The following is a 144,179-nucleotide window of genomic DNA, read 5'->3' as shown; positions in this document are numbered from 1 at the left end:
CCTCATCTTTGAGCTGCAGCACTCTTTATTCCCTTAGGACCGTTTGAGAATAGAGTATATTATAACACTAATGTCTGGTAGTGCACTCTCCTGGGCTATGGCGGTTTGGGAGCAACGATCCGACATTTGCCTTCGTTTGGAGGATTTCATTGTGGAGGTGAGGAAGGTATTCGATTCTTCGGTGTCCGGGAGAGAGGCGGCCCGAAAGCTACTTTGATTACGTCAAGAACCCTGTAGACTTTCCCACTTTGGCCGCCGAGAGTGCCTGGAAACCAGAGTCTCTGTTCGATACCTTTCTTCATGGACTGAAGAGATTAAAGATGAGCTCGCAGCTCAGGAGTTACCCCTGGACCTCGACTCCGTCATAGCCATAGCAAGGCAGGGAGAGGAAGTCTGTTTTTGGTTTCAATCGTTTGTCCCCGGCTGCTTGCTCGTACACGAAGAACCCCGGAAGTCCCTGACACTTGCAATTCTGAGAGGATCCGATGGCACCCAAGTACTCTCGGGAATCAACGGGAATGAGTGACTCGTTTTCTGCTGTCCTATGCAACGTTGGCAGAGCTAGGTTGTCGCCTCAGGAACGACTACAGATGCTAAACTCCAACAGTTTCCTGTATTGTGATGCTACAGGGCATTACAAATCCGACTGTCCAGTAAAAAAACAGACTCATCAGCTAGGTAAGAGTACTATGGTGGGCCATACTGGGAGTTTTCTAACTCCCATTACTCTCTTCCATGTTATCCTGCTGTGGGGTGACCAGTCTAAATCTCTCCGAGTGCTCACTGACTCTGGAGCTGATGAGAGTTTTATGGACGCTACTCTGGTATCGGAGCTGGATACAATTCCTCGCCGTTCCCATGGACGGCAGAGCACTGCACGGATGCACAATAGGCAGGGTCACTCATAGTACGTTGCCCATTAACCTGTGTGTCAGGCCATCACCAGAGGCACAAAACCATTATTGACTGGACCACTGGTTCTATCCTGGGTTGGAGCCTGTTCTGCAACTCACATTGCCTTAAAACGTCTTAGGGATAGGAGTCCTGCTAGCGGGACAACTTCCGGGGAAACTGGAGGGTGCGCAATTAAAATAAATAATCAGAAAAATTATGGATTTTAAACATTTATGTACATACAAGTGTCTTATATTCGCTGAAAGCGTACATTCCTGTTAATCTAACTTCACGGTCTGATTTACAGTAGCCATTGCAGCGAAAACATGCCATGCGATTGTTTGAGGACGGCGCCCCACATCAAAATATTTTTCCACTGGCACAGGTTTCATGCATTCACAAATAATTAAATATTAAATATTCACTTACTTTTTGAAAATCTTCCTCTGATTTGTCATCCAAAGGGTCCCAGCTATAACATGTAGTGTCGTTTGTTCTTTATAGCCCAAATAGTCTGTTTAGTTGGTGCCATCAATTTGAGTAATCCACTCATTCAACATGCAGAGAAAGGAATCCGAAAATCTATCCCTAAGCTTTGTTTCAACAAGTCAAAATATGTTTCTATTTACTTCTCAGTAAATGTAATCAAAATGTAATCAAACTAGAATTTTTCTTACGGAAAGAAGCATGTTCAATAGGAAACTATAGGAAATTTTAGTAGGTGCGTAATGTCTTCATGGCGCACGCAAACACGAATTTCCAAGACTGTGTCCTGCTAAAGCTGATATTTATTATTCGTTTATTTATTTATTCAAGACTGAAACCTTGAACATAGACTGCTGACACCCTGCGGAAGCCTTAGGAATTGCATCCTGGGAGCTAATTTTCAATATGACCTTACTCTTGCAAGAGGATTGTCTCTCTCAAAAAAATTCTGGTTGGTTTTTCTTTCGGTTCTCTCCTACTGAAAGATTAGTGGAATTTGTGTGGGTAGCTGGACAGGTAGGATGATTGACAGTGAAGGTGAACAGGGAGACTTGATTACACACAGGTGGATTGTAATTTATCATCATTAGTCATTTAGGTCAACATTGGATCATTCAGAGATCCTCATTGAACTTCTGGAGAGAGTTTGCTGCACTGAAAGTAAAGGGGCTGAATAATTTTGCACACCCAATTTTTCAGTTTTTGATATGTTAAAAAAGTTTGAAATATCCCAAAAATGTCATTCCACTTCATGATTGTGACCCACTTGTTGTTGATTCTTCACAAAAAAATACAGTTTTATATCTTTATGTTTGAAGCCTGAAATGTGGCAAAAGGTCGCAAAGTTCAAGGGGGCCGAATACTTTCGCAAGGCACTGTACCTTCTATCACTCCTCTCCTCGGCTGTCTCCAGGGGTTAACCATCTTTTCCAACTTGGACCTTCGCAATGCCTACCACCTAGTTTGGATACGTGAAGGAGACGACAGACTTCAACACAGCTAGTGTACACTATGAGTACCTGGTCATGCCGTTTGGACTCACAAACGCTCCCACAGTGTTCCAGGTCCTGGTCAACAATGTGCTCTGCAAGATTTTTTAACATTTATTTTACCTTTATTTAACCAGGCAAGTCAGTTAAGAACAAATTCTTATTTTCAATGACAACAGTGGGTTAACTGCCAGTTCAGGGGCAGAACGCCAGATTTCTACCTTGTCAGCTCGGGGGTTTGAACTTGCAACCTTCCGGTTACTAGTCCAACGCTCTAACCACTAGGCTAACCTGCCGCCCCAAGATGTTGAATAGATTTGTCTTTGTCTACCTCGACGACATCCTTGTTTTCTCCCGTTCTGCTCAAGAACACGTCCTCCAAGTCCGACAAGTCCTTCAGTGCCTCCTAGAGAACCAGTTGTTTGTGAAAGCTGAGAATTGCTAATTCCACCGCTCCACTATCTCTTTACTAGGATACGTCCTCGCTGAAGGGAGTGTTCAAATGCATCTTGAAAAGATGAGAGCGGAGGTGGATTGGCCCCAACCCACATCCAGAGCGCGGCTGCAACGTTTCTTGAGGTTTGATCATTTTTACTGCCGCTTCATTCGGGTCTACAGCACCCTGGCGGCTCCCCTCTCTGCACTCACTTCTCCCAAGGTGCCATTCACATGGTCTCCAGGGCATTTTTGGACCTCAAGCATCAGTTTACTACAGCCCCCATCCTCACAAATCCGGATCCGGCACGTCAGTTCGTGGTTGAGCTCAACGCTTCTGACTTTGGATTGGAGATGGCCTGTCCCAGCGGTCTGCCCAGGATCAAAAGCTGCGTCCCTGTCCTTCCTGTCCCATCGTCTCAACCGCCCTGAGTGAAACTACGACGTAGGAAATCGTGTTTTTTTGTCCTTGATTCGGCCCGATCACAAGTCCTGGAACGGGCTCATTCCTCCAAGCTCACCTGCCATCCCGGCTTCCGTTGAACCCCAGCCTTCCTCCGATAACGCTTCTAGTGGCCCACTGTGGTTCCTGACGTCTCAGCCTTCGTCGCCGCATGCACGGTGTGTGTTCAGGATAAGACTCCGCGGCAAGCTCCGGCTGGCCTCATTCAGCCACTCCCTGTTCCTCATACCCCCTGGTCCCATATATCCCTGGATTTTGTCACTTGGCTTCCTCTGTCTGATGGCAACACCACTATCCTGACAGTAGTGGATAGGTTCTCCAAAGCCAGCCATTTCATCCCTCTCCCAAAGTTACATTCAGTCAAGGAAACGGCCCAGCTCTTGGTGCAGCACGTCTTCTGAATCCATAGATTGATTCCCTGTCGACATTGTCTCTGATCGTGGTCCTCAATTCTCATCCCAATTCTGGAAGGTGTTCTGCACCCTCAATGGGTTGTCGACCAGCCTGTCCTCCAGGATTCATCCCCTATCCAACAGTCAGTTGGAGCATGCCAATCAATACCTGGAGACTACGCTTAGGTGCCTTGTCTCGACCAACCCCACCACCTGCAGCCGGCAACCTGTGTGGGTAGAGTTCATGCAGAACACTCTTCCCTACTTGGCCAATGAGCTTTTGCCCTTTGAGTGCTCCATGGGTTATCAGCCCCGCTGTTCCCAGAGCAAGAAGAAGAGGTCAGAATACCCTCGGCCCAGATGTTTGTCCGCAGCTGTCGGCGTACCTTGAAGTGAGCTTGGTCTGCTCTTCTCAAGGTATCGTCAACAAGTGGACTGCCACCAGACTCCTGCTCCCCACTATGGTCTCGGGCAGAGGGTATGGCTGTCTACGCCCCGATTTACTGGTCCTTTCCTCATCTCTAAAGTCATTAGTCCCACATCTTCTGTTGTCTCCTCCATATACATCCCACTTGTCATGTGTCCAGGATTAAGCCCTTGTCTCACAGTCCTTTGTCTCCTGTTTTCAGGCCGACCCCTACTCCCCGTCTCATCGACGGTCATCCAACGTACATGGTCATATGCCATACTGAAGGATCGACCTTGGGGAAGGGGTTTCCAGTACCTGGTTGACTGGGAGGGTTATGGGCCGGAGGAAAGGTGCTGGGTCCCCGCTAAAGATATCCTGGACCCGGTCCTCATCGCCGAGTTCCAACGCCGACACCCTGGTCAGCCAGGTATGCACCCAGGGAGGACGCCTGGTGGTGCCCCTGGAGGGGGCATACTGTCTCACCCTGATCTGTTTCACCTGTCTTTGTGCACGTCTCCACCCCCCTCCAGGTATCGCCCGTCTTCCCCATTATCCCCAGTGTATTTATACCTGTGTTCTATGTTTGTCTGTTGCCAGTTGGCCATGTCTTATCAAGCCTACCAACATGTTTTTCCGGGCTCCTGGTTTTCCTAGTCTCTGTTTTCTAGCCCTCCAGTTCCGGCCTGTTCAGCCTGCCCTGACCTCGAGCCTTTCAGACTCTGACCTGGTTAACCTCTCTGGGATATGTGGGTTGGTAGCGTCCCACCTCACCAACAGCCAGTGAAAGTGCAGGGCGCCAAATTCAAAACAACAAAAATATCATAGTTAAAATTCCGCAAGCATACAAGTATTTTACACCATTTTAAAGATAAAATTCTCGTTAATCCATCCACAGTGTCTGATTTAAAAAAGACTTTACAGCAAAAGCACCACAAACGATTATTTTAGGTCACCACCAACACAGCCATTTCTCCAGCCAAAAAGAAGAGTCACAAAAAGCACAAAGAGAGAAAAAATTAATCACTACCCTTTGATGATCTTCATCAGATGACACTCATAGGACTTCATGTTACACAATACATGTATGTTATGTTCGCTAAAGTGCATATTTATATTAAAAAAATATCATTTTATATTGGCGTGTTACGTTCAGTAGTTCTAAAACATGAGGTGATTGTGCAGAGAGCCACACCAATTTGCAGAAATACTCATAAAGAAATACTCATAAATGTTGATGAAAATATAAGTGTTATACATGAAATTAGAGATATACTTCTCCTTAACACAACTGCTATGTCATATTTGTTTTTAAACGTTACGGAAGAAGCACACCATGCAATAATCTGAGTACAGCGTTCAGACAACAAAGCAGCCAAAAAGATATCTGCCATATTGTGTAGTCAACATTAGTCAGAAATAGCATTATAAATATTCACTTACCTTTGATGATCTTCATCAGAATGCACTCCCAGGAATCCCAGTTCCACAATAAATATTTGATTTGTTCGATAAAGTTCATCATTTATGTCCAAATAGCTTCTTTTGTTAGGGCATTTGGTAAACAAATTCAAACTCGCGTTCAGGTCAAGCCGAACGTTGGACAAAAAGTTCAAAAAGTTATATTACAGGTCATAGAAACTTGTCAAACTAAGTATAGAATCAATCTTTAGGATGTTTTAACATAAATCTTCAATAATGTTCCAACCGGAGAATTCCATTGTCTATAGAAAAGCATTGGAACGAGAGCTAACTCTCTCGTGACCGCGCTATACGAGCCTGTGGCACTCTGCCAGACACCTGACTCAATCCCCTCTCATTCGCCCCCACCTCACAGTAGAGGCCTCAAACAAAGTTCTAAAGACTGTTGACATCTAGTGGGAGTCTTAGGAAGTGCAGTAGGACCCCATTTACACTGTATATTGCAGTGGCAAAGAGTTGAAAAACTCCAAACCTCAGATTTCCCACTTCCTGGTTGGATTTTTCTCAGGTTTTCGCCTGCGATATGAGTTCTGTTATACTCACAGACATCATTCAAAACGTTTTAGAAACGTTAGAGTGTTTTCTATCCAATACTACTAATGATATGCATATATTAGCATCTGGGACAGAGTAGCAGGCAGTTTACTCTGGGCATCTTATTCATCCACGCTACTCAATACTGCCCCCCTGTCACCAAGAAGTTAATGAACTTCTGCCTGTCCTCAACCTGCCTATTGCCTGCCCCTTGTATTCTAATAAATATCAGTGCCTCTAATCATCTTCCTCCTGTGTCTGCATCTGGGTCTAGCCCGTTATATTTGGTCATTGTCCTGTTGAAAGACATATGATAGATCCACTAAGCGCAAACCAGATGGGATGGCGTCTCGCTGCAGAATGCTGTGGTAGCCATGCTGGTTAAGTGTGCCTTGACTTCTAAATAAATCACAGACAGTGTCACTAGCAAAGCACCATCACACCTCCACCTCAATTTTTCACGGTGGGAACCACACGTGGAGATCATCCATTCCCCCACTCTGCGTCACACAAAGACACGGCGGTTGGAACCAAAGATCTCAAATTTGGACTCGTCAGACCAAAGGACAGATTTCCACCTGTCTAATGTTTATTGCTTGTGTTTCTCGGCCCAAGCAAGTCTCTACTTATTATTGCGGTCCTTTAGTAGTAGTTTCTTTGCAGCAATCCGACCATGGCTTGATTCACGCAGTCTCCTCTTGAAGAAATGTGAAATGTTCCGGATTGACTGACCTTCATGTCTTAAAGTAATGATGGACTGTTGCTGCTCTTTGCTTATTTGAGCTGTTCTTGCCATAATATGGACTTGGTCTTTTACCAAATATGGCTACCTTCTGTATACTACCCTACCTTGTCACAACACAATTAATTGGATCAAACGCATTAAGAAGGAAAGAAGTTCCACAAATGAACTTTTAACCTGTTATTTGAAATGCATTCCAGGTGACTACAACATGAAGCTGGTTGAGAGAATGCCAAGAGTGTGCAAAGCTGTCATCAAGACAAAAGGTGGCTACTTTGAGGGATCTCAAATATAAAATATATTTGGAATGTTTAACACTTCTTTGCTTACTACATGATTCCATATGTGTTATTTCATAGTTTTGATGTCTTCTACATTGTAGAAAATAGTAAAAATAAAGAAAAACTTTTGACTGGTACTTTATCTGCTATTAGCCCATAGAAACGCATTCAATAACGTATGTATACATGGAAAAACAGATAGTAAAAAAATAAATCACCATAGGGTTTGTTAGAGCCTCATCCTTCCAAAGAATGGTCATATTATTTTGTAGTACAAACCGTTCGGACAGCTACAGACATTTTCATAAGAAAACCGTTTTTCGGGAAGTCTCCTGGTTTGACAAACACCACTGTAGGTCTGCCACCTTCCACCTCAGATGCGGAAGGCAGACACCGGTGATTGTGATGGATTGAGACGAAGCCCATGCAAAAAACAACATTTTTTTTATTATGCTACTTAGATTTTTGCAGGGCATCGACTCTATGGGTAAAGGAAACATGCTTGTCAAATCATACAAGAGGTTAAATTAAGAACAATAAGCACAGAACAAGAGACACGGCCATATAAGTACCAAACACGTCCTCTTTCTCAGTTTTGTCTTTCTAAGGTTTTTGTCTTCAACGATTTTAAAAGGGGAACCATCTTGTTTTATGTAAGTATATAGAATTCATATTTCTTACTAAATTCCTCTCAGTTACAGTGTTGGTCTCTACTTTTACAGGTGACACTAACAATCCCTAACGTTGATTTCTACAATCCGGTGCCTTTTGGACATCATAACAGAGCACACAAAAAGTATATATATATTCAAACGTTTTTGTATTATATCTGAAAAAGGACATTTGCCTTTCAGAAAAACATAGTGGTCAAGCTCAGGCAAATGTTTGGGGAGCAATTTCGAACCTGCATTTCCTAACAGGGTGGATATTTGGAGTTTAAGTTAGCTATAGCTCTGTGAGTGAGCTAGATTGAGCCAGCATAAACACTTGAATATGATATATTAATATAATATATTAACTCCTTTATCAAACATACTTTGAAATGTTGTTCATTTTCACTCATTTAGCCTAACAGGGTGGGAATTTATGAGTGGGACATACAGACTAACAATATAAAACATGGAAAAATGTAAAAAACTGATTTAGCTTTGCACCATTGTTTTCCCACCAAAGAAATTATGACACTTCCTAAATATGGTGTCATTGTCAGAAGGGGTTCTCCTAAAGGAGAATTTAAACAAACTAACACGGTGGCAAGTGATATATGGGACACACAGAAAACCTTGACCTTAAGTTACATGACACGTGACCTCATATTTAAAGCCTTTAAAGCCAAAAAAGGCAATGCAGAATCTGTTGAAAACCTCTCTCCATTTCGGTAAGCAAAGGATGGGCGCCCTTGCGTCAGTACCCAGCAGAAGACACTTCGTCTCTCCGTCTCTCTGTGTGTGAGAGAGAGAGAGAGAGAGAGAGAGAGAGAGAGAGAGAGAGAGAGAGAGAGAGAGCATTCATCGATTGGAGTTGTAAAGGAGCATCTGCATCGCATCTCTTCCGCTGTTCATGGTACATCTATGGTTCATCTATGCGCGACCAGGAATACGTTTGTACAACAAACTTTTTCTATTTAGCAGACACATCAACTGTGATAAATCGGGTGGCTGGAGAGTTAGCCTTCACGGTAAGAGCTAAACTTTTATAACTTACAACCTGCCGATACCAGGTGCGTTGAATCGAATTATTGAAGTCTATCCACTGCATTGGTGAGTAAATTCAAACCGATATTTACATGCATTTCCACCAGTTTTTTGGTTGCAGCAGTTGTGTTCTAGTGAAAGATTGATTGCACTGGGACTCGAAGTTGGCTTATGGTTAATGCATGACATGATTGCCAATTCTGTGATCAGCATGCAGTGGACACAGCATTCCTGCTGCATCTGTTCGCTGAGATATAGACCAAGGCTTTTGTGGTGTATGACGCGCATCATTTTCTAGTGCCAGACATTTTCACCACTTGACTAAAGATATCTCGCTTCCCCCTTTCCTGTCCCATTTCCCTCAACACACTTGCAGGTGAGTGCTATGGAGGTCAGACCGATTGCTAATGATAGGCTATGGGATGTTGTTGGTCTGTATCTTACATAAATTCAATGTTGGTTCAATGTAGCCTGGTTATGAGTGATGCAAGTCTGTATATATCCCACTGTGAATACCACATAATTTCAATGTGGATCATTTGGTAATATTTGGGTGGTATGTTGATCAATCAATATTCACCCACACTCAAAAATACAGCCAAAAGTTGAGTTTCTTGTGTGTCATCACTATGCTTTAAACTTTCAAAACTCCCAGCAATTTAATGGATATTTACCAATGTTTCGGAATCACTGTGCCTTCCTCAGGGAAATGTCATGAATACTTGAACCAGGTTATATAGACAAACAGTGCAATTAGTGCAACCAATGACAATAGTGAGGGGTGTGTCATAATGATTAAGTTAATTCAAATGAATTAGTGAAACTGTTAAAAAATAGTAAATGGCATATTAATTATATTACGTTATTGTCATCATATAGAAACATAATGGAATATTGTACATCATATTAGCATCAACATACATTGTTTCCTTCAATTTCACATAATAATTTTGTATTTAATTTAATATTTGTTACATGTAATCTTTTGGTTCAACCTTAATGTATAATGGGCATCATCACAAGAATATATACATTTATAAGACTTGTTCATAAAGGATACATTTGTTCATAAGAAGGGCCTAAGATCAAAGTCAATATTCAGACCACTAGGGGTCAATGCTTTTAGATAGGATATCCAGTAAGCCTCCCTTTGTACTGTAGTAGTAGGATCTCGATGTTACCTCCTCTCCTTGGTAGAGCAACATGCTAAATGCCTGTCCATTTCAGGGAGGATATTGCATGGTTAGCTTCAACAAAGTGAGCTGCTACTGGATAGTCAATGTGCTTACACCTGATTGAGCTGCGGTGTTCAGCTATGCATGGTTTTAATTGTCTTTTCGTTTGTCCTACATAGGCTTTTCCACAAGAACAGGTGATGAGATAGATTACTAAATTGGTCTTGCATGGGATGATACCCCTAACATGGATCTACATGCATAACCAAAAGTAAAAGACACAAAACAAACCTAAAGAACAGGAAGTATAGAAATAGCCCACAGAACGCATTTGCAATCCATTGGAATTTAATTCCAATGGAATTCCATTTTTCATTGACAGCAAATCTAGGAAGTGGTAGATCTGTTCTGTGATTTATTGAGCTATTTCTATGCTTCTTGTTCTCAAGGTTTGTTTTGGGATCTGTGACTTTTGGTTTTGTACAACAGTTTCAAAAAGCTGAAAATATATGGTACAATGATTCTCTACACTATAATTGCTTGTTTTGTCACTTAAACTGAAATTAAACAAATTATTAGAATTTTAGCAGCCAATGACTGGGCGATGAAATGACTGGGCGATGTCTAGTGCATCTTTAATTAACAGCACAGCAAAGTTCAAATGGGAATACCATGTCAGATATGTATTTATTTATGCAGCAGATGCAGCAGTATTATAACTGTGCATAACTAATAGCATAACCAAATTACCTGGATTGCAGTTGAAATTACATTAAAAGTAGGTGGTGCAAGTGATTCATGCCACTTGAGACTGCGCAGGGGCGCATTCAGCAGGGTTGAACATTTTGGACCTTTCAGATAGAAATAGGCTTTGCAACTTTCAAGAACATTAGTGACTCACCATCTGGATTCGCTCTTATGAAGCTAAATTTGAAATGGTGTTTCTTACATAAATGTAGAAACTCAGAGCTACAAAATGGTATATCATGCACTGCATTTGACAAACAATGGGAAAGTAATTCTGCTTTGAAAGTTGATCAACTTGTAAACTCACTTTTGAGAAAATTGCCTTTGAATGTTTTGGTATCTAGTGAAGAGTTTTTCTTTGTCTACACCCATTCAGCATCGTTCACAACCTCTTAAGCTTTAGCCCCACCCATCTTATTTCGCTCTCGGAGTGCACATTTGACGCTCTGGCGATTATTTGTTTACCTATGGGTAACATGAAAACAGCCTAACCAGCTCAGCTGGCAACAATTTCATTACGCTTTTTTTGCAGACGTTTACTAGTTTCCTGAATTGGGTCACATTTGGGAATTGAACATGGCCCAGATTATTTCAGAAATTGACCCTTCGCCAAACTCCTCTCCAGGATTTTGGCCAATCAATCGCATCACTCCAATGTATAGCAACAGTTGTCGAATCCGACTCCTCAGACAGCTATATTGAAGAAGTTTTGAGATGCTGTCATGAAATGTAAATGATGAGGGATGGATGATGAGGAGGAGACTGGTTGATGACTGTGGCATGATTTGGGAGCATTGAGAGGCCAGAAATACATAGACTAGTAAATTGGACTAAGGAACAGAAGATAAGTATTGGAGAAAGGTCATCAGTGCGTGTTCTGCAAGCAGTTGAGCAGATGAAGGCATGGCATGTGCATGGTGAATGGATAGACGTGGTTATGGACAGAAAGGAAGAAGGACAGTTAAGGAAGAAGGAGGAAGAGTTGAGTGCAGTGCAGATGTGCATTGAGGAAAATGGTGCCAATTACAAACCCTATTCTGCTGTCTCTGATGGCTCAGAAATTGAACCTGATGAGAGTGAGGGTGAATTATCTGTTGTGGCAGGTGTGGTGAAGACTGAGTCTGCGCCTCACCGTGATGGTCATGCAAAGGATAATTCTGACCCAGTCGGAGTGACATTTTTAGAGAAAGTGGATCCCTGCCTTTGAATGATCCATATGTAGTGTCATGACGCTCTCTCCTTGGTGAGGATCAAAGGTGCCAGATCAGCTTGGCCTATGTTTGAAGATAGTCAAACCCCTCTTTCCCACAGAAGAGGGAAAGTGGGGGCTGTGCCGGTCTTGACATCTTAACACTGGGTCGTAAAATTTAAGCAGGTGGAAACTTTCCCTCTCTGCCTTTCAGTATCCACCAAGGAATGCTTTGTCTATAGAGAGTGGTGCCCGTCTAAAAACTCTAACGTCAAAAGATTGGACATTAAAATAATATTTCTAACATAGAGAATGTGGGAAATAGTCGGTGGGAAAGAACTATACCGTCAAAGTGTTTATTATTTTGTGATATCATTAAGGATGGTATAACTGTATCTCTGAGTGTGTACACATTCTAGTTGTCAGGTTTGCATCTAAATGTTGTATAAAGTATATGATTAAGTATGACAATACTTTTGTGTCGATAGCAATGTTATTTTAGCCTTCTAAATGAAATAATGGCTTTTCATATAAACCTGGGCCCAATCAGTAACATGAGCACAGACATTGTGTCGGTGTGATGGAACACCCCTTTGCCTGGAGTTCTTAACTTCTTACGGCTGAAATCCCGCTAACGGGATCGATATGACAACAGCAAGTGAAAGTACAGGGCGCCAAATTCAAATAACAGAAATCTCATTATTAAAATTCCTCAAACATTTTTATTTTATTCATTTATACGTTATTTTACCAGGTAAATTGACTGAGAACACGTTCTCATTTACAGCAACAACCTGGGGAATAGTTAGTGGAGAGGAGGGGGATGAATGAGCCAATTGTAAACTCGGGATTCTTAGGTGACCGTGATGGTTGGAGGGCCAAGATTGGGAATTTAATCAGGACACCGGGGTTAACACCCCTACTCTTACGAAAAGTGCTATGGGATCTTTAATGACCTCAGAGAGTCAGGACACCCCTTTAACATCCCATCCGAAAGACAGCACCCTACACAGGGCAGCATCCCCAATCACTGCCCTGGGGCATTGAAACATTTTTAGACCAGAGGAAAGAGTGCCTCCTACTGGCCCTCCAACACCACTTCCAGCAGCATCTGGTCTCCCAACCAGGGACTGACCAGGACCAACCCTGCTTAGCTTCAGTAGCAAACCTGCAGTGGTATGCAGGGTGGTATGCTGCTGGAATACAAGTATTTTACACCGTTTTAAAGATAAACTTGTTGTTAATCCCAACACAGTGTCCGATTTCAAAAAGTCTTTACAACGAAAGCGCACCAAACGATTATGTTAGGTCAGCACCTAGTCACAGAAAAACACAGCCATTTTTCCAGCCAAAGAGAGGAGTCACAAAAAGCAGAAAGATAGAAAAATGATTCTCTAACATTTGATGACCTTCATCAGATGACACTCATAGGACTTCATGTTACACAATACATGTATGTTTTGTTCGATAAAGTTCATATTTATATAAAAAAATCTCAGTTTACATTGGCACGTTATGTTCAGTAATGTTTTGCTCCCAAAACATCTGGTGATTTTGCAGAGAGCCACATCAATTTTCAGAAATATTCATCATAAATGTTGATGAAAATACAACTGTTATGCATGGAACTTTAGATAAACTTCTCCTTAATGCAACCGCTTTGTCAGATTTCAAAAAAGCTTTACCCAAAAAGCACACCATGCAATAACCGAGTACAGCGCTCAGAGACCAAAACAAGCTATATACGCCATGTTGTGGAGTCAACAGAAGTCAGAAATAACATTATAAATATTCATTTACCTTTGATGATCTTCATCAGAATGCACTCCCAGGAATCCCAGTTCCGCAATAAATGTTTCATTTGTTCGATAAAGTCCATCATTTATGTCCAATACCTCTTTTTTGTTTGCGAGTTTAGTACACTAATCCAAACTCACGCGTGGGCAAGTCCAGGAGAAAGTTCAGACGAAAGGTCATTTTACAGTTCGTAGAAACATGTCAAACGAAGAATAGAATCAATCTTTAGGATGTTTTTATCATAAATCTTCAATAATGTTCGAACCAGAGAATTCTTTTGTCTGTCGCAATGGAATGCAGCTAACTCTCACGTGAGCACGCGTGATCAGGACATGGCACTCTGCCAGACCCCTAACTCAATCAGCTCTCATTCCCCCCTCCTTTACAGTAGAAGCCTCAAACAAGGCTCTAAAGACTCTTGACATCTAATGGAAGCCGTAGGAAGTGCAATATGACCCATAGACACGATATATTCGATAGGCAATGGTTGAAAAACGACAAATCTCAGATTTCCCATTTCCTGATGTATTTTTCTCAGGTTTTCGCCTGCCATATGAGTTATGTTATACTCACAGACATAATTCAAACAGTTTTACAAACTTCAGAGTGTTTTCTATCAAAATTGACTAATAATTTACTAATATTAGCTTTTGGGCCTGAGTAGCAGCCAGTTTACTCTGGGCACCTTATTCATCCAAGCAACTCAATACTGCTTCCAGCCATAAGAAGTTTTAAACAGATCAACATTCACAAAGCCACTGGGCCAGACGGATTACCAGGACGTTTACACAAAGAATGTGCGGACCAACTGTCAAGTGTCATCCCTGACATTTCAACCTCTCCCTGACCGAGTCTGTAATACTTACATGTTTGGGAACCTGCCTAAATGTGAAGGTAACCTGCCTAAATGATTACCAACCCGTGGCACTCACGTCAGTAGCCATGAAGTGCATTGAAAGGCTGGTCATGGCTCACATCAACACCATCATCCCAGAAACCCTAGACACACTCCAATTTGCATACTGCCCCAACAGATCCACAGATGATGCAGTCTTCTGTTCGCTGCTCTGGCCCCCCAATGGTGGAACAAACTCCCTCACGACGCCAGGACAGCGGAGTCAATCACCACCTTCCGGAGACACCTGAAACCCCACCTCTTTAAGGAATACCTAGGATAGGATAAGTAATCCTTCTCACCCCCCCCCCCTAAAAGATTTAGATGCACTATTGTAAAGTGGCTGTTCCACTGGATGTCATAAGGTGAATGCACCAATTTGTAAGTCGCTCTGGATAAGAGCGTCTGCTAAATGACTTAAATGTAAATGTTAAATGTCTTCGTTGAACTCCACACTGCCCTTTCCCACCTGGACAAAATGAACACCTATGTGAGAATGCTATTCATTGACTACAGCTCAGCATTCAACACAATAGGGTCCTCAAAGCTCATCAATAAAATGAAGACCCTGAGACTAAACACCTCCCTCGGAAACGGTATCCTGGACTTCCTGATGGACCTCCCCCAGGTGGTAAGGGTATGTAACAACATATCTGGAACGCTGATCCTCAACACAGGGGCCCCTCAGGGGTGCGTGCTCAGCCACCTCCTGGTCCCCCTGTTCACTCATGACTGCACGGCCAGTCACGACTCCAACACCATCATTAAATTTGCGATGACACAACAGTGGCCTGATCACCGACAACAACGAGACAGCCTATAGGGAGGAGGTCAGAGACCTGGCCATGTGGTGCCAGAACAACAAACTCTCCCTCAATGTGATCAAGACAAATGAGACCACAGGAAAAAAGAGGACCGAGCACTACATTTTCATCAACGGGGCTACATTCTCACTATTCTCATCGACGGGGCTGCAGTGGAGCAGGTTGAGAGCTTCAAGTGCCTTGGTGTCCACATCACCAACAAACTAACATGATCTAAGCACACCATGACGGTCATGAAGCAGGCACGACAAAGCCTATTCCCCCTGAGGAGACTGAATAGATTTGGCATTGGTCCTCAGATCTTCAAAAGATTCTACAGCTGTACCATCGAGAGCGTCAGCCCAGTACATCACTGGGGCCAAGCCTCCAAGCCTCCTGCAATCCAGGACCTCTATACCAGGCGGTGTCAGAGGAAGGCCCTAAAAATGGTCAATGACTCCAGCCACCCAAGTCATAGACTGTTCTCTCTACCCCCAAGCCATAAGACTCCTGAACATCTCATCAAATAGCTACCCAGACCATGCGCTGACTACAGCTTCTCCTCAAACTCCCCTCTCCACCACTGCCATTTTCTGTCTTTCAAAGATAATTAGTAAAAATCAAAATTACTTCACAGATCTTCATTGTAAAAGGTTTAATCACTGCTTGTTCAATTAACCATAAACAATTAATGAACATGCACCCATGGAACGGTCGTTAAGACACTAACAGCTTACAGACGGTAGGCAATTAAAGTCACAGTTATGAAAACGTAGGACACTAAAGAGGCCTTTCTACTGACTCTGAAAAACACCAAAAGAAAGATGCCCAGGGTCCCTGCTCATCTGCGTGAACGTGCCTTAGGCGTGCTGCAAGGAGGCATGAGGACTGCAAATGTGGCCAGGGTAATAAATTGCTATGTCCGTACTGTGAGACGACTAAGACAGCGCTAAAGGGAGACAGGATGAACAACTGATTGTCCTCGCAGTGGCAGACCACGTGGAATAACACCTGCACAGGATCGGTACAACTGAACATCACACCTGCGGAACAGGTACAGGATGGCAACAACAACTGCCCGAGTTACACCAGGAATGTACAATCCCTCCATCAGTGCTCAGACTGTCCGCAAAAGGCTGAGAGAGGCTGGACTGAGGACTTGTAGGCCTGTTGTAAATGCAGGTCCTCACCAGACATCACCGGCAACAACGTCACCTATGGGCACAAACCCACTGTCGCTGGACCAGACAGGACTGGCAAAAAGTGCTCTTCACTGACGAGTTGCAGTTTTGTTTCACCAGGGGTGATGGTCGGATTCGCGTTTATCATTGATGAAATCAGCGTTACACCGAGACCTGTACTCTGGAGCGGGATTGATTTGGTGCAGGAGGGTCCATCATGATATGGGACGGTGTGTCACAGCATCATCTGACTGAGCTTGTTGTCATTGCAGGCAATCTCAACGCTGTGCATTACAGGGAAGATATCCTCCTCCCTCATGGGGTACCCTTCCTGCAGGCTCATCCTGACATGACCCTCCAGCATGACAATGCCACCAGCCATACTGCTCACTCTGTGAGTGATTTCCTGCAAGACAGGAATGTCAGTGTTCTGCCATGGTCAGCAAAGAGCCCGGATCTCAATCCCATTGAGCACGTCTGGGACCTGTTGGAACGGAGGGTGAGGGCGAGGGCCATTCCCCCGAGAAATGTCTGGGAACTTGCAGGTGCCTTGGTGGAAGAGTGGGGTAACATCTCACATCAAAAAATCTGGTGCAGTCCATGAGGAGGAGATGAACTGCAGTACTTAATGCAGCTGGTGGCCGCACCAGATACTGACTGTTACTGTTTTGATATTGACCCCCCCTTTGTTCAGAGACACATTATTTCATTTCTGTTAGGCACAGGTCTGTGGAACTTGTTCAGTTTATGTCTCAGTTGTTGAAACTTGTGTTCATACAACAAATTTACACATGTTAAGTTTGCTGAAAATAAACGCAATTATGTCCATTGGCCAAGGCACCTGCCAATAGTATACGTGGACGAGAGAAAAGGAAAGGTCAGGGAGGAAATAGATGTACGTGCCATAAAGACTTTAGGATTCTGTTTCTTAAGAGCTTGCTTTCAGTTTTAGCAGTTCTCTTGGGTATTTTGGTGGGTTTTCTTCTGACTGACTTGATTTGGGAAGTCAAGCGATATCTGGTCATTCACGTGTATTCCATTCTACACTGGTGAATTAACTTTTTTGACTTTTGAGTGTTTTCAAGCTGTCATTCAATTCTATTATAGTATTTTGTGGCTAAGCCTGCTCAGCTCTCAACTAGATAACAAATCAAATGAAACTTTATTTGTCATATGCGCCCAATACAACCTTACTGTGAAATGCTTACTTACAAGCCCTTAACCAACAATGCAGTTCAAGAAAGAGTAAGAAAATATTTACCAAATAAACTAAAGTAAAAAATAATAAGAAGTAACACAATAAAACACAATAAAATCCACGCTTGGATTGCGTCCTACCTGACAGGTCGCTCCTACCAGGTGGCGTGGCGAGAATCTGTCTCCTCACCACGCGCTCTCACCACTGGTGTCCCCCAGGGCTCTGTTCTAGGCCCTCTCCTATTCTCGCTATACACCAAGTCACTTGGCTCTGTCATAACTTCACATGGTCTCTCCTATCATTGCTATGCAGACGACACACAATTAATCTTCTCCTTTCCCCCTTCTGATGACCAGGTGGAGAATCGCATCTCTGCATGTCTGGCAGACATATCAGTGTGGATGACGGATCACCACCTCAAGCTGAACCTCGGCAAGACGGAGCTCCTCTTCCTCCCGGGGAAGGACTGCCCGTTCCATGATCTCGCCATCACGGTTGACAACTCCATTGTGTCCTCCTCCCAGAGCGCTAAGAACCTTGGCGTGATCCTGGACAACACCCTGTCGTTCTCAACTAACATCAAGGCGGTGTTCCGTTCCTGTAGGTTCATGCTCTACAACATCCGCAGAGTACGACCCTGCCTCACACAGGAAGCGGCGCAGGTCCTAATCCAGGCACTTGTCATCTCCCGTCTTGATTACTGCAACTCGCTGTTGGCTGGGCTCCCTGCCTGTGCCATTAAACCCCTACAACTCATCCAGAATGCCGCAGCCCGTCTGGTGTTCAACCTTCCCAAGTTCTCTCACGTCACCCCGCTCCTCCGCTCTCTCCACTGGCTTCCAGTTGAAGCTCGCATCCGCTACAAGACCATGGTGCTTGCCTACGGAGCTGTGAGGGGAACGGCACCTCAGTACCTCCAGGCTCTGATCAGGCCCTACACCCAAACAAGGGCACTGCGTTCATCCACCTCTGGCCTGCTCGCCTCCCTACCACTGAGGAAGTACAGTTCCCGCTCAGCCCAGTTAAAACTGTTCGCTGCTCTGGCTCCCCAATGGTGGAACACACTCCCTCACGACGCCAGGACAGCGGAGTCAATCACCACCTTCCGGAGACACCTGAAACCCCACCTCTTTAAGGAATACCTAGGATAGGATAAAGTAATCATTCTCACCCCCCCCCCCTCCTTAAAAGATTTAGATGCACTATTGTAAAGTGGCTGTTCCACTGGATGTCATAAGGTGAATGCACCAATTTGTAAGTCGCTCTGGATAAGAGCGTCTGCTAAATGACTTAAATGTAAATGTAAATGTAATAAAATAACAGTAATGAGTCTATATACAGGGGGTACCCATACGGAGTCAATGTGTGGGGGGTACAGGATAGTAGAGTTAATTTGTAAATGTAGGTAGGGGTAAAGTGACTTATGCATAGATAATAAAAAGTGAGTAGCAGCAGTGTGAAAACAAATGGGGGGGTGTCAATGTAAATAGTCCGTGTAGCTATTTGATTAATTGTTCAGCAGTCTTGTGGCTTGGGGGTAGAAGCAGTTAAGGAGCCTTCTGGTCCTAGACTTGGCACTCGGGTACCGCTTGCTGTGCGGTAGCAGAGATGAATTGAGTCTATGAATTGAGTGATTGGAGCAGTCTTTGACAATTTTTGGGGTTTTCCTCTGACACCGCCTAGTGTATAGGGCCTGGATGGGAGGATGGTGCAGCTGTAGAACTTTTTGAGGTTCTGGGGACCCATGCCAAATCTTTTCAGTCTCATGAGGGGGAAAGGTGCTGTCGTGCCCTCTTCACAACTGTCTTGGTGTGTTTGGACCATGATAGTTTGTTGGTGATGTGGACATCAAGGAACTTGAAACTCTCGACCCACGGCGCGCCTTTTCCTGTAGTTCAGGATCAGCTTGCTGATCAACCGCTGTTGTGTCATCAGCAAACTTAATGATGGTGCTGTGTTTGACCACACAGTCGTGGGTGAACAGGGAGTACAGGGGGCTGAAGAAATTTGGCTTGTCACCTAAAACCCCCACATACTTTTACAGATGCACAATTGAGAGCATCCTGTCGGGCTGTATCACTGCCTGGTACGGCAACTGAATCGCCCACAACTGCAAGGCTCTCCAGGGGGTGTGCGGTCTGCACAACGCATCACTGGGGGCAAACTTCCCGCCCTCCAGGACAGCAACAGCACCTGATGTCACAGGAAGGCCAAAAACGTCATCAAAGACAACAAACACCCGAGCCACTGCCTGTTTACACGTCTACCATCCAGAAGGTGAGGTTGGTGTGAAAACATGTGCATCAAAGCTGGGGCAGAGAGACTGAAAAACAGACTCTATCTCAAGGATATCAGACTGTTAAACAGCCATCACTAACACAGAGAGTCTGCTGCCTACATATGGACTTCAAATCATTGGCCACTTTAATGTACATAGTCTTATTTAATTATTTTACTTAGATTTGTGTGTATTAGGTAGTTGTTGTGGAATTCTTAGATATTGCTGCACTGTCGGAACTAGAAGCACAATCATTTCACTACACTCACAATAACATCTTCTAACCATGTGTATGTGACCAATACAATTTGATTTGATTTTGACTAAGCACGCACCCCAGAGGGGCCCTAGTGTTGAGGATCAAGCGTGGCAGACGTGTTGTGGCCTACCCTTACCACCTGGGGCCAGGAAGTCCAGGATCCAGTTGCAGAGGGAAATGTTTAGTCCAAGGGTCCTTAGCTTAGTGATGAGCTTTGTGGGCAATGTGGTGTTGAACACTGAGCTGTAGTCAATGAACAGCATTCTCCCATAGATGTCCCTTTTATCCAGGTGGGAGAGGGCAGAGTGGAGTGCAGATCTGTTGCCGTGGTATGCGAATTGGTGTGGGTCAAGGGTATCCGGGATGATGCTATTGATGTGAGCCATGACCAGCCTTTCATAGCACTTCATGGCTGCTGACTTGAGTGCTACAGGGCGGTAATCATTTAGGCAGGTTACCTTCTCTTCCTTGGGCACAGGGACTATGGTGGTCTGCTTGAAACATGTAGGTATTACAGACTCGGTCAGTGAGAGGTTGAAAATGTTTGTGATGACAATTGCCAAGTGCGTGCATGCATTAAGTACACATCCTGATAATCCATCTGGCCCAGTTACTTTGTGAATGTTGACCTTGCTCACATCGGCTACCAAGAGCATTATCACACAGTCGTACAGAACAGCTGGTGCTCTCATGCATGCTTCAATGTTGCTTTCCTGGAAGCGAGCATAAAAGGCATTTAGCCTGTCTGGTAGGCTCGCGTCACTTGGCAGCTCATGCCTGGGTTTCCCTTTGTAGTCCGTAATAATTTTCAAGCTCTGCCACATTCAACAAGCGTAAGAGTAGTAGTAGGAGTTGTAGTAGGACTGAATCTTAGTCCTGTATTAACACTTTGCTTGTTTGATGGTTCGTCTGAGGGAGTAGTGGGTTTTCTGATAAGCATTCAGATGAGTGTCCCGCTCCTTGAAAGCGGCAGCTCTAGTCTTTAGCTTGATGCGGATGTTGCCTGTAATTCATGGCTTCTGGTTGGGATATGTACGTATGGCCACTGTGGGGACGTCGTCGTCGATGCACTTATTGATGAAGCCTGATGACTGAGGTGGTATACTCCTCAATGCCATTGGATGAATCCCGGAACATATTCCAGTCTGTGCTAGCAAAACAGTCCTGTAGCGTAGCATCTGCGTCATCTGACCACTTCTGTATTGAGCGAGTCACTGGTACTCCTGCTTAAGTTTTTGCTTGTAAACAGGAACCAGGAGGACAGAATTATGGTCAGATTTTCTAAATGGAAGGCGAGGGAGAGCTATGTATGTGTCTCTGTGTGTTTACTGAAGGTGGTCTAGAGTTTTTTCCCCTCTGGTTGCACATGTGACATGCTGGTCAAAATGACGTAAAACGGATTTAGGTTTGCCTGCATTAAAGTCCCTAGGCCATTAGAAGCGCCACTTTCGGATGAGCATTTTCTTGCTTCTGGCCTTATACAGCTGGTTGAATGTGGTCTTAGTACCAGCATCGGTTTGTGGCGGTAATTAGACGGCTGCGAATAATATGGTTGAGAACTCTCTTGGTAGATAGTGTGGTCTACAGCTTATCATAAGGTACTCTGGCTCAGGCGAGCAATACCTCAAGAAATAGACACAAATAGACACACACCCCACCACTCGTCTTACCAGACGTAGCTTCTCTGTCCTGCTGATGCATGGAAAATCCTGCTAGCTCTATATTATCCATGTCGTTGTTTAGCCACGTGTCGGTGAATCTTAAGATATTACAGTTTTTATTGTCCTGTTGATAGGATAGTCTTGATGATATATCATCCATCCAATGATTGCTCGTTGGCCAATAGAAGGTATGGTAATGGAGGTTTACTCACTCGCCTACGAATTCTCATAACGCAGACCGACCTCTGCTCCCTTTTTCTCTTTTCTTCACGCAAATGATGGGGATTTTGGCCCTTTCCCGAGAAAGCAGCATATCCTTCGCGTCGGACTAAAGTGATGAAGTCACAGTCACAGTATGCTTCTTAGTTAATAATTCTCCAAAGGTGGTGTCACTGAGATAAGGAGTGATGAAGGCCTCGACAACAGTTGGTCATAAGTCTATTTCACTACTTCCACTAGTTCCTAATTGACTTGGTTGTTGGTAGTCATTCCCATGCAGCAGCATGATGGTGGCTCAGTGGCTCAGGCAGAGATCCCATTGCATGTTCTTATGCGGCGCTCCGCATTCCTCACACACACAAACAGACTGCTGGGTGTAGAGGTCAGAACTGGAGCCAGTCTGTCACATTGCTCACAGTTGGGGGCTTGCCACACAGATCATGTGCCTTGTTACCGTCAGGTGGAGAGCCATAGCGCTATTACTTTGTGCTCTTATACAAAGATAAAAACCTTGGAAAAGGTAAAGCCCCAGTAATGAGAATTCAATATGAAAGAAGGCTGAACGACACTTAATTGTTATTCCGACCACCCATTATTGTTTCCCTGAACGTAGAAATTGCTTTGCTTGTGTACATTGAAAAAACAGGTCATTTTGCCTCATTCATATTTTTATTAACATTTGACCTCACTCAATTTGTTTTTATCGTATTGGGAATGCAGGTTATTATGTAGAACTATATGGGCCCCTGCAGGACGTTATGTTGATTGTATTTACCATATTTTCATTTTTGGTCAATTTCTTTAACAGTGGTTGGAAAATGTCGTTATCATTGCTGTCTAATGTGATTGCGGGCACCGAGCTAATTTTGCTGACAACATTTTCTTTTTTTCTCTCTCTCTGTCTCTCTCTCTCATCCCTTTGTTCTGATAGGTGCCAATTACTCTACCTCTGTGGTGAAGAAGCAAGCTTGCCTGTCACTATTGACCCCCCTCTATCCACCTTCAATGTCAAATCTCTGTCACCAAAGTGGAGAGAATTACCAAGGCTTTTGTATACAATCACGACCAAGGAACAGCAGCACTAGTCCTATACAGGGAGCTTGACTTTTTCCTTTTTCTACAATCAAAGCTCTCTTCTTCAAGGTTATATCCTCTTTGTCTTTTTTATTTTTTGGAAAACATTGGGTCAAGAGGACAGTGGGAAGCAGGCCCTAAGGATTTTTGCATTTTCTCCTCCACTGTGTGATTTTATTCTCTCCTGTGCTTGGTGCTTGTTGGAGGGGGCATAAATGAGGTGGTGTGGTTCAGGAAGCTTGGGGAGAGCAGGAACTCTCCTTGCTCTGCTGCTTCCCCTCTGGGAGCTGGGCTGCTGGGGGTTGATCTCCACCTCTGGGGGGCAGAACCAGGCGCAGCACACTACTGTAGGCCCCTGGGAGATGCTTCGCAGGCACAAACGCAGCTGGGTATGGAACCAGTTTTTTGTCCTGGAGGAGTACACAGGCGAAGAACCTCTTTATGTTGGCAAGGTAAGTGTTTGTATGTTGTCAAGGTAAGTGTTTGGACTTAATGTGTGTTTATATACACGTGTGGATGAAAAACAAGCAAAAGCTGGTGTTTAACTTCACCATATTTTCAGATAACATATTACAAGATTTAAACACTCTGATCACATGTACAATATGTAAAGGAAATTCACACTAACTGCTTATTTGTTTCATTAAACACATCCATAAATATGTTTCTGTATTTTTTGTCTTTTGTTAGTCATTTCATTTCTTTATTTGTACAGTCCTGACATTTAAAAGTTGGAATGAGAGCCAAAAGGTCAATCTGGGTTACTGATTTGAACCTTTGGTTGGAGAATTTCGCCTTCCTTACACCTGGTATTAGGGCTGGGTGATATGGCAGAAAATCAATATCACAGTATTTTTACAAAATGTTACTGTATGACGGTATTTGACGGTATTTTATGTTCTGAATAATACAAATTCTAAATTTGCTTTATGAGTTGTGCGTGACCTTAGGGTGGCAACAAATTATTCTAAGTGATTTCAATGGGTCTTTGTCCATTCTTATTGTTTTATACTGTTAAATTCAACTTCAACCAAAAATAATTTATTGCACTGTCATCAGTTTCTGCATTTCCTGCACTATATATATGAGGTCCCACAGTTGGGAGTGCATGTCAGAGCAAAAACCAAGCCATGAGGTCAAAGGAATTGTCTGTAGAGCTCCGATACAGGATTGTGTCGAGGCAAAGGTCTGGGGAAAGGTATCAAAACATGTCTGCAGCATTGGAAGTCCCTAAGAACACAGTGGCCTCCATCATTCTTAAAAATGGATGAAGTTTGGAACCATCAAGACTCTTCCTAAAGCTGGCTGCCCGGTCAAAAGGAGCTATCGGGGAGAAGGGACTTGGTCACGGAGGTGATCAAGAACCCGAGGGTCACTCTGACAGAGCTCTAGAGTTCCTCTGTGGAGATGGGAGAACCTTCTAGAAGGACAACCATCTCTGCAGCACTCCACCAATCAGGCTTTCATGGTAGAGTGGCCAAACAGAAGCCACTCATCAGTAAAAGGCACATGACAGCACACTTGGAGACCACGAGAAACAAGATTCTCTGGTTTGATAAAAAAAGATTGAACTCTTTGGCCTGAATGCCAAGCCTCACATCTGGAATAAACCTGGCACCATCCCTTCGGTGAAGCATGGTGGTGGCAGCGACTGGGAGACGTATGTGGCAGGGTCTACAGAAAATCACGGATTACAAAATGAAAACCAGCCCCGTCACAGATATCGACATCTTGCTCCCTTACAAATTAAAAGACTTCTTTGCGAGCTTTGAGGACAATACAGCGCCACTCACACGGCCCGCTACCAAAGATTTTGGGCTCTCCTTCCCCGTGGCCAACGTGAGTAAAACATTGAAACGTGTTAACCCTCGCGAGGCATCCCTAGCCGGGTCATCAGAGCATGCGTAGACTAGCTGGCTGGTCTATTAACAGACATATTCAATCAATCCCTATCCCAGTCTGCTGTCCCCACATGCTTCAAGTTGGCCACCATTGTTCCTGTTCCCAAGAAAGCTAAGGTAACTGAAATAAATGACTATCATCATGAAGTGCTTTGAGAGACTAGTCACCATATCACCCCCACCCTACTTGACACCCTAGACTCACACCAATTTGCTTACCGCTGCAATAGTTCCACAGACGATGAAATCGCCATCACACTGCACATTGCTCTATCTCATCTGGACAAGAGGAATTCCTACGTAAGAATGCTGTTCATTGACTAAAGCTCAGCATACAACACCATAGTACCCTCTAAACTCATCATTAAGCTTGAGACCCTGGGTCTCGACCCCGCCATGTGCAACTGGGTCCTGGACTTTCTGACAGCTCAGCCCCCAGGTGTTGAAGGTAGGAAACAACTGCTCTGATCCTAGAAACTGGGGCCTCACAAGGGTGCGTTCTCACAAACTGAAATGGTCCACCCACACAGAGAGCATGGTGAAGAAGGCACAAAAGCACAGTAGGCTGAGGAAATGTGGCTTGTCACCTAAAACCCTCACAAACTTTTACAGATGCAAAATCGAGAGCATCTTGTTGGGCTGTATCACCGCCTGTTACGGCAACTACACCACTTTCAAGGCTGTCCAGAGGGTAGTGCGGTCTGCACAACTCATCAATGGGGGTAAACTTCCTGCCTTCCAGGAAACCTACAGCACCCGATGTCACAGGAAGTCCAAAAAGATCATAAAAGACAACGACCACCTGAGCCACTGCCTGTTCACCCCGCTATCATGCAGAAGTCGAGGTCAGTACAGGTGCATCAATGCTGGGACCAAGACACTGAAAAACAACTTCTATCTCAAGTTCATTTTTTATTAATTTTTTTATTATACCTTTACTTTACAGTGACGGCCTAAGAACAGTGTTTTAACTGCCTTTTTAACAAATTTTTACATTGTCAGCTCGGGGATCCGTCCTAGCAACCTTTGGGTTACTGGCCCAACGCTATAACCACTAGGCTACCTACCATCAGACTGTTAAACAGCCTAGAGACAACAACATAGAGAGGCTGCTTCCAACATACAGTCAAATCTCTGGCCACTTTAATAAATGGATTTAATAAAGGAATCACGTGTCACTTTAAAGAAAGCCACTTTAATAATGTTTACATTATTATCTTATCTTATCATTATTATTATTATCATCTCATCTACATTACTATCTCATATGTACAGTATATACTGTATTCTATACTATCTACTGCATCTTGCATGGCCGTCACTCATCCATATATTTATATGTATGTATTCTTATTCATCCCTTTACATTTGTGTGTATAAGGTAGTAGTTGTGAGTTTGTTAGATATTACTGCACTGTCGGAACTAGAAGCACAAGCATTTTGCTACACTCACATTAACAGCTGCTAACCATGTGTATGTGACCAATAAAATTTGATTTGACTAGTCAGGATCGAGAGAAAGATGAACAGAGAAAAGTCATTGTTAAAAATCTGCTCCAGAGCACTCAGGACCTCAGACTAGGGTGAAGGTTTACCTTCCAACAGGAGAACAACCCTAAGCACACAGCCAAGACAATGCAGGAGTGGCTTCAGGACAAGTCTCTGAATGTCCTTGAGTGGCCCAGCCAGAGTCCGGACTTGAAACCTTTCGAACATCTCTGGAGTGACCTGCAAATAACCTGGTAGAGCTTGAGAGGGTCTGCCAGAGAAGATTGGGAGAAACTCCCTAAATACAGGTGTGTCATGTAGTGTTATACCCAAGAAGACACAATGCTAGGTCTGTGCCTTTTCAGCCCTCTAGTTGGCCTCTTGTTGGCCTTCCAAACGAAGTTAATGCAGACTCCCTATTGCGTGGTTATCCATAAAGCTCTACAACACCAAGGCTCTCAAGTTGCTTCAGGAAGATGGCTGACAAAAATACTAAGATAGAAGCAAATGTAAGGAATTATAACTTCATAAAGAATCATGCAAAAAAATATACAGTGGAGAGGAATATATTATGTAATGTAGAGAAACTATTATGCATATTTTTTGGTCATAAAGTTTAATTTACAAAAATCTATATTTTAAAAGATACCTGACTAGATAACATTAGTCAATTCCCTATACACGTAGCTTCCTATATTGGCGTATATACAGCTCTGGAAAAAATTAAGAGACCACTGGAAAATTATCAGTTCCTCTGGTTTTAGGTGCGTGTTCGGGTAAAATGAACATTTCTGTTTTATTCTATAAACTGCTGATAACATTTCTCCCAAATTCAAAATAAAAACATTGTCATTTGGAGCATTTATTTGCAGAAAACTGGTCAAAATAACAAAAAAAGCAGTGATGCAGTGATGAAAAGAAAATAAGTTCATACTCATTTTTAAACAAACAATACTAATATTTTAACTTAGGAAGAGTTCAGAAATCAATATTTGGAGGAATAACCCTGATTTTCAATCATGCTCTCCACCAGTCTTTCACATTGATGCTGCGTGACTTTATGCCACTACTGGCACAAAAATTCAAGCAGCTCGACTTTATTTGATGGCTTGTGACCATCCATCTTCCTCTTGATCACATTCCAAAGGTTTTCAATGGGGTTCAGGTCTGGAGATTCAGCTGGCAATGACAGGGTCTTGATCTGGTGGTCCTCCATCCACACCTTGAGTGACCTGGCTGTGTGGCATGGAACATTATCCTGCTGGAAAAACCAATCCTCAGAGTTGGGGAACATTGTCAGAGCAGAAGGAAGCATGTTTTCTTCCAGTACAACCTTGTACATGGCTTGATTCATGCGTCCTTCACAAATCTGCCCGATTCTAGCCTTGCTGAAGCACTCCCAGCTCATCACCGATCCTCCACCAAATTTCACAGTGGGTGCGAGACATGGAGAGGTCTACAAGCCAAAGTGTGTCGCACCCACTGTGAAGTTTGGTGGAGGATCGGTGATGATCTGGGGGTGCTTCAGTAAGGCTGGAATCGGGCAGATTTGTATACTATGGATGTGTACCTATGTAGCCGATCTGTGTAAGGACCCTAAAACGTTTTGTATAAATATTTGTTCCGAACAGTGGTTTTAATTGTTCTAGCTAAAATGCGTACATAGGTAATGACTGAGTTAAGGAAATGTGACTATTACATGTGAAACTGCTATTAAATGAACGTTCTGATTCAGTAACCTACAGTCAGGGGATGGCTACATTACGGGCACATTGTTGTTCTGCGGTTTTCATTTGTTGCTCATATGGTAAGTACGCATTTGTAGCATGAGAAATATAACAAAAAGCTTTTACTACTGCCAGTACAGGCATTGTATAAATACAATGCCTGTAGTTAACAAATTGTGTGGTTTAACAAACCAGTTGTCAGTTTCTAATGTGCTTGAGTGATGTAGATCTCTCCCTTATCACTAGTTGCTCTGTTTTCGAGTGCCACTCCCCCACCGAGGTATTGGGATTGAGTCACTGTCTCCATATTGATGTACGCGTGCACTCATGTATCAGTCTGTATGTGAATTGACAAAATTAATGACTGCAATTATGCCAAAATAATGTAGTGTGATTTCATCATCATATTGAACTCTTCTGTGCCCGCAATTCTTGAGTAAGAACATCTATACACTTATAGGCTGTTAGTTATTACACAGTAAGTCACTCTTAATAATGATCTATACTGAGTAAATAGTGCCACTGTGCCAGCCATGGATAGCCATAATTTGACATCTGTTTGCAAACAATCTGACAGACCCCCTAGTGGGATCCGGACATTTTTCTAAGCAGAAACAGTATGATATATCATATAATGAGAGGGAAATGGGAAGTCATCACTTTGGCCTGGCTGATTCTGCCACCACTGCATCTGCAGCCCTGCTTGGCTTTAATGCCTGGGATAAGTGCACTGTCCTGGAGTAACCTGCAGTCACAGCAAGCCGGTGAAAACATACATTAAAGACACTCAAAACTACACAGTGTCAACTACAAATTGGTGACACGCATATTTAAGCAAGTGGGAATGGCGTCATCGGAGTAGCGCTTACACTTAACAGACGCTCGGCGGGTAAACATTACGTCAGTGTGTGGTGATTATCGTTTTGTACACAGGTTGATTGAGTGACAAAATATTTGCAAGTACCAGTGTGGAGTTTGGGCTGAATTATTTATCTAAGTAGGCATGCGATTCAGTATCAATTTTATGCCTAATTAGTTGTCAACTTTCATGTCTAAGCGTTAGATTTTGTGTCTTGGGTGCACTTCCCTGAATGTATACAGAACTCATATTTTTTTAAGCCATTTTACAAACTTTGAAAATATACCCTGTGTTATACTGACGTTGTTGATGAGAGCCTACCACGGCAGTGTCCTCTGTTCCCTAAGGTCTGTTTCAGTGGCTGTTTCAGTGGCTACAGTGCTTTTCCCATCAACCCTCAGGGCAGGTGCTTGCTCACATCAAATGGATTGTCATAGTGCACAACCTTGTGCTGCACAACCTTGTGCTGCAACTCACTTATTTATCTCACTTATCTTTTTGCTTCAGAAAGCCTGAATAACCATTCAAATAATGGATAAACTTCCTTCCCTTTCTTCCCTTAATGGCTGCTTTCAGGGCAGTATTATGCATGCTTTTTCCTGCCAAAGACACAACTACGGGCACAACTATAGAAGCAGGAGATTGTAAAACATCTGTGGATGAGCAGCTGGAAAGTTGAGCTTAAAGTAGGCTTGGACTGAGTTCACAACTAAGCAAAGTACACAATTTTGTATTAACTCTATCAACAGGTAGTCTGTAACTTCAAAACAAATGGATCTGCAGCTTGGGTTTTACTGATCACCACCAGTTGCAAGATGCTTTCCACCCTTTAGTTCTTAGATGAAGCATTCCTAATCTAGTGGCAAACATACTCTGCAATAAGCCGATAACGACAGTCATTACATTTTGAAGAATTCATACACACACACACACACACACACACACACACACACACACACACACACACACACACACACACACACACACACACACACACACACACACACACACACACACACACCTGTCTAAGAAATCAGCTCCCTCATTGGCATTCTGTTAGAGGTTCCCTTTCAAATGTATTAGCGTCCTACAGCCCGGCGTAACTATTTTGTTGTGATTATTTTGGCCTTTATCCCCCAGAAAATACATGAAATGTATCTGCTATCATTTCTTATGATCAACAAATACTTTTGAAAATCAGATCAGCAGTTAACTTTTTATGGCTGCAGGGGCAGTATTGAGTAGCTTGGATGAAAGGTGCCCATATCAAACAGCCTGCTCCTCAGTCATAGTTGCTCATATTTGCATATTATTATTAGTATTGGATAGAAAACACTCTGACGTTTCTAAAACTGTTTGAATGATGTATGTGAGTATAATAGAACTCATATTGGCAGGCAAAATCCAGAGTTGTAATCTGAGCTTGTATGTATTCACCAGAGTCCCCAATGAAATCCCCTTAAGATATTTAATGATGTTGCACTGCCTAGGGGTTCCCATCAACCATCAATAGAAATTATAATGAGGCTTTTATGTTGTTGTGGGAGTGAATGACAGCAGCATATATCAGTTTCCCATCAAGCTGCCATTTTGTGATCGCACTTTTTCCTCATGGTATTCACTTGCGTTCCATGGCTCACGTCGACAAGAAGGAATACTCTGTTTGGAACTTTATTGAAGCTATATGTTAAAAACATCCTAATGATTGATTCTGTACTTAGTTTGAAATGTTTCTTCAACCGGTATTATCACTTTTTGAAGTTTCTGTCCGATGACCAGAATTAGCGTTTGGATATGTATACCAAACGCGCTAACAAAAGAAGGTATTTGGACATAAATAACAGACATTTTCGAACAAAACAAACATTTATTGTGGACCTGGGATTCTTGGAGTGCTTTCTGATGTAGATCATCAAGGGTAAGGGAATATTTATCATGTAATTTCTTGTTTATGTTGACGCCATCTTTGCGGCTGTGGTGTTTTTACTTTTGAACGCCGTCTCAGATTATTGCATGCATTTCTTTTTCCATAATTAATAAAAAAAATCTGACACAGCGGTTGCATTAAGGAGAGGTATATCTATAATTCCATGTGTATGACTATATTATCATCTACATTTATGATGAGCATTTCTGTTGAATGATGTGGCTATGCAAAATCACTTGATGTTTTTGGAACTAGTGAATCTAACGCGCCAATGTAAACTCAGATCTTTTTAATAGAAATATGAACTTTATCAAACAAAACATGCATGTATTGTGTAACATGAAATCCTATGAGTGTCATCTGATGAAGATAATTCAAGGTTAGTGATTAATTTTATCTTTATTTCTGTTTTTTGTGAATGCTATATTTGGCTGAAAAATGGCTGTGCTTATTGTGGTTTGGTGGAGATAACATCTGTTTCTTTTAACATGTCTTTCGGGCAAGACACCCTGCATGGCTATCCAACTTGATGGATTCACTATTCTCAGAGCGGACAGGTAATTGGATCCAGATAAATCCAGGTGGGGAGGGTATGTCTCTTCATCAACAACAGATGGTGTGCAGTAGGTCTTGACCTATTGTTCACTCATTTTCGAATACCTGATGGTCAAATGCCAACCCTTCTACCTCCCGAGAATGTTTTCATCTGTTATCGTGACTGCTGTATATGTTCCACCTCAGGACAACACATAACAAGCTGACACTTAGCTATGTGGCTATAAAAAAGCAGGAAACCATGCACCCGGAAACTGCTTTCCTTGCTGCCAGCGATTTTAATTCCGCGTCACTAAGATAGACGTTGTTCCCACAGTAAAGGTTCGCTGCTTCCCCAATCAAAAGCCCTGGATTAGTAACAAGGAACACGTTAAACTAAAGAACAGAGCTATTGCACACATGTCTATCACAGCCAACCTCAAGGCCACGGCTGAGGACACAAACAAGTAAAATAAGTCCCGCAACAACCTCCGGAGAGCCATCAAACATGCAAAAGGAAAATATAGGAACAAGGTGGAATCCTATTACACTGGCTCCGATGCTCAATGCACGTGTTCTCAGAGCATGTGCAGACCAGCTGGCGGTCATTTTCAACCTCTTCTTGCCCCAGTCTGTAATCCCCATGTCTCAAGCTGACTACCATCATTCCTGTTCCCAAGAACTCTAAGGCTACCTGCCACAATGTCAATAAAGTGCTTTGAAAGGCTGGTCATGGCACATATCACCTCCATCATCCCAGACACCTTAGACCAGGGATCTCCAACATTTTCTAGCCTGATGCTACTCTTAAAATATGAAAGATGTCAGAGTTACACACTCTAGCTTTCTTCTTCTCTCCCCTGCAACTCTTCCCTAGGCCCTTAGTGTACAAGAGAAAGTAGTAGACTATGTTTTCTGTAGTATACATGGTAAAATAATTTCATTTTCTCCATTTTATTTCTCCCGGTTTTAGATTTTTGGGGGTTTTTCACCCTCAAAATTACAATTGTTCATAGACAAACAACGGAATAGGATGTTCTAAGTCTAAGTCCCATTAATAGCGCATCTGTCCCTAATTTCTCATCTAGTGTGACATATAATGTGCCGGTTGAGCTTTGGCTCTTTACTGCTGCTGCTAATTTTATGTAAAAGTGTGCAAATAACAAATAAAAGATTAAAATGATGTACTTTACATACATCAGCCATGTAAGCCTAATTTGCATTTAACATTTAATTAAGAAGATATTGGGGAAAGTATGTATTTTTTACCCACAAGACAGATATCACATCAACTGACTACTTGTGATAGGCATTCCTAGTCTTTTCTGTGAGCCGGAATATTTGGCTCCGTTCACCTAAAAGAGATGTTTATTTGGCTCCCAAATGGCTCTTTGTTCAGTGATGCTTAGAAATTGACCTAAAACTATGAAAATGATGTCAATCTCTATTTTAAATCCTAAAATGTTGCCTACCATTGTCAGATTATGAAATGTGAGTTCAAATAATTTTTTTATCTTAAAAAGCAGTGTGGACCAGAATGATGCTCTCTCCTCATTTCTCCTCATCTTCAGATAATGTTTTTTAAAATAATTTATCTGCAGATAATCGCTGTGTGGAGCTCAAAAGTAAAAGTGTGCAAATCATGGAGCAGAAAGAACAGCTCTTTCACCTATGTGATTCGCTTCCCGATGATTACCAAAGGTAGCCCTTCAGAAAGAGCCGCCCATTCGCGAATGACCTATCACTACTGGCTACACACTGAGTGATAGACAAATGCCCACACCACACAGACAGAAAGGAGCAATATTGCTGGATTGGCAGATATTGTGTTAAGTTTGCCTTTTTAAGCCAATAGTGGCTAACCAGGGTTAAATAGTAGCTGTGAGCTTGCGGTGTCTGATACTTGAGATATTTGTTTATGACAGTTTGCACATGTAAATATCACGTACTTTCAGAATAATTTGTCGAGGTACTCATAGGTCTACCTGTTGGAGACCCCTTCCCTAGATCCACTCCAATTTGCATATCACACCAACAGTTATAGAGATGATGCAATCTCAATTACACTCCACACTGCCCTCTCCCACCTGGACAAGAGGAATACCTATGAGAATGCTGTTCAACGACCACAGCTCAGCGTTCAACACCATAGTGTCATCCAAGCTCAGGAACCTGGGACTGAACACCTCCCTCTGCAACTGGATCCTGGACATTCTGACAGGCTGACCCCAGGTGGTGATAGTCGGCAACAACACCTCGGCCACGCTGACGCTCAACACGGGGACCCCAGGGATGTGGGCTAAGCCGCCTCCTGTACTCGGTGCATCAAGGCTCAGATAAACAGACTCTGAAACAGCTTCTATCCACTGGCCACAAGACTGTTTAAAGGCTAACAAATACTGCTCTCCCTCTCCCACAGACTATCCACACTAACTCTATGCCCATCCACAGATCTCTAACCATTCAGACATAAACCAAGCTGCCACTAAAATTATTATTGATTAGATTCATTTTTATTACCTCATTATTGTAACAGCGTTCTTCTATCTCCTCCTCTGACGAAGAGGTAGAATAAGGATCTGACCAAAATGCAGCGTGGTGGTTACTCATGTTCTTTAATGAAGAATAGACGATACATGAAATAACTATATATATATATACAAAACAACAAACGGAACGTGAAAACCTATACAGCCTGTCTGGTGACAACTAACACAGAGACAGGAACAATCACCCACGAAAACACTCACAGAATATGGCTGCCTGAATATGGTTCCCAATCAGAGACAACGAGAATCACCTGACTCTGATTGAGAACCGCCTCAGGCAGCCATAGACTACGTCGACACCCCACAAAACCCCAAGACAAAAAAACACACCACAATAACCCATGTCACACCCTGGCCTGACCGAATATATAAAGAAAACACAAAATACTAAGACCAAGGCGTGACAGAACCTCAAAACCATAGGGAGGGTCCGGGTGGGCGTCTGTCCATGGTGGCGACTCCGGCTCGGGACGTGGACCCCACTCCATAAATGTCATAGTTCCTCCCCCTCGCGTCCTGGGATAATCCACCCTCGCCGCCGACCATGGCCTAATAGTCCTCACCCAGAACCCCACTGGACTGAGGGGCAGCTCATGAATGAGGGACAGCTCGGGACTGAGGGGCAGCTCGGGACTGAGGCAGCTCGGGACTGAGGGGAAGCTCGGGACTGAGGGGAAGCTCGGGACTGAGGGACTGAGGGGAAGCTCGGGACTGAGGGGCAGCTCGGGACTGAGGGGAAGCCCGGGACTGAGGGGAAGCTCGGGACTGAGGGGAAGCCCGGGACTGAGGGGAAGCCCAGTACTGAGAGGAAGCCCAGTACTGAGAGGAAGCTCAGGCAGGTAGTTGGCTCCGGCAGATCCTGGCTGGCTGGCGGATCTGGAAGAGTCTGGTTGACTGGCAGATCTGGAAGAGTCTGGTTGACTGGCAGATCTGGAAGAGTCTGGTTGACTGGCAGATCTGGAAGAGTCTGGTTGACTGGCAGATCTGGAAGAATCTGGTTGACTGGCAGATCTGGAAGATCATGGCTGACTGGCGGATCTAGCTGCTCTGGCTGCTCCATGCAGACTGGCAGCTCTGGCTGCTCCATGTAGACTGGCAGCTCTATGCAGACTGGCAGCTCCATGCAGACTGGAAGCTCTGGCTGCTCTATGCAGACTGACAGCTCTGGCTGCTCCATGCAGACTGGCAGCTCTGGCTGCTCCATGCAGACTGGCAGCTCTGGCTGCTCCATGCAGACTGGCAGCTCTGGCTGCTCCATGCAGACTGGCAGCTCTGGCTGCTCCATGCAGACTGGCAGCTCTGGCTGCTCCATGCAGACTGACAGCTCTGGCTGCTCCATGCAGACTGACAGCTCTGGCTGCTCCATGCAGACTGGCAGCTCTGGGTGTTCAATGCAGTCTGACAGCTCAGGCTGCTCCATGCAGACTGGCAGCTCAGGCTGCGTTGAACAGGCAGGAGACTCCGGCAGCGCTGGAGAGAAGGAAGGCTCTGGCTGCGCTAAACAGGCGGGAGACTCCGGCAGCGCTGGATAGGAGAAAGGCCCCGCCATGCTGTAGAGGAGGAAGGCTCTGGAAGCGCTGAACAGGCGGGAGACTCCGGCAGCACTGGAGAGGCGAGGCGCACTGTAGGCCTGATGTGTGGTGCTGGCACAGGTGGAACTGAATAGAGAACACGCACAGGAAGCCTGGTGCGGGGAGCTGCCACCGGAGGACTGGTGTGTGAAGGTGGCACTGGATAGACCGGACCGTGCAGGCGCACTGGAGCTCTTGAGCACCGAGCCTGCCCAACCTTACCTGGCTCGATGCCCACTCTAGCCCGGCCAATACGAAGAGCTGGTATGTACCGCACCGAGCAATGCACCCGCACTGGAGACACTGTGCGCTCCATAGCATAACACGGTGCCTGCCCGGTCTCTCTAGCCCCCCGGTAAGCACAGGGAGTTTGCGCAGGTCTCCTACCTGGCATAGCCATACTCCCTGTAAGCCACCCCCCAATACATTTTTGGGGCTGACTCTCAGGCTTCCATCCGCGTCGCCGTGCTGCCTCCTCATAGCGCCTCTCCGCGTTCCCCGCCTCCAGTTCTTGGAGGCGGCGATATTCTCCAGGCTGAGCCCAAGGTCCTTCACCATCCAGTTCGTCCTCCCATGTCCAGTCCCTCTCTCGTTGCACCTTGGTGCGGCTACACTCCCCTGGTTTAGCCCAGGGTCCTCTCCCGTCGAGGATTTCCTCCCAAGTCCAGCAATTCTTGTCGCGCTGCTCCTGCTGCCGCTGTTGCCTGTTACCACGTTGCTTGGTCCATTTGTGGTGGGTGATTCTGTAACGGCGTTCTTCTATCTCCTCCTCTGACGAAGAGGTAGAATAAGGATTGGACCAAATTCAGCGTGGTGGTTACTCATGTTCTTTAATGAAGAATAGACGATACATGAAATAACTATATATATACAAAACAACAAACGGAACGTGAAAACCTATACAGCCTGTTTTTTATTTTTTTTAAATAAAAAATTATTTATTATCTTCAATACCATTCATTCTTTACAACTCATAATTTTCATACATACTCAAATAATGGTATTTTAATTAAACTAATTTAACTAAACATAAACCCCAAACAAAACCTCAGGGGAGCATCTTCCCTCCCCTCGTCACCCTACAAAATACCTTTCCCTATCTCCCCATCCCTAATCTATCCCCTTACAAATCTAAATGACACCCAGCCCGAAATCCCCCTTCCACCTCTCCCGAGCAGCATACTGCCCCCACTTACTCTCCTCCCTCTTCATCCTCCCCCTCCACCCTCCTCACTATCCCTTCCACCCCCCAATCTCTCCCCGTCTTCACCATGTTCTGCCTGGCTTCCCACAGCCCCCGTTTAAAGAGACTCATGAGAAGCCAGAGCAGAAACCTGTCCCTATCCGTCCCTCTCGCTCTCCCTACACCTCTCTCTAACCTGGCCCACGTCAATACAAAATCCCCCCTTACCAAACCTAACAACACCCGTGCCCTAGCCCATACTACTCCGGCAAAGACACAGTCCCAAAAGACATGGCACACAGTCTCCTCCCTGCCACAAGAGGATCTTGGACAGGTGGGGGATTGCACCAAACTATACCGGTACATGATGGAACGTACCGGCAAGCACTTATGGAGGCTCAACCAATTCAGGTCCTTGGCCACATGACCAAAGTGCCACGGCAGCTGTTCCGCCCGAGGACCCGTGTTAGACCACACCATTACGCTTCTCACCTGATACGAGAAAAACACCCGCAGGAGGTAACCGGACGGGTGTATCACTGGATGAGCAAGCTCCGTTAACAAGAAAGAAACAAAAATTGAGTCCAGCTTGAGGGGGAAATGTGGTACCCCCCTACCTCCCTCCCCGATGGGACAGATCATGCGTGCCCTGGCGACCCACTCGCACCTGCCACTCCACATGAACTGAAACACAAGCCTCACTAGAGGCCTCCTCAGACAAGCCAGCAATGGGTAGATGTACACCAAATACAAAAGAGACTGCAACACATCCACCTTTAGGACCAGGACTTTGCCCATAAAAGACAAATACCTAGCCTTCCACATTGCTAGCTTCCTCTGTACCACTGCGATACGCATGTTCCAGTTTAGCGTCGCTGAGCCGGAGGTCTCAAAATGGACCCCGAGAATCCTCAGGGCCCCCTCACAGAGAGATAACCCCCCAGGCACATCCGTTCTACCGCCCCATCTTCCGAAAAACTTGACGGAAGACTTTGCATGGTTCAGAACTGCTCCCGACGCTCAGGTGAAATCCCCAAAGATGGCAAGGGACCTTGTCAGGCACGAGTCCTTGCACAGCAGCAAGGAAGTGTCGTCAGTGTACTGCGTCATCTTAACACGCAGCCCACCACTTCCAGGGATCAGCAAGCCTTCCACCCCTGTGTCTGCCCTAATGGCAGCCCCCAGAGGCTCCATGTACAGAACGAAGAGGAGAGCCGAGAGTGGGCACCCTTGCCTGACCCCAGACGAGAGGTCAAAAACGTCACCCAAGTGACTATTTATACTAACTCGGCACCCCGCTCCGACATATAATGTACGAATCCATCCTATAAACTTCTCCCCAAATCCTAATCGACCTAACACTCTGAATAAAAAGGATCTATTCACGCGATCAAAGGCTTTCGCCTGATCTAGCGCTGCTACCATTAAAGGCAGTCCTCTATCTTCAACCCAAGCGATGGAGTCCCTGATTAACTGTAGGTTCCATCTAATAGAGCGGCCCTCTACCCCGCACGTCTGATCCTCATGGACGACGTAGGGAAGGGCTGTGCGCAACCGGCCTGCTAAAACCTTTGCAAGTAGCTTGTAATCTACACACAGCATGGTCAACGGCCGCCAGTTGCCAAGGTCTGTTACTTCCCCTTCTTATATAAAAGTGACAGCACACCAACAGCCATTGATCCCCCGGGACCCCGTCTCAAGGATGGCCTTCAAGACTTCGAGGACCACTGGTCCAAGTATACCCCAAAACTTGAGATAAAACTCAGCCGGCAGCCCATCCATCCCAGGCACCTTCCCTTTTCCCATCCTCCTAAGAGCGCTCTCAACCTCTTCTAGTGAGATCTGGGCCTCCATCACTTCTCTAATGTCCTCCGGCAACCGCCTGGACAAGTGTTCTAAAACACATTTCCCTGCTCTACATCTATTTCCCTTTCCTTAAATAAACCTTGGAAATGATCAGTTGTCACCCTGACCATATCCTCTGGTTCTCTAACTATACTACCATTTTCTTCCCTAACACCATGCATTACCTTCCTACTCTGTCTGGCCCTAACCAACTTAAAGAACATAGCAGAACAGGTCTCATTATGTTCTAGAAAGCCACTATGCGCACGCTCCAGGAAAGCTCGAGCCTTCCGCTCCTGCAACTCCCTGAGCTGCGCCTTTAGGGTTGTGGATCTCTCCCAGTCAAACGACCCGCCGAGGTTGCCTGCCTCGTATTCGAGTTCAATTAACCTTTGGATACGATCCACCTCCCTCCTCTCCTCCCTTTTTTTCCTCTTGCAATACCCTATTATAAAAGCCCTTATCCTCACCTTGACTAATTCCCACCACTCTAACACCCCCTCGCACATGGACCGGAGGCCTTCAAGCCTCCAAAAGAAACCATAAAACCCGTCAACAAAAGCCTGCTCCTCCAGCACATCCCAATCTAACTTCCAGTACCCCCTACCAAAGAGGCAGACTGGCGACCCCACCTGCAGGAGCACCCCGTCGTGATCCGAAAAGGAAACAGCCAACAGCCGCCCAGACAACTTTACCCAAAGACCTGGGTACAAAAATATAGTCGAGCCTCCGCTCAACCCCCCTGGAGTTGCGCCATGTAGGACCGTCCATTTTCGGAGTAGTGTGCAGACCACCATCTACCAGACCATGGCAAGCCATTAGCCCGGCAATGGCGCCTGCACTGCTATCCCCCCCTATTCCTAAATCTGTATTAAAATCCCCCCCTATCACTAATTTCCTATTTGTGACACACAGGGGCGTCAGACAGTCCACCATCTGTGGCCCATACACCACCACTAATCTAAATTTACAATCCCTTATCGTGACATCCACCCCTATAACCCTCCCCTGCATTACCACAAAAGAATCCTCCACTTTTACCTCCCTGTGCCCACACAAAATCCCTACCCCCGATGAGTGCACCCCCCCAATACCCCAAACCGACTCCCCCTTGTCCCACTCCCTCTTAAACCTACTAACATCCCCTCCATCCCTCAGGTGAACCTCCTGTAAAAAACAAAAATCAAACCCCACACCCTCCAAATAACTAAAAACCGCCCTCCTCTTAACAAAATCCCTTAAACCCCTTACATTTAAACTAACAAAAGTAAAATTAGACCCCATGAAAAAATAAAAACATGTAATACACTCAAATTCTAAACCCAGGCAGAAAAAAAACAAAAAACAGGAGACTCACCCGATGCTCCCCTGCTCCATATCTACCGGTGAGAACACCATCCGTACTCCCGACATCCCCCCCTCTTCCTCCATCTCACCAACCCAGGATGCAGGAATAGTGTTTGGCTCCGGGGTGCCCTGCACCCTGGGTGTACCCCCACAATCCTCCCCCTCCCCAGTGCTGCAGCTGGATTGGAAAAAAATCGGGGAGGCTGAGTTCCCAAACAAAAAACTCCCCATCTCCTCCTGTACCCAGTCTTGTTAGGTGTGTCCCCACCCAACAGAAGTCGAGGGCCTGGGGAAACCAGCAGCAACCCAGAGGTTTCTCCCATCCCCATCACTCTCTTGGCCATCCCCTCCCTCTCACTGTCGGCCAATCGCACCCTCCTCTTCATTCTCTTCTTTCGTGATGGCGGCAGTGGAGAGATTACCACCCTCCCCCCGCCAGCTCCTCCACCATACCCCTCATCTCTTCCACCAGGGCACTTTCCCCCCAGTCCACTTGCTCTTCCACCGTCTCCTTCTCCAACACTCCTCCCTCGCTTTCTTCTCTCTCATGCTCCTCCACTCGGTTGCCTTCTTCCGCCACTTTTCCTGTTTCTCCTACTCCCGTGCCTTCCGTTTCCTTCTCTCTTCCATCTGCCGCTTCTTGCTCCTCCTCCTTCCTTGTGGCCTTCCCCTCTGGACCTGTACTCTGGTCATGAGGCGTGCTTCCTTCCCCTCCTCTTCTTCCCCCATCACCCGCTCCTGCTCCCCCCCCAGCCGCAGACGCATATGACCTCTGACGGGCCGGGCACCCCCGCCACAGGTGTGCTGACGAGCCACACCCGTGGCACGTCTTAGGCTTGTCACAATCCCTCGCCTCGTGTTCCTCATATCCACAAAATCTGCATTTTATTGTGCTGCACGAGGTGAATATGTGTCCGTAGGCCATACAGCGCCTGCAAAATGGGGGCTGACGTGCATAAAACAATGTCCCCCTGTCAGCCCCTAGGGAGAACATAGCAGGAGGATGGAGGTAGCCACCATGTCCCTTTGGGTCCTCTCTGAGGAGGGCCTGGAAGCCTCTCCTCCCATTCCAAAACCCAAGGGAGTCTTTGAGGTGCCTTGCGGAGGAGACGTTATCCATGTATCTCCCCAAAAAGGCCCTCACCTCTTCGTCCTTAAATGTTGACAGTTACAACCCTAAAGTTGTTCTTCGCCAGGCTCGTTATTTCATAGTGGCTCATCGGCCTCTCACCTCCCACTGCTCTTGCCCTTCTCAGGATATCATCGTGTTTCTCCTCTGTATATAGTGCCACGTCGTATGCTCCCTCCAACGAGTTGCCATGGAAACAAAACATTTCCTTCACCGTCAGCTTTAGAATCCCCATCAATATTATCCTTCCAAAAGTTTCCCGTCCTAAAGGCTCCAACTCCTTTTCCTTCCAAGCAAAACAAATCGTGTTGGCCAGCCCAATCCCAGGGACCGACCGTGTTGATGTATTTAGCACCATCTCCGCAAGGAGAATGGCGCTCGTTCTCTTTTCTTCCAAAACAAGGAAAAAATAAAAACCAAAGTGACTGAGCCTATTCTGGTGCAAACTAACACAGAGACAGGAACAATCACCCACGAAAACACTCACAGAATATGGCTGCCTAAATATGGTTCCCAATCAGAGACAACGAGAATCATCTGACTCTGATTGAGAACCGCCTCAGGCAGCCATAGACTACGTCGACGCCCCACAAAACCCCAAGACAAAAAAACACACCACAATAACCCATGTCACACCCTGGCCTGACCAAATATATAAAGAAAACACAAAATACTAAGACCAAGGCGTGACAATTATAGTGCTGTCCATTGATTGCCATTAGTATGTATCTATTTATCCAGCTACTGGTCTCTATTCCCCCTGTTTACATGTATATATTACCAATAGTATATTGCCATAAGTATTTATAGAGCGTTGGACCAGGAACCGAAATGTCGCTGACTCAAATCCCCGACCCTGCAAAGTGTCACAAATCTACCGTTTTTATTTTCTAGAATAGAAAACACTCTAAAGCTTCTAAAACCGTTCAAATTATGTCTGTATGTAAAGCAGAACTCTCAGGGCAGCCATTCTCCCAAACTCTCTCTTGTCATCCGAAAAGTTAGCCCAACTTTGACGTCATCGCTCCCACCCTTCCCAAGCAGTTACAGACCTGGGAACAGTTTCTATGTCTTCAGCGCGATGTCTGCTTTCAATGGGGCTTGCCATTGTGAGAATCGCGCGCCCACGAGACTTTTGGCGGGCTGAAACCTTCGGGTCACGCGAAAAAACAAGTACTTTCATGCGCGCGTCGGCTCCAGACCTCTCTTTCTTCCAGGATTGACCAAACGATGTCGGTGTTTCTGTTCGTGCTAAGGATTGTTTTCCACGTTTATAACATGCTAAAGCTTGATTCTGCACTTAGTTTGACCAGTTTAGTCGACATATAATATGTAATTTTGAAGTTTTGGTGCGCATCCACTAGAATTTTGGCTGCATTTCGACCGGAATTTGTCGCGTTTGATAACCTAAAGACACAGACTTCAAAAACAAACGATGTTTTTGGTAAGTATAACTCCTTCCAGGTCTTCTGGTGGAAGAACATCAAAGGTAAGGGAATATTTATGTGGTAAATTTGGGTTTCTGTGGACTCCAAGATAGAGGAGACGTAATGCTAATTTCTGAGCGCCGTCTCATATTATAGCCTAGTGAACGAATTCTGTAACGTTAAAAATAAATGTAACACAGCGGTTGTATTAAGAAGAAGTGTATCTTTCTATCTATGTGTAGAACATGTATATTTAGTTAAAGTTTATGATGTGTATTGCTTGTTATCTCACGTTGTCTGACGGAGCTATCATCATTTCTCCGGACATTTGAGTAGCATTTTTTGAACATGGCGTCATTGTAAACAGAGATTTATGGATATAAATTGCATATTATTGAAAAAAACAAATGTACTGTGTAACATGTTATATTACTGTCATCTGATGAAGATTTTCAAAAGGTTAGTGAATTATTTTTCTTTTAATCCAGCGTTTGTTGATTGCATATTTTGTTCAACTTGGCTATTCAAATTAGCTGTGTCTTCGGTGGTGGTTTGACATAAATATGTGCTATGTTTTCGCCATAAAACATTTTAGAAATCTGACTTGCTGGGTAGATGAACAAGGTGTTTATCTTTCATTTGAGCCATTGGACTTGTTAATGTGTGGAGGTTAAATATTTCTAAGAATATTTTTGCATTCCATGCGCCACCGTTCCAGCTGAACGTGGGAGGGGTGGTTCCCAAAAGGGAACCATAAGCCTTAAAAGGCTAGGGGTTCACATACTTTATCCAACCTACACTGTGAATGTTTAAACAATATATTCAATATAGACAAAAATACAATAATGTGTGTATTGTTAGTTTAAGCAGACTGTGTTTATCTGTTTTTGTGACTGAGATGAAGATCAGATCAAATTTTATGACCAATTTATGCAGAAATCCAGATCATTCCAAAGGGTTCACATACTTTTTCTTGCCAGTGTATGTCCCCTGGGCCCTGAGAGAGTGAGGTACAGAGCAGAGGATCATTGATGGCATATCACTCTCACCTATAACCTTGCCATGAGAAGCATCCTTTGGGGCTTGATTTTCCCACTTTATGGTACACAGTTGGTGGGGTTGCTAAGAAACACAGGTAGCAAGAAGAGTTAAATAATTCCTGACTAGTTCAATTCTAGTATGGTTGATGCCCCATATTAAAACGGAATCTTGCTCATATGAAGGGAGCACAAGAGGGATACATAGTGTGTCTTGGGAAGGGGTTGTTTGTTTATCGGTATGGTTAGAGGTAGGGGATTGAGTTGTTAAAAATTGTTGTTGAAGTTCTGTGTTGACTTTTAAGGATCCAAGTCAGACCTATTTGATATGGTGTCCTCATTCTTTGTTGAAACTATTGTATAAATACAAAGACCAGGGGAATGTATACATTTCAAAATCACACACACAACCTGCCTTGTGGTCTCGCCTGTTGTCATACAAAAAATGTACAATGTTGGCTCACAAAATACTTTGGATCATTCGGCATTGTACTCTATAGCTGTTGGGCCTCAAGAAAGTTACGATAGCCCTATTTCTATTCATTTGAATACATTATTAAAATATAACATACTGCACTATAGCTTGAAATTAATAGGAGTCAATTGCTTTTTTCTCTAAATCAAATGAGACAATGAATGTGAGGCGGTCATTTTTATGGAATGACTAATCAGATTACAGTATCGACATTCATTATCAGATTGTCTTTTTTAAATAAAAGCAGTTTAATCTGGGTGTATCAAGTGCTGATCCTTGTCCTCTATGTTTTGTTAGGTCAGGGTGTGATTTGGGTGGGCATTCTATGTTCTCTATTTCTTTGTGCTTGGCCGAGTGTGGTTCCCAATCAGAGGCAGCTGTCTTTCATTGTCTCTGATTGGGGATCATACTTGGGCAGCCCTTTTTTTCACACTCCTTCAGTGTGGGATCTTGTCTTTGCTTGAGTGCATGTAGTTTGCACGACAAAGCTTTTTGTTCGTTCGTTTGTTGATTTGTTTGTCTTGGTGGAACATTTTAAATAAAAGAATGTACGCCTACGACGCTGCACCTTTGGTCTCCTTCCGACGACAAACGTTACAGCTGAACCGGTTATCCATGTCTAATGCACCAGTAGATGGATACATTTCCAAAATAGTTTCTAAGTCATCAGTGAGGCTTTCAGGTAATATTTTCTGTCAGTAGCTAGGTTAACCTCTTGAAACTAGGGGTCACTATTTTCATTTTTGGAAAAATAACGTTCCCAAAGTAAACGGGCTATTTCTCAGGACCAGGTGCTAGAATATGCATATAATTGACAGCTTAGATAGAAAACACTCTAAAGTTTCCAAAACTGTAAAACTATTGTCTGTGAGTATAACAGAACTGATAATGCAGGCGAAATCCTGAGAAATCCAATCAGGATGTGATTCTTATTTTGAAACCCCTGTCTTTCTATGCATCCCCATATTGCCCATTGAAAGGGATATCAACCAGAGTCCCTTTTCTATGGCTTCCCTGATGTGTCTACAGCCACTATAGTTTCAGGCTTTTAGTTTGAAAAATGTGTACTCCCTGTTCACCCACGACTGCGTGGCAATGCACACCTCCAACTCAATCATCATGTTTGCAGATGACACAACAGTGGCGGGAGTGTGGTGTCAGGAAACTAACCTCAATCTCAATGTCAGCAAAACAAAAGAGATGATCATGGACTTCAGGAAACAGAAAATGGAGCACCCCCCTATCCATATTGACTGGACAGCACTGCAGAAGGTGGAAAGTTTTAAGTTCCTCTGTGTGCATATCACCGACAAACTGCAATGGTCCACCCACACAGAGAGTGTGGTGAAGAAGGCAAAACATTGCCTCTTCAACCTCAGGCGGCTGAATTTTTTTTGTCTTGTCACCTAAAACCCTCACTAACTTTTACTGGTGCACAATTGAGAGCATCCTGTCGGGCTGCATCACCACCTAGTATGGCAACTGCACCGTCCACAACCACAGGGCTCTCCAGAGAGTGGTGCGGTCTGCACAACAAATCACCGGGGGCAAACTACCTGCCCTCCAGGACACTTACAACACCCAGTGTCACAGGAAGGCAAAAAAGATAATTAAGGACAATAACCACCCGAGCCACTGCCTGTTCATCCCGCTTCCATCCAAAAGGCGAGGTCAGTACAGGTGCATCAAAGCTTGGACCAAGAGATTGAAACACATCTTCTATCTCAAAGCCATCAGCTTGTTAAACAGCCATCAGGCGGCTGCGTACAATACAGACTTGATATCATTGGCCACTTTAATAAATGGAAGACTTGTCACTAATAAAGGCACTTTAAAAATGTTTAAATATCCAGCATTACTCATCTCATATGTATATACTGTATCCTACACTACCTATTGCATAATAGCCTCTGTCACTGCTCATCCATATATTTTTATATTCATATATTCTTATCCCAATCTTTTACGAGGTTTTGTTGTGGAATTGTTGATTACCTGTTAGATATTGATCTAGAAGCACACTCGCAATAACATCTGCTAACCATGTGTATGTGACCATTAAAATTAGATTAAACCATTTTTTCTTTCTTATGGAGGAACAGCTTGCCTGAGGCAGATTAAGACATTTTAACTTGGAAACAGACACCCCTTTTTTAACCCCTAACCAATCCCTTGAATAACAGTTATACTTACCTTATACTTATCCAGAGTGGCATTTTAAAGACATGCTTGACTTTTCAACATGTATACTTAGCTGCACTGAACTTTTAAAAACATTCAAGGCTTTAAAAAGAAATTCTGAACAAAAATAAAATGCCACATGCAACAATTTCAAAGATTTAACCTCTTGCTCCTACCTGGCACGCAGGCGTCCCATCTAGACATCTGGAAATGCAAATGCGCTACACTAAATGCTAATAGTACTAGTTAAAACTCAAACGTTCATTAAAATACACATGCAGGGTATTGAATTAAAGCTACACTCGTTGTGAATCCAGGCAGATTTTTAAAATGCTTTTCGGCGAAAGCATGGGAAGCTATTATCTGATAGCATGTAACACCCCAAAAGACCCGCAGGGGACGTAAACAAAATAATTAGCATAGTCGTCGCTACACAAACCGCACAAATAAAATATAAAACATTCATTACCTTTGACCATCTTCTTTGTTGGCACTCCTAGATGTCCCATAATCACTATTGGGTCTTTTTTTCCCCGATTAAATCGGTCCATATATAGCCTAGATATCGATCTATGAAGACTGTGTGATAAACAAAAAAAATAGCGTCTTATAACGTAACGTCAATTTTTAAAATAAAAAAAGTCAACGATAAACTTTCACAAAACACTTCGAAATACTTTTGTAATGCAACTTTAGGTATTATTAAACGTTAATAAGCGATCAAATTGATCACGAGGCGAAGTATATTCTTTAGCTGTCAGTCTGGAAATAATGTCCGGGTAATTCTCAACCAAAATATCCGGTCGGAGACCGGAAGAAATGCGTTGCCTTGCGTCTGTTTGACCAAGAAACAAAGCCTAGGCAAATGACAAGACTAGACGTGTGGAAGCTGTAGGTATATTGCAACCTCAGCCCCATTAAATGTGGTTCACCTTTATCAATGGGTTCAAGTCGCGCATGGATATATATTTCCATTTTCAGTGATCAGATTTTCCTGCGCTTTTCGATGAAAGGCACGTTCTGTTATAGTCACAGCCGTGATTTAACCAGTTGTAGAAACGTCTGAGTGTTTTCTATCCACACATACTAATCATATGCATATACTATATTCCTGGCATGAGTAGCAGGGCGCTGAAATGTTGCGCGATTTTTAACAGAATGTTCGAAAAAGTAGGGGGTAGGATTAACAGGTTAATTGAGTTACAGTTCATATAAGGAAATTAGTCAATTGAAATAAATTCATTAAGCCCTAATCTGGAGATTTCACTTGACTGGGAATACAGATGCATCTGATACAGATACAGTACCTTAACCCTTGTGTGGTGTTCATGTTTTTGTTATTCACCCAATTTTCGCGGGTCTGATGGACCCACAACGTTATTGGGTTTTTAAAACAATAGAGCCATAACAATTTACGTAATAATACTTAGATGTTGACTTATATCAATTACAGGCGATATAGACAGCATACATGGTTAATATTTGCCATTTACCTCAGCTAGATCCCATTTATCAATAAAAGTGCAAGCTTTCTGTCTATTATAATTAAGACATGGGTGGAATAAATCAGGTTTATCTTAATAACCTGTTATGACTGCAATCCCGATACCGGGATTGATATGACAACTACCAGTGAAAATAGAGGGCGCCAAATTCAAACCACAGAAATCTCATAATTACAATTCCTAAAACAAACATGTCTTATATAATTTTAAAGCTATTCTTGTTGTCCGATTTCAAATAAGCTTTTCAGCGAAAGCACTACAAACGATTATGTTAGGTCTCCACCAAACCACAATAAGCACAGCCATTTTCCAGCCAAATATAGCATTCACAAAAAACAGAAATAAAGATCAAATGAATCACTAACCTTGAATTATCTTCATCAGATGACACTCATAGGACTTCATGTAAGACAATACATGCATGTTTTGTTTGATAAAGTTCTTATTTATATTAAAAAATCAGAGTTTACATTGGCGCGTTAGATTCACTAGTTCCAAAAACATCAAGTGATTTTGCATAGCCACATCATTCAACAGAAATACTTATCATAAATGTAGATGATAATACAAGTTATACACAAAGAATTATATATATACACCTCTCCTTAATGCAGCCGCTGTGTCAGATTTCAAAAACAACCTTACAGACAAAGAAATGCATACAATAATCTGGGACTGCACTCAAAAGTAAAAACACCACAGCCGCAAAGATGGCGTCAACATAAACAAGAAATGACATGATAAATATTTCCTTACCTTTGATGATCTATATCAGAAAGCACTCCAGGAATCCCAGGTCCACAATAAATGTTTGTTTTGTTCGAAAATGCCTGTTATTTATGTCCAAATACCTTCTTTTGTAGCGCGTTTGGTATATACATATCCAAGCGCTAATTCTGGTCAGCTTTATTTCGGACAAAAACTTCAAAAAGTGATATTACCGGTCGAAGAAACATTTCAAACTAAGTACAGAATCAATCATTAGGATGTTTTTAACATATAGCTTCAATAAAGTTCTAACCGGAGTATTCCTTCTTGTCGACGTGAGCAATGGAACGCAAGTGACTACCATGAGGGAAAAGTGCCATCACAAAATGGCTGCTTGATGGACTCTGATATATTCTGCTCTCATTCACTCCCACAACAACATAGAAGCCTCATTATAATTTCTATTGATGGTTGACATCTAGTGGAACCCCTAGGCAGTGCAACATCATTCATATCTCAAGGGGATTTCAATGGGGACTCAGGTGAATACATACAAGCTCAGATTTCTGACTTCCTGTTTTGATTTTGCCTGCCAAAATGAGTTCTTACTCATAGACATCATTCAAACAGTTTTAGAAACGTCAGAGTGTGTTCTATCCAATACTAATAATAATATGCAAATATTAGCAACTATGACTGAGGAGCAGGCCGTTTGATATGGGCACCTTTCATCCAAGCTACTCAATACTGCCCCTGCAGCCATAAAAAGTTAAACAAATATGAATGAAACAAGGTTTTCATCACTATTGACATTCATTGCTTTGAACTGAACAAATTGTAAGGACACATTTTCACATACAGTATTTTATGGAAATTATAATTGAGCCCCATTGAACACAAATTAAGGCCAGTCTACACACCACATGAGGTACAGAGATTTATTGTGTGTGTTGCAAGTGCAACCCGGAAGCCAGCAGCACCAATGTGTTGGAGGAAACACCGTGCACCTGGCTACCTTGGCTAGCGCGCACTGCGCCCTGCCCGCCACAGGAGTCGCTGGTGCGCGATGATACAAGGATGTCCCTACCGGCCAAACCCTCCCTAACCCGGACGAAGCTAGGCCAATTGTGCGTCGCCCCACGGACCTCTTCGGGCCATGGATCGGCACTGGAGGCTTCAGGCCATGGACCATCACTGGAGGCTTCGTGCCATGGATCATCACTGGAGGCTTCGTGCCATGGATCATCACTGGAGGCTTCGGGCCATGGATCATCACTGGAGGCTTCGGGCCATGGATCATCACTGGAGGCTTCGTACGTGGAGCCGGATCAGGTCTCACCGGACTTAGGAAACGTACTAGAAACCTGGTGCATGGAGCTGCCACAGGGCTTACCAGGCTGGGGAGACACACAGGAGGCCTGGTATGTGGAACCGGAAAAGGTCTCACCGGACTGGGGAGATGCACTGGAAGTTTGGTGCGTGAAACAGGCACCGGATACACTGGGCCGTGGAGGCGCACTGGAGGTTACGAGCGTAGAGCTGGCACAACCTGTCCTGGCTGGATGCTTTGTTTCGCCCGGCAAATGCGGGGTGCTGGCACAGGACGCACTGGGCTGTGAAGGCGCACCGGAGACACAGTGCGCAGAGCCGGCGCAGGATATCCTGGGCCGAAGAGACGCACCGGAGACCAGGAGCGCTGAGCTGGCACAATCCGTCCTGGCTGAATGCCCACTCTAGCACAGCAAATGCGAAGAGCTGACACAGAGCGCACCGGGCGTTGAATGCACACTGGAGTCACAGTGCGCTTCACCGCATAACACGGTGCCTGACCAGTCACACTCTCCCCACGGTAAGCACGGGGAGTTGGCTCAGGTCTAAACCCCGACTCCGCCAATCTCCCCGTGTGCCACCACCCCAAAAATGTTGGGAGCTGCCTCTCGGGTTTCCGTCGTTGCCGTGACTCCTGGTCTCGTCGTCGTTCCTCCCTCGCTGCTTCCACCTGTTCCAATGGGAAGGAGATCCCTTCCAGCCAGGATCTCCTCCCACGTCCAGGATCCTTTGCCGTCCAGGATGTCCTCCCATGTCCACTCCTCCTGGCCACGCTGCTTGGTCCGTTTTTGGTGGGATCTTGTGTTACCTCTGTTGTTAGTGGTAGAATGACTCGGATCATTGCCAAGGAAAATATGTTGGCTGTGATTTGATCTTTCATGAGTAATTATGTGTTTCTCAACCAATTGGACATTGGACACCAATGTTATTCAGTCCTGTATATATGTCTATGTGTGTGTGTGTGTATGTTTGGGTGTGTATGCTTGCGTGCTGGGATTGTTTATGAGCAAAGGCATAGTAATTACATAGCTACGAACAAAGGGAACTAGAGAGGATGGTGATCACTAATGCTCCAAGCAATGTTGTAAGGACTGCCCCCTGATAACTATACAGTATCTCTTTTGACACACTCACAAAAGGGTTCCAAAACAATTCTTAGAATGTCCCATTGGGATAAAACTTTTTTGTTTCATGTAAAACCCTCTGTGGTTGTACACTGAATCCAAAACTGTTCTACCTGGAACTAAAATGGTTCTACCGGGAACCAAAAATAATTCTTCAAAAGGGTTCTCCTATCGGGACAGCCAAAGAACCCCTTTTGGTTTAAGAAAGCTCCTTTGTTCTAAGTGCGTAGTCCTTCCAGTACCTACTTAATTGCCTACAACTAAGGCAGAATTTCTTCACAGCATACAGTGGGGCAAAAAAGTATTTAGTCAGCCACCAATTGTACAAGTTCTCCCACTTAAAAAGATGAGAGAGGCCTGTAATTGTCATCATCGGTACACTTCAACTATGACAGACAAAATGAGAAAAAAAATCCAGATAATCACATTGTAGGATTTTTTTATTAATTTATTTGCAAATTATGGTGGTAAATAAGTATTTGGTCAATAACAAAAGTTTATCTCAATGCTTTGTTATATACCCTTTGTTGGCAATGACAGAGGTCAAACGTTTTCTGTAAGTCTTCACAAGGTTTTCACACACTGTTGTTTTGGGGCTGTTGCTGGGCAACACGGACTTTCAACTCCCTCCAAAGATGTTGTATGGGGTTGAGATCTGGAGACTGGCTAGGCCACTCCAGGACCTTGAAATGCTTCTTACGAAGCCACTCCTTCATTGCCCGGGCGATGTGTTTGGGATCATTGTCATGCTGAAAGACCCAGCCACGTTTCATCTTCAATGCCCTTGCTGATGGAAGGAGGTTTTCACTCAAAATCTCACGATATATGGCCCCATTCATTCTTTCCTTTACACGGATCAGTCGTCCTGGTCCCTTTGCAGAAAAACAGCCCCAGAGCATGATGTTTCCACCCCCATGCTTCACAGTAGGTATGGTGTTCTTTGGATGCAACTCAGCATTCTTTGTCCTCCAAAGACGACGAGTTGAGTTTTTACCAAAAAGTTATATTTTGGTTTCATCTGACCATATGACATTCTAACAATCTTCTTCTGGATCATCCAAATGCTCTCTAGCAAACTTCAGACGGGCCTGGACATGTACTGGCTTAAGCAGGGGGACACGTCTGGCACTGCAGGATTTGAGTCCCTGGCGGCGTAGTGTTTTACTGATGGTAGGCTTTGTTACTTTGGTCTCAGCTCTCTGCAGGTCAGTCACTAGTTCCCCCCATGTGGTTCTGTGATTTTTCCTCACCGTTCTTGTGATAATTTTGACCCCAATGGGGTAAGATCTTGCGTGGAGCCCCAGATCGAGGGAGATTATCAGTGGTCTTGTATGTCTTTTATTTCCTAATAATTGCTCCCACAGTTGATTTCTTCAAACCAAGCTGCTTACCTATTGCAGAGTCAGTCTTCCCAGCCTGGTGCAGGTCTACAATTTTGTTTCTTTGACAGCTCTTTGGTTTGGCCATAGTGGAGTTTGGAGTGTGGCTGTTTGACATTGTGGACAGGTGTCTTTTATACTGATAACAAGTTCAAACAGGTGCCATTAATACAGGCAACAAGTGGAGGACAGAGGAGCCTCTTAAAGAAGAAGGTCTGTGAGGTCTGTGAGTGCCAGAAATCTTGCTTGTTTGTAGGTGACCAAATACTTATTTTCCACCATAATTTGCAAATAAATTCATTAAAAATCCTACAATGTGATTTTCTGGATTTTCTTTCTCATTTTGTCTGTCATAGTTGAAGTGTACCCACAATGAAAATTACATAGGTGGATGACTAAGTACTTTTTTCCCCCACTGTATGCTTCCTTTAATTTTCCCCACAACATGAAGTGTATTACAGTACCCCACAAGTACAAAACACAAGGCTGTTTCTTTAAGGGTTTATTTTGGTTTGTTTGTGAACCATGTCATCATCCCTGTGGAAACCCGTTACACTCAAGTGTTCGAACCGCAGTGCTCTGTGAAACGATTCTGCAGGGCGATTGTTGATTAACGTGCTCCGGAGCAGTAGCTTTAGCCAATAGGCTGTTTGAGTGTACCAGAGCCAGTGTTGCTCACAGGATGCTTCTGGGTATGGACTGTATTTTCACTTGGCTCAAAACTGTGTACACATTGTCCATTGAATAGAAGAAAACTCTCTCGCTCTCCTTCTGAGAGATTAGTGGAAATTCAAAGCTTGAAACATGCATCTCTGATTTGATTTATTTATCATTTTCTTCCAAGGCCTCAGTCGTCTTTGCCGTTTTCTACAAAGTATGTCAGCCAAACAGGGAGGAAGAAAAGAGAGATGGACAGTGAAATAATAACCGAGCTAACACACTGTGACTGAACAGTATAGCGAAAATTAAAACCCCATTAAGCGACTCCAGAACCATTAAAAACCAAACAGACTCTCAGTGATTGTGATGAAAATGTGGCATATATCGTAATATGGATAATAACAGGTGAGAGATGGCCTTGCCGACATTGTTTTTCCTTAAAGTTTTACTCTTCCAGTCTTTTTACACTCTTAAGGTAAACAAGTAAACACAAAGCAAACACGATTGTCCCAGGAGGACTGTCTGCATACAAAGTGGTGATAAGTGTCATCATTGATTTCACTGGAGGTTTTCTGTTCTGTTCCACTCAACCATTTGTACTCTTGCTGCATCGCTGCCGTCAGTGTCTTTAAAGTACGCTGATGTGCTAGGCTCACATCAACGGAGGCAAAAGACAAGAATTACAAAAGGGATATTTACATTTTTTTAAGAGAAGCAACTATGGTGTTTGATGAAAGTTGCACAAAATAACAGTAGAAGTTTGAAGTAGCACCTGAAAATGAGCAGTGACGGTTTAAAAACAAGTTAGATTAACTGAAGGAGGCGGTATTCTACAGGGATACACTTTTTAATAGGACCTACTGTGGAACAAGTTTTATGTAATACACTAACTTCTGAATAGATTTAAAGTGAAACACTTGAAGTCCATAGGGTCACTTTTACAGCAGGTATTGAAGAAAGTGTTAAAAAAGCCAAGCATAAAGCTAACAACTGATGTTTTGAGAGAGAGACTACATGCTGCATTTAGTTGACCTGTGACGTTTAGTTGCATGCTTTGTGGGCTGTCAGCTTTGTCTTCCCTGTCCGTGGTATTTACCTGAACACACTACCACGGATGGCTTTCTCAAGATTAAATGTTGAATCTCTACAGCGGTTGACAATTTACCTCAAAATTTCTCCTGACAGCAGGGGATGGTGAATAAACATATGGCCTCCCTATTGGAGTGTCAGGAGGAGCACGCTGAGGCATGCCCATGCAACCAAACCATCATTATGCCCCAGACATGCCATTCATCAACAGCCTGATGCAATCCATGAATAAAATACCGTTGGTTTCCGTTGGCTGAGACTCTATTGGATATATAAAACATACACTAAGCCTGCAGCGATAACCAGGCAGTCATTTGATACACCTATTGACTTGGAAACAAAAATGGATACTGCCAGACGCAGTGAAGTGCTTGAGAAATAACCCTCCTTCAAACGTACCACACTGTAATCCCTGGGCAGCTCTGGGCTTCACATCCTACAGAATTGTGTTGACTCAACGCGACGCTCCTTATTCCTGCCAGAGTGCATTTATATAGCAGACATACAGCCATGCTCAGAGATTTAAGACTTCTGTTCTCCTGTTTTACAAACAATGTGCACTTTGTTCACTTGTTCAAAGAGTTGTTCCTTTTTTTGGCACCATGTTTCTGCACATGAAAACCCACCCTTTAAACTATAAGACAGATGAACATAATGGATTGATCATGAGGGTGAAGTATATAATTGGATATGTTATTATAAGTCACCAATCCTTCTGAATGTCTCTTATCCACTGACTGGTCTCTAATAACAGCTCCACTCAGACGTGGACAAAGGGGATGGCAAGGTGAAATACGTGCTCTCAGGAGAGGGCTCCACCTCCATCTTCACCATCGACGAGAACACAGGAGACATCCACGCCACCAAGCGTCTGGACCGGGAGGAGCAGGCCTATTACACGCTTCAGGCCCAGGCCGTGGACCGGATCACCAACATCCCTGTGGAGCCCAGGTCAGAGTTCCTGGTCAAGGTCCAGGACATCAATGACAATGAGCCCAAGTTCATGGATGGGCACTACATGGCCGGAGTACCGGAGATGTCAGCATTGGGTGAGCCTCTTTCTCTGCAACTCCCTCTTGTTTGTCCTCTGTCCTTGTTTCTGTTGTATGTTGTCGGTCTCCCTCTCTCTCTCTCTCTCTCTCTCTTAATCTCACTCTACCCACCACAATCTTAAATATCCTTAATGTATATCTCTCCCACTCTCATCTCTCTCACTTCGGATATTAATGAACACAGCCTATGCTTCATTATAAACATGAAACTGAATCTGTGGCATTCATTTGTCTGTCACGCGGTGCATGGTATTCATAGACACAATTGTATTAGCAAGTCGTGAGGTAGATAAATGCTGAAGAGGGTCCTTATCCACACACAGAGGTTGTTTCTACAGTGTTAACTGTTGTGGTTTCAAAACACTGTGGTTTTAAAATATCTAATCTGACCCTCTACAAAGTAATTACTGCAACCGGTCAGTTCATTTAGGTGGTTCCATTGTATTGCAGTTTGAATGGTGAAAGCGATTAAATACATGCTTAGACAAACAAAGACACAAAACCCCAATGTAGAGCAATGAATCTAGCGAGTTCAGAGATGGCAGATTATTCAAATCCAATGGGACATGTAATGGAGCACCTCCCGAGGTGTTTTGCCACGGAAACAAATGCGTACCACAAGGCACTTGGGGACACCGTGAGCCAATCCTGTGTGAATGGAAATATTGAATAAGCCTCCATTTCAAATTCATGTGACAATCTGCCAGGAAGAGGAATAACAGGCGCCAAATGCCAAGTGCCAGATAATGTCTTCCAATCTTCAGGGTTAAGTGATATGACAGTCGCAAGCACATACAGGCGCAGTATTCTCACCATGCAGTTCCAGAGACAGGCGAACATTGCATCTACATGTCTTATCTTCCTTAGGCTGATAGGCATAGATGCAAACAAGTAGAGACATTGAGGGACAGTACAATTTGGTGTAAATAAAGTTGAAATAGAGCCTATGCTAGACTTCTACTGGCAGTGGTAAGAGTATTTTCCAGGCCAATGCAGTGTTTTGCTCATAACAGTCATGTCATAGGCTGTGAGATCTCCTTAGTATTAGGCAGCCCTGAGTCAACGGGGGTACAGTACAGGGCTCTGACTTAAGGAAGTAGAGGGCTTGGTGTCTCATGTCCAACGGGGGGGAGTAGTTTTGAGCTCCCAGTTCCACACACACACAGTGAACACAAGCACACCAAGTCACACTCTGGTTTATTTACATCGCAGAGTTTCGCCAATGTCTTCATCTGAAGTGGTTAGGAAAGCATATGAATAATGCATCCCGCTCTTTGTAAATAGCTGCTCAGGGCAATTTACAGTGTAGTAAAATAATGGAGCCGGCCAAGCACCTCGTCCTCCATAACTCCTTTATAGATGGTTTTAAATCATTAATGGGCATAGATCGGCTACCCGTGATGAATGGGTTCAATTTAGGGGAAATCATTCATTTAATTAAAGTAATTAGGCTGCTGTTGCTAGTCCTTACACACAGTAGACCTTATGGCCCAGGGATCTGGGAAGACCTTGTCTTAATCACGCCTCTGGGATGTCAATTAAAAGATGAGGGGCTTGAGGGCAGTTGGCTATGTGACAAGGCACAGGTCCCAGGTCTACATGGCAGACAGAGGTGCCCAAGGAGCAGATGAGGGCTCATTACAAGGCATAGGGAATGTAATGTCAGATCAAGGCTTGCCTAACGTAGAAGGCATAAAACACCTGAAACTAGACCCCCCCCTACACACTGATCTTGATGCACTGTTCAAAGTAAATGTGGAGGAGTTAAGATGGAGTGGTGTCTTAACGTCCAAAAGCAGAAGTTGCGTCACAGGCTCTCCTTCCATTTCCCCTGAAAATCGGAACATCCGGTTGTTGGGTACATGGGTGAGGCTAGATAGAACAAGGCTACCGCCTAATCAAAATGTCATTAGGCTACAGATGAAATAAATTATAATGAACTTCACAGGATGGTGAAAGTGCAAGGTTTTGAGCTTGATGCTCCATTCCCCAAAAAAATTGGGTCTTATTCTGGTGACGTGATGATCGATGCTTGGCTGCCATTTGACAAATTAAAATAAAATAAATTAAAATAAGCCATAATAAACTCATCATTATTTAACTCTTACCCTACGAGGTCCTGTAAGATGCTTTTAAAGGCAAACACGCTCACACAGTTCTGGGTTGCTCATCTACAGAAGGAAGTGGTCTCCTGCCTGACTGAGAAAACAGTAGATACTCTGAACCAATTTGGCACCACATACCTATGCGAGTCAGGGATCTCAACTCTGGCCTACTTAAAAAACAAGTACAGAAACAGACTCAATGCTGAGCATTACCTCCGTGTTGCACTGTCAACCTGAGTCCAGAATATGCTTGTTGAAAACGTCAACCTGTGTGATTTGATCTCATTGTGATTTGATCTCATTTGGGTCCCAGAAAGCGTATTCTATTGCCAACATGGTTAGTAAAGTTATAAAATAGGATCTTAGTGTTTGTCTGAAGTGCCTTTTGAAAGCCTAACATATAGTCCTTCTTGTGCGCATAGAGTCCATTCAAGTGCGTGTTCCACAGCAAATTTTCTTCACAAAAAGACAAACATAGGCTCCTCAAAGATAGTACAGTATGAAGATAGGCAGAAGCTGCTTCTCCAATAGAAATCCCCGATCACACTTGTAGGTGACATTGTCTAGCTAAGCTGTGTAGAAACATGTCATTGAGTCTAACGGTCTTCTCGTGCCAAACTGCACATGTGCAGGCCATCAAATCAAAGACACACATGGGATATAAAGTTGTTTTTGAGTAAAATAAAACATGTCACTTTGTTACTTTGATGAGGTTGGAGTAATAACATGTTCAACTACCTAAGGCATTGCCTCGAATCTAGGTTGTGACTTTAGATTTTGAGAAAATGAACAACTAAGGAAACATGTGTCACTTTTCTCATTGACTTCTCAACCCCCTCCCTGGCCTGTTTGGTCTGTTTCACAAGTATTCCCGGAATTCTGATGATGTTGCCCCGATTTATAATAAATAGCGGTATTTATTATAATCCTCAACGTCTCATCTTTCAGAACACATTGACTCCTCTCAATTTACAGTATTTCCCTCACTCAGACAACAAATATGCAAAAGTTGCCCAATTAGCAGGAGGTATGGGGGCATCTTCTTGTTGCGCAAGGTGCTCAAGTTCATAACAGCTGTCAGTCAAAACCCATACAGCGCTGTGAAGCGGAGAACCGGAGCTGTGACATCATGTATATAGCATGTTACCTACCAAACACTGCATTCCAATGTAGGCCCTTATCAATGCCAAAATCTGACATTTTCAACCTGTATAGGGGATGACAGGTGCTGTGATACGCTTTGGTGGTTAAAGTTAGCTTTAATCCTCAGTATATGTTACGTTATGCATTTATTGTTATCTGTGATCGTTTTGTTTGTCTTGTGTAGTTTCTTAATCATTGTACCTAAACTGTATGTGTAAATGTATATATGTATATACAGGACCCAGCTGTAAAAGAGATATTGGTCTGTCTGTGTTCATTGTTGAAATGAAGGTATAATAAAGTAGAGGCCTCAGAAGTCAATACTTATCTTCTAAGTCTACAAGTTGCAAGCCAAAGCAAAGCAAAACAAAAAGCTTACAGTTTGAACATTGGAATCATGTTTACTTGGAGATGAGTATTCATGGTAGCAGTTGGATCCAGTCTTGTGTCTGTAAAGTTTTGATGAAAACCTGTCTGCCAACCAAATTACACATGCAATATTTATTTTAATTTACTGTCAGATGACAATCGTTCACCCTGAGATGTAGAATTGATTAGTAACCCCTGTTTTGTCTATCTTCACTGGAAATTAATGAAAATATGAGAATTTGATCAATCACACAAATGAAGAAAGACAAATAGTGACAGAAGACAGTAATACATTCTGATGTGAAGTTGTTTATCCGTTTTGGACAGCCACTCTTGAAGGCTAGCTATTCTTATTTGTGACCTTGACAGCTGTAAATATTGATGTAAAATACAGAGTTTTGCAACGAATCTTGGGTATCACTGAAGATATACCACAGAAGACACAAATAGAAATCTGAGAGACCCCTTTTACACATTAGAACCATTATTCAGGGATAACCTCAATCAGTTTTTGTCACGCCCTGACCTTAGAGCTTTTTATGTCTCTATTTTGGTTTGGTCAGGGTGTGATTTGGGTGGGCATTCTATGTTCCTTTTTGTATGTTTTTGTATTTCTTTGTTTTGGCCGGGTATGGTTCTCAATCAGGGACAGCTGTATATCGTTGTCACTGATTGGGAACCATACTTAGGTAGCGTTTTCCAACAGGGTTTTTGTGGGTAGTTACTTTCTGTTTAGTGTTTTCACCTTACAGGACTGTTTCAGGTATTCTCCTGTTTATTTTTGTTATAGTGTAACTAGCATGAACACTTACCACGCTGCGCTTTGGTCTGATGATTCCTCTTCTTCCAACAACGAATATCGTTACAGTTTTATCCTACTGCTACTGTGCAGTGATCAGAGATCGGAATGCACAAAACTCTTTAAGCATTGATTGACCTTGGTTGTTTTAATGTTGTAATATAACCTGCCATGAATATGAGGTGATGATATAATCTTGGGGGTCCACATAGAACTTCTTGCCTTTTTCTATATTGCTGTTAATTCTGGTTTATGATGGAAATAGGGCGGTCTAATCTACAATTTCCATGATCAGTTCATTCTACAAGAGCCCGTAAAATACGGTTCATGCAAGAAAGTGGGCTTATTATAAGGGTGTTTGCTGATAAATCAAATATAACCTGCTTTGTAAGACAGCACTTTCCTTTATGTGCTACAATATGGGCCTCAAATACCGCCAGAACTGCAAGGCTATTAAAGTATTAAAGTGAAATATACAAACATAAAGCAGCCATTCATCTGCAAAGTCTGAGTCCTTGATTCTCACACAAATAATTGAATTTAATATAACATTTTATTCTGGGTGTATTATTCTTTGTAATAAATTCAATACAAAAAAATTGGCATTGGCTCTCCATTGAGGCCAAGTTCTTTTGCATGTCAGAATACTTGCTCAGTACACTTGGTTTTGTAGGTTACAGATAAAACTCTGGTCTCTATCAGTGGCCAGAACATAGTTCACAACAGAACAATAGAGGTAAATGGTGATTACTGGTAGCGGAGATTACTGGACTTTTGTGCTTTGATACTCAGGTGGCATCCCTCTTTCAGGTCCCAGTAAGGAAAAGGCAAACTTCTTTAGGAAATATGGAACATCAACATGCTAACAGTGTTATTACAATCACTTTAAAATCAAATGCATTGTGTTAGTTCTAAGAATGGGTACATGAATTTTCCAACCTTTATTCAAGCATTATTCATAGGTATTTCAATTATAGTCATCACAGTACATTCACATTCACATAAATAGCCATGTACTTTCCTTCACAGTAATATATATGCTGTTTCTAACCAGTTCCTTTCGCAGGTTTCTACAAACAAAAGTTGCACCTTAAATGTAGCAAACTATCCTGATAACAAGTAGCAACCATATGACCTTGTAGAATGGTACACAAAAATAAAGGTGCAAGTTGGAACCAAATAAGGTTCTTGGAAGCAATGCCATAGGGGAGCCATTATACAGTCTCTGAAAATACAAAAATGGGATGATGAGTCTTTGAAGACCCATATATAAATCCCAAACCAGAAATGTCCCTCTAGGACTGGAATTAAATAGACCTGCTGTAGGGTTAAGACTTATTTGCATATGTGACCGACCGTCTCAATTCGGTCTAATGTAGCAATATTTGAAATGGTGGTTTTTACATTGGATAACAGTGCTAAAAAATTGTATATCGTACACTGCAATTGAGGAACAATGGGAAAGTAATTTTGCTTTGTAAACTGATTAACTTGTAACCCCACTTTTGAGAAAATGTCCCTGAAATGTTTTGGTACGTCTACTGGAGAGCTTTTTTTGGTCTACACCAGTTATGTACATATTGTTGTTCTATTCCTTTTGCTTATTTTCTGAATAACTGTAAGATGTAAATATTGTGTCGTTCCTGGAAGCTGTTGCCGTATTGATAACCAAAAGATACCTGTGTTGTCTCCCCTATTTTACCCCAATAATCTGTTTCAAATGTTTAATAAAGCATCATGTATGAACTGTGTAGGTTATCTGCTGGACAAGGCCACTGCTACTACCCCCACCTCCTCCCAATGCCTAACCATTAAGATAGTTTGGCAAGCATGTCTTCAGCATCATTTACACCCTCTTCAGCCTTAGCCCCACCCATCTCTTTTAAGGATTCACATGTGAGGCCATGAGGTAAACACATGCTATATAAAATAAAATCTGTTTACTTGTCACATGCACCAGATAAAAAATTATGTAACTAGGCAAGTCAGTTAAGAACACATTCTTATTTACAATGATGGCCTAGGAACAGTCGGTTAACTGCCTTGTTCATGGGCAGAATGACAGATTTTTAGGCTTGTCAGCTTGGTGATTCAATCTAGAAACCTTTCGGTTACTGGCCCAATGCTCTAACCACTAGGCTACCTGAAATGGATACTTGCATAGTAACAATATCCAAAAACAGAAAGTGTCCAGATAAAAATATTTTTGAATTATTAGATTACCTAACACACTTGTCTAAATTGATGGGTCATGTGAAGGAAATGCTATAACCACCCCCAGCCACATCTAGCGAAGTGGATGGGTCACTACTGTCTAGATATGTACACATGTTCATGAAAAACAATAGATGGCCTTAATCACCCCCAGACACACCTGGCTAATTTGATGGGTCATGTAATAATCCTGCCGAAGTGGAGTCTTTTGTTTAGACACATAGACAGCTAGGTAGCTAGCTAAAGAATGAACCAGCATAATCCCAACTCATACTACTACCAATACAAACATTGTCATAGCTGTAGTATGAATCTGCAGGCAGCTAAAGCTAACAAACTAGGTTAAATGTAAACTATCTAACATTAGGCTATAACTAGCAATGCAAATTGATTTCTGATTTGAATAATAGTACTACACAGATCATACACATAACGTCAGCTAGCGAGCCAGCAAGCTAACTTTCGCTAGCTAACAGTATGTTTTAACCTGCAATAAAAAATGACTTTCTGACAAAATTAAAAATGTATATCTGAAAATGCAGCTAGACTCCTACCTGTATACATGGATGAATGCTTCACGGCAGACTGGAACCATTTAACTCTGTTTTGTTTGTAACCAACTTAAATCTTGTTTGGCCAGCTATGTGGCAAGTCACTCCAGGTGACACATTGACCGTGGCATGTGCAGAAAGTAGCCCATCACTCTTTCCAACTGATCTGTCGATAGCGCCTGCTAAATTCATGACATCAATGTTGTTGAGAAAAGTAGCAAAACTTTTGTTGTTCTTGATGGCTAACGTTATATCTTTCAAAAACGGCATGGTAGAAAGGACTATCAACACATTCGAAACAACTCACATTACACATACACATTACAGACCGATCAAAACTCATCTCCCGGCATGTCCAGCCCAGCCATTATCTCAGCCAATCATGGCTAGTGGGAATGTTCCTGTCTTTTTCCGTGGCTAAACCAATTAGGCTGGTAATCTAACAATTGTATTATGTTATGGATGGAATAAAAGTTTGTTATTAAGGCATATGTAAGTTCACATGTTCCAAAAAATACATTTTGATTAAAAAAAATAAAATCATGTTTATGTTCAAATGCCTCTTCTGTGACATACACCTAGTTACCTTTCACATATTTGCCAGGATGTCATTTTAGTGATTTTTTGTTGTTGTTACCAGTACCACACATGACTGTGTTTGCTAGTGACAGAGACATTAATTCATTTTCAGTCCTTTTGGCCTTTACCAAGGGATCTCCTAAGTGAAAATGTTGTCATTAAATTATTGAAGACAATACTTAGAGCCTGATTTTACCCTAACACAGTGGCCTGAAACTCATAGTTATCAGGTCTGCAAGTCACAGTATGCTGGCTCACAAAGTCCTGTTATGGGGCTACCCAACAATAGGACTCGTTATTCACCTGCAACCTGCATTCAGAATTACTGCCAGGGTTGGGAAGACTAAGATATGAGACTACCTTAAACATTTCAGTAACAGGTGCAATAAATCCAAATAACAGATTGGAATTGTTTAGATACATGTATCATGTATATTATTGATATTTGAGTAGCATAAGATTAATTAATTAAATATTCATGTAAAATGTCACGTCCTAACCATAGAAAGCCTTTATTTTCTATGGTGGAGAAGGTCAGGGCGTGACTGGGGGGGGGGGGTGTTCTAGTTTATTATTTCTATGTTGGCCTGGTATGGTTCCCCAATCAGAGGCAGCTGTCAATCGTTGTCTCTGATTGATCATATTTAGGTAGCCTTTTCCCACCTGTTGTTTGTGGGATCTTGTTTTTGTATTGTTGCTTTTGAGCCCAACAAGGCTGTACGCTCGTTTGTTTGTTTCGCTTTATTGTTTTGTTGCTGGTTCACATTTAAATAAAATATGATGAACCCAAATCATGCTGCGCTTCGTCCACTCCTTATAACGATTGTTACATAAAAACATAAAAACAAGTGTTAATTTAACTCTTGAATCAACACTATAAATATTACACAGAAAAATAAACACTAGTTAACACTGGCCAATTTGATGTGTTCTATGAAAGGGACACATCTACAGGCTTCCATACATTTCAAGAACCTTTCAGAATTCTGATGAACCGTAGATTAGAGCCCTGCAAGGGCATTTTCTATTTTAGGCCAAGACCTACCCATGCCAGTGATGTTCAGGCCCTACCCTACCCAGGCCCAATTGCTTCTGCCTAAGCCCGGCTTTGCCCGAAAACCAAAATCAGAAATAACTTCCTCTTAGTAAATCCATTAGCTTGATCTCTGTCTGTCTGTCACTCACTTCCTGAGTGTTGCTCACTCTACATGGACTCTGCTTGTGGTAAGTCTGTGTCTGTGAGTGTCCATACCAACGACTCCGCTTGGCTGCTCGGCTCAATAACAAGACATGAGAGAGCAGTCAGCTGTTAACTACTTTTCATCTCTCTAAACCCAGACAAAACTCAAGTAACATTATAATGTTCTGTGAAATAATCTCTCCTGTTTTATATTTGACGAGGTTGAAGTACTTCTGACACCATGTTATGATCTTACTCAGATATGACTGTACTGCCCAGCAAAGCATGAGCGAATTGCTCAGCTTCAACCATTTAAGAACCTTAATTTGTTTCAGCGTACAGTACAAACACTGGTAACGGTGTATGGTATCCATAGGTTACAGTGTTGTGCAGCAGCATCCTTGGAAGAAGTCAGAGCACAGTTTATGCTTGAATATTTGGCGCCTGGGAAGATTTAGACAAACATTTGAGTTTGTAAAAATCTGAACTCACTTTAACATGAAATCAAGATGTTAAATGTAATGGGTAAGACATTTCCTCTGAACACAAAAACAAGCACCAAGGATACTGGGCAGAAATGTGTTATTACAGTATGTATTGTTACAAACACATATGCACAAATATATACATATACATATATATATATATATAGAACATCCCTAATTGTAGCCCATATAGAATAAGATGTGATTTTTACTGAATATATAACATTGACATTTGTAAGCTTTGTGGAAATGTTGTCACACATACTGCTGATGTGAGAGCTGTTTGTCTTCAAATAGCTCTGGTGGACAGAAAATGGCTGATGTTGTCTTGATAACTAATTGGATGCTGTCTGTCTACAGGAACAATGGTGGTCCAAGTGGCAGCCACAGATGCAGATGATCCCACATATGGGAACAGTGCCAGGGTGGTCTACAGCATCATCAGCGGACAACCCTACTTCTCAGTGGAACCAAAAACAGGTAGGCTGCTGACTTTTGGGAATAAGAATTGACCATGCAGTCTGGACTGGTCAGACATACTGTATGACTAAACGTTATTAACTAAAAGTCTAAGCCGTTGGTCTAACAAACACCACTGTAGCTTGGCGACCTTCCACCGCAGATGCCGAAGACCGACAGAGGCGGATGCGGTGGATTAAGACACAGCCCATACAAAAACTGATATCTCCATCTTAAGCTGACAGATTTTGATGGGATTTTTAAAATTATGTTTCTTAGATTGATGCACAGGTGCATAAATATACTCCTAAGGATTTTTTATGTATTTAAAAAAGTGCAACACTAACAAACTGCTCAAATGCCTCACATGAAAATGTCAGTTCACATTGTAGCAGAAACACATGGTAGCAGTATGTATGAAAATTGGCCAGTAATACGTAGTGTTATTTTTCAGTGTAACATTTCTAGTGTTGATTCAGGTGTTAAATGAACTCTAAAAATTAAAGCTGCAATATGTAACTTTTTGGGGGCGACCGACCATATTCACATAGAAATGTGTGTTATAGATCTGTCACTCTCATTTGAGCAAGTCTTCGAGGAGGTTATCTGATCTATGCTTCCCTTAAAGTAAATTTTCTTGTCTTTTACTTTCAGTTTTGTACACCAGCTTCAAACAGCTAAAAATACAATATTTTGTAAACAATATTTCATAGCGATGTATATGGTACAATGATTCTCTACACTATACTTGCTTGTTTTGAAATTAAGCAAACTATTACAATTTTTGCAACCTGGAAATGGCTGAGCGATTTCTTCATAATTAATCTTTAAATTAACACTCATTGGTTTGAAAATAACCCGAGTTTTGATGATAATAACCAGAGTTGAGTTTGGGAGTGTTTTACTCTTTTATTTTGCCATCATTATCAGCACATGCTGATCATTATCATATTTCCCAGCATGCTCCACTTTAGGTGGTTGTTTTTTGGAATGTTTCTTTTATATGTGTTTTTGTATGTACATTGATTACTCAATTAATCTTATGCTACACAAAGATAAATAGCATACATTTTTCTAAAATAATCCAATCAGTTAGTTAGATTTATTGCACACATTACTGAAATGGTTGTTCCAGTTTAAATGGTTTAGGTAGTCTCCTTTATTACTGTTCACAATCTTGACAGCCATTCTTAATGCAGGTTGTGGGTGAATGAAAATTCCAGCTGTTCCTAACTCTGCCTGGATTCCAATAGTAATTATGCTTCACTTTGTAATCCATCGTAATGTGACTTGTAGGCCTGATGTGGTCTGTAAACAATGTGCTCCAGGCCATAGTATTATGGTAAAACTAGGTCTCAAAATAAGGCCTAATGAGATATGTAATGTATTGTCATAAAGAGCTACATTTGTATGATAATATTTACATAATAACTCACTAGATGAAGGCTAAATGACTGAACATTTATGACTTCAACAACCATTTCTCTCTGTCACTAACAAATACAGTCATTGGTGGTACAATTCACTCTTAAAGGCAAGGGACACTGGGAAATTATATTGGAGGTGTGGCTTAGTGGGGGCGTGGCTTTCAGTTAGTTGTTTTTGGCCTCCTGTGAAAGTGGAAGTGTTGTACCAGTTTAGGTGGTCTATGCTTCTACATCAGCATTGGTCGCTGTTTGGAGTTTTAGCCTGGGCATCTGCTGATGTAAAAAGGGCTTTATAAATACATTTGATTGATTATGCAGTGTTATTGTAAAACCTGATTGTCTCAAACTATATACACTTCCTAGTGTTAAATAAACTTTATAATGTGTTATTGCATAACACTAAAAGTGTAAAGTCCCTAATACTGACGAAGTGTAACAGCGTCAGCACTAAGCACAATGTTAATTTAACACTGAAAAGTGTGGACCAATATATACTGTGACCCAGTGTTAAATTTAACACTGGCAGTGTTGATTCAATGCGAGAGAATTTTCCATCTACATTCTCTAAACTCAAGAATATATATTTGTTTTTTTTGTTTAATTCACCAAATATAAAGCAATGGAACTGCATAACAATGCTGGGATGTGAAGTAGTTGTTCTGACTGGGGTGCTTTGTTGGAGTTTACAGTTGTTGTCCTCGGCTACAGATAGCTAGTTGGCTCATTAGCCACCGCCTCACTGTGGTGGACGCTAGCCTCATGCAAAGCACTCTGGGAAGAAAAAATACGTTTGGGCGTAGTTCCATTATTTTTGGCTTATCACCATCTTTTTCTTCCTGCAAAACATCCAGGGGAGATCTGCTTACATGCTGAGGTTTTATAAGTCAGACAGGCTTATAGACAATAAGTGAACTCACTGACTTATTAAAAGTTAACTTTTAATAAGTCAAACTGGGTGGGCAAGTAGCATCAAGCCAGTCCCCTGATTCAATACCATATGCTTTCAGGAAGTTCAGACTAGCAGATATTGGAAGATTGATGGAAATTTGACTACCGTAATTGCTTGACTATTATTAAAAAATATGTATTTTGTACATAAATAAGCCACACATGTCTATAAGCCGCAGGTGCCTACCGGTACATTGAAACAAATGAACTTTACACAGCCTTTAAACGAAACATGGCTTGTAACAAAAATACTTGTCATCCAAGCCTCCCACTGAACACGGAGCACCACCTTAAATGCACGTTAGTGGCTGCAAATACTTTGGGCCATCTGCTTTTCTTCCCTCTGAAAGGTTTGTTGCCTTTTTGCACTGAGTCAGTTCCTCACGCTGCTGTTAACAAAGTCTTATAATCGACAGATCGATCGCCTTCAACTTGAAAGCTGCATCATATGCATTTCTCTGTGTCTTTGCCATGATGAGAGTGACAAAATTACTACCGTAATCAGAACGATGGGAAGTTTGAGCGCGCTCGATTTACGTCACATTATGTGACGGTGCTCAGTTTTTTGGCGGCATGAATCTTGTGAAAGCAGCGTCATTGTATAAACCGCAATGTTCAAAGTGTGGGAATAAAGTAGCGGCTTATAGTCCGGAAATTACGGTACTTGAATGCGTCCTCAAAATGATCTTTAACAAAGTTAGCGAGACTACTTCAGCTCCGCAATAAGTCTCAACTGAGAATTTTTGACATCAATACTAATCAGAGAGCCGACATTTGCTTAAGGTGATGTTTAAGCAGCATGTCTACCCCATAAAGCGGTTGTGATTACTGAAGTGGCTACATAGTGTAGAAAGTGCAATGAAGAAAGACTACTCTTCAGGCAGTGTAATAGTACTCTTTCACTTCCTGGAAAGCCAGAACAGACTATGTTTTTGCTGTGGATATTTCTGTGAAAATGTATTTCAAGTGGCACCTTAACTTTAGCATATTTGAACAGAATTTGTATGCACTTTACATGTGCAGACACAACATGGAGGACATACAGTACATACTGCAAAGCTAAATCAAACAAATTGTGTCTGGCACAGGTCACAAGAAAATTGATTTACAATACATTTGTGGCTACCTGTGAAGAAAAGACCAGAGGTGAATGCTGTTTCTATGACTGCAAACTACTAATTAGACTAATTCATTGAAACAAGCTGTGCCTTAGCTTTGACAAAGTGCTCCTGCTGAAATGCACTTCTTGAGCTACACAGTAATACTGCACCACCAGTGATTAAGTGGTTGAGGAATAGTTGTCAGGGAGGTGGACAATGTCAAATGTGACTTGGAGGGTTTGAATCCTGGCTCACTTTGGTCAGGCAAGTCCCTTTACTGGGAGTCTTTAATCGCAAGTTGATTCCGCAAGGTGCCCTTGGGGAAAAAGGTGTTTAATCCTGAATAGCTTCAATAATTGTCAAGCTGTAAATGTAATGCATGGCTTATTAAGCCTCCATTTTGTAATGTAGCTCAGGAAATAGGACACTTGAGTTTGAAGGTGAAATCAAAAAGTGGTGCACTGCTAGGCGTTGAGGCCTGCATGTGGGTAATTGAATACATGTAGCTATGAATGACTGTCTCGTCTGTCTACTGTTTCTATGATACTCATTTGGCATTTTCGAATGGCATTAGTAGAAATGGACCATAACTAACAGGGGATTAATAATGCACACCTCCCTGCAAAACACACATACACAAATGCATGCAAGTACTCGGACACACACACAGTTTTGTACACCTTAGGGCAGAGATGAGCACTCGAGCACATCGGCAATGCCTGACATGTCTGCTTGCCTCAGACCTCTGTTCTAACGACAGGTGGGAGCGAAAAGGCCAGGTGTCTGTGCGAGATTTCATTATGTTTAAAGTTTTTTTTAAGAGTGGGCCTGCATGCATTTCAATTTGATGTACGCTACTTCTGCAATGACAGTGTTTAGAGCTTCACCATCATCTTTTTCAGCTCCTCTGGTCATGATGAAGGAGATCATTTAATTAAATGTAAAATGCTCAAATAAGGGACAAGGCCAATGCCAGTCTAGCTGCTCCCCAACTGTTTTCTCAGCGCTAAAATACCAAATACAGAGACTGGGAGATGGTTCCAAAACCTGGTAATCCCGTTCTGATTAAGATATTGGAAGGGCCTTTTGGGAGCTTTCTACTCAAGGTGTTTTCTAATCCGTACAAGTCAACACCAACCCACGCACACACACAAAATTGTGAATCGCCACTCTCCACCATCCTTGTACAGTACTATCCACTCCAGTGACGGGAGGCCATTACAGCTCAGTATAAATCTGGCCTCACATATCGTTATGCCACTTAGTGTGCAATACTATAGCTTGGCAAAAAATCCATTATCTCAACCCCTTCATCAGATTTTGCATATACAGTAGCATTTCCTCCTGTATTTCAAATATAACAGTAATGTTACTGAAGATGAGTCACAATTATCTGCGTCTCGTAATGTTACATAATTAATTACTATGACAATTGCTATGACATGCTATTATATAAAATAATTTCTCCGTAATTAATATCACCTGATTGAGCTTATCATGTAAATGTAATTAACTAGAGTGGGGCATCACAAAATAATATTTATAGAGCTGTTATCTTCCGAATAAACTCTTAAAGATTTAGCAATATTTTACATCAATAGCAGTCAACATTAATCGTCATCTTACTTCAGTCTCATTCTGAAAGTTGTAAATTCTTGGTCATCTGCAAGAATCCTGGCTAACAAGTTGAATCAGCAATACAAAATTGGGTGTAATTATTTATTTACTAAATACCTAACGAATCGCACAGAATAACATATACAAAGTATTAATTATCCCTGGATAATTATTTACGTCATAGGAAATGTCCCTAGCGGGCGGAACAGATATGACAGCTTGTTACACAAAGGAAAAGGGGCGGGTTTGAGTGAAAGAGCGGGAGACTGGGGGAACAAAGGTAAGAAGCTGTGCTATCGTAAATACAGTATCTTATGCATTCTAAATTACCGCCCCTTTTTGGAAAAGGAAAATGCAACAAATAATTACTCTGAGCTGCGCTTCAGTAGGTTGGTGGTAGGTGGAAGGCTGTGTTGCCAAACCGAGTCGTCGGTCCTTTGAATAATGTCTCTGCTGGTAAATTGGATACTGGATACTCTTTCTGTTCCTTCCTAACCTGCGTTTGCAGCTGCAGCCGCTAACTCAACAGCTAGGGGGTATCACTTCTGTTGTGATTAAGAGTTCAAAGTTCATACCATTCGCAACCAAAGCTAATGCTGATGTTGGCTTCATTCTGTGGTTTTTTTCTGAACCATTCTGACATGGGATCGTCATCCTCACATCTGCGGAACAGATAGTTATGTTGTAGTCAAGAGCTTATATAGGAAGGAAGAGGGGGTGTGTGAAAAGATTACAACCTCTGTCTCTTCACGTGGGTGGGCCACTGAGTGAGCAGCCCTGTAACGGATTTCTTCCGTCAAAGGAGAGGAGGACCAAAATGCAGCGTAGTTCGTGTTCAACATGTTTAATAAAAGAAGATAACGTGAACACTACTCAAATACAAAATAACAAATGTGGCAAAACCCGAAACAGTCCTATCTGGTGCAGAGAACACAAAGACAGGAAACAATCACCCACAAAATACCCACAGAATATGGCTGCCTAAATATGGTTCCCAATCAGAGACAACGATAGACAGCTGCCTCTAATTGAGAACCAATATAGGCAACCATAGACCGACAAACTACCTAGAAAGGAAACAGCCCCATAAACATACAAAAAACCCTAGACCAGACAAAAACACATAAATCCCCCATGTCACACCCTGACCTAACCAAAATAATAAAGAAAACAAAGATAACTAAGGCCAGGGCGTGACAGGCCCTAACTTATGAAAACCCACATCTCACATTTTAGAAGCTAAAACCACATTTCATCACAAATAATTTCATATTCAAACTTTTAAATTGAACAACAATTCCATGTGAATCTGATAACTCTGATGTATAGACTTTCCATTGTGGAGTTTATGCAATCTTATCATTGATGAGAATGTCTCAGATGACAACCGAACTGACATCATATTCATTAAGTACCACTGCATATGTTCAATTGTTCGGATTACCAGAATATAGTTCATTTCCCCCCACATTCTGACGTTCCCAGAATCTCTATGTTAACCAAGGGGTTTTGCAAATGTAACCTTAGTAGGGTAGAGAGAGGAAAATGGGGGGAAAAGAGTTATTTATGACAGTCATAAACCAACCCCCAGGCCAACGTCATGACAGTTGAATGTTACACCACATCCAGACCACCAAGAGATGGGACATTTAACGTATCATAGAGTCAAGGTGGCGAATGATGACTCAGCTGATACTAGTTCCGTCTGGGAATCTTTCACAGTATGAGTGTAATGAACACAATGGGAGACAGAGAGCTGGTTTCAAGCGCAGGGCGCAGCAGGTGTTTATTGTAAAGGACCACAGGAGGAGGCAGGTAACTCGGTCCAGGGGTAGGCAGAAGGTGTTGGTTCAGTTTTTCTGTGCTCGGCTTTTTACTTAACAAATAAGGAACACTCAAAATATGCACTCATGAATCATAACAATTTTAATCAAAATACAGCTGTAGACAGAAATCAAAGATCAAACATCACACATGTCTCTCCTGAGTTCTGCCAAATAGGAAAAGTCCCAAGTTGCTTTTATCATGCTTGTAGTCAACCCCCTGTGATGTAACTGCCTACGTCACTACCTTCTACTCATGAGACCAAGCCCATGCATCCACAGCTATACAAACATAGTTTCAGCGTTATCTAAATGCTTAGCAGTAAATGTCCACTCTCCAGGTTGATTTATAGTGGTATGTCTTATGTATCTTATCTCTTTCCCCTGCAGGGTTCTGTGTTTATCTTTGAGTTGCTTTTCTCACAGACCGTTTCTTTATAAGAGGCAGAGGACTAGAAAATAACTGTGAAACAATGTTAAACCTTACAATACATATACTGTTAATCTGTAGTCTAGGACCCTATAAATGTGGAGGAGGAGGGTCCCATAGCAACATACATAAGCATAATCAATTATTGTAATATATTAAACATTTGGTGCAGCCCCTATCATGACCCCAATTTGACCCCATCAAAGGTCATACACAGGGGTCCAAAAAGGCAACAGTACAGGCAGGGAAAAGGCTAGTAATGTCGTCCGGGAGATCAGGCAAGTTTTATAACAGGAAATCCGATAGGAAAATAACAGGCAGGGAATAGGCAAAAAGGCATCATTATTGAGGCAGGCAAAACTATCATACACGGGAGAAGTAAATTACAGGAAAAACAGAGCTCCGTAGTATAGAGGTGTGTCACAAAACAAAGAATACCTCATGATGGGGTGCAAAGAACTAAACTAAATAGTGTAAGATAATGACATACAGGTGTGTGAACAGGTGATCAGAATTCAGGTGATTGGGATCTAGAGAGTGAGCTGCGTTCAGGGGATCTACGTGTTTGAGAGTCTGAGTTGGAAGCAGACGTTACAATGAGTGAGATCAATTTTTATTCAAATACGTAGCTGTGCTCTGGGTTGGAATCTTTCAAAAGATAAGAGTTAGACGTAGAGTATGCATAGAAGGTGGCTTTTCATGGACAAACTAAAAGTCAACCACCTGGCTCGGAGGTTGTACAATTCCCAGTGTACTCTATATGGCCTGTTTTTATCTTACATGGAACAATTGGGTGTAAGTGGACCCCTCTGACCTACCACTCTTGTTTAAGTGTCCATCACCTTCATCGTTACCTCTCATAGCTACACGGTTGGTAGGCCAGAGGGGCTCCTATCCTAGCAAAGCGCTCCAGGCCCCACACTTTTATTTCCTCTTCCCTAGACAAATATCAAGGATGCTAGGCTTCATACAGGGAGAGTGGCCTACCCCTCTGCCGCCAGTGCTGGGTAGAGGAAATGCGCGGCTGCTATAATGTGTCTTTTCCGGCTGCACAGGGACACACGGTACAATGCCGATGCGGGGCCATGCCGTAACAGCCACAGAAGGATTTTAATCATCGGCTCTCCCCACGAATGACACAGTCATGGTGCGGGGTTAACAGAGATGTGAAGCCTTTCTTTGCTTAGTGAGATGATTCACTTGGTTTACTGCCGGCTTCAAACACAACCTATTTTCTTACTGGCTTCATTTAAAGTTTTTTGGGAAGCAGCTCTTGTTTATTTTGGGGCGGGGTGTTTTGGTGGCCATTAGCCAACTTTTTATAACAGCCAACTTCTTCAGAAATTTTTAAGACTGTTTTGTTCTTTCAAGTTAGAACTTTGTTCTTTGTCTCTGTGTTGTCCCTAGAATTTCTAAGCACACAGCTGGAGGTAGGGCTTTCTCCCGTTTTATTAAACTAGGCAAGTCAGTTATTAACAACAAATTCTTATTTACAATGACGGCCTACCCCAGCCAAACCTGGACGACGCTGGGCCAATTGTGTGTGGCCCTACGAGACTCCCAATCAGGGACTACAGTGATGACTCTTGCTCTGAGATGCAGTGCCTTAGACCGCTGCGCTACTCGGGAGCCAGAGTGGCGCAGCTCCTATCGAGCTAAATTTTTATGGAATGGTCTGCCTATCCATGTGAGAGATGCAGACTCAGTCTCGACCTTTAAATCTTTACTGAAGACTCATCTCTTTAGTAGGTCCTATGTTTGAGTGTAGTCTGGCCCAGGGGTGCGAAGGCGAATGGAAAAGCACTGGAGTGACGAAACACCCTTGCTGTCTCTGCCTGGCCTGTTCCTCTCTCTCCATTGGGATTCTCTGCCTCTGACCTTATTTCCGTGGCACTGGCTTACTAGTGCTCTTCCATGCCATCCCTAGGAGGGGTGCGTTACTTGAGTGGGTTGAGTCCCTGACCTGATCTTTCTGTCCAGTTTGTCGCCCCCTCGGCCTGTGCGGTGGAATAGATCTTCGAGGGCTATACTCAGCCTTGTCTCAGGGTAGTAGGTTGGTGATCTGTTGATATCCCTCTGGTGGTGTGCGCTGGTGTGCTTTGGCAAAGTGGGTGGGGTTATATCCTGCCTGGTTGGCCCTGTCTGGGGGGCTCGTCGGACGGGGCCACCATGTTTCCCGACCCTCCCTGTCTCCGCCTCCAGTATCTATGCTGCAATAGTCTATGTGCCGGGGGGCTAGGGTCAGTCTGATACATCTGGTGTTATTCTCCTGTCTTTTCTGGTGTCCTATATGAATTTAAGTATGCTCCCTCTAATTCTCTCTCTCTCCCTCTCGGAGGACCTGAGCACTTGGACCATGCCTCAGAACTAACTGGCTGTCCCCAGTCCACCTGGTCATGCTGCTACTCCAGTTTCTACTCTTCTGCCTGCGGCTATGGAACCCTGACCTGTTCACCGGAAGTGCTACCTTGTCCCAGACCTGCTGTTTTCAAATCTCTCTCTACCACAGTTTTTCCAAGCCACCGTGCTCCTACATCTGCATTGCTTGCTGTTTGGGGTTTTAGGTTGGGTTTCTGTATAGCACTTTGTGACATCTGCTGATGTAAAAAGGGCTTTATAAATAATTTTGATTGATTGAGAGAACAATTAATGTTTCGTTCATTTTTTACCTAGCCTGGTTTGATGGACCTCTGTTGGATTGATGGCTTGAAGCTAGCTCTCTCATGCATGTCAGCAAACAGGGTTCACAGGTGTCACAGCAGCTGACACTGGAGCACTATTGATGCTCTTTAATTGGCTATGGGGTGTGGCAAACCTCTTCAAGGTTAGGAACGTTTGTCACAAACTAAGTGGTAAACTGTCACCAAATCACCCAAGAATGAGAGTTCTCTTCGAACAGGACAGTACCTGTGTGTTTGTTTCTCCGTCCTGGTCCACCCAGGCCGTAGGCGAGGTCAAGGATAGCAGGGTTCGGTACACGAATCGGGTTCTCGGTAGGTCCAGGTCCAAACGCCAACAGGTAAGTCCAAAACAATCCAGCTCATACACGGTAAATCCAGCCAATCTCTATAGTCTCTTTCTCTATTGTTTATAGCTCCTTCCAGCACTCTCTCTTCCTCTTCCTGGTTTTTCTTGACCCTTTATCTGTGAGTCGGCTCCACCTTCTGAGGGTTCCCCTTGCTTCTGGGACTTGTAGTTTTGGTGGTCGGCCATTTTGTGATCTGTAGTTCTGACAGGGGTGGCCATTTTAGTGATCGGGCAGAGCCCGTTTATTAGTTCTGCTCTCACATATCTGCCACTTATCACTCGACCCCCTTCTTTGCCACAAGGGTTACACAGTGGGAGAAACTAGCAGCAAACCTGATGAATCGATGAATGAGTGGATGGATGGAGGAAAGGGATATACAGCTAGGATATAGGAGCAGATGGATGGATCTGATCCACACATACAGTAGACAGATACTTTGATGAACATGAATGCATCAGGAGTTAAAAATAAATCAGCTTCTCGACTGACATGTTGATTTCTCGTCTTAAACAGGGAACTAAAGCATTGAAGAAGAGGCAGCTGTGGTTCTCCCATTAGGAAAACTTCACCCACTATTCATTAGTTTGTTCTGTATGGATATTGACAACTACTTGGCTTTATTGACTATCATTATGGCGTAGCGAGAGCATGGCAGAGGCCTCAGATAAAGAGGTGGACAGCGGCGTATCATTTCACTAATTGAGCCATTTACTTAGACTGGCCAATAACACTTTCCAGCCTGAGCGCTTTAATGGCATTGATAAAGAAAGACAGAAAGAGAAAAGAAAACACTTAACAGAGTCTTAGGCAGTTGGTCTAAATACCTCAACAATGTTTTTCCTCAGTGATCCCAGGCTTAATTTGTGAATTGTATGCATCCTTTTGTCAAGTCTCCAGGCTCTGTTCACAATGTTGCTATGCGAGTGTATGCTTGTGGGTTGTCAGTGGCAATGTTCCCACAAACTATGCTTTCACCCCTTAGCTCTCCGTACCAAAATCATCCCCCTGTTGTCACTCATCTCTCTATCCACTCCTGTCCTTCCCTCCTCTCTCTCCAATCTTGTCATCCCTTTCTCCTCTTTCCTGTCATCCCTCTCTCTATCTCTGAACCGCCCTCTTTCTCCTCTCCAGGCATCATCCGGACAGCGCTGCCCAACATGGACCGAGAGGTGAAAGACCAATACGTTTTGGTCATCCAGGCCAAAGACATGGTGGGCCAGATGGGCGGCCTTTCAGGCACCACCTCTGTCACGATCACTCTCACCGACGTCAACGACAACCCGCCACACTTCTCTCGCAGTAAGACTGAGTCCTTTATGCTCTGTGCATCACTGACACTGACAACATTCAATCTACTGTGTCTCTCTCCCTCTCAGACAATGCCCTGAACCCCTGCATTCACTGTCATCTCAGTCTCACTATTATGGTGGTTTGACATGAATCTCTAAAATCACTCTCATTCACAATGACAGTTTTGGGGAGAAAGCTTTGAGTGAAAATGTAGGCTTTACTTTATATTGCAGATTAATTTCACCACAGTACCCCTTTCATGCATATGTGTAATTTCGCTAAACATTGTGTATCTCTCCATCTGATCGGGGTGTTCACAGCACATTTATTACTTTTTTGATCGAAGGCTTCAAATGTAGGATACCCTAGGAAGTATAAAACACTCCTCCGCTCACTCCATGTCAGAGCAGGGAGTGAGGGGAGAATGTAGATACAACGATCAGCCTATTTCACACTAATGGGTTCCAGGCCAGGTGTTGGGATTCAAAGGCGTGAGGTGCTTCTCATGATAATCTGTGGCCCCGGCAATTGCTTTACCTCTGATAGTCCTACCGACCGGCCGCTTTAACCAAGCACTGTTGTCCTACTGTCACGCCCTGACCTGTGATTTTGTGTGATTTTGTTGGGCATTCTAGTTTTCTATTTCTTTGTTGGCCAGGTACGGTTCCCAATCAGAGGCAGCTGTCTATCGTTGTCTCTGATTGGGAATCATACTTATAGGCAGCCGGTTTTCCACCTGAGTTTGTGGGATCTTGGTTTTCCACAGTTGCTGTCTAGCCCTGCAGAACTTTACATTTGTTTATTTTGTTGTTTTGGCGGTGTTTCAGTATTAAATATCATGAAAACCTTCCACGCTGCGCTTTGTCTCTTTCATTCAACGACGGACGTAACAGTTCCACTGGGAATGTGATGAAAGAAATAAAAGCCCAAAATAAACCATTCTCTCTACTGTTATTCTGACATTTAACATTCTTAAAATAAAGTGGTGATCCTAACTGACCTAAGACAGGGAATTTTTACTAGGATTAAATGTCAGGAATTGTGAAAAACTTTTTTAAAGTTTAAATGTATTTGGCCAAGGTGTAACTTCCAACTTCAACTGTATTATGCACGGATCGGGGCTTCTTCCATTCACTTTGGTCAAGAAATATGTTTCATGTAGCATGGATTGTGAATGTGTCAGAATGTGTAATACATTTTCATGTGAATACAAACAACTCCATTGTTCTAAAAGTTGTATGTTCAAGAAAAAAATATTTGCCCTTACCACCATAAATGTATTCAATGTAAAACTACTCATTGAAAATAATTAGTCACTATTTCCTCTTATAAATTGAGAAGAAAAAAAAACAAATCCATTAATTTGCTGTTTTACCAATCACTGTGAGAGAGGGAAATCAAAGGCAACTGGGGGCAATGTAAATATGAGCTGCTAAGGAGTATGGAAACCACCTCATCTCTAACCACTACTCCTCTTTCATCCAGAGAACTATCAGTACACTGTGCTGGAGTCCTTGCCTGTGGCATCCGTGGTGGCCAGGGTCAAGGCTGTGGATGCAGACATAGGCCCCAACGCAGAGATGGAGTATAGGATCATTGAGGACGGACCTGGGTTGTTCAACATCACCACAGATGAGGACACGCAAGAGGGCGTCATCATCCTTCAAAAGGTACACATGCAGAGATTTTGTATCCATCCAAAAAATAATTTCTATGGAGCTCATACATTGATGGACAATGTTGTTTTTACGCATGCAACACTTCTGACTTTGTCCGTCAAAAGTTTAAGTCAAACTTTTTGTGGACAAAAACGGATAGTGACGAATGCATATCTTTCGTCAGTTTCCATCGATCTCTGTCTGTCCATGGCCTTGCACTGTCCAAAGATGATGACTCACTCTGAGAATGTGATGGGATGCTATGGTGAAGCAGAGTTGTGTAATATCAATGCTTTGATGTCTAACATCAATTGCATTATAGGCATGCTTTTTTTCAGTTGACCAATTATAATGGCTTTTATTTTATAGCCTATAGCACTCAAACTTTTCTTACTTTTTACTTAGTGGTCGAAATATAAAACATTACTGCTATGTCAATAGTTTATTTACTTGTAGACTATTTTAGTGTTTTTTAAGGTTTAAAAAGATATCCCCAGGCCACTCAAGAATTTGAGACTGGCCGCCATGAGACTTTGTAGGTGTGAGAGCGATTGTTGGCCCCAAGCCAGTTGTCACAGGGTTCAATCTGATATTTTGTTTGTTTTCACCATCACCAGTCATCGACGAGTACCACAGAGTGGAAAATCATACAGACAATAAACACAGACAATAAATGTGTCACATCAATGTCCTAGGGCTACAACTGTGAGTCAATAAGCCAAAAATATGACAATATACTTTCTAAACACTCACATTTTTAAATGCCTTTCAATGTGTTGTGTGCCTTTTCTTGCAATCAATAGCTAGCTTTCACACTACACAGTAATTCAATATAAAAACGTCTGGATGAAAGATGTATTTGAGAGGGTCTGATTATGTGCAAGGTTGGATAGGGTTGTTGTATTTCTTCAATATACTTGTGTACCACGAGGCCATGTTGGCATGAGCAATGCGCATACAAATACAGTATCTTTATGGCTATAAACTAGCCAATCAGGACATGCTTTACCTTGATTGGAAAGTCACTCTGTTGATATCTGGAATCCGGCAGACCTATACTCCTAAACTACAGTTTAAGTCGGAAGTTTACATACACCTTGGCCAAATACATTTAAACTCAGTTTTTCACAATTCCTGACATTTAATCCTAGTAAAAATTCCCTGTCTTAGGTCAGTTAGGATCAGCAATTTATTTTAAGAATGTGAAATGTCAGAATCATAATAGAGAGAATTATTTATTTCAGCTTTTATTTCTTTCATCACATTCCAAGTGGGTCAGACGTTTACATACACTCAATTAGTATTTGGTAGCATTGCCTTTAAATTGCTTAACTTGGGTCAAACGTTTGGGGTAGCCTTCCACAAGCTTCCCACAATAAGTTGGGTGAATTTTGGTCCATTCCTCCTGACAGAGCTGGTGTAACTGAGTCAGGTTTGTAGGCCTTGCTCGCACACGCTTTTCCAGTTCCGCCACAGATTTTCTATAGGATTGAGGTCAGAGCTTTGTGATGGCCACTCCAATACCTTGACTTTGTTGTCCTTAAGCTACAGTATTTTGCCACAACTTTGGAAGTATGCTTGGGGTCACTGTCCATTAGGAAGACCCATTTGCGACCAATCTTTAACTTCCTGTCTGATGTCTTGAGATGTTACTTCAATATCTCCACATCATTTTCCTACCTCATTATGCCATCTATTTTGGCACCAGTCCCTCCTGCAGCAAAGTACCCCCACAACATGATGTTGCACCCCCGTGCTTCACTGCTGCCACCCTTGTGCTTCATGGTTGGGATGGTTTTCTTTGGCTTGCAATCCTCCCCCTTTTTCCTCCAAACATAACGAGGGTCATTATGGCCAAATAGTTCTGTTTTTTTCCCATCAGACTAGAGGATATTTCTTCAAAAATTACGATCTTTGTCCCCATGTGCAGTTGCAAACCATAGTCTGGCTTAATTATGGAGGTTTTGGAGCAGTGGCTTCTTCCTTGCTGAGCAGCCTTTCAGGTTATGTCGATATAGGACTCACTTTGCTGTGGATATAGATAAATTTGTACCTGTTTCCTCTAGAATCTTCAATGTTGTTTGCTGTTGTTCTGGGATTGATTTGCATTTTCACACCAAAATACGTTCATCTCTAGGAGACAGAACGCGTCTCCTTCCTGAGTGGTATGACGGCTGCATAGTTCCATGGTGTTTATACTTGCGTACTATTGTTTGCACAGATGAACGTAGTACCTTCAGGAATTTGGAAATTGCTCCCAAGGATGAACCAGACTTGTGGAGGTCTACAATTATTTTGTCTGAGGTCTTGGCCGATTTCTTTAGATTTTTCTATGATGTCAAGCAAAGAGGCACTGAGTTTGAAGGTAGGGCCTGAAATACGTCCACAGGCACACCTCCTATTGACTCAAATGATGTCAGTTAGCCTATTAGAAGCTTCTAAAGCCATGACATAATTTTCTGGAATTTTCCAAGCTGTTTAAAGGCGCAGTCAACTGAGTGTATGTAAACTTCTGACCCACTGGAATTGTGATACAGTGAATTGATTATTTCACTTATAGTCTGTAACAAATGTTGGAAAAATTACTTGTGTCATGCACAAAGTAGATGTCCTAACCGACTTGCCAAAACCATAGTTTGTTAACAAGAAATGTGTGAAGTGGTTGAAAAACAAGTTTTAACAGCTCCAACCTAAGTGTATGTAATCTTCCGACTTCAACTATGTTTTTTTTATTAATATGAAATAGCTTTTTCTTTTCTCCTTTTTAATATCTGTCTCTATTTATTGGTCTTACTTGTTCAGCCGTTAGACTTTGAGACCAAGAACAGCTTTAATGTGCGAATCGAAGCCACCAATCGGAACATCGACCCTGCGTTCGTGCACCTGGGTTCGTTCAGCGACACAACGTCGGTCAAGGTGACGGTGAAGGACGTGAACGAGTCGCCTGTGTTCTCGACACAGCTCAGCAGGATGGTGATCTCTGAGGATGCCAGAGTTGGCACCTCCATCGGGAGGGTCTCCGCTCACGATCCGGACACCTCCAACAGTGCCATCAGGTAGAGCCCAGCTCTCCAGTTATTACACACCATCACAGCCAATCTCTCTGTTGTCCCAGCCAATTTCTGTAGTGGCACCTGTTTCCTAAAACAACTATACCCAGCTTGGCCCTATTCAAATTCCTTTCACCAATTATTTTCAACATGTTGCTACACCGTCAGGTTGACGGGAGGTCCAAACACCTTTAGAGTAGGACTGTAAATACACGTTCACCTTCTCACATCTCAGTAGCGACACATTTAAGCACCACCTACACAACACACTGACACTTAAACCACTGACACCATGAGTTTTAAACTTCCTCTGTGACTGTGTGACACGCACTAAAGCCAGATGGTATTGTGGTTTTTGAGGGAATGCAACATTTTCAAAAGTGAAATGTCATCAACAAGCGAAGGGCAATCCCCCAGAAGGGTCAACCGTCTGTACCGGCTACATGGCTTTTTTTTTGTTACATATTTTTTTTATTGGCAACCACTCATAAACGCAATCTGCCCCATGTCACTCATGAGACTCCCTCCCGTTATGTATTCATTGAAAATTAAAAGTCTTGTGTGGTGGTATTCATGCTAGGACCCTTATTTTGTCCAGACATGTGAGCTGCTGTATAGGAATAGATAGTGTTTGTTCTGTGTTTAGAGTTAACCCATCTGTCTAACTTCTATATTAAAAAAACTTTGAGAGCAGTTCTTCTCTAAATCTAAACATTGAAGATGTATAGATCTCTTATTCATAGTTCAACATTATTATTTTATCTAGCATTATAAATGGATATGAAAACTACATCATTCCACATATTGACAGCTCAGTAATAGTCTGTACCAATGGACTGAATCCAAAATCCACTCTTAAATTGTTCATTTGGCACATTTTGACGGTACAAAGTTCTTATTCCTCCAAAAGTGTTTCAAAGATACAGTTAATAATTTAAAATCAATACGAACTTTCTACAAAAGGAAAATACCTCATCATAGCTATGTCTGTCTGTCTGACTTACTGACTGTGGATCGGTGTGTCTGTCTCCAGGTACTCCATAGATAGAAACACAGACCTGGAGCGTATCTTCAATGTGGATGCTCTGAGTGGGGTCATCAGTACTGCCAAGCCCCTGGACCGAGAGGTCAACTCTGTCCACAACCTTACCATACTCGCCATGGAAAGCCGTAAGAGCACACACACACAACTTTCCACATCAGGCCTCAAAGTCAGACGAGTCAGTGTTTTATAAAGGCCCTGCATAAAGTATTGTAGACCCTTCTGCGATGGAGCCGAATGTTAATTCTGACCTATGGCGGTCACTGTGACCTCTGGGTGTCCTTGAGTCATGGCATGTGTGAGGAGCGAGTTGCTGACTAAGGGCAGGCGCAGGCGATGGTAAATCCACTAGTGAACAATGCTAATGTGAGGAGAGGTGCCATGAAGCCTTTGACTCATCCCTCCACGGCTTCAAGGACAAAGGCGCTCGCTCATCCCCCCTGGCCCACTCTGTCCACGCAGACACAATGGGCAGCAATCATCTCACAAGCTCCATTAAACGGCATACCAGTTACTCTACTAAGTAACTATAATCCGTATGAGTTTAAAACCACAATGAAGATAAAACGTACATCAAATTGTCATTGTATCAGTCTTGCACTCAATGCATAAATAGTCACAAAACCAAACATGGTAATCTTCATCACTCAAGTAAATGCATTGTGATTCAAGCACAAATATAAGCCTAACACAAATTATTCCTTGTTACTCTCAATAGAGTAACACATAGTAAACATTAATAATAACTGTGCAAAATGTTTCAACAGCCCTTCACTGAGGAGACATTGGCCTCTGACACACTTCTAATCTCTTTACAGTGGAAAGCAGCAGCTATAGAATCAGACGCCAGGCAGTCTCTCTCAGAGCCCAAGGCGCCTTATTACGCTTTTTAGAGTAAAATGGGCTTTTTGTAACAAAAGAGGGGAGAGAAGCACTACTTCATGCATTTGAGCCACGGTCCGACTTGCTCTAAATACGCCAATGACAACAAGTCTGTGCCCCGGGGTGCCACGCTTCCTCTTTATTACCAAATCAGCCGTCCCCAAATTTCGGCCAACACGTCACCTCTGCTGTCAAGGTGGCTGCCTACGCCAGGCTAAATCATTGTCCATCCAGGCTTTCAGAAGCCAGCCTTTTATTTAGTGCTGCATTTGTGTCAGAGCCTGTGGTACAGGATGGCCAGTGCTACTACACAGTCACTTACACCTAAACCAAACCGGCTGCACGCGTGCGCCATCGTGCGCTATCATGCATAAATGTATTTTGCCCCACACACCAAACGCGATCACGACACGCAGGTTAAAATATCAAAACAAACTCTGAACCAATTAAATTATTTTAGAGACAGGTTAAAAAGCATAAAAAATGTATGGCAATTTAGCTAGTTAGCACTCACACTTGCTAGCTAACGTTAATTTGTCCTATTTAGCTAGCTTGCTGTTGCTAGCTAATTTGTCCTGGGATATAAACATTGAGTTGTTATTTTACCTGAAATGCACAAGGACCTCTACTCCGACAATTAATCCACACTTAAAACGGCCAACCGAATAACTTCTAGTCATCTCTCCTCCTTCCAGGCTTTTCATCTTTGAACTTATATAGTGATCGCATCTAAACTTTCATTGTATTACCACTACAACCGGCAACAAAGTACATCTTTCAATCACCCACGTGGCTATAACCAATGAGGAGATGGCACGTGGGTACCTGCTTCTATAAACGATCTGTGTCAGAAATAGGAATGACTTCTATTTTAGCCCTTGGCATCGCAGACGCTCGTTGGCGCGCCCGAGCAGTGTGGGTGCAATAACATTGATTGTGTCCGGTCTGGTCAGCATGTTAGGCTATTCTATATACTGCACTATTTTTGACCAGGGGTGGACTCTATCAGTGGAGGCTCCCCAGAGGAGGAAGGGGAGGACCATCCTCCTCAGTGAATTTCAAAAGTTATCATTTTAATATATTCACGTCACTTGTCATGACTTGCCCTTTGGGGCTCTCTCTCCACAGTTTTATGACGGTCATAAATACCTCCAGGAAAACGCTCTCTCCCACTCTCAAAAATGGACATAAAATCCCTTTGTTACCACAGAGAGACGTTGCGGTAAGGTAACATCAAAAAGGTTGAATAATTAAACAGTATTTCTCTAATCCAAACATTTGGAATGGTCTGTGGGTATTTAAAGACCAATCCTGTTGAATGTATTAATAATTTGCAATGTAACTAAGGACAGTAGAACAACATAACTGTATCTCTGAATGTGTATAATTCTCAGTGATCAGATTCACATTGAAATGTTGGGGAATTGACATGATTAAATACGAATCTATTTATGAGAAGATGTGATGTTAGTCTTCCAAATTAGAGAATTGTTTTTCATATGAAGTCTTAACCAAGTGAGAGGCCATGCCTATGTGAGCACAGATATTACAAAAAAAGGAGGGAATGCCCCTTTCCCCCTAGGGACTTTTCATTGCAGTATGTAGTAATCAATGTGTAACCTATTCTGTTTGTGTTTATGTAATTCTGTGTGATTATTTAGTTAGTAATTAAATAATTAAGCCAATTTGTATATCGCTGATTCATCATTTATGCCAGGGTTTGTGCAAATAAAAAAAAGAATTTTGCGACATTCAGAATGAGGCTAATAGAAGGTAAACAATTAATGACTAATGTCAGATATATTTATATCTAAGAGTTCATTTGAAAAACGCTAACTCTGTAAATAAACTTTTTCCCCAAGATTGCTGATGAGTTGATTGTTACAGGATTAATTTAATCATCGTAATAATTAAACATAGTTAATCGATTTGATAAAGCAATTGTCAACATTAATGATAGTCCAAAGACACGTACACCAAATAATTGATTAAAACACTGTTCTGCAATTAAGGTCTACAGTAGCCTTAACCATACTCTGTAGGGTAGCACCATGGTGTAGCCAGAGGACAACTAGTTTCTGTCCTCCTCTGGGTATATTGACTTCAGTAGAAAACCTAGGAGGATGTTGGTTCTCACGCCCTTTCATAGACTTAGACAGTAATTATGACAACTTCCTGAGGATGTCCTCCAACCTATATGAGCTCTTGCAGCATGAATTGACATGTCCACCCAATCAAATAATTATAAAATGAGTCTAGGACTGAAAGCATAAGCTACAGCTAGCTAGCAGAGCATAAAATGAGTAGTTGACTCAGTGAGAGAAAGACAATAGTTGAAGAAATTAATTTGAAGGTGAAGCAAGAGAGAGAGCTATATTTCAGTGATTTCTTTTTGGTCACTTTCCTTTTCACTTACTTAGCTATCAAATGCAGCTAGCTAGTTTAGCCTACTCAAACACCCAGCTCAAACAAAGAGGGATAACATGTTAGCTAGCTGGCTATTGCTATACAACACTGGAACTTTTCCAAGTCAAGGTAAGCTTTTAGTTTTATAAATGTATTGCCACCGTGGTCTGCCGGTGGAACTGCTTAACTGCTTGTTGACTGTACTGCATGATTGTAGCAGGTTTACTTGTAACGGCGTTCGTCTGTTGAAAGAGAGTCGGACCAAAATGCAGCGTGGTGGTTACTCATGTTCTTTAATAAAATAGAACAATTACATGAAATAACTAAGTAACAAAACAACAAACGGAACGCGAAAACCTATACAGCCTATCTAGTGAAAACAAACACAGAGACAGGAACAATCACCCACAAAACACACAGTGAAACCTAGGCTACCTAAATATGGTTCCCAATCAGAGACAACGAGAATCACCTGACTCTGATTGAGAACCGCCTCAGGCAGCCAAGCCTTTGCTAGACACCCATACTCAGCCGCAATCCCAATGCCTACAAAACCCCAATACGAAACACGATAAAATAAAATAACCCATGTCACACCCTGGCCTGACCAAATATATAACGAAAACACAAAATACTAAGACCAAGGCGTGACATTACTAATGCGTTACTTCTAGTAGCTATGTTGACTATGGCATTGTGTATAGGCTGTGTGTAGTGGTTATGGCTTGGAAAGGTTTTATTACTCAATACTTTCTCTTGACCTGTGCACCTAAGTTGTAAACTTTCATTCCTGGGCTAGGTTGTAACAACCTCATGATGGGTATTGAGAAAATATTAATTTAGTAACCTAAACCTATCAATGTTGCATTGAGCATTCAATATGCTGTAATAGAAAAAAGGTCATGCTCATAAAATATTTTTTTATCTTCCCTCATCTTAAACGACACTGACTGCCACTGCTCTAGATAGTGCACTATAAAGGGTATAGGATGCAATGTCGTACGCATCCCTAGCCATTTTCACGTAAGCTGTAGCTCCGCTCCAATCGTAATTAGCTGCCTGATCATGTTGGTTGATCCCCACCAGAGCAACTAAGCATGCCAGCTGATGGTGAATGCCTTGGATATGTCATTAGAATGGGCACTTTTGGCCACATTTAGCTCATTTCGCTCAACCTTTGTGATTAATTAAAAAGACATGAGAAAGATTGATAGTAGGGTAAGTGGATGAAGGTTTATAAAGTTAAGTCAGTAAAGTACTGAAGAACCAGCTATGATTATAAAATCTTGTTCTCTCTCTCTCTCTCCTGCCTGTCTACTTCTCTCCCTCCCTCTTTTTCAGAGGATCCAACAAAGATTGGAAAAGGTTTTGTGGCCATCACAGTGCTGGACATCAATGACAACGCTCCGGTGTTTGCTATCGCGTACGAGACCCTCCTATGTGAGAATGCAGCTCCTGGACAGGTGAGAAACTGGAGATACATTAGCTAATGGGGAAGGCAATTATTGGTACTGCATTCACCAACCTTGTTGATTCAATTCACGTTCAGATTTACCCACTGCTTATTTGCACTTAAGCATCCCATTAGATGAGAACTTTTAACATTTAAGATATTACCTCACCAACACTCACTGTTTGATTTCCATTAGCAACCTGAGAAACAAATGTAAATAAAATCTGCATCAGCCTCAGACTGTGTATCATCTCTTTTTCAAAGCTTGAGGTCAAATCGAGGGAGACACATTTGTTAGATCCACATTTTTAGATCAAATTGCAGGCATTGTATCCTTCATTAGAGATGTTAGTCATTTCTGCTGCTGCTGCTGCTAGCTGAATAATGAAAGTGTTTGAATTTGCCAGTGGCTTGGCTCGACAATGATATCACACAATAAAATGATATTTCATGCCGGGGCAGAGTGGGTGTCTGCCCGGGTCTGATTTCTCATTCGGTGTGTGTGTCTATGTGTGTACGTGCGTGTATAGAGGATCAGTGTAGTGGGGACCAGAGAAAAAAGGAATCACAACATGATGTAAACAAAGCAGGAAGGCTGGGACCTTCTCAGGAAGGAGATGAGTTCTGTGTACTTTGGTGCGAAAAGTGCAAATCAAATCCCAGAACAACAGCAAAGGAACTTGTGAAGAAGCTGGAGGAAACAGTTATAAAAGTATACAGTTGAAGTCGGAAGTTTACATACACCTTAGCCAAATATATTAAAACTCAGATTTTCACAATTCCTGACATTTAATCCTAGTAAAAATTCCCTGTTTTAGGTCAGTTAGGATCACCACTTTGTCAGAAAAATGGAAGATTTCACCTTTTATTTATTTATGAGAATAATCAGACATTGACTATCCCTTAGAACATGGTAAAGTTATTCATTACACCTAATCACAACAAAGATAGAGGCATCCTTTATAACTCAGTTGCCAGAGAGGAAAGAAACCGCTCAAGAATTTCACCATGAGGCCAATGATGACTTAAAAACAGTTACAGAGTTTAATGGCTGTGGTAGGAGAAAACTGAGGATGGATCAAAAACATTGTAATTACGCCACAATACTAACCTAATTAACAGAGTGAAATGGCAGCCTATACAGAATAGAAATATTGCAAAACAAGCATTGTGTTTGCAACAAGGCTCTAAAGTAATGCTGCAAAAAATTTAGCAAAGCAATTAACTCTACCAATGATCAAATACCAACTTGAAAGAGCTTGAAGATTTTTGAAAATCGCTGCCAAAGCTGATTCTACAAAGTATTGACTTAGGGGTGTGAGTATTATGTAAATGAGATATTTCTGTATTTAATTTTCAATAAATTTGCAAACATTTCTAAAAACTTGTTTTCACTTTGTCATTATGGGGTATTGTGTGTAGATGGGTGAGAATGTTCTTTATTATGTTTTAAATTCAGGCTATGACACAACAAAATGTGGAATAATCAAAGGGGTATGGATACTTTCTGAAGGCACTGTATCCAAATCAATCAAACAGCTTTTTAAACGGCAAGATATTCAGAAGCAAGGACATGGACACTGGTGCCATTCGATGGTAGGGGTCTTTCTCACCTCCTGTGTGGTCTGTCTTGTGCCTCATGTCTACTGTTCAACAGCACACTAATCAGACAGGACACAGCCATGGCATGAGAAAGTCATAGAAAGCAGAATGAGCCTCAGCAGTGTGGATGAGTGATTACTCAGCCGAACCATACTGCTTACAGTGAGACACCAGGGTCCTTCAGGTGTGGCTGAGGGGTGTAAAGGCTCTGCTGCTGCTGAGATGGCTATATATTATGCCTGAGATGCCTCTCTACTGCCAGACAGCCAGTTGGCTGTACATCCACCTTAACCTCACAGGTGCACACTCTTATTATAGAGCTGAGGTCCATGGAAAGCAAGGTTGCTGTTCAAAGAAAACTGTTTTGGGAAATGGTATAGCAGTTTTTTGAGGAGGTGTTTGATATACATCTTGAGTTGAAGTGTTGGATTGTTGTCTGTGGGGTTGAAGCCAGGTTTGGGTAGGTTACTATCTAAATGTAATACGTTACAGTTACTATTTACCTGTCCCAAACTGTAGTCCGTAACTTAACTTTTGGATTACCCAAACTCAGTAACGTAATGTGATTACCTTCAGTTACTTTTGGATAACTTTCCCCTTTAAACCTGTTATGGCTAGGGGTTCTGCTATTTAACTTTCATACATTCACAATTGAAATACACCAAATTAAAGACTAACTTCTTATGGCTGGGGGGGGGCAGTATTGAGTAGCTTGGATGAATAAGTTGCCCAAAGTAAACGCCCTGCTCCTCAGTCTCAGTAGCTAATATTTGCATATTATTATTAGTATTGGATAAAAAACACTCTAACATTTCCAAAACTGTCAAAATATTGTCTGTGAGTATAACAGAACTGATATTGCAGGCGAAACCCTGAGGAAAATCCAACCAGGAAGTGGCTTCTATTTTGTAAACTCCATGTTCCATAGCCTGCCTTTGCTCCATTTAAAGGAATATCAACCAGATTCCTTTTCCTATCGCTTCCTCAAGGTGTCAACAGTCTTTAGACATAGTTACAGGCTTTTATTTTGAAAAATGAGCGAGAAAGATAACATTGTATCATTGTATGGGCGGGTACCAGCAGCGTTTTGTATGCATAACAGAGTTTGGGCAGCCATTGCCTTTCCCTCTCTGACTGAAAAAGACAGTTACGGTTGATATATTATCGATTATATACAGTGGGGCAAAAAAGTATTTAGTCAGCCACCAAAGTTCTCCCACTTAAAAAGATGAGAGAGGCCTGTAATTTTCATCATAGGTACACTTCAACTATGACAGACAAAATGAGAGAAAAAAATCCAGAAAATCACATTGTAGGATTATTTATTTATTTATTTGCAAATTATGGTGGAAAATTAGTATTTGGTCAATAACAAAAGTTTATCTCGATACTTTGTTATATACCCTTTGTTGGCAATGACAGAGGTCAAACGTTTTCTGTAAGTCTTCACAAGGATTTCACACACTGTTGCTGGTATTTTGGCCCATTCCTCCATGCAGATCTCCTCTAGAGCAGTGATGATTTGTAGCTGTTGCTGGGCAACACGGACTTTCAACTCCCTCCAAAGATTTTCTATGGGGTTGAGATCTGGAGACTGGCTTGGCCACTCCAGGACCTTGAAATGCTTCTTACGAAGCCACTCCTTTGTTGCCCGGGCGGTGTTTTTGGGATCATTGTCATGCTGAAAGACCCAGCCACGTTTCGTATTCAATGATGGAAGGAGGTTTTCTGATGCTGATGGAAGGAGGTTTTCACTCAAAATCTCACGATACATGGCCCCATTCATTCGTTCCTTTACACGGACCAGTCGTCCTGGTCCCTTTGCAGAAAAACAGCCCCAAAGCATGATGTTTCCACCCCCATGCTTCACAGTAGGTATGGTGTTCTTTGGATGCAACTCATCATTCTTTGTCCTCCAAACACGACGAGTTGAGTTTTTACCAAAAAGTTATATTTTGGTTTCATCTGACCATATGACATTCTCCCACTCTTCTTCTGGATCATCCAAATGCTCTCGAGCAAACTTCAGACGGCCTGGACATGTACTGGCTTAAGCAGGGGGACACGTCTGGCACTGCAGGATTTGAGTCCCTGGCGGCGTAGTGTTTTACTGATGGTAGGCTTTGTTACTTTGGTCCCAGCTCTCTGCAGGTTATTCACTAGGTCCCCCCGTGTGGTTCTGGGATTTTTGCTCACCGTTCTTGTGATAATTTTGACCCCACGGTGTGAGATCTTACGTGGAGCCCCAGATCAAGGTAGATTATCAGTGGTCTTGTATGTCTTCCATTTCCCAATAATTGCTCCCACAGTTGATTTCTTCAAACCAAGCTGCTTACCTATTGCAGATTCAGTCTTCCCAGCCTGGTGCAGGTCTACAATTTTGTTTCTGGTGTCCTTTGACAGCTCTTTGGTCTTGGCCATAGTGGAGTTTGGAGTGTGACTGTTTGAGGTTGTGGACAGGTGTCTTTTATACTGATAACAAGTTCAAACAGGTGCCATTAATACAGGTAACGAGTGGAGGACAGAGGAGCCTCTTAACCTCTTGGAACACTAGGGGCAGTATTTCATTTTTGGATGAATAAAACGTTCCCGTTAGAGACGGGACCTGTTAGAGACACCAGTTCCCATTTGGGAACGCGCCCCCACCCCCCCAGCTGGAATGTGGCGCAGGGAACGCAAGAAATATTCCTACAAATATTTAACCTCCACACATTAACAAGTAAAATAGCTCAAATGAAAGATAAACAAGTTGTTTATCTACCCAGCAAGTCAGATTTCTAAAATGTTTTACGGCGAAAACATAGCACATATTTATGTCAAACCACCACCGCAGACATGTCTCATTAGCATAGCCAAGTAGGAAAAAATATGCAATCAACAAACGCAGGATTAAAAAAAAAATCATTTCACTAACCTTTTGAAATCTTCATCAGATGACAGTAATATAACAAGTTACACAGTACATTCATTTTTTTTTTCAATAATATGCTATATATATCCATAAATCTCTGTTTACAATTACGCATCGTTCAAAAAATGCTACTAAAATGTGAGGAGAAATTAAATAGCTCCAGCAGATAACGTCAGCTAACAAGGAATACACATCATAAACTTTGACTAAATATGCATGTTTTACATATGTATAGGAAGATACACTTATTCTAAATGCAATCGCTGTGTTACATGTATTTTTAACGTTACAGGTAGAGTTCACTAGGCTAAACTAGGAGTCGGCGCTCCAAAAGTACCATTCTTGCTCCTCTACCTTGGAGTCGACAGAAACCCAAAATTAACACATAAATATTTCCTTACCTTTGCTGTTCTTCCATCAACAGAACTGGAAGGGATTATACTCACCAAACCAGCGTTTAGTTTTCAAGTCTGCGTCTTTCGGTTCTCAAAATACACGCATTTCGGTCAAAATGTAGGCAAAAATTGAAGAGGATGTGCACCAAAACGTCGAAATTATATATTATATGTCGAGTTAACTTGTCAAACTAACTTCATAATCAAGCTTTAACATGTTATAAAGGTGTACAGCAATTTTGAGAACAAACAGAAACACAGGCACCGTTCAATCGATCTTGGAAAAAAGAGAGGACTTGACCACTGCGCACAGAAAAGTGACAGGTTTTTTTGAGTGACTGGGGGCTTACCGCGTGCTCAAACTCTCGCGAGCGGGCGATTCTCACAATGAGAAGCCCCATTGAAAGCTGAGATCACGCTGAACACGTGGAGACTGTTCCTGGCGCTGTAACTGTTTGGGGAGGGTGTTTGCGATGACGTCAAAGGTGGGCCAACTTTTCAGATGAGAAGAGAGTTTGGGAGAATGCAGATTTTGAGAGTTCTGCTTTACATAGAGACAATATTTAAACGGTTTTAGAAGCTTTAGAGTGTTTTCTATTCGATAATATTTTTTATTTGCATATATTAGCAACTTTTGACAAAAATGTATCATGTTTTATATGGGTACCCAATTCCTCCAGAAGGGGCAGTATTCAGGGGTAGCCTTAACAGGGTAATTACAAGATATTTTGTCACGAAAAGATGCTCGACGATGCATATAATTGACAGCTTTGGAAAGAAAACACTCTGACGTTTCCAAAACTGCAAAGATATTATCCGTGAGTGCCACAGAACTGATGCTACAGGCGAAACCAAGATGAAACTTCAAACAGGAAGTGAGCCAAATCTTTGAGGCGCTGTTTTCCATTGTCTCCTTATATGGCTGTGAATGCGCCCTGAACGAGCCTACACTTTCTGCCGTTTCCCCAAGGTGTCTGCAGCATTGTGACGTGTTTGTAGGCATATCATTGGAAGATTGGCCATAAGAGACTACATTTACCAGGTGTCCGCCCGGTGTCCTTTGTCGAAATTGGTGCGTAATCTTCAGCTGCAAGCATTCTTCCATGTGATTCAGCGGAGAGAGTAGACTTCCACGAACGATATATAATCGAAGAGATATGTGAAAAACACCTTGAGGATTGATTCTAAACAACGTTTATCATGTTTCAGTCGATATTATGGAGTTCATTTGGAAAAAAGTTTGGCGTTTTGATGACTGAATTTTCGTTTTTTTTTGTAGCCAAACGTGACGAACAAAACGGAGCGATTTCTCCTACACAAAGAATCTTTCAGGAAAAACGGAACATTTGCTATTTAACTAAGAGTTTCCTCATTGAAAACATCCAAAGTTTTTCAAAGGTAAATGATTTTATTTGAATGCTTTTCTTGTTTTTGTGAAAATGTTGCCCGCTGAATGCTACGCTAAATGCTATGCTAGCTATCAATAATCTTACACAAATGCTTGTTTTGCTAGGGTTGAAAAGCATATTTTGAAAATCTGAGATGACAGTGTTGTTAACAAAAGGCTAAGCTTGAGAGCTAATATATTTATTTAATTTCATTTGCGATTTTCATGAATAGTTAACATTGTGTTATGCTAATGAGCTTGCAGGGATAATTACACTCCTTGGATACAGGTTTTTTTCGTAGCCAAACGCGATGAACAAAACGGAGCAATTTGTCCTAAACAAATAATATTTTTGGAAAAACTGAACATTTGCTATCTAACTGAAAGTCTCCTCATTGAAAACATCTGAAGTAATTCAAAGGTAAATGATTTTATTTGAATGCTTTTCTTGTTTTTTTGAAAATGTTGCCCGCTGAATGCTACGCTAAATGCTACGCTAGCTATCAATAATCTTACACAAATGCTTGTTTTGCTATGGTTGAAAAGCATATTTTGAAAATCTGAGATGAGAGCTAGCATATTTATTTCATTTCATTTGCGATTTTCATGAATAGTTAACGTTGCGTTATGGTAATGAGCTTGAGGCTGTATTCACTATCCCGGATCCGGGATGGCAATAATCAAGAGGTTAAAGAAGAAGTTACAGGTCTGTGAGAGCCAGAAATATGCTTGTTTGTAGGTGACCAAATACTTATTTTCCACCATAATTTGCTAATTAATTAATTAAAAATTCTACAATGTGATTTTCTGGATTTATTTTTCTAATTTTGTCTGTCATAGTTGAAGTGTACCTATGATGAAAATTACAGCCCTCTCTCATCTTTTTAAGTGGGAGAACTTGCACAATTGGTGGCTGACTAAATACTTTTTTGCCCCACTGTTTTGTAAAAACAACCTGACATGTTTTTGTGGACATTACGGATACTATTTGGAATTTGTCTGCGTTGTCGTGACCGCTCTTTCCTGTGGATTTCTGAACATAACGCATCAAACAAACGCAGGTATTTTGGATATAAAAATCATCTTTATGGAACAAAAGGAACTTTTATTGTGTAACTGGGAGTCGCGTGAGTGAAAACATCCGAAGATAATCGCTGTAAAGCATATTTTCAAAATCTGACACGACAGGTGAATTAATTAACAAAACTGTGTTTTTCTATATTGCACTTGTGATTTAATGAATATAAATATTTTTAGTAATATTATTTAAATGTGGCGCTATGCAATTCAGCGGTTTTTGATGACAATTATCCCGTTAACGGGATGGCAGCCTTAAGAAGTTAATCTTTAGTGACTACCCATCCCGCATGCGGGAGCGTAATCATCGACTGACACTATAATTAGCATAACGCAACAGACATAAATATTCCTAGAAAATATTCCTATTCGTGAAAGTCACAAATGAAATATATTGAGACACAGTTTAGCCTTTTGTTAATCACCCTGTCATCTCAGATTTTCAAAATATGCTTTACAGCCAAAGCTAGACAAGCATTTGTGTAAGTACTCTTCAGCATAAATGCGTAAAACTGCGTCACAATGCTGTAGACACCTTCGGGAATACGGAGAAAGAGTAATCTGGTTGATAGCCCATTCACTGCTCAATAGGGAAGCATTGGAACGCAGCGCTTTCAAAACATGAGACACTTCGGATTGGATTTTTCTCAGGCTTTCGCCTGCAACATCAGGCGTACTGCCGTCACAGAACAGCGCAAACTGGTTCTAACCAGAATAGAAAGAGGAGTGGGAGGCCCCGGTGCACAACTGAGCAAGAGGACAAGTACATTAGAGTATCTAGTTTGAGAAACATACACCTCAGAAGTCCACAAGTGACAGCTTCATTAAATAGTACCTGCAAATCACCAGTCTAAATGTCAACAGTGAAGAGGAAACTCTGGGATGCTGGCCTTCTAGGCAGAGCTTCAAAGAAACGGCCATATCTCAGACTGGCCAATAAAAAAAAGATGAAGAACACAGACACTGGACAGAGGAACTCTGCCTAGAAGGCCAGCATCCCGGAGTCGCCTCTTCATTGTTGACGTTGAGACTGGTGTATTTCACCAGACTGCCAAGAACATTGCCCTCATCCAGGCCAAGGTGGCGAGACATGGTACTGATGACACCATAGGCCTTGTTGATCTCTGCACCAGACAGGATGCTCTTGCCAGCATACTTGGGGTCCAACATACAGTATATGCTGTGGCTTGTATGGGCTTCAGGCAGAAGTCTTCAAGTTTTCTGATGTATTTCAGAACTGCAGTTTCCTCTGGTTGGAGCAACAGTGAAGGGCAGTACGGATTTCTTCTCTTACAATCTGCAATCAGAGTCTGAACATCAGACAGGATGGCATTGTCTCCCTCAATCCGTGCAATGTCTACTGCTATAGATTTCAGGAGTTTCAGACTGCTTACCACCCTTTCCCAAAATACATAATCCAGGAGGATCCTCTTGATGGGGCTGTCAATATCGGCAGACTGTGATATGGCCATTTTTCCTTCCCCTCCAGGAGACTGTCAAACGTGATGACAACACCACCCCAATGGGTGTTGCTGGGCACCTTCAATGTGGTGCTCTTATTCTTCTCACTTTGCTTTGTGAGGTAGATTGCTGCTATAGCTGGATGTCCCTTCACATTCCTAACCATTTCCTTGGCTCTCTTGTGTATCCATTGTTTTCAGTGCCATGATGTCCCTGAGGAGCAGATTCAATGCATGAGCAGGGTAGGACTTCTCCACTTTTGACCAAGCTGCCTTCATGTTTGCAGCATTGTCTATCACCAGTGCAAATACCTTCTGTGGTCCAAGGTCATTGATGACTTCCTTCAGCTCATCTGCAATGTAGAGATCGGTGTGTCTGTTGTCCCTTGTGTCTGTGCTCTTGTAGAATACTGGTTGAGGGGTGGAGGTGATGTAGATAATTATTCCTTGACCACGAACATTCAACCACCTATCAGAGATGATTGCAATACAGTCTGCTTTCTCTATGATTTGCTTGACCTTCACCTTAACTCTGTTGAACTCTGAATCCAGCAAATTAGTAGATAAAGCAAATCTAGTTGGAGGGGTGTATGCTTGGCGAAGAATATTCAGAAATCTCTTCTAATACACATTGCTTGTGAGCAGAGGTGAACCAGTTGCATACACAGCTCAAGCAAGACATTCACCAGCATTTCTCTGACCACGATCCTCCATTGAGTCAAAAAAACCTCTGATTCCAGGAGGACCATGAGCTGTTGCTATCGATAAGGTGTCAGATTCTTAATTTTCACCTCAAATAGAAGTAAAGGGACTTTTGTCAGAGGTTGCTTGTTGTGAGTGCTGATTGAACTTAATGCACTTGGCCAGATCTTTCTGCATCTTTGTTGCTTTCTTCACATATGATTTGGCACAGTATTTCTAAATGTACACAGCTTTTCCTTCTACATTAGCTGCAGTGAAATGTCTCTACACATCAGATATTGCCTTTGTAAAAATAAAAACAAAACTACAATTCCATGTTCAGAAAAATAGTTAAGCAGTTAGATTAAACAACTCCCTTGTAAGATACATTTCTTAACTGAAACATGTATGGAAATAGGTGAATTAACACTCAGAACAGCCCCCGTGATATGCATCTGTTCAGGGAAGCTAGAAACCATTATACACAGGCAGTTAGAAAAGCCAAGGCTAGCTTTTTCAAGCAGAAATTTGCTTTCTGCAACACTAACTCAAAAAAGTTCTGGGACACTGTAAAGTCCATGGAGAATAAGAACACCTCATCCCAGCTGCCCACTGCACTGAAGATAGGAAACACTATCACCAATGATAAATCCACCATAATAATTTCAATAAGCATTTTTCTAAGGCTGGCCATGCTTTCCACCTGGCTACACCTACCCCGGTCAACAGCACTGTACCCCCCACAGCAACTCGCCCAAGCCTTCCCCATTTCTCCTTCTCCCAAATCCGTTCAGCTGATGTTCTGAAAGAGCTGCAAAATCTGGACCCCTACAAATCAGCCAGGCTAGACAATCTGGACCCTTTCTTTCAAAAATTATCTGCCGAAATTTGTTGCCACCCCTATTACTAGCCTGTTCAACCTCTCTTTCGTGTCGCCTGAGATTCCCAAAGTTTGGAAAGCAGCTGCGGTCATCCCCCTCTTGACCCAAACTGCTACAGACCTATATCTATCCTACCTTGCCTTTCTAAGGTCTTCGAAAGCCAAGTCAACAAACAGATTACCGACCATTTCGAATCTCACCATACCTTCTCTGCTATGCAATCTGGTTTCAGAGCTGGTCATGGATGCACCTCAGCCACGCTCAAGGTCCTAAACGATATCTGATAACCGCCATCGATAAGAAACATTACTGTGCAGCTGTATTCATTGATCTGGCCAAGGCTTTCGACTCTGTCAATCACCACATCCTCATCGGCAGGCTCAACAGTCTTGGTTTCTCAAATGATTGCCTCGCCTGGTTCACCAACTATTTCTCTGATAGAGTTCAGTGTGTCAAATCGGAGGGTCTGCTGTCCGGACCTCTGGCAGTCTCTATGGGGGTGCCACAGGGTTCAATTCTTGGACCGACTCTCTTCTCTGTATACATCAATGAGGTCGCTCTTGCTGCTGGTGTGTCTCTGATCCACCTCTACGCAGACGACACCATTCTGTATACTTCTGGCCCTTCTTTGGACACTGTGTTAACAACCCTCCAGGCAAACTTCAATGCCATTACAACTCTCCTTCCGTGGCCTCCAATTGCTCTTAAATACAAGTAAAACTAAATGCGTGCTCTTCAACCGATCGCTACCTGCACCTGCCCGCCTGTCCAACATCACTACTCTGGACAGCTCTGACTTAGAATACATGGACATCTACAAATACTTAAGTGTCTGGTTAGACTGTAAAATCTCCTTCCAGACCCATATCAAACATCTCCAATCCAAAGTTAAATCTAGAATTGGCTTCCTATTTCGCAACAAAGCATCCTTCACTCATGCTGCCAAACATACCCTTGTAAAACTGACCATCCTACCAATCCTCGACTTTGGCGATGTAATTTACAAAATAGCCTCCAATACCCTACTCAACAAATTGGATGCAGTCTATCACAGTGCAATCCGTTTTGTCACCAAAGTCCCATATAGTACCCACCATTGCGACCTGTACGCTCTCGTTGGCTGGCCCTCGCTTCATACTCGTCGCCAAACCCACTGGCTCCATGTCATCTACAAGACCCTGCTAGGTAAAGTCCCCCCTTATCTCAGCTCGCTGGTCACCATAGCATCTCCCACGTGTAGCACACGCTCCAGCAGGTATATCTCTCTAGTCACCCCCAAAACCAATTCTTTCTTTGGCCGCCTCTCCTTCCAGTTCTCTGCTGCCAATGACTGGAACGAACTACAAAAATCTCTGAAACTGGAAAAACTTACCTCCCTCACTAGCTTTAAGCACCAACTGTCAGAACAGCTCACAGATTACTGCACCTGTACATAGCCCACCTATAATTTAGCCCAAACAACTACCTCTTTCCCTACTGTATTTATTTTGCTCCTTTGCACCCCATTATTTTTATTTCTACTTTGCACATTCTTCCACTGCAAATCTACCATTCCAGTGTTTTACTTGCTATATTGTATTTACTTTGCCACCATGGCCTGTTTTTGCCTTTACCTCCCTTATCTCACCTCATTTGCTCACATCGTATATAGACTTGTTTATACTGTATTATTGACTGTATGTTTGTTTTACTCCATGTGTAACTCTGTCGTTGTATGTGTCGAACTGCTTTGCTTTATCTTGGCCAGGTCGCAATTGTAAATGAGAACTTGTTCTCAACTTGCCTACCTGGTTAAATAAAGGTGAAAAAAAATTAAGTGCTAATATTTAGTCAAACTTACAGATATTGAAAATAAAGTTTTTGTCTTGAGGCGATCTGCACCGTTGTGTTCAGTCCGCCATTTTACTTCACAGCCTCACCTTAAGCAGTAAACCTTGCCCTTGACTGAAATTGAAAAAGCATGACCCTTATGAATTTTCCTCCAGGTAACCATTCTGTAAATTTCGATCCATCCCTTAGTAACAAAGCAAGCTCTTTTTGTCCTTAACGGTTCAACTCTACCATTAAAATAGTAATGTGGTGCCTCTAAGTAATCTCAAGGGAGGGGTTTGGTATGAAATACACTCCCTTCTCGGTATGGTGGGTAGTACCACTTCAAAGCTTACAATAGAAGCAGGTGACAGTGCACCATATTTGGCAATGGTCTTGGTAAGTGGAGTGTGCTAATACATTTTGCATGATGCTTCCTTGACTAGACTACTGATGTTACACAAAATTCAAAGGCAGTAAGGAATATTTCCACATATGACCAAAGTCAACAATTTTGCTACGTTACAGCCTTGTTCTAAAATGGATTAAATGTTTTTTTTAATGAATCCACACAATACCTCATAATGACAAAGCAAAAACAGGTATTCTATTTAATGTATGAAAAAAAACTGAAATATCACATTTACATAAGTATTGAGACCCTTTACTCAGTGTTTTGTTGGGGTCAAGTCCTGGCTCTGGCTGGGCCACACAAGGACGTTCAGAGACTTCATGGCTTGGTTGTTGCTCTGACATACACTGCCAATTGTGTACCTTTCCAAATCATGTCCAGACAATTTAATTTACCACAGGTGGACTCCAATCAAGCTGTAGAAACATCTCAAGAATGATCAATGGAAAAAGGATGCACCTGAGCTCAATTTCGAGTCTCATAGCAAAGGGTCTGAATACTTAAGGTATTTATAAAAACCTGCTTATGCTTTGTCATTATGTGGTATTGTGTGTAATTGGCTGAGTACTTTTTTATTTTATTTAATCCATTTTAGAATAAGGCTGAAAAGTAACAAAATGTGAAAAAGGTCTGAATACTTTTTTTATTTTTTATTTTTTTATTTCACCTTTATTTAACCAAGCTCGATTGGAGGTTAGATAGCACAGTGTCCAATGACGGGCCGAAAGTGTATACAATGGTGTCGTCTGCATAGAGGTGGATCAGGGAATCGCCCGCAGCAAGAGCAACATCATTGATATATACAGAGAAAAGAGTCGGCCCGAGAATTGAACCCTGTGGCACCCCCATAGAGACTGCCAGAGGACCGGACAACATGCCCTCCGATTTGACACACTGAACTCTGTCTGCAAAGTAATTGGTGAACCAGGCAAGGCAGTCATCCGAAAAACCGAGGCTACTGAGTCTGCCGATAAGAATATGGTGATTGACAGAGTCGAAAGCCTTGGCAAGGTCGATGAAGACGGCTGCACAGTACTGTCTTTTATCGATGGCGGTTAATGATGTCGTTTAGTACCTTGAGTGTGGCTGAGGTGCACCCGTGACCGGCTCGGAAACCAGATTGCATAGCGGAGAAGGTACGGTGGGATTCGAGATGGTCAGTGACCTGTTTGTTGACTTGGCTTTCGAAGACCTTAGATAGGCAGGGCAGGATGGATATAGGTCTGTAACAGTTTGGGTCCAGGGTGTCTCCCCCTTTGAAGAGGGGGATGACTGCGGCAGCTTTCCAATCCTTGGGGATCTCAGACGATATGAAAGAGAGGTTGAATAGGCTGGTAATAGGGGTTGCGACAATGACGGCGGATAGTTTCAGAAATAGAGGGTCCAGATTGTCAAGCCCAGCTGATTTATACGGGTCCAGGTTTTGCAGCTCTTTCAGAACATCTGCTATCTGGATTTGGGTAAAGGAGAACCTGGAGAGGCTTGGGCGAGGAGCTGCGGGGGGGCCGGAGCTGTTGGCCGAGGTAGGAATAGCCAGGCGGAAGGCATGGCCAGCCGTTGAGAAATGCTTGTTGAAGTTTTCGATAATCATGGATTTGTCGGTGGTGACCGTGTTCCCTAGCCTCAGTGCAGTGGGCAGCTGGGAGGAGGTGCTCTTGTTCTCCATGGATTTCACAGTGTCCCAGAACTTTTTGGAGTTGGAGCTACAGGATGCAAACTTCTGCCTGAAGAAGCTGGCCTTAGCTTTCCTGACTGACTGCGTGTATTGGTTCCTGACTTCCCTGAACAGTTGCATATCGCGGGGACTGTTCGATGCTATTGCAGTCCGCCACAGGATGTTTTTGTGCTGGTCGAGGGCAGTCAGGTCTGGAGTGAACCAAGGGCTGTATCTGTTCTTAGTTCTGCATTTTTTGAACGGAGCATGCTTATCTAAAATGGTGAGGAATTTACTCTTAAAGAATGACCAGGCTTCCTCAACTGACGGGATGAGGTCAATGTCCTTCCAGGATACCCGGGCCAGGTCGATTAGAAAGGCCTGCTCACAGAAGTGTTTTAGGGAGCGTTTGACAGTGATGAGGGGTGGTCGTTTGACTGCGGCACCGTAGCGGATACAGGCAATGAGGCAGTGGTCGCTGAGATCCTGGTTGAAGACAGCGGAGGTGTATTTGGAGGGCCAGTTGGTCAGGATGACGTCTATGAGGGTGCCCTTGCTTACAGAGTTAGGGTTGTACCTGGTGGGTTCCTTGATGATTTGTGTGAGATTGAGGGCATCTAGCTTAGATTGTAGGACTGCCGGGGTGTTAAGCATATCCCAGTTTAGGTCACCTAACAGAACAAACTCTGAAGCTAGATGGGGGGCAATCAATTCACAAATGGTGTCCAGGGCACAGCTGGGAGCAGAGGGGGGTCGGTAGCAGGCGGCAACAGTGAGAGACTTATTTCTGGAGAGAGTAATTTTCAGAATTAGTAGTTCGAACTGTTTGGGTATAGACCTGGAAAGTATGACATTACTTTGCAGGCTATCTCTGCAACTCCTCCCCCTTTAGCAGTTCTATCTTGACGGAAGATGTTATAGTTGGGTATGGAAATGTCTGAATTTTTGGTGGCCTTCCTGAGCCAGGATTCAGACACGGCAAGGACATCAGGGTTAGCAGAGTGTGCTAAAGCAGTGAGTAAAACAAACTTAGGAAGGAGGCTTCTGATGTTGACATGCATGAAACCAAAGCTTTTTTCGATCACAGAAGTCAACAAATGAGGGTGCCTGGGGACATGCAGGGCCTGGGTTTACCTCCACATCACCCGCGGAACAGAGAAGGAGTAGTATGAGGGTGCGGCTAAGGGCTATCAAAACTGGTCGCCTAGAGCGTTGGGGACAGAGAATTAGAGGAGCAGGTTTCTGGGCATGGTAGAATATATTCAGGACTTTCCGAAGGCACTATAATTTATTGATTAAGACGGCATGGAAGTATGTTAAAAATGACCAACCAAGCATATCCAAAATGTTTATAGAATTTTTTTTTTTTTTAAGAATACAGTCGTTGTCGGGTTACGATTAAAGTAGGCAATGGAGCATCAGTTGTCATCTGCGATTAAATGCTAGTGGTTACAAGCTGTCAGATATTAGGCACTAGAGAAGGTGGAGAAAGACACCCTGCCAATTAGGACTGGCAGACCCAGGGAGATTTTATCCTCATGTGATTTCGTGAGGCCTCCAGAGTGGTGCAGTGGTCTTAAGGCACTGCCTGCAGTGCTAGCTGTGCCAATAGAGATCCTGGTTCGAGTCCAAACTCTGTCGCAGCCGGCAACGACTGGGAGACCCATGGGGCGGCGCACAATTGGCCCAGCGTCGTACAGGTTAGGAGAAGGTTTGGCCGGCAGTGATGTTCTTGTCCCATCGTGCTCAAGTGACTCCTGTGGCAGGCCGGGCGCAATGCATGCTGACACGATTGCCAGGTGTACGGTGTTTTCGTCAACACATTGGTGTGTCTGGCTTTCGGTTTAAGCTGGCATTGTGTCAAGAAGTAGTGCAGCTTGGCTGGGTTGTGTTTCAGGGGACTCACGGCTCTCAACCTTCGCCTCTCCTGAGTTCGGACAGGAGTTGCAGCGATGGGACAAAACTGTAACTACCAATTGGATACCACTAAATTAGGGAGAAAAAAAGAAGGGATTTCATGAATATTACATTTATACTACTCCGTGGCACTCAGATTAAAACTACACAAGAAAATAAAAAAGCACAACATGTCTCCTGTGTCTGTTTTCATACACAGATACTGTGAGTTTCATTTAAAAAAATGTTTTACAGTGGAAACTGGAATCATGCTGATCAGGGTGATCTATTTGCAGAAAGTTCACAGTCTCAAATTCACTGATTGGTTTTGGATTTGTGTGTTTCGGTAGATACAGTAATAGCAAATATAAAGCACGTTATACCTTGAACATGGATGCACTGTATATGCACAGCTGTGCAACATGAAAGACACAATTTCTTCACGGGGTACAATATATATATATATATATATATATATATATATATATATATATATATATATATATATATATATATATATTATTTCATATAACATGCCTGTGTAGCAAAAAATACATTTCAATATAAATACAGACATCTCTCTATGGAGCTTGCCTTATTCCCCAACGATGAAGCAGATGGGAACTCTATGATGTACTTTGAATATCGCAATAAGCTTATCTCATTCCTTGCTCGCCGGGAGAAGGACAGAAAAATCAATGTTAAATCAAACCACTTTGTAATTTATAATGACTTTCATTATCGGGCCTCTGACGCAAACCATTTTGGAAGCTCTTCAGTGACAAGTCCTCTAACGGTTCAAGTAGAAGACGGAAGGGGAAAGACACTGATGTAGACATAAATTCCCAAAGAGACATTAACAGCCTCAGCCGAACGGTGCAAGACTGAGGAGTCAGATAAATCACAGAATTAAAAGGATTTTTAGTTTACACGCGGCTGGGTGTCAGATCAAATAGATATAAAAGAGCCTGCCCTTGTCTTCATTTGTGCCTTTACAGCAAGCCGAATAAACACAAAAGCAGGCAGGGAATGTTTGCTCATTCAGAGTACCGTGCATGCACACACATGCTTGAATGCTTGCTTGCACACACACACACACACACACACACACACACACACACACACACACACACACACACACACACACACACACACACACACACACACACACACACACACACACACACACACACACACACACACACACACACACACACACTGCAGGTCCTATTGTTACACAAGCTAATTAGGGAGGAATTAAAGATAAATGATCCCTGCTTAAAGTTAGATGGGCTCCTAACTTTTCTGAGCCAACACAAGATAAGGCAAAAGAAAGCCTAATAAATTATTACTTTCAAAGTGTCTGGGTTTAGGCAGGGCTGTAGAATGAGATCTACATTTTATATCTCATCTTTTGTTTTTTAACTGCAACAACAACTGTGATTGCTGCCTATTTTTTAAGGCCATACAGCAACTACACACATAGCTTTAGTCTGGATTTCATTATCATCACATCTCTAGAACGTGCATGAAGGACATTTTTTTAAGTTTTATTATACGTAGATGAAATTACACATTTGCAGCACGTCAGCACGGACAGACCATCAGGCTCATTAATTTGACTGGCCTATATTTTGACATTTACATCACTGTCTCTCCATTTACAGACGATGAGGATGTTTTCACACAACAAGATCACAAGTGGTAATTGAAAGTTGAATCCAGAGTATAAATAATCGGCCTTCAAATGGGCGACAGAGACTGTTACCATGGCGATGGGAGACGGGGCAGATGGCTTGTTGTCACAATGGGGTGGTGTTGACACCGGGAGGGGACAGGGCACGTAATGCCCCTCCGCGGCATTACCACCCAAATCAGTGACACGCGGCACACACAGCTCACCCCAAAATTGACAAGACCTCCCACATCGCCTCAACATCCACCTGCCCACCGCTGGTGCTAACACCCCCACTCAGGCACTACTTCTGACATATGCTGGGGTTTGATTGTAAATCGATACTCACAACGCTCAACAAAAGCCATCTTTCAATCTCTGTTAATTTATATAAGTCAGCCAGCTCAACTCTGGACTGTTGTGTATTAAAACCGGTCTCGTCCAGCCCAAAAATATACAATGAGCACATATGGAATGATCTCCAGTGAAGGCTTCAGTTGGAAAATGTAGTGGTTGTTTTAAGACTTAATTACTTATTACTTATTATTACTTATTAATTACTTATTATTAATTACTTTACATGACTGATTTCATTATTTTATTGTGTCTATTTTGCCTTGCACACCTCATTTGAAAAAGACACCTGGGTCTTGTTATTCAGTGAAAGTATAGAATAAAGGTAAAAAATAAATAAAAATAGACTGAACTCAGTCCCTGTTTCTCTCCCTACCGAAACATGTGCCATGACATTGTTGTTTCCGACTCCTACCTTCAATTGAATTTGTTGTTCCCGACTCTCACCTGAAATAAATATCTACAATGAACTGCTAATTGAAACAGGAAGACAAACTTAATATGTTAATAGCTGAGATCCTTAGAAAATAACTAAATATTTACATTTATGAACAACAGATTTAAATAATCATTAAAAAAATTACCAGCTCACTTTGGTAGCTATGAGTAACTTCTGTTAGTTTTCATTCTTCAGTCAATACAGGAACCCAACAGAAAACTAAAATGAACACACTGTAAAGTCAGGGGCTGCTTGGTGGGACTATGTCTATTTGGCGCAGGTTGAAAGATTGGGGGCAGTGGAATGCCAAGAAAGTCCACTCACGTATGTAATAGCAACAGTGATGGAAATGATTAGAAGCGTGTGACATCCCTGCTTTTCCCCTCCACTCCATCGTAATATCAATTAATATTATGGTAGTAGACAGACGCACCGATGTTCCGTAACAAGTGGCGTCTCTGGAGAGAGCTAGTGCCATGAGACCGCCCCTAATCAAGCCTGAACGATGGCAGTTTATTCCAACCACCAGGCTTCCGGCTAATCTGCGCTAAAGAGCCACGGTGCCCGAACTACTGGCAAACTTTATAATTTCGTCTTTCAGGTCTTTCAGTGGGCGGCTGTGGGTTTTTAACTAAGTTGCTGGGAAAGAGGCGGATGTGCAGATAGGGTCTATAGGAGTTTGTTTGTGTGCTCTTTGCTGTTCCATCCCCAAGGGTGGACGTATAGAGAATTTTTTTAAAATTCAAATGTAGGAAGGCTCTGCCTTGCTTTGTACAGCCACAATGTCCACCCATTCTGATAGCAAATAGACGGCTTGACTGCTCCTTGTTATTGAAATAGTTGTCTAATGTCAACCTTTTCTCCTTTTTAAAATGTTCTTAGGTGAACTTCTGGATGAGTATTTTCTTGTTTGCATATGGCCTTATACAGCTCATCAAGTGCGGTCTTAGTGCTAGCATCAGTTTGTGCTGGTAAATAGACAGCTATGAAACATATAGATAAAGTCACTTGGTAGATAGTGTGATCTACAGCTTATAGTGAGGTACTCTACCTCAGGTGAGCAATAACTCGAGACATCGCAAACAGCTGTTATTGACAAATAGACTCACACCCCCACCCCTCGTCTTATCGAATGCAGCTGTTCTGTCCTGTCAATGCACGGAAAACCAAGCCAACTGTATATTGTACATGTCGTCGTTCAGCCAAGACTCGGAGGAAACATAAGCTATTACAGTTTTTAACTTCTTTGGGACTGGGGGGCAGTTTGAGTAGCTTGGATGAATAAAGTGCCCAGAGTAAACTACCTGCTACTCAGGACCAGTTGCCAATATATGCATATTATTAGTAGATTTGGATAGAAAACACTCTGAAGTTTCTAAAACTGTTTGAATGATGTCTGTGAGTATAACTCATATGGCAGGCAAAGACCTGAGAAAAAATCCAACCAGGAAGTGGGAAATCTGAGGTTTGTAGTTTTTCAATATACAGTGTCTATGGGGTCATATTACACTTCCTAAGGCTTCCACTAGATGTCAACAGTCTTTAGAACCTTGTTTGATGCTTCTACTGTGAAGGAGGGGGGAATGGGAGCTGAATGAGTCAGAGGTCTGCCAGTGTGCCATGAGCTGACCATGCGCGTTCACGTGAGAGTTAGCTTGCGTTCCATTGCATTTCTACAGACAAAGGAATTCTCCGGTTGAACGATTATTGAAGATTTATGATAAAAACATAATGAAGATTGATTCTATACTTCGTTTGACATGTTTCCACGGACTGTAATGGAACTTTTTGACTTTGTCTGCTCGTGCCTCATGAATTTGGATTACTGGGCTAAATGCGCGAACAAAAAGGAGGAATTATTACATAAATGATGGACTTTATCGAACAAATCAAACATTTATTGTTGAACTGGGATTCCTGGGAGTGCATTCTGATGAAGAGCATCAAAGGTAAGTGAATATTTATAATGATATTTCTGAATTTGTTGACTCCACAACATGACGGATATCTGTATGGCTCGTTTGGTTGTCTGAGCGCCTTACTCAGATTATTGCATGGTGTGCTTTTGCCGTAAAAGCTTTTTTGAAATCTGACAGTGCGGTTGCTTTAAGGAGAAGTTTATCTTTAATACTATGCATAACACTTGTATCTTTCATGAAAGTTTAAGATGAGTATTTATGTAAATTGATGTGGCTCTCTGCAAATTTGCCGGATGTTTTCAAGGCACAACATTACTGAACACAATGTAAACTGAGGATATAAATATGAACTTTATCGAACAAAACATACATGTATTGTGTAACATGAAGTCCTATGAGTGCCATCAAATGTTAGTGATACATTTTATCTCTATTTCTGCTTTTTGTGACTCCTCTTTGGTTGGAAAATGGCTGTATTGTTTTTGTGACGAGGTGCTGACCTGACATAATTGTATGGTGTGCTTTCGCTGTAAAGCCCTTTTGAAATCTGACATGATGGCTAGCTAGACCTTTTGTGACTAGGGGGCAGTATTTTCATTTTTGGAAAAATAACGTTCCCGTAGTAAACGGGATATTTTGTCAGGACAAGATGCTAGAATATGCATATAATTGACAGCTTAGGATAGAAAACGCTCTAAAGTTTCCAAAACTGTAAAAATATTGTCTGTGAGTATAACAGACAATATAACGAAATCTTCAGTTTCTTGGCAATTTCTTGCATGGAATAGCCTTAATTTCTCAGAACAAGAATAGACTGACGAGTTTCAGAAGAAAGACCTTTGTTTCTAACCATTTTGAGCCTTTAATCGAACCCACAAATGCTGATGCTCCCGATACTCAACTAGTCTAAAGAAGGCCAGTCAGGACAAAAGTTTTCAGCTGTGCTGACATCATTGCAAAAGGGTTTTCTAATGATCAATTAGCCTTTTAAAATTATCAACTTGGATTAGCTAACACAACATGAGATTGGAACACAGGAGTGATGGTTGCTGATTTACATTTTTTTATTTTACCTTTATTTAAAACGTGTTAAGCCTATGGGTTCCCCTACAGGAACTACACCCCCCGTTCAGCTGAAACGGTGGCGCAGGGAATGCAAAAATATTCTTAGAAATATTTTACCTCCACACATTAACAAGTCTACCCCAGCGTGTCAGATTTTTAAAATGTTTTACGGCGAAAACACAGCATATATTTATGTTAGACCACCACCAAAACAAAGAGAAAACATAGCCATTTTGTACCACAAAATATAAAATGACAAAAGCAGGATAAAAAAAAATAATTCACTAACCTCTTGAAAATCTTCATCAGATGTCATATGACATGTTACACAGTACATTTATGTTTTGTTCGATTATATGCATTTTATATCCATAAATCTCGGGTTTACATTGACGCCATGTTCAGAGAATTCTCCAAAATGTCCGGAGGAATTATAGAAAGCTACGCCAGATAACAGAAATACTCATCATAAACTTTGACTAAAGATACATGTTCTACATATAATTAAAAAGATACACTGGTTCTTAATGCAACCGCTGTGTCAAAAAATTTTTTTACGTTACGGAAAAAGCCTAACATTGCAATAATCTGAGACAGCGCTCAGACGTAACAATATTTCTCCGCTATGTTGGAGTCAACAGAAATACAAAATTACAACATAAATATTCCCTTACCTTTGATGATCTTCGATCAGAATGTAGCGCAAGGAGTCCTAGTTCAACAAAATAAATAGTTTTGTTTCACAATGTTCAATTCTAGTGTCCATGTAGCAGCATCTGCTACCACTGTCAGCTCAAATGCCCAAAAAATTACTTCTGGTCCAGGATAATTTTGCATCAACACTTCCAAATTACATGTTACAGGTCGACGAAACTGGTCAAACTAAGTGCAGAATCAGTCTTCAGGATGTTATAATCATACACATCGAATAGCATTCCAACCGGGACATCCTAGTTCATCTGGGGCTGATTGGAACAGACGAAGCACTCCAACGCATACGCGCATTCAAGCACATGAATCTTTTGCGACACTCTAGCACTTTCTTTCCCGTTAGGTCAAAGTTCACAGCAAATGCTCCATTACACTTTCTACTGAATGAGGACATCTAGTGGAAGACATAGGAAGTGTTTCCAGATCCATAACTTGTTGGGAAGGGAGGGGGCGACGAAGTTGCCCCAACTTTCAGGATTTCAAAACTAGTTTGCAAGATTGCCTGCCCTGTGAGTTATGTTATACTCACAGACATAATTCAAACAGTTTTAGAAACTTCAGTATGTTTTCTATCCAATATTAATTATAATATGCACATATTAGCAATTTAGGACAGATGTTGATGCAGTTCACTATGGGCACGCAATTCATCCAAAGGGGAAATACTGCCCCCTATCCTTAACAACATCCTTAGGCAAGTCAGTTAAGAACAAATTCTTATTTTCAATGACAACCTAGGAACAGTGGGTTAACTGGCTTGTTCAGGGGCGCACAGAGGAGTAGGGTTGATTCAAGCATTCTGACCCAAGCTAACTGGCTAACTTTTCCTAGCTTGCTAGCTACTTCCGAAGTCACAAATGAGAGAACAGCTCACTCTGACCATTTTACTCGCCCTATCAGAGCTGGTTAGACTGTTTTAATAAGGTTTCAGGTATGACCCAGATGCAGACAGTGTCGAAGAAACAAAAATGTATTTCTAAAACAGGGGCAGGCAAACGACAGGTCAAAGGCAGGCAGAGGTCAGTAATCCAGAGAGGGTGCAAAAGGTCCAGAATGGCAGGCAGGCTCAGGGTCAGGGCAGGCAGAACGGTCAAAACCAGGAAGGACTAGAACACAGTAGCAAGAACAGACAGGAGCAAGGGAACAAACGCTGGTAGGTTTCACAAAACAAAACAAACTGGCAACAGACAAACAGGTATAAATACACAGGGGATAATGGGGAAGATGGGTGACACCTGGAGGGGGGTGGGGACAAAGACAGGTGAAACAAATCTTGGTGTGACAGTTTCAATGTATTCCAGTGGGTTCGTGACTGCAACTGTGCTGCTGTCAACAATTTAATTACGTTTTTTTGCCACGCATACTGACATCAGCCACATTCAACGGGTGTTGAGCGTCAGTTATTCTGAGCTCTGGAAAACTCAGACAAGAGTTCTCTGAAATCGGAGTAGACATCCAGGGCGAATTTACCAGCTACTGATATTAACAGTGACATGATAAACATTCTATAGAAATGGTTACTTAAATAGTGGAGTTTCTTTGTTTAGCTATGTAGCTAGCTAGCTAAACAATGAACCATAATCCCAACTCATAACGTTACTACCGTGCATGAATCTGCAGGTAGCTAAACAACCAGGTCCAATATTAGCTAGCTAGCATTGGGCTATAACTAGCAATGTAAATGGCTCTGAGATAAGAATAATATTACTACACAGATCATAGATGTAACATTAACTAGTGAGCCAGTCAGCTAACGTTGAAAATACAAAACACGAAATTCAAAAATATTTTTCTGAAATATGTAACTTTCACATATTAACAAGTCTAATACAGCAAATGAAAGATAAACATCTTGTTAATCTAGCCATCATGCCCGATTTAAAAAATGCTTTACAGCGAAAGCACAACATATGATTATGTTAGGTCATAGCCAAGTCAAAAAAACACAGCCATTTTTCTAGCCAAAAATAGGAGTCACAAAAAGCAGAAATATAGATCAAATGAATCACTAACCTTTGATGATCTTCATCAGATGACACTCATAGGACATAATGTTACACAAAACATGTATGTTTTGTTCGATAATGTGCATATTTATAACCAAAAATCGCAGTTTACATTGGCGCCTTATGTGCAGTAATGTTTTGATTCCAAAACATCTAGTGATTTTGCAGAAATACTCATAATAATAAACATTGATAAAAGATACAAGTGTTATTCACAGAATTAAAGATAGACTTCTGCAACCGCTGTGTCAGATTTTTTAAAAACTTTACAGAAAAAGCATAATCTGAGAACAGTGTTCAGAACCCAAAACAGCCATAGGAATATCCGCCATTTTGGAGTCAACAGAAGTTAAAAATAACACCATAAATATTCACTTACCTTTGATGATCTTCATCAGAAGGCAATCCCAGGAGTCCCAGTTCGACAATAAATGACTGATTTGTTCCATACAGTTCCAAAAAGTCCATCATTTATGTCCAAATAGCCACTTGTTGTTGGCGTGTTCAGCCCACTAATTCATCTTCATGAGGTGCAAGCACTTCATCCAGACAAAAACTCGAAAAGTTCCATTGCAGTCCTTTAGAAACATGTCAAACGATGTATGGAATCAATCGTTAGGATGTTTTTAACATAAAACATCAATAATGTTCCAACCAGAGAATTCCCATGTCTGAAGAAAATCACTGGAACGAGAGTTAACTCTGTCGGGAGCGCGCGTCATGACACCAAGGCACTCTGCCAGACCACTGACTCAGAGGACTCATGAGCCCCTCTTTTAAAGTAGAATCCTCATTCAAGTTTCATTCAAGTTTCTCAAGACGGTTGACATATAGTGGAAGCTGTAGGAAGTGCAACTTGACTCCATAGACACTGTGTATTCGGTAGGCCAAGCTTTGAAAAACTACAAACCTCAGATGTCCCACTTCCTGGTTGGATTTTTCTCAGGTTTTCACCTGCCATTATACTCACAGACATCATTCCAACAGTTTTAGAAACTTCAGAGTGTTTTCTATCCAATACTAATCATAATATGCATATATTAGCATCTGGGACAGAGTAGGAGGCAGTTCACTCTGGGCACGCCATTCATCCAAAAGTGAAAATGTTGCCCCCTATCCCAAAAAGGTTTTAACTTGAAATAAAAACAACTTTTTGACAAAATTAGACATGTATAATGTCTGAAACTGTAGCTAGCTAGACTATCTCTCCCTCTTTCTCATGGATGCCATGGTTGCCCTTAGTTTGAAGATTTAATCCGGAGACAGGTGTTTTATACAACAGCCTTGTGTGTTCTCTTTTCAAGTCTGTCTGCATATATACAATCAAACGCAATAATTTTCTCCATCTCCTTAGCTATCATACTTTATTTCCACTGATTTCAAAACTTGGTCCTCCAGAAAGTGGAGATCAACACTTATGCAATCCTACTAAGTGATATCTTTAGAATTGCATGAGTGTTGATCCATTTCTACATGACCAGATCATGTTATGGAAAGAAGCGTCGAAACTCATCTCTTGGCATTCATTATCTCTGCCAATAATGGCTAGCTGGAAGGTTGCCCTTCTTTTCTGTGGCTAAACCAACTCGGCTCAAAATGTAACAATTGTATTGGTATTTCCAGATGGCATACCATTTTGATATTAAGGCACGTGGAAGTTCACATGTTCCAGAAGGCATTCCTATAAAAAAAGCATTTATAATAAAATGAAACAAGTTTACGTTCAAAAGGCTTTCTTGTGTTTACAGGAAACTCATTCAACAATTGTAGATGAAGATGTGTGGAAAAAGGACTGTGGGTGGGGGGTATACTTCTCCCATGGGCGTAGAAATTCAAAATGGGTGATGATATTAATTAACAATAACTTTGATCTGAATATACAAATTACAAATATTACAAACAAATCCTAAAGGTAGATGGCTGATTTTAAATATGTTATTGGACCATAAACAGATTTGGCACATTAATCTATACCGTACATGTCACGACTTCTGCCGAAGTTGGCTCCCCTGCCTGGGGGGCTCCCCTGCCTGTTCGGGTGGTGCACAGCTGCAAGCTGCCCAGTGACAGGAGCCTACCAGACGAGCTAAATTACTTCTACGCTCGCTTCGAGGCAAGTAACACTGAAACATGCATGAGAGCATCAGCTGTTCCAGACGACTGTGTGATCATCCTGTCCGTAGCCGATGTGAGTAAGAAATTTTAACAGGTCAACATCCACAAGGTCGCAGGGCCAGACGGATGACCAAGACGTGTACTCAGAGCATGCGCTGACCAACTGGCAAGTGTTTTCACTGACATTTTTAACCTGTAATACCAACATGTTTAAAGCAGACCACAATAGACAATCTGGACCCCCTCTTTCTAAAATTATCTGCTGCAAATGTTGCAAGCCCTATTACTAGCCTGTTCAACCTCTCTTTCGTATCGTCTGAGATCCCCAAAGATCGGAAAGCTTTGAAAGCTTTCTCCCCCTCTTCAAAGGGGGTGAAACTCCAGACCCAAACTGTTACAGACCTATATCTATCCTACCCTGCCTGTCTAAGGTCTTTGAAAGCCAAGTTAACAAACAGATCACCGACCATTTCGAATCCCACCGTACATTACATTTACATTACATTTAAGTCATTTATCAGACGCTCTTATCCAGAGCGACTTACAAATTAGTGCATTCACCTTATGACATCCAGTGGAACAGCCACTTTACAATAGTGCATCTAAATCTTTTAAGGGGGGTGAGAAGGATTACTTTATTCTATCCTAGGTATTCCTTAAAGAGGTGGGGTTTCAGGTGTCTCCGGAAGGTGGTGATTGACTCCGCTGTCCTGGCGTCGTGGGGGAGTTTGTTCCACCATTGGGGGGCCAGAGCAGCGAACAGTTTTGACTGGGCTGAGCGGGAACTGTACATCCTCAGTGGTAGGGAGGCGAGCAGGCCAGAGGTGGATGAACGCAGTGCCCTTGTTTGGGTGTAGGGCCTGATCAGAGCCTGGAGGTACTGAGGTGCCGTTCCCCTCACAGCTCCGTAGGCAAGCACCATGGTCTTGTAGCGGATGCGAGCTTCAACTGGAAGCCAGTGGAGAGAGCGGAGGAGCAGGGTGACGTGAGAGAACTTGGGAAGGTTGAACACCAGACGGGCTGCAGCGTTCTGGATGAGTTGTAGGGGTTTAATGGCACAGGCAGGGAGCCCAGCCAACAGCGAGTTGCAGTAATCCAGACGGGAGATGACAAGTGCCTGGATTAGGACCTGCGCCGCTTCCTGTGTGAGGCAGGGTCGTACTCTGCGGATGTTGTAGAGCATGAACCTACAGGAACGGGCCACCGCCTTGATGTTAGTTGAGAACGACAGGTTGTTGTCCAGGATCACGCCAAGGTTCTTAGCGCTGTGGGAGGAGGACACAATGGAGTTGTCAACCGTGATGGCGAGATCATGGAACGGGCAGTCCTTCCCCGGGAGGAAGAGCAGCTCCGTCTTGCCGAGGTTCAGCTTGAGGTGGTGATCCGTCATCCACACTGATATGTCTGCCAGACATGCAGAGATGTGATTTGCCACCTGGTCATCAGAAGGGGGAAAGGAGAAGATTAATTGTGTGTCGTCTGCATAGCAATGATAGGAGAGACCATGTGAGGTTATGACAGAGCCAAGTGACTTGGTGCATAGCGAGAATAGGAGAGGGCCTAGAACCGAGCCCTGGGGGACACCAGTGGTGAGAGTGCGTGGTGAGGAGACAGATTCTCGCCACGCCACCTGGTAGGAGCGACCTGTCAGGTAGGACGCAATCCAAGCGTGGGCCGCGCCGGAGATGCCCAACTCGGAGAGGGTGGAGAGGAGGATCTGATGGTTCACAGTATCGAAGGCAGCCGATAGGTCTAGAAGGATGAGAGCAGAGGAGAGAGAGTTAGCTTTAGCAGTGCGGAGCGCCTCCGTGATACAGAGAAGAGCAGTCTCAGTTGAATGACTAGGCTTGAAACCTGACTGATTTGGATCAAAATTCTCCGCTATGCAATCTGGTTTCCAAGCCGGTCATGGGTGCACCTCAGCCATGCTCAAGGTCCTAAGCGATATCATAACCGCCTTCGATAAAAGACAATACTGTGCAGCCGTATTCATCGACCTGGTCATGGCTTTCGAATTTATCAATTACCACATTCTTATCGGCAGACTCAACAGCTTCGATTTCTCAAATGACTGTCTCGCCTGGTTCACCAACTATTTCTCAGACAGTGTTCAGTGTGTCAAATCGGAGGGCCTGTTGTCCGGACCTCTGGCAGTCTCTATGAGGGTGCCACAGGGTTCAATTCTCGGGCCGACTCTTTTCTCTGTATACATCAATGATATCACTCTTGCTTCTGGTGATTCTCTGATCCACCTCTAACCAGACAATACCATTCTGTATAATTCTGGCCCTTCTTTGGACACTGTGTTAACTAACCTCCAGACCAGCTTCAATACCATACAACTCTCCTTCCGTGGCCTCCAACTGCTCTTAAATGCAAGTGAAACTAAATGCATGCTTCAACCGATCACTGCCTGCACCTGAACGCCCATCCAGCATCACTACTCTGGACGGTTCTGACTTAAGTATTTGTAAATGTCTACATATTCTATGTGTCTGGAATCGGCTTCCTATTTCGCAACAAAGCATCCTTCACTCCTGCTGCCAAACATACCCTCATAAAACATACTATATTACCGATCCTTGACTTCGGCGATGTCATTTATAAAATAGCCTCCAACACTTTACACAGCAAATTGGATGCAGTCTATCACAGTGCCATCCGTTTTGTCACCAAAGTCTCAGATACTACCCACCACTGTATGCTCTCGTTGGCTAGACCTCGCTTCATATTCGTCGCCAAACCAACTGGCTCCAGGTCATCTATATGTCTTTGCAAGGTAAAGCCATTATCTCAGCTCACTGATCACCATAGCAGCATCCACCCGTAGCACCCGCTCCAGCAGGTATATTTCACTGGTCACCCCCAAAACCTATTCCTCCTTTGGCCGCCTTTCCTTCCAGTTCCCTGCTGCCAATGACTGGAACGAATTGCAAAAATCACTGAAGCTGGAGACCCATATCTCCCTCACTAACTTTAAGCACCAGCTTTTAGAGCAGCTCACAGATCACTGCACCTGTACATAGCCCATCTGTAAATATCCCATCCAATTACCTCATCCCCATATATATATATATATATATATATATATATTATTTTTTATTTTTTATTTGCTCCTTTGCACCCCAGTATCTCTACTTGTACATTTATCTACTGCACATCTATCACTCTAGTGTTTATTTGCTAAATTGTAATTACTTCGCCACCACAGCCTATTTATTGCCTTACCTCCCTAATCTTACCTCATTTGCACACACCCTATATAGATTTTTCTCTATTGTATTATTGACTGTACGTTTGTTTATTCCATTTGTAACTCTCTGTTGTTGTTTGTGTCGCACTGCTTTGCCTTATCTTGGCCAGGTCACAGTTGTAAATGAGAACTTGTTCTCAAGTGGCCTAGCTGGTTACATAAAGGTGAAATAAAATTTAAAAAAATAGTCCCTGTGCCCAAAAACACTAAGTTAACCTGATTAAATTACTACTGACCCGTAGCACTCACGTCTGTAGACATGAAGTGCTTTTAACTTCTTTGGGCTAGGGGGCAGTATTCAGAAGTTTGGAGGAATGAGGTGCTCAAAGTAAACTGTCTATTACTCAGGCCCAGACGATAGGATATGCATATAATGGTAGTATTGGATAGAAAGCACTCTAAAGTTTCCAAAATGTTTTAAATAATATCTGTGAGTATAACAGAACTGATATGAATGTAATGAACTGATATGAATGTAATGCTTTTGTGTGCGGGGTGCAGTCCTCAGATAATCGCATGGTGTGCTGATCCTCGACACGGGGGCCCCTCAGGGGTACGTGCTCTGTCCCCCCCTGTACTCCCTTTTCACTCACGATTGCATGACCAGTCACGACTCCAGCACCATCATTAAGTTAGCCGACGACACAACAGTGGTTGTCCTAATCACCGACAATGATGAGACAGGCTGTTTTCAATATTATTTGGAAGGGCAAGCCAGACAAATTTAAACTGGCCTATTTATATAATGAAAATGAATTTGGAGGGCATGAATGATTAAATATTAGTAAAGGCATCAGTCATACAAATGTTATACTTAAATCCGAACTGGTTTTCTAGCAGATTGGTAAGAATGTCTCACCACATGTTAAAGAATGTCCTTTTTCCCTTTGTTCAGATTACAACCTCTCACTGTCGGTTATTTGAAAATAAACTTATCTCCAAAATATCACTATTTTTAAAACAAGCCATAGGAAGTTGGTTGCTATTTCAGTTTAATCCACCAGAAAATACAGAAAAAAATAATACAACAAATATTGTGGTTGAACTCAAATATACTAATTTATAAAAAAAAAACATAAATTGGACTATCAATCTACACACAATACCTCATAACGACAAACAGAAACAGGATTTGAGATTTTTTAAATAATTTATATTAAAAAAACGTCAATACCTTATTTACCTTTGCTATGAGACTCGAAATTGAGCACAGTTACATCTGTTTCCATTGGTCATCCTTGAGATGTTTCTACAACTTAATTGGAGTTCACTTGTGGTCAATTCAATTGATTGGACATGATTTGGAAAGGCACACACCTGTTTTACATAAGGTCCCACAATTGACAGTGCATGTCAGAGGAAAATCTAAGCCATGAAGTCGAAGGAATTGTCCGTAGAGCTCCGAGTCAGGATTGTGTCGAGACACAGATCTTGGGAAGGGTACCAAAAGAAATCTGCAGCATTGAAGGTGCCCAAGAACACAGTGGCCTCCATCATTCCTAAATGGCAGAAGTTTGTAACCATCAAGACTCTTCCTAGACCTGGCCACCGGGCCAAACTGAGAAATCGGGGGAGAAGGGCCCTCGTCAGGGAGGTGACCAATATCCCGATGGTCACTCTGACAGAGCTCCAGAGTTCCTCTGTGGAGATGGGAGAACCTTCCAGAAGGACAACCGTCTCTACAGCACCACCAATCAGGCTTTTATGGTAAAGTGGCTAGGTGGAAGCAACTCCACAGTAAAAGGCACATAACAGCCAGCTTGGAGTTTGTCAAAAGGCACCTACAGGACTCAGACCATGAGAAACAAGATTATATTGTCTGATGAAACCAAGATTGAACTCTTTGGCCTGAATGCCAAGCGTCACGTCTGGAGGAAACCTGGCACCAACCTGGTGAAGCATGGTGTTGGCATCCTTATGCTTTGAGGATGTTTTTCAGCGGCAGGGACTGGGAGACTAGTCAGGATCGAGGGAAATATGAACAGAGCAGAGTATAGAGAGATCCTTGATGAAAACCCGCTCCAGAGCGCTCAGGACCTCAGACTGGGGCAAAGGTTCCCCCTTCCAACAGGACAACAACCCTAAGCAGACAGCCAAGACAATGCAGGTGTGGCTTCGGGACAAGGCTCTGAATGTCCTTGAGTGGCCTAGTCAAAGCCCGGACTTGAACTCGATCTAACATCTCTGGAGATACCTGAAAATAGCTGTGCATCGACACTCCCCATCCAACCTGACAGAGCTTGAGAGGATCTGCAGAGAAGAATGAGAATACAAATACAATTGCTCCAAGCTTGTAGCGTCATACCCAAAAAGACCCAATGCTGTAATTGCTGCTAAAGGTTGTTTAACAAAGTACTGATTAAAAGGTCTGAATACTTATGTAAATATCATATTTCAGTTATTTATTTTTAATACATTTGCAAACATTTCTAAAAACCTGTTTTTGCTTTGTCATTATGGGTTATTGTGTGTAGATTGATAACGGAAAAAAAAACAATTGAATCCATCCCTATAATGTTTCAGAGAGAATCTCGTCCCTATAAGGCTGCATTAGGCTCCTCTTGCCAAAAAAAGCACTTACTGCAAGTGTTAAGTGATGTAAAATAATAGCTAACGTTATAAAATAAATATTTCCTATGAATCAAAATCAGCTTTATTAGCACCATTTTAGCCATTGGCCTGTTAAGCGAGATTTATGCTAGTTTGTAAATTAATTCAAACCTGTGAACGCAATTAGGCACCATGTTCAACCAGCACAGTTAATTCTTATGGAGATGCCAGGCTAAAACAAAGAAACTACAGATATGGATTGATGACCGTTTAGTGGCAACAATTAGGCAATTGTATCAATCAAACAATCAATCAATTGATCAGCTTCACAATTTGGTTGTGTCATTAGAGGTTCAGACAATCATAGAGGATGTGTGTGGTCATGTGTCCACAGGTCATCCAGACCATCAGCGCAGTGGACAAGGATGAATCTCCCAGTGGTCATCTCTTCTACTTTGCCCTACCTGCGTCTGTGGTTAGCAACAGCAACTTCACTCTCCGAGACAACAAAGGTAGGTGTCTCCTCCTTGTCAAATTACTCCAATTATCTCACAACAGTCCATTACTGACAACAGAGAAGAATGAGAGGAACATTTTTAATGTAAGAGATCAGGGTTTGTAAGCTATGTAAGATCAGGGTCAACCATGGCCAAGTGTGGATTGAGAAGTGTTCTTTGTAAATATTGGATTTTAAAGCATTAGACATTTCAAAACCTTTTTGATTGAAAGTAGTTGCTGAAATAAACTTTCTGAGGATGATTCTGATGGCTCATTCATGTTTCTTTCACCTTTAAATCCATTCAATGGATAAGAATATCTATGAATGTTTAATTGCAGGTTTAGAAGTGTGCAGGCAAAAACAGGTTTTGAAATGTAATGACACAATTTGAGTATAAGTATAATTTAATCACTAACGGTATCCTGCCCATTTGCAAAAATATTTTCCTCCTATGTACATTTTTTTCTGGACTACCCTGACATTATGCCATTATGCTTTCTCTTCTATTCCTCAGTTGTTACTATTCATATGTCACTGCCCAATTGAAAAAATACTATTGTGTTTATATAAACTATCATAGGAATACTATAGTATACTGTAGTATTTACAGTTTACTATAGTATAAATACTAGTGAAAAAAAGTGTACTACATACTGTAGTAATTTCTCTAGTGTTTTTGCTGACTAGTATACTGTACTGTTGTGTTTTTGAGGACTGTAGTATACTGTAAGTATTTACTGTAGTGTTTTTGCGAACTGTAGAACAAAGCATAAAAAAAACAAAGCATAAAAACAAAACAGTATAAAGTTGTCTCTGCAGCTATAGTATATGTGCTTTGTGAGATAAAGAAATCTCCTATATTAAGGTTGTTTTAAATTAGAGATGATATCAATCATTATAGGGTTGATCCACAGTCTGTAGGCTCATCACAGACTATGCAGGATTTGATCTCTAAACACTCTTCCCCTTCTTCCTGACTGATCATGTTCATGACCCTCCCTTCCAGACAACACGGCGTCTATCGTAACGAAACGTGGAGGGTTTCGTAGACAGGAGCAGATGCTGTATCGACTGCCCGTGTTGATTGTCGACAATGGAAGCCCTGCCCTCAGTAGCACCAACACCTTATCAGTGAACGTGTGTGACTGTGACTCGGACGGTGTGGCCCAATCGTGTGGAGCCATGCCCTACACACTTCCTGCTGGCCTCAGTGCAGGGGCCCTGGTCGCAATTCTGGGATGCATCATTACACTGCTGGGTATTTTTTATTTAACCTTTATAGGCAAGTCAGTTCAGAACAAATTATTATTTACAATGATGGCCTAACAGAAGGGAAAAGGCCTTCCGCAGGGACAGTGTCTGGGATTAAAAATAAAATAAAAATATAGGACAAAACACACATCACGACAAGAGAGACACCACAACACTACATAAAGAGAGACCTAAGACAACACATGGAAACACAGCATGGTAGCAACACAACATTACATTTACATTTACATTTAAGTCATTTAGCAGACGCTCTTATCCAGAGCGACTTACAAATTGGTGCATTCACCTTATGACATCCAGTGGAACAGCCACTTTACAATAGTGCATCTAAATCTTTTAAGGGGGGTGAGAAGGATTACTTTATCCTATCCTAGGTATTCCTTAAAGAGGTGGGGTTTCAGGTGTCTCCGGAAGGTGGTGATTGACTCCGCTGTCCTGGCGTCGTGAGGGAGTTTGTTCCACCATTGGGGGGCCAGAGCAGCGAACAGTTTTGACTGGGCAACATGACAACAACATGGCAGCAGCACAACATGGAAGCAGCACAAAACATGGTACAAACATTATTGGGCACAGACAACAGCACAAAGGGCAAGAAGGTAGAGACAACACTACATCAAGTGAAGCAGCCACAGCTGTCAGTAAGAGTGTCCATGATTGAGTCTTTGAAGGAAAAGATGGAGATAAAACAGTCCAGTTTGATAGTTTTTTTTCAGCTCCTTCCAGTCACTAGTTGCAGCGAACTGAAAAAAGGAGCGACCCCAAAAAGGAGCGACCCAGGGACGTGTGCTTTGGGGACCTGCAACAGAATGTGACTGACAGAACGGGTGTTGTATGTGCAGGATGAGGGCTGCAGTAGGTATCTCAGAGGGGGGAGTGAGGCCTAAGAAGGTTTTAAAAATAAGAATCAACCAGTGGATCTTGCGACGGAATTACAGAGATGACCAGTTTACAGAGTAGTAGAGAGTATAGTGATGTGTCCTATAAGGAGCATTGGTGGAAAATCTGATGTCCGAATGGTAAAGAACATCAAGCCTCTCAAGAGGACCCTTACCTGCAGATCTATAAATTATGTCTCCGTAGTCTGGCATGGGTAGGGTGGTCATCTGAATCAGGGTTAGTTTGGCAGCTGTGAGGAAAGAGGATGGATTACAATAGAGGAAACCATGTCTAGATTTAACCTTAGCCTGCAGATTTGATAGGTGCTGAGAGACGGATAGTGTACCGTCTAGCCATACTTCCAAGTACTTGTATGAGGTGACTACCTCAAGCTCTAAACCCTCAGAGCTGGTAATAACACCGGGGCATTCTTCTTACCAAACAACATGTCCTTTGTTTTGGAGGTGTTCTGAACAAGGTTAAGGGCAGAGATAGCTTGTTGGACACTAAGAAAGCTTTGTTGTAGAGCTGAGTATAAGCTGAGCATAAAACTGTTTCATCTGCATGTAAATGGCTGAGAGAGCTTCCTACTGCTTCAGCTGTGTTGTTGACGTAAATTGAGAAGGGCATGGGGCCTAGGATCGTGCCTTGGGGTACTCCCTTGGTGACAGCCAATGGCTGAGACATCAGATGTTCTGACTTTATACACTGCACTCTTTGAGAGAGGTAGTTAGCAAACCAGGCCAAATACCCCCGAGTGACACCAATACTCCTTAGCCGTCCCACAAGAATGGAATGGTCTACCATATCAAAAGCTTTGGCCAAGGTTGCAGTGACACATCCATAACCTGACCGGAAACCAGATTGCATACCCAAGAGAATATTATAGACATCAAGAAAGCCAGTCAGTTGATTATTAACACGTTTTTTCCAGCACTTATGATAAACATGGAAAAATATAAATCCGCCTATAACAGTTAGGATCAGTTTGATCTCCCCCTTTAAATAAAGTATGCACTGTGGCTGCCTTCCAACCAATGGGAGCCTCCCAAGAGAGGAGAGACAGGTTAAAAAGGTCAGAGATATGCTTGGGGAAGATCAACCATGAAGATCAACCATCTATGGGTAGTATTCTCATGTTATCTCCATGTTCATGAATGTCTGTTTTCAACATTTTTTGAGAACTTACTAATGTGATTATACAGTGCATTTTTAAAGTATTCAGACTTTACATTTTTTTTGTTGCGTTACAGCCTTATTCTAAAATTTAAAATGGGGTATTGTGTGTAGATTAATTAATTTCAAAAATATATTTAATCCATTTTAGAATAAGACTGTAACGTAACAAAATATGGAAAAAGTCAAGGTGTCTGAATTTAATATAGCAAAGGACATGAGGACATTCGGCGACATTCCCATCAGGTTGTTTAAGGGTTTCAGCGCAACATTATCCCACTGAAATTCTGAGTACATTCTAAGAATGTTGTGTGATGGTCCCAAGTGAACGTTCTCTGGGGGACCTTTGTCTAGTTCCCTGCAAATTCACAGGACATCACTGAGGACCATGTCAGGACCTTTTTAGGAAATTCTCAGGACTTTCCATTTACTAGTCCTTTGGACATTGCATGATGATTCCAAGGGAACATTCTCTGGGGGACCTTTTTATAGTTCCTGGTTTGACCTGTGGACATCTTTAGGACGCTCTTGGGACATTGTGTCATTGTGACCTGAACATTCTTGGGACATTGTGTTATGGTCCCTTGGAGGTTTTATCTTGATACCGGAATGTCCCTGGGACGTCCTGGTGGATGTTTTTAGGACGTTCTTTGGATATTGTGTCATGGTTCCCTGAAGGTTTTGTCTTATCCACGGTTTGTCACGGGGACATCCCAGAGCAAATTTCTTGGGAAATTTTGTCATGGTCACCTAAAAGTTTTGTCTAGTTCCAAGGACATTTTAAGGACTTTCTTGTGACATTGTGTCATGGTCCCCTGAATGTTCTTTGGACTTTGTCATAGTCCAATCAAGAGTTTTGTCATGTAATGGTCCCAGGTGTTCTAAACCATAAGTAAAGAAATGAAATGGTAAGGGGGTTTTAAGGCAAGTGGAATCCTGTTCAGCTAAAATAGTGTACACGTCTTTAATCATTGACAATGTGATTACATACAACATGACTTGATCGCTACTGACTTTTCTATATGACCCCACCTGGGATTTGAACTTAACAACCTCTGGATTTGGGGATATGCTATCTTTCTGCTGCGCCACAAACTAGAATATCAGAAGTCCCCTGCACATTTATTACCTACAATACATCGCTGCACTTAGCAAAAGAGAGCCATCTGCAATGCTATTTTAGTTATCAGTTAATCTGACACTTCTCTAATTGATTTTATTGATTTATTTCAGCAATTTGAGTTTGGGTTTTCAGTATAGTTGTCTAATATTGGTGGGTCATATTATTCTGTTTTAACCTGTTACTCCTACCCCCTACTTTTTCGAACATTCTGTTAAAAATCGCGCAACATTTCAGCGCCCTGTTACTCAGGTCAGGAATATAGTATATGCATATGATTAGTATGTGTGGATAGAAAACACTCAGACGTTTGTAAAACTGGTTAAATCACGGCTGTGACTATAACAGAACGTGCGTTTCATCGAAAAGTGCAGGAAAATCTGATCACTGAAAATGGAAAAATATATCCATTAGCCACTTCAACCCATTGTTATGGGCGAACGACATTAAATGGGGCTGAGGTTGCAGTACCTACAGCTTCCACACGATGTCAACAGTCTTGTCATTTGCCAATTCTTTGTTTCTTGGTCAAACGAACAAGAGACAGGCTTTTTCTTCAGGTCTCCGACCGGATATTTTGGTTGAGAAATACCCGGACATTATTTCCAGACGGACCCCTATAGAAATCTCGTGATTAATTTGATCGCTTATTAATGTTTAATAATACCTAAAGTTGCATTACAAAAGTATTTCGAAGTGTTTTGTGAAAGTTTATCGTCGACTTTTTAAATTTTAAAAAATGACGTTACGTTATAAGACGCTATTTTTTTTCTTTTATCACACAGTCTTCATAGATCGATATCTAGGCTATATATGGACCGATTTAATCGAAAAAAAAGACCCAATAGTGATTATGGGACATCTAGGAGTGCCAACAAAGAAGATGGTCAAAGGTAATGAATGTTTTATATTTTATTTGTTGCGGTTTGTGTAGCGCCGACTATGCTAATTATTTTGTTTACGTCCCCTGCGGGTCTTTTGGGGTGTTACATGCTATCAGATAATAGCTTCTCATGCTTTCGCCGAAAAGCATTTTAAAAATCTGACTTGTTGCCTGGATTCACAACGAGTGTAGCTTTAATTCAATACCCTGCATGTGTATTTTAATGAACGTTTGAGTTTTAACTAGTACTATTAGCATTTAGCGTAGCGCATTTGCATTTCCAGCAAGAGGTTAATGTTACTCCTGAATCACCACAATAAATGCAATATTTTTTCTTCAGTGTATTTTTAACAGAGCTAAGATTGATTTTGAAGTGGAAAGTGTTGAAATAGGCATACATGTGAAATCATTAATTGAGTATGTTTATTAATGGACAGTAATAATTAGATATTAAACTGATTATGGCAGTAGGCAGATCATGCAAAAGTAATCTAAAACATCTTACTCTGCTTAACTTAATAATTAATCGGCATCTGTTCAAAATTAAAGTAAGCGTAGGCCGATTAAAATACCTGGTTTTCTGAGATATCTTTCAAATTATTATGACATGCATACATTCAGTTGCTCCGAATTCACTTCACTCAAGCTAAAGAGGGAGACTTACACCGCTGGAATGCCGATTATTTGATCTGCGCATTTGCTAGCACCAGCCGAGCAAGTCTCCCTCTTTTGCTTGAGTGAAGTGAATTCGGAGCAACTGAATGTATACATCATAGAAGTAGTTTTCACAGAATCAAATATGCGTCCCTAAAAAATAACATGGTCGCTGTGGTAAAACATTTATTTTAATTGCCGATTTTCTGCATGTATCAGAGTGCCATTATGTTGCCTGATTTCAGGTGTGTAAACAGGATTATTAGGAAAATCGTTGTTCTTGCAAAGCATGTAAACGTTTTAATAAAATTATTATATTTAGCTGACTATCCACAATAATCACATTATTGTAACCGTACTCATTGATTCAGACATGGTGGCTTAGCAGGGTGATTAGAATGCTGTGAACCAAGAGGTCGGGAATTCAAATCCCAGGTGAGGACATGTTAAATAATAATGACTGTATGAATACACATACATGGTGTAGTCATGTACTGTGTTTCAACTATGTATCTTGAAAACACATTGTCAAAGGCACTGTTTGTGTGTGGGTGTCCCTACCATTGCCAAAGAGCTATGACTGGATCAGTGGTTCATGAATCAGGGCCTTGATGGACTTGGCAACAGTAACAAAGGGTGATGTGTAATGAAACTAGGGTGCGCGTACCATGGTTAGATTTTCTGTTTTTGGGGGGAGAACGTTTCTTAGCGACCATCGGGTGACGTCCCTGGGACAAACCGGGAACTAGACAAAAACCCTGAGGGAACTATGTCCCGACATCCCAAGAAAGTCCTACAAAACGTCGTCGGGGAAGTGCCCGGGACAAACCGGGAACTAGACAGAACCTGCGGGGGGAAACCGCCTGTCGACTTCAAGCGACCATTTCGTGACGTGCTGGGGACGTCCTAACGACTCTTTGTTTGCAGGGTTTGAGCATGCCTTTGTGGATATAGGGAGAAGGTACAGTATGTGTAAAGGATTCTCACTTTTTGACAGGTTGTGTCTCTCATGATGATAACGCTAGTAGTCACATTTGTTTTGAGCTTTTTCTATTAATGATTGCACTTGCAAATGAGATTTAATTAACTAAGCCACAAACAAAATACAACAGTGAACCATCACCAATGGTCTTCATTATTGCCCATTAAATCCAGAGACAGGGTTTTTACACCACATCACAGCACAGTCAGAAGAATAGTTTAATGCGCTGGTAAACTTAATTGAACATTGAGATGGAGTCTTAAAAGGATCGGTGTCCCGCTAGTGGAACAACTTCCGGTGAAACTGGAGGGAGCATAATTCAAATAAATTCTATTAGTTATTATGGGTTTTAAACATTTAGGTATATATAAGTGTCTAATACCCTCTGATAGCTTACATTCTTGTTAATCTAACTGCACTGTCCGATTTACATGAGCTATTACAGTGAAGGCATGCCATGCAATTATTTGAGGATGGCGCCCCACATCAAAATATTTTTCCACTGGCACAGGTTACATAACAAAGAAGAAATAATCACTTACTTTTTGAAAATCTTAATCTGATTTGTCATCCAAAGGGTCGGGTCGCAGCTATAACATGTCGTTTTGGAAGAAAAACATTTTTTTTATATCCCAAAACCTCGATTTGAGTAATCCACTGCAGAGAAAGGAATCTGAAAATCTGCCCCTAAACTTTGTTTCAACAAGTCAAAATATGTTCTATTTACTCCTCAGACACCCTAAAATGTAATCAAACTATAATATTTATTTTGGAAAGAAGTATGTTCAATAGGAAACCGATTTTAGCAGGTGCACAACTTCAACATGGCGCGCAAAAACACCGATTTCTAAGACTGTGTCCTCATGCAAAAACTGTTATTTCTTATTTGTTTTTGAAGTTGCAAGCATGAAACCTTGAACATGGACTGCTGACACCCTGTGGAAGCCATAAGAATCCAGGGAGCTATTTTACAATGTGACCTTTCGCTTGCATTTCTAAGAGGATAGTCTCTGGCTGGTTGGTTTTTCTTTGGATTTCCTCTTACCATATATATTTTGTTATATTATTCTACGTTATGTTAACATTCTTACAAAGTTCAAGGTGTTTTCTTTCCAATGGTACCAATTATATGCATATCTTGGGTTCAGGGCCTGAGCTACAGGCAGTTTTACGTTGGGCACGTCATTCAGACAGAAAAGGAGAAGAAAGGGGCCTTGCTCTACAAAGTTTTAATGGGATATACAATAGGGACAGCCAACACTCACTTACATTTTAGTTTGCAAAAGTAAACCTTTTTATTGCAAATGAGAATACTTTTTGTAATAAATGAGAAGATGAAAAGAGCAACAGGGGAAAGAGGTAGTGGTGGAGTTCTGAACCCAGCATTGCTAATGAAAATCAATTAGAAGTTATGAGGCTTAGAGACTTAGAACTTATTGCTTCCAGTCCAAGCCCATGTCTGTTTTTGTGTGTATTTGTGTGTGTGTACATGAGCTGCTCCGTGGGTGGATGAGTCCTCATCTGCCTTCATCAATCAGTCTGTGCTGCTTAACTTTATATCCTTATACTCCATTCTCTCTCCTCCACTTCTTCTTCTCTGCTCTCCCCTACCCCGTCTCCCTGCGTGACCCTCCCCCACCCCTAGAGGAAAAATAAATGCACACCTATTTAGGCGAGATGCTTGCTAGCAGAGTGGAAAACTTGAAAATAGAGGAGAGCCACACACTAAGAGCTCAGATGCAAAAATATAATGTCCAACGTTTCGACAGGCAAGCTGTCGTCATCAGGGTATAATCACAAACACTGCAGGGTGACTCGTTTATATAGTGTTGAAAGACACACACAGGTGTCTGTTATCATGGCCAAGTATGTCCTAATATCATTGGGTAATTCTCAAATATTAAAATTACATACAAAAAACATACAAAAACCAAATGGATAGCATACAATCATAGATTCAATTTAGACTACATAAGCCTACAAACAATTACAAAGTCACAATAATCACAAGAATGGCTTCAGATCAAAGTCTACGTTGAGGCCGAAGGGAGCAAGGGTCCTCCTCCACCCCTCCCTGCCTCCCCCTCTTGCATTAATACTCTGTGCATAACCCCTTTCTCTCTCCTCTCTGTCTTTGCTCCCAGATCTGGCATCTCCATCAACGCATGTTTGAATCTGCGGCACTGCAATTGGGGGCGTGATTGCATTGTTTTGACTGAGAGGAGAGCCCAGAGGAGAGAGTCCAGGGGAGAGAGTCCAGGGGTGTTGCTGCTTCTGCGTCCTCAGGTGCTGTCAGCTCAGGTGTCCCTCCAGCCATACTAGAGTAGAACAGGGACTTGTTTTCCAAAAGCCTTCGTAGCGTTATGATTATCGTTAGAACCTTCTTACGATGCACCGTTAGTATATGAGGTGTTTCCCAGAGCCAGATCGTTAGTAATGTGGCTCTTAAAAACATTTGCACATCTACTAGTGATCATACGTAGAGCAGTCAAAGTGATCATTAAATGCTTTATTCACAAAATATCTCAATTAAACATAGAATCAAGATGTTCAGGCTGTCTGACTATGACTGCCGATAACATAAGAACAATTTTTTGGACCTTCCTCGGACACCGCCAAGTATATAGGTCCTGGATGGCAGGAAGCTTGGCCCCAGTTATGTACTGGGCTGTACGCACTACCCTCTGACGGTCGGATGCCGAGCAGTTGCCATACCAGGTGGAGATGCAACCAGTCGGGATGCTGTAGAACATTTTGAAGAACTGGAGATCCACACCAAGTCTTTTCAGTCAGGCATTGTCCTGCCCTCTTCATGATTTTCTTCGTGTGTTTGGACCATGATAGTTTGAACTTGAAACTCTCAACCCGCTCCACTACAGCCCTGTCGATGTGAATGAAGTGTGTCCGGCCCTCCTTTTCCTGTAGTCCACGATCATCTCCTTTCTCTTGCTCACATTGAGGGAGAGGTTGTTGTCCTGGCACCACACTACCAGGTACTCTGACCTCCTCCCTATAGGCTGTCTCATCATTATCGGTGATCTGGCCTACCACAGGTTGTGTCGTCAGCTAACGTAATGATGGTGTTGGAGTCGTGCTTGGCCACGCAGTCGTGGGTGAACAGGGAGTACAGGAGGAGACTAAGCATGCACCCCTGAGGGGCCCCCGTGTTGAGGATCAGCGCGGCAGATGTGTTGTTGCCTGCCCTTACCACCTGGGGGCAGCACTTCAGCAAGTCCAGGATTCTCACATAGGTGTTATTTTTGTCCTGGTGACAACGTGAGTATTACAGACTCGGTCAGGGAGTGGTTGAAAATGTCAGTGAAGACACATGCCAGGTGGTCCACGCATGCTCTGAGTACATGTCCTGGTAATCTGTCTTGCCCCGCGGCCTTGTGAATGTTGACCTGTTTAAAGGTCTTGCTCATATCAGCTACGGAGAGCGTGATCACACCGCTCTCATGCATGCTTCAGTGTTGCTTGTCTCGAAGCGAGCATAAAAGGCATTTAGCGCGTCTGGTAGGCTTGTGTCACTGGGCAGCTTGCAGCTGGGTTTCCCGTTGTAGTCCGACGAGCGTCAGAGCCGTTTGTAGTAGTATTCAATCTTAGTGCTATATTGACACTTTGCCCGTTTGATGGTTCGTCTGAGGGCATAGCGGGACTTCTTATATGCGTCCAGATTAGTCTCCTGTTCCTTGATAGCGGCAGCTCTAACCTTTGATATGTACACATGGTCACTGTGGGGGGGACGTCATTGATGCACTTATTGGTGAAGCAGTGACTGAGGTGGTTTACTTTTCAATGCCATTAGATGAATCCCGGAATATTTTCCAGTCTGTGCTAGAAAAACAGTCCTGTAGAATATGCGTCATTTGACTACTTCAGTATTGAGTGAGTCACTGGTACTTCCTGCTTTCGTTTTTGCTTGTAAGCAGGAATCAGGAGGACAGAATTATGGTCAGATTTGCCAAATGGAGGGTGAGGGATAACTTTGTATGTGTCTCTGTGTGTGGACTGAAGGTCGTCTAGAACTTTTTTCCCCTCTGGTTGCGCATGTGACACGCTGGTAGAATGAGGTAAAAAGTGTAATATTATTGTTCTTGTCTCTCGACCTGGCTTTGATGAAGCATTGGACTGTAGCAGATGAGCTACATGAGTGTTGACAAGGCGATGACCAACTTCAACTCGGTAAGTCAAATTACCTCTGCAAGATCGCACCTGAGTTCCACAGTCGATTGAAATTAAATACCATCACCCTCTCTCCCTCTTTGAATTCTCTGACAGTTTTTGAGTGTCTGTCATGAGCTCTCTTCTGCTGTAGCTTGTGCTTTGCCACAGTGTTTGACAAGTCTGGTTTCAACAATGTCAACAACGTGGTTGGCATTTCAGAAACAGTTCAGCTGGTGTACATTCCTTTATTGTGTGTGGTGTGGTACTGTGTGTTGTGCCTTTGGTAGGTGGGCACCAACTGAACCCCGAATTTAGTCCAGGCCCTCTTATTAAAGGTTTGCACGGCTCTCTCCACTGCTCCGTTTTTTGCCGGATGCTAAGGTGGTCATCATTATAAATAAGAATTTGTTCTTAACTGACTTGCCTAGTTAAATAAAGTTTAAATAAAGTTTAAATAAAACACAATACAAAATACTCTGTTGTTCTTCAAAATCGTTTGAGATGAAAGGATCTGTTGTCCGAGACGAGCTCTTTGACTAGTCCAAAGGATACAAACAGGTGTCTGAGAATATTCATGGTCTTCTCAGCTGTGGTCAGTTGAGTAGGGAACGCTTCCATCCACTTGGAATGTATATGGTCAACAACAAGGAAATGTTGCTTGTCAATCTCGACGTAATCCACATGGATGTGTTCGCATGGTGTAGCAGCCCAGGACCATGGATGAAGAGTTGTAGTAGCAGGCTTGTTGCAAACAGCTTCACAGTGTGAGTTGTGTCCCAGAGCTGAGGTAATTTTTGGGGCCTTTGCTCCGCTCCTGAACTAATACGGAAAGTTTATGGCAAATTTGTCCACATTGTTGCATCCGCTTCATCAACAGGTGCAGGCTGATACAAAGTGTAATTGGCCTCCACAATGTGAATAAGCATTCAAGACTTGCAAACGTTTGCTAAAGAGCAAGTGGCTTGCCCACTACGACACAGAGATGAAGCTGAGACTCGCGTGTGATGCATCTCCATATGGATTAGGAGCCCGTCATCTCACATGTTCTACCATCAGGTGAAGAACACCCTATCGCATTTGCATCATGGACTCTGTCACCAAGTGAGAAAAATTATACTCAAATTGAGAAGGAAGCCCTGAGAATAATATTCGGAGTGAAGAAGTTTCACAAATACCTCAATGGAAGGAAGTTCCAACTGCTGACAGATCATGAGCCTCTGTTGGCCATCCTTGGATCAATATCAGCCATACCAACCCTGGCTGCACTTTGGGCTCTGATATTGCTAGCCCACGGCTATGAGATTGAGTACAGGCGATCCAGTGATCGCTCAAATGCCGATGCACTATCAAGCTTACCATGCAAAAATGACACCGACAGTGAAGATGATAGAGCAGTATTGCAGATCTCTCTCATCGACGGACTGCCCATATCTGCTTCAGACATAGCGGAGGAAACGAGGAAAGACCCTGTGCTTTCAAAAGTTTTGGATTTAACATTGGCCGGCTGGCCAACCTTCGTAAACGATGATAACCTTCACCCATGCATAGAAAATAAAGACCAGCTGTCTACTGATCAAGAATGTGTTCTGTGGGGATCAAGGGTGGTGGTGCCTCACAAATTCAAGAGAAGACTTATCTGATCTGCATGAGGTACATCCAAGGATCACTCAAATTAAAACCCTCGCCCGCAGTTATCTGTGGTGGACTGGACTGGAACAGGACATTCAGCAGCATGTAGGCCACAAGGTGCTCTTCGATGGTTGGTGCTGACACGAGGATGTCATCCACAAAGCACACAACATTGTCTATGCCATCCAAGACCTGATCCATTGTGTGTTAGAATAACGCTGAAGCTGTCGAGATTCCAAAGGGCAAGAGATTGAATCTGAAAAGCCCATTACACAATGGGCTTTTCAGATTCAATCTCTTGCCCTATGGAATCTCGACAGCTTCAGCGTATTGATGGTTAGATACTGTTCTGACTCCGCATCCAGCTTCAGTTGCTCATAAGCGAATGACAGGTCCAGTTTACTGAAAACCTTCCCACCAGCTAGAGTGGCCTTGAGAGTTTCAGTCAGTTCTGCATAGGTCAACTCCACTGCTTTTACTGGTTCAACGAGATCTTTCAGCAATCCATACTCAGTTGGACCCAAAACACTGAGAAATACGCCTGTTTTTTTTTTCATTTTTGATTTCATTTACAGCCAGCCAACGCTCCAAACGCTCTAAATAAGAATCTAAATCCTCTTTTGTATTCTGGTACTTGACCAATGGTTGACATTTTCACAGTTTTCACATTTCTTGTATTCATTTTCAGAATTTTCATCAAATTCATCACTTTCTCCAGTTCAGAAGATTCTGCAATTTCTTCATTAGCTGCAACCATTTGTAATAATGTACACATTGTTCCGGTTACTAGTCCAACACTCTAACCACTAGGCTACCCTGCCGCCTTCTTTATATGGTGGCAATCAGAAGACATTCATTTACTCAATAAATTATCCTTTTGTTCGATAAAAAGTCTCTTTATATCCAAAAACCTCGGTTTTGTTCACGCATTTTCTTCAGTAATCCACAGGCTGAAACGCAGTCAAAACAGGCAGACAAAAACATCTAAATTGTATCCGTAAAGTTCATAGAAACATGTCAAATGATGTTTAAATTCAATCCTCAGGTTGTTTTTAGCCTAAATGATCTATAATATTTCATCAGGACATTAACGTTGTCAATATAAGAGATAAACAATAAATGCACTCTCTTGGGATTGCACATGAAAAATCTCTGCGACACGGTAGGGTCCACTCATTCAGACTGGTCTTACTCCCTCATTTATTAGAATACAAGCCTGAAAACAATTTCTGAAGACTGTTGACATCTAGTGGAAGGTATAGGAACTGTAAAGTGAGTCCTAAGTCAATGGATACTGTAATGGCATTGAATAGAAAACTACAAAACAAACTAAAAAAATATTTCCTGAATGGATTTTTGTCAGGTTTTCGCCTGCCAAATCAGTTCTGTTATACTCACAGACACTATTTTAACAGTTTTGGAAACTTTAGTGTTTTCTATCCAACTCTACCAGTTGTATGCATATCATATCTTCTGGGCCCGAGTAGCAGGCCGTTTAATTTGGGCATGCTTTTCCTCCAAAATTCCGAATGCTGCCCCCTACCCTAGAGAAGTTAAGGCGAAAGCATTCCATGCGATTATCTGAGGACAGCACCCCGCTTACAAAAGCATACAAACATTTTACAACCAAGTAAAGGAATAGCGATAAAAATAATCACATACGAAGATCTTCATATGGTTGCAGTCACAAGAGTCCCAGCTACACAATAAATGTTTGTTTTGTTCGAAAAAGACCCTCTTTATATCCCAAAAACTCTGCTTTGTTGGCGCGTTTTGCTCAGTAATTCACTGGCTCAGAGGCGGTCAAAACATGCAGAAGAATACATCCTAATAGTACTGGTAAAGTTCGTAGAAACATCTCAAACAATGTTTTATAATTAATCCTCAGCTTGTCAATTGTCTAAATAATTGATAATATTTCCACCGGACAATAGCATATTCAATAGAAATGAAAAACAACAAAGGGCACGTGCAAACCAGCACTGCATGATTCTACAGTCCACTGACAGAAAGGTCTCATTCGTCTTCATTTATTTAGAAAACAAGCCTGAAACAATGTCTAAAGACTGTTGACATTTAGTGGAAGCCATAGGAACTCCAATCTGGGTCCTAACCCATTAGATACTCTATAGCCATTCAATTGAAAATACCCACATCAAAATCGTCAAAATAACCACATAATTTTCCTCAGGTTTTCACCTGCCATATCAGTTCTGTTAGACATAGACATTATTTTAAAAGTTTCTATCCAAATCTACAAATGATATGCATATCCTAGCTTCTGGGCCTGAGTAACAGGCAGTTTACTTTGGGCACGCTTCTCATCCAGACGTCGAAATACTGGCTGGGCCAAGAAAATTAAGAGACTTGCCCCGAAGCCGCTCCTGCGTTGTCTTGGCTGTGTGATTTGGGTCGTTGTCCTGTTGGAAGGTGAACCTTTGCCCTAGTCTGAGGTCCTGAGCTTTTGGAGCATGTTTTCATCAATTTTCTGTCTGTACTTTTCTCCATTCATCTTTCCCTCATTCCTGAGTAGTATCCCAGTCCCTGCAGCTGACAAACATCCCCATAGCATGATGCTGCCATCACCATGCTTCACCGCAGGGATGGTGCCAGGTTTCCTCCAGACGTGATAGTTGGCATTTAGGCCGAAGAGTTTAATGTTGGTTTCACCAGAGCAGAGCATCTTGTTTCTCATGGTCTGAGAGTCCATTAGGTACCTTTTGGCAGACTACAAGTGGGCTGTCATGTCCCTTTTACTGAGGAGTGGCATCCATCTGGCCACTCTACCATAAAGGCCTGGTTAGTGGAGTGATGCAGAGATGGTTGTCCTTCTGGAAGGTTCTCCAATCTCCACAGAGAAACTATGTAGCTCTGTCAGAGTGATCATCAGGTTCTTGGTCACCTCACTGACCAAGGCCCTTCTCCCCTATTGCTCAGTTTGGCCGAGTAGCCACTTTGGTAGTTCCAAACATCCATTTAAGAATGATGGAGGCCACTGTGTTCTTTGAGACCTTCAATGCTGCAGACATTTTTTGGTAACTGTAAGGGTCCTTTGTGTAGAGTCATGGGGAAGTTCCAACTAGAGTCATGTAGGACAGCAGAATAGAGTAATCAACGTTCTTTACTCAAAAAGACAAATATACAAAGTAACATTACGAGCCCACAGACGGACTGAATTACAATAAACAATCACTCACAAACACAACATGGGGAACAGAGAAAAGTGGATCCGCGGTGGCTAGAAAGCCGGTGACGTCGACTGCCGAACATCCCCCGAACAAGGAGAGGGAATGACTTCGGCGGAAGTCGTGACAGTAACCTACCCCACATCAGTGCCTCGACACAATCCTGTCTCAGAACACTACGGACAATTATCTTCAACTTAATGGCTTGGTTTTTGTTCTGACATGCACTGTCACCTGTGGAACCTTATATAGACATGTGTGTGCCTTTGCAAATAATTTACAATCAATTGAATTGACCACTGGTGGACTCCAATCAAGTTCTAGAAACATCTCAAAGATGATCAATGGAAACAGGATGCACCTGAGCTAAAAGTCAAGTCTTATAACAAAGGGCCTGAATATTTATGTAAATAAGGTATTTCAGCTTCGTATTTTTAATACATTGGCTAAAATGTCTAAAAACGTGTTTTCGCTTTGTAATTTTGTTGTAAGGTTCTGTGTTTATTTTCTTAGTCAACCTTGTGTTCTGTTTCGTTGTGTTCTTGAACGTAGCCCTGTTTCTTTGTATTCTGTTCTTGAACGTAGCTATGTCTTCATTTTTGATCATTGATTTCACCTGTGTTAAGTTACTCACCTGGTCTCATTATTTAGTTCAGTTCATTCTGTTTGTGCCTTTGAGGTATTGTTTGTTTTGACTCTACTAAGCCTTTTCCTAGCTCGTTTGTGAGAACCAGTTATAGCCTTCAGTCCTAGTTTCAATTAATCTGCTTGTTTGCCTACCTGTGTATGATGAAATAAACACCTGCTGTGCACTGCATGTGAATCTACACCTTTTTCCCCCTGTGTTTTCATTACAACTGTACCTTCTATGTCCTCTGTTTGCTGTGTTTTTACCCTACCATGTTGATTGCTACCTAACTTCAGACTTTTGTGTTCCAGTTCCTTATATTTGAAGATGTAGTTCAATAATTATCCTTTTTTCTAATGCGTTTTTTTTCTCGAATATTTATAAATAAGATAAATAGAAAGTAAACTTTGTTCAGATGTAGCCTAGTGCGTAGAGCGTTGGGCCAGTAACCAAAAGGCTGCTGGATCAAATTCCCGAGCTAATGAGGTAAAAATCTGTTGTTCTGCCCCTGAACAAGGCAGTTAACCCATTGTTCCCTGGTAGGCTGTCATTGTAAATAAGGGCACTTAAATAAATTAAGAAAGAGGCCTACCTTATTTAAGTTGCCATTGCCTAATATATTTTATTTATGCTCATTGCAGATTTATAAAACACAAACTAGACAGCTGGTTTGACAGTCTGTGGCTAGCGCTAACCGCGTGTGACAGAAAATGAGCATACATTTTCCAGAATCAATATTCATTGATACTCCTGTTTTAGTAATATCTGCTCTTTGTGCAGTTTGAGGTTAAATTATGTGTTTCGGTGTCCATAAAACTGTTTCTGTTGGATCAAACCTCAAATGCAAATAGCAAGTTGAAACCGCTTGTTGTTAGGAAGAGGAAGAAGTTAAATGTAATCTTTATTCTTGTAAGTGGCAGAGGGAGGGGTTTGGTGTGTGTGTGTGTGTGTGTGTGTGTGTGTGTGTGTGTGTGTGTGTGTGTGTGTGTGTGTGTGTGTGTAAATGGGAAGGTGCACAGTCACAGCAGAAGAAGGCTTCATGGTCATTATATAAGTAGGCCGATTTCCTTGCCCAAGCGTAAATTAGCATAATAAAAAAACTCACAAAATCACCTGTAGCCTCCGAACTGTTGAAATGGAAAGATGAGAATCTCACGAACACAATGGTGTTCTCCGTTTTGCTCTACGACCCCCACAAGCGTCTTGGGACTTATCTGAAGTCGGTAAAGCCGATCTGCCAACTTCTGTGGCAACCAAACAGTTTGGGCTACACACTAATAATGCCTCTATGGAAAGGTGACACTCCCACTAACATGTACATGTACATGTTGGTTGCTCTACTCTAGGATGCCCACAGGCCTCACAAGACTCGTCTGAAGGTCCCCCGGTACCAGTTGAAAAAAATGAATGGAACTACAGCGATATCGGAAAGTATTTTGTTAAGTTACAGCCTTATTCTAAAATGGAATATATATATATATGTAATTGCTGCCAAAGGTGCTTCAACAAAGTACTGAGTTTTTTATGAAGTAGCAAACATTTGTTTTTCTCAGTCATTTTCTCAGTCATTATGTGGTATTGTGATGAGCAGAAAAAAAACTATTTCATTTTAGAATAAGGCTGAATAATTTCCGAAGGCACTGTATAGGTATATTTGTGTGTATGTATGTATATATTTATTTATTTTTAACAGGCGGTGCTGCAGCACCTCAAATTCCCATGTCTACGGATACTATAGGCCTCTATGTAGAAAAAAAGAGGAAGACACAGAGAGAGAGATGCTTTGTCCTAAGAGAAAGAAAGAGAGAAAAGTGATCAGACAGAAAGAAAAGCAGCAGGGAACCATGCTGTCAGAAAGTGGTCACCAAACAGCAGTCAGAAGAATCTCCATTCATCTGTGTCTTCCCCACCCCTACATTTGCTCTATTATTACAAAGTGTGAAGCGGTGTTAGCATTCGCTTTCCTGGTCGCTTCACACTAGCCCGCGGAATCCAGACACAGTTAGGGGAAGAAATATGGGTCCACAGAGCGATATTTCACTGGCACCAGTGCGACATTGATGGATGACGGATCATTAGACATTTGCCAGTTTGCTTTGGTGCGGAGAGTTATTTTCAGCAATAATATATGGGACTAGGGATTGGATGGGAAGTTCAGAAATGTTGTTTTTGGGACGTAGAAGTAGCGCGCAAAATGGAGGATAGAGGAGAGAAATGTATTGATGCAAGGATATATTCATCTGAAATTATTCAACATTTCATTTTCACATTCATCAAATATGGGCTATTATTTAATGTAGATATATCAACCTAAATGTACTATGCCTTTATATTTATATTAAAGAAAAGGTCATTGCAAGTATTCTAAACTCCTTTCTCTCTCTCTTCTCTTCCGTTGTTCAGTGATGGTGCTGATGATCATGTCGATGCGTCAGAGGAAGAAGGAGCCATTGATTCTGGAGGAGGAGAGGGACGTGAGGGAGAACATCGTCCGCTACGATGATGAAGGTGGAGGAGAGGAAGACACGGAGGCCTTCGACATGGTAGCCCTCCGCAACCTCAACGTCATCAGAGACCCCAAGGTCCGGCGAGACGTCATCCCTGACACCCACACCTTCTTCCCCTATCCAACGTCCTCTTCCTCGCAGGCTGTCCACAAAACCCTGCCAGACAATGTGGTGTTCAGAGAGTTCATCTGGGACCGCCTGAAAGATGCAGATGTTGAGCCTTCAGCTTCGCCATACGACTCTTTGCAGATGTACGCCTTTGAGGGGAGTGGCTCGGTAGCTGAATCCTTAAGCTCCTTGGAGTCGCTAAGTACAGACTCAGAGCAGAACTACGACTATCTCAGCACCTGGGGGCCACGTTTCAAGAAGCTAGCCGACCTGTATGGCAACAGCGACGGCAATAGCAATGGCAACAGCATGTTGTCATAGCCAAAACTTTCCTGAATTTAGACAACAAATATGTTATGATAGTCTTGGGTGAGAGTCTGTGAAAACAAAGTGAGATAGGAAAAATACAAGTGACTTCAAAGGTTGGGTTTGTTTATGTGCCTTGGATTTTGGATTTTCAAAAGGGGTGACTTGGCAAGTTTTGACAAGTCATTTCAAAAGTGAGTTGACTGAAGAGCAAAAACATTAAAAGGTTTCATAGTTGAGCTGAGGTCCAGCGTACATGATAGGCTACAGTATATTTATGTGGAGAAACCTGTTCTCTCAATCCTGACATGGGCACAGACCCAGCAGTCTGGCATTGATGCATTCTCTTGCTCTTTTCGTTTAAAAAAAAAAACTTTTCTCCTGAAGTGCCCAGTCCCGGCTGGCTAATCGGTAGAGTAGTCACTCAACTATTAATTTGAAAGTCATGAAGTGTCAATATTTTGTTTTTGTTCTGTGTTTTTCACAGAGACTATGAAGAAAATGTATTAAGTCAGACTCACAGAGACAAAAACAATCATCAAATGAAATTTTATTGGTCACATACACATATTTAACAGATGCGGGTGTAGAGAAATGCTTGTGTTCCTAGCTCCAACAGTGCAGTAATATCTAACAAATCACAGCAATACACACAAATCTAAAAGTAAAATAATAAGGACAATTTGATTTGATTTGATTTGATTTGATAAGGACAAGCAATGTTGGCGTGGCATTGACAAAAATACAGTAGAATAGAATACAGTATATACATATGAAATGAGTAAAGCACTATGTAAACAGTATTCAAGTGATTAGCGTTCCATTATTCAAGTGACCAGTGATTCCGTGTCTCTGAATATGGGGCAGCAGCCGGCTAGTAATGGTTATTTAACAGTCTGATGGCCTTGAGATAGCGGGGTGAACAGGCCATTGTTACAGGTGGTTGATGTCCTTGATGACCTTTTTGGCCTTCCTGTGAAAGGGTGCTGTAGGTGTCCAGGAGGGCAGGCAGTGTGCCCCCGGTGATGGGGAGAGCCCTGCGTTAGCAGGCGGTGCAGTTGCTGTACCAGGCGGTGATACAGCCTGACAGGATGCTCTCAATTGTGCATTTGTAAAAGTGATGGTCTTAGTAGGGGCCAAGTCAAATTTCTTCAGCCTCCTGAGGTTGAAGAGGCGCTATTGCGCCTTCAACACCACGCTGTTTGTGTGGGTGGACCATTTCAGATCATCAGTGATGTGTACACCGAGGAACTAGAAGCTTTCCACCTTCTCCGCTGCAGTCCCGTCGATGTGCATGGTCCCTCTGCTTTTTACTAAAGTTCATGATCAGCTCCTTCATTTTGTTGACGTTGAGGGAGATGTTATTTTCCTGCCACCACTCCGCCAAGGACCTCACCTCCTCCCTGTAACCAGCCTCGTCATGGTTTATAATCAGGCTTACTATGTTTGTGTCGTCCACAAACTTGATGATTGAGTTGGAGGTGTTTGTGGCCACGCAGTCATGGGTGAACAGGTAATACAGGATGGGGCTGAGAACGCACCCTTGAGTTGAGGATCAGTGAAGGGGAGGTGTTGTTTCCTACCTTCACTTGGAGAGTTCTATCGTGTTGAAGGCTGAGCTATAGTCAATGAAAAGCATTCTTACATAGGTATTCCTCTTGTCCAGATGGCATAGGGCAGTGTAATAATCTGTGGATCTATTTGGGCGGTAAGCAAATTTAAGTGGATCTAGGGTGTCAGGTAAGGTAGAGGTGGTATGATCCTTAACTAGCCTCTCAAAGCACTTCATGATGACAGAAGTGAGTGCTACGGGGTGATAGTCATTTAGTTCAGTTGCCTTTGCTTTCTTGGGTACAGGAACGATGGTGGACATCTTTGAAGCAAGTGGTGACAGCAGGCTGGGATAGGAAGAGATTAAATATGTACATTAACACTCCAGCAAGTGGGTCAGCGCATGCCCTGAGGATGCAGCTAGGGATGCTGTCTGGACTGGCAGCCTTGAGAGGATTAACACACTTAAATGTGTTACTCACGTCAGCCACGGAGAATGAGTGCCACTGTCCTTGGAAGCAGGCTGCGTCGATGACGCCTGCCCCTCAAAGGTGGGGGAAGAAGGTCTTTAGCTTGTCCGGGAGTAAGACGTCGGTGTCCACGACGTGTCTGGTTTTCCCTTTGTAATCCGTGATTGTCTGTAGACTCTGCCACATATGTCTTGTGTCTTAGTCCCCAAATTACGACTCCACTTTGTCTCTGTACTGACGTTTTACCTGTTTGATTGCCTTACAGAGGGTATAACTACACTGTTTGTATTCAACCATATTCCCAGTCACCTTTCCATGGTTAAATGTGGCGGTTCATTGCTATTTGTGTCAAGTAGTCAGGTGTACAGATCTTTAATTTCCTGAGAGAACTCTGAAATGTGTGTACATTTTCTCCTCTTAACATTGCATTTAACAGATGTTAGAATGTGGTGTTTGCCTTTGAAGTCTGTTTCCCTTAGGCTCAATCAAGTCCACTTTTATGTAATAATGACATTATGGTTGAGATAGAAAATCCATATCCATCTGGTTTGAACCTTTAAATAAAGTGTTTTTCATTATTTGCAAAGGAATTTGGGAATTCACAGTCGATGTTGGATACTTGCAACTTTGACTTGAATAAAGTGAAGGCTTTTTTGAATGGGTTTCAATGCTGGGCTGAAATTGAATTCTATACCTTTATTTAACTAGGCAAGTCAGTTAAGAACAAATTCTTATTTTCAATGATGACCTAGGAACAGCGGGTCAACTGCCCTATTATTCAGGGGCAGAAAGGCAGATTTTTACTTTGTCAGCTTTGGGATTCGATCTTGCAAAAAATTTCAGTTACTAGTCAAACGCTTTAACCACTAGGCTACCTGCAGCCCCATGGGTTACAAAACTAAAATACAATGCTCTCCATGTAGCTCACAGGAAATGCAGCAAATTTGTTTGTCCAAAAATTATTTTGCAGAATGAATCATTTCGTTAATTGGTAAGTGACACTGTCACGACTTCCCCCGAAGTTGGTGCCTCACCTTGTTCGTTCGGCGGTCGACGTCACCGGCTATCTAGCCTCCACCGATCTACATTTCTTTTTCCATTTGTTTTGTCTGTATTGTACACACCTGGTTCCCATTACGTTTGAATGAATTCCCTATTTAACCCTCTGAAGCCATCATGGTTTTGTGCGTGTTTATTGTTGTCAGTTGTCTCGTTTATGTGATTCTGGATTTTCGTTCTCCTTGTTGGAAGATTATTTTTGAGTAAAGATACTATTATTACTCATCTCTGTGTCCTGCGCCTGACTCCGCCTTACCCACATCACCTAGACTCTGAAACACACACTGTATGGTGAGAAAACAGGAGGCAAAATAAATATTTTCTTTCAAACAAAATGCCTTTTAAACAGTTCCCATTGGAAGTCAGCATGTTAATCAAACATTATTCTTATTTATTTTGAAGAATCATAAATATGTGATGTTTGCGGATGTTTTTATTATTTTTGTGAACAATAAAAATGACATTCAGTTCCTCGAAAGACTGAGGGGACTTCTTTCAATTATTTTGAACAGAAAAAAACATATGATAAGTCAGTGTCTTATCAAGGTGAACCAGATAGGCTATGAGAAAAAAATGAGGGCTGTTTTGAAGAGATGGCGATTGCAGAGCTGCCTTTTTGCCTGCAATGAATATCAGCAGGCCTAAAACGCAGACACACAAACATACATTTTCTTTGCCTTTGCACAACTCCGGGATCCAGATGGGAGGGGAGAGAAAGGGAATGAAAGCGAGGGGTACAGAGGGAGGAGGAGAGAAAGTTTTCTGTTTGTTTCACGTCTCCTCTAGATGAGGCTATGTACATGAAAGGCCAGTCGGAAACAAAGCAGGCTTCAAACTCTGCAGAGGTGTGATGACTGGCTTGCACGCTCTTGGACCTCTTAAAGAGCCTTTTGCAAATTAGCCAGACGCTCCTCCTGTGGTGATCAGCCTCCTAGCTGTGTGTGCTAATAGTTCTGGTCAGATTATGTGAACAGTGGCATTTACACATACAGTGGGGCAAAAAAGTATTTAGTCAGCCACCAATTGTGCAAGTTCTCCCACTTAAAAAGATGAGAGAGGCCTGTAATTTTCATCATAGGTACACTTCAACTATGACAGACAAAATGAAAAATATATATATATTTGCAAATTATGGTGGAAAATAAGTATTTGGTCACCTACAAACAAGCAAGATATCTGGCTCTCACAGACCTGTAACTTCTTCTTTAGGAGGCTCTGTCCTCCACTCGTTACCTGTATTAATGGCACCTGTTTGAACTTATCAGTATAAAAGACACCTGTCCACAACCTCAAACAGTCAAACTTCACTATGGCCAAGACCAAAGAGCTGTCAAAGGACACCAGAAACAAAATGGTAAACCTGCACGAGGCTGGGAAGACTAAATCTGCAATAGGTAAGCAGCTTAGTTTGAAGAAATCAACTGTGGGAGCAATTATTAGGAAATGGAAGACATACAAGACCACTGATAATCTCCCTCGATTTGGGGCTCCACGCAAGATCTCACCCCGTGGGGTCA

At 42.4% G+C, this 144,179-nt stretch overlaps 1 protein-coding gene across 2 annotated transcripts; it reads left to right on the top strand.

The window, feature by feature from the left end:
* The first annotated feature begins 23,636 nt into the window (after positions 1–23,636).
* On the top strand, positions 23,637–139,812 carry LOC118361130 (cadherin-7-like). Of its 2 annotated transcripts, XM_052483126.1 has the most exons (12): positions 23,637–23,726; positions 55,003–55,297; positions 65,086–65,205; positions 76,689–76,856; positions 78,333–78,517; positions 81,308–81,561; positions 82,589–82,725; positions 87,227–87,348; positions 111,291–111,302; positions 119,985–120,102; positions 121,096–121,347; positions 139,065–139,812. In XM_052483126.1, exons 1-12 carry the CDS (start codon positions 23,637–23,639, stop codon positions 139,595–139,597), a joined length of 2,286 nt encoding a protein of 761 aa, XP_052339086.1. In that variant the 3' UTR covers positions 139,598–139,812. The 2 variants fall into 2 exon arrangements, with proteins under 2 accessions (XP_052339086.1, XP_052339085.1); XM_052483125.1 differs by lacking the exon at positions 111,291–111,302 and having other exon boundaries at positions 82,589–82,779; positions 87,269–87,348.
* Positions 139,813–144,179: the final 4,367 nt, after the last annotated feature.

Source organism: Oncorhynchus keta, chromosome 28 (assembly GCF_023373465.1).
Source record: "Oncorhynchus keta strain PuntledgeMale-10-30-2019 chromosome 28, Oket_V2, whole genome shotgun sequence".
In the NCBI taxonomy this organism is placed as follows: Eukaryota; Metazoa; Chordata; class Actinopteri; order Salmoniformes; family Salmonidae; genus Oncorhynchus; species Oncorhynchus keta.
This window is presented reverse-complemented; position numbering and strand designations above follow the sequence as displayed.

Excerpts from the sequence above, each read along its gene's own strand:
- LOC118361130 (XM_052483126.1), top strand. The coding sequence starts at position 23,637 with ATGCTTCGCAGGCACAAACGCAGCTGGGTATGGAACCAGTTTTTTGTC. Across the intron at positions 82,726-87,226 it reads CATACTCGCCATGGAAAGCC|AGGATCCAACAAAGATTGGA; the intron begins GTAAGAGCACAC and ends CCTCTTTTTCAG. Across the intron at positions 121,348-139,064 it reads ATGCATCATTACACTGCTGG|TGATGGTGCTGATGATCATG; the intron begins GTATTTTTTATT and ends TCCGTTGTTCAG.